This window comes from Coregonus lavaretus (genome assembly GCF_964263955.1).
Source record: "Coregonus lavaretus genome assembly, chromosome: 6".
NCBI classification, from domain to species: domain Eukaryota; kingdom Metazoa; phylum Chordata; class Actinopteri; order Salmoniformes; family Salmonidae; genus Coregonus; species Coregonus lavaretus.
The window spans coordinates 31,812,767-31,927,690 of NC_139993.1; the positions used below are offsets into that span (position 1 = coordinate 31,812,767).

At 43.1% G+C, this 114,924-nt stretch overlaps 6 protein-coding genes across 6 annotated transcripts; 2 read left to right on the forward strand and 4 right to left on the reverse strand.

Moving 5' to 3' along the window:
- Nucleotides 1-2,558: 2,558 nt before the first annotated feature.
- LOC311131177 (polyamine-transporting ATPase 13A3-like) lies at nt 2,559-60,979 on the reverse strand. The gene is made up of 34 exons (XM_084164024.1): nt 60,808-60,979; nt 47,514-47,718; nt 46,681-46,743; nt 45,602-45,682; nt 32,482-32,566; nt 30,990-31,163; nt 26,856-27,035; nt 26,597-26,667; nt 25,264-25,347; nt 24,744-24,813; nt 22,413-22,547; nt 21,928-22,000; nt 21,473-21,604; nt 21,071-21,247; nt 20,773-20,930; nt 20,313-20,501; nt 19,896-20,108; nt 19,467-19,586; nt 19,180-19,197; nt 18,940-19,093; nt 18,418-18,663; nt 17,284-17,456; nt 14,661-14,789; nt 14,465-14,544; nt 14,261-14,303; nt 14,018-14,127; nt 13,746-13,842; nt 13,568-13,640; nt 12,953-13,130; nt 12,419-12,597; nt 12,146-12,234; nt 11,900-11,980; nt 11,080-11,172; nt 2,559-10,187 (listed from the first exon to the last, which is right to left on the reverse strand). Exons 5-34 carry the CDS (start codon nt 32,530-32,532, stop codon nt 9,975-9,977), a joined length of 3,783 nt encoding a protein of 1,260 aa, XP_084020150.1. The 5' UTR covers nt 32,533-32,566; nt 45,602-45,682; nt 46,681-46,743; nt 47,514-47,718; nt 60,808-60,979; the 3' UTR covers nt 2,559-9,974.
- On the reverse strand, nt 45,598-71,509 carry LOC311131020 (transmembrane protein 44-like; the record flags this gene model as incomplete). Its single annotated transcript, XM_084163848.1, has 12 exons — nt 45,598-45,682; nt 46,535-46,635; nt 66,965-67,120; nt 68,999-69,130; nt 69,239-69,343; nt 69,580-69,720; nt 69,862-70,029; nt 70,216-70,302; nt 70,408-70,571; nt 70,884-70,974; nt 71,095-71,224; nt 71,328-71,509. 12 exons carry the CDS (start codon nt 71,507-71,509, stop codon nt 45,598-45,600), a joined length of 1,542 nt encoding a protein of 513 aa, XP_084019974.1.
- A 2,575-nt stretch (nt 71,510-74,084) lies between these two features.
- Nucleotides 74,085-80,168, reverse strand: LOC311130890 (large subunit GTPase 1 homolog). The gene is made up of 14 exons (XM_084163703.1): nt 79,994-80,168; nt 79,604-79,730; nt 79,375-79,495; nt 79,140-79,226; nt 77,454-77,540; nt 77,302-77,362; nt 76,970-77,146; nt 76,369-76,839; nt 76,165-76,266; nt 75,904-76,047; nt 75,515-75,638; nt 75,304-75,383; nt 74,974-75,144; nt 74,085-74,802 (listed from the first exon to the last, which is right to left on the reverse strand). The coding sequence occupies exons 1-14, from the start codon at nt 80,084-80,086 to the stop codon at nt 74,611-74,613; spliced, it is 2,037 nt and encodes a 678-aa protein (XP_084019829.1). The 5' UTR covers nt 80,087-80,168; the 3' UTR covers nt 74,085-74,610.
- Nucleotides 80,169-81,316: 1,148 nt separating this feature from the next.
- On the forward strand, nt 81,317-83,312 carry LOC311131636 (protein FAM43A-like). The gene has a single exon (XM_084164724.1). The coding sequence runs from the start codon at nt 81,546-81,548 to the stop codon at nt 82,584-82,586; it is 1,041 nt and encodes a 346-aa protein (XP_084020850.1). The 5' UTR covers nt 81,317-81,545; the 3' UTR covers nt 82,587-83,312.
- Nucleotides 83,313-83,751: 439 nt separating this feature from the next.
- On the reverse strand, nt 83,752-86,646 carry LOC311131638 (large subunit GTPase 1 homolog). The gene is made up of 4 exons (XM_084164726.1): nt 86,482-86,646; nt 86,092-86,218; nt 85,863-85,983; nt 83,752-85,714 (listed from the first exon to the last, which is right to left on the reverse strand). The coding sequence occupies exons 1-4, from the start codon at nt 86,572-86,574 to the stop codon at nt 85,558-85,560; spliced, it is 498 nt and encodes a 165-aa protein (XP_084020852.1). The 5' UTR covers nt 86,575-86,646; the 3' UTR covers nt 83,752-85,557.
- A 1,158-nt stretch (nt 86,647-87,804) lies between these two features.
- Nucleotides 87,805-89,800, forward strand: LOC311131637 (protein FAM43A-like). The gene has a single exon (XM_084164725.1). The coding sequence runs from the start codon at nt 88,034-88,036 to the stop codon at nt 89,072-89,074; it is 1,041 nt and encodes a 346-aa protein (XP_084020851.1). The 5' UTR covers nt 87,805-88,033; the 3' UTR covers nt 89,075-89,800.
- Nucleotides 89,801-114,924: the final 25,124 nt, after the last annotated feature.

Genomic DNA, 114,924 nt, shown 5'->3' on the forward strand with positions numbered 1-114,924 from the left:
TGATATGATTAATTTTGTACACTAAGTGTACCAAACATTAAGAAAACCTGCTCTTTCCATGACATACAGTGCATTCGGAAAGTATTCAGACCCCTTGACTTTTTCCACATTTTGTTACGTTACAGCCTTATTCTAAAATGGATACAATAATTTTTTTCCCCTCATCAATTTACCCACAATACCCCATAACGACAAAACAAAAACATGTTTTTAGAATTTTTGGCATATGTATAAAAAAACAAAAACATACCTTATTTACAAAAGTGGTGGAAAAACGATAGGAACCATTTCCCTGTTTGACCGCTAGGTATTATGGGTATTATGACACCGCCACTGTGGGGCTCTTATATGGCCGGGATTCAATCTGATTGCACTTTGTCAGCAACATGCACCTTTTAAAGGCGCATGTGTTCCTGCATTCACAGAATCCGCATCACGGATGTATTATAAGAACGGTCCGCATTAATAGTAAACGCTGCATCCAGTGCCTTGCAAAAGTATTCATCCCCCTTGGCGTTTTTCTTATTTTATTGCACTACAACCTGTAATTTAAATGGATTTTTATTTGGATTCGATGTAATGGACATACAAAAAATAGTCCAAATTGGTGAAGTGAAATGAAATGAAAAAAAATTACTTATTTCAAAAAATTCTAACAATTAATAACGATAAAGTGGTGAATGCATATGTATTCACCCCCTTTGCTATGAAGCCCCTAAATAAGATCTGGTGCAACCAATTACATTCAGTCACATAATTAGTTAGTTAATTAGTCCACCTGTCTGCAATCTAAGTGTCACATGATCTCAGTATATATACACACACCTGTTCTGAAAGGCCCCAGAGTCGGCAACACCACTAAGCAAGGGGCACCACCATGCAATTGGCACCATGAAGACCAAGGAGCTCTCCAAACAGTACAAAGTACAAATCAGGATTGGGTTATAAAAAAATATCAGAAACTTTGAACACCCCACAGAGCACCATTAAATCCATTATAAAAAAAAATGGAAAGAATATGGCACCACAACAAACCTGCCAAGAGGGCCGCCCACCAAAACTCAAGGACCAGGTAAGGAGGGCATTAATAAGAGAGGTAACAAAGAGACCAAAGATAACCCTGAAGGAGCTGCAAATCTCCACAGCGGAGATTGGAGTATCTGTCCATAGGACCACTTTAAGCCATACACTCCACAGAGCTGGGCTTTACGGAAGAGTGGCCAGAAAAAAAGCCATTGCTTAAAGAAAAAAATAAGCAACCATGTTTGGTGTTCGCTAAAAGGTATGTGGGAGACTCCCCAAACACATGGAAGAAGGTACTCTGCTCAGATGAGACTAAAATTGAGCTTTTTGGCCATCAAGGAAAATGCTATGTCTGGTGCAAACCCAACACCTCTCATCACCCCGGGAATACCATCCCCCACAGTGGGGATGTTTTTCGTCGGCAGGGACTGGGAAACTGGTCAGAATTGAAGGAATGATGGATGGCGCTAAATACACAGAAATTCTTGAGGGAAACCTGTTTCAGTCTTCCAGAGATTTGAGACTGGCACGGAGGTTCACCTTCCAGCAGGACAATGACCCTAAGCATACTGCTAAAGCAACAATTGAGTGGTTTAAGGGGAAACATTTAAATGTCTTGGAAAGGCCTAGTCAAAGCCCAGACCTCAATCCAATTGAGAATCTGTGGTATGACTTAAAGATTGCTGTACACCAGCGGAACCCATCCAACCTGAAGGAGCTGGAGCAGTTTTGCCTTGAAGAATGGGCAAAAATCCCAGTGGCTAGATGTGCCAAGCTTATAGACACATACCCCAAGAGACTTGCAGCTGTAATTGCTGCAAAAGGTGGCTCTACAAAGTATTGACTTTGGGGGTGTGAATAGTTATGCACGCTCAAGTTCTGTTTTTTTGTCTTATTTCACAAGAAAAAATATTTTGCATCTTCAAAGTGGTAGGCATGTTGTGTAAATCAAATGATACAAATCCCCCCAAAATCCATTTTAATTCCAGGTTGTAAGGCAACAAAATAGGAAAAATGCCAAAGGGGATGAATACTTTCGCACGCTCAATTGCAAACTACCTGTAAATGGCACATTGTCGAAAAAGCGCGATCAGATTAAATCCCGGCCTAAATTTTCCAGATTTTTATTTTTTTATTTTTCTACAAAGTAGTCAAACATTTATTTTGATGTTTATTTGATGACCACATTTATTGAAAAGTAATTAGAAACAATCCTCAGTAAATAAATAAAAATAAATTACAAGTAATTTACATCTCTGCAACAACAACTTTTTCAAGAGAAGCTTCTTACTGAGGGTTGGGAGTTTAGATTTTGTGGCGACAAACAATCTACACACAAACAGACATAGAAGAAGAAAATTGTAATAAAATGTTTACCAATAGGCTTTGCTTTCCATTCAGTTATGTATTAACTTTATTATAATTCTCTATACGTTACAAATACACACATTTCCCTGAGGAAACAATTCCACTGGAAGTTCTACAGACTCAGTGGCTGATTTGTTCTAAATGCCTCTTAACGGTTTGTTTTAAAAAAAAAAACAGGTGATTACAGATGTCAACAACCGATATAATGTACCTTTAGGAGCATAGAGTTTCAGCATACACTTCATTGCTTTGATAGCTGTATCTGGGTAAAATATGACTTTGTGGAGGGGGAAAAACAGGAAGTATCATTTTGCAGAATAACAATTTGCAGGTTTTAGGGTTATCATTATTGATTCAAAGTTGAAGCATTAAGGTGCATCATTAGGACAGTTGAGAGAATCATTCCCCTAGCAGCAAAATAATCCCCTCTAGAGGAGAGAGGGGTTGTGATATCCACAGCAATGCATATTCTTCAGCCTGTAAATTGTGATTTTACATAAGACAGACAGTGTATAAAACTCAAAGCATCATTTACACTTTAGGTGCCAGGTGCTAGTGAAAACTAAAGATTGTCCAAATATTTCTGCCCAGAAACAATGTTTGTCGAACTGAGGTGCCAATACAATGCCTTCAGAAAGTATTCACACCCCTTGACTTTTTACAAATTATGTTACAAAGTAGGATTAAAATGGATTTAATTGTCCTTTTTTGTTAACGATCCACACACACAATACTCTGTCAAAGTGGAATCATTTTTTAAATCATTTATGAAAAATAGAACACCAATATCTTGATTAGATAAGTATTCAACCCCTGAGTCAATACATGTTAGAATCACCTTTGGCAGCGATTACAGCTGTGAGTGTTTTTTGGTCTCTAAGAGCTTTGCACACCTGGGTTGTACAATATTTGCCTATCATTCCTTTTAAAATTCTTCAAGCTCTGTCAAGTTGGTTGATGATTGCTAGACAGCCATTTTCAAGTCTTGTCATTAATTTTCAAGCAGATTTAAGTCAAAACTGTAACTAGTCCACTCAGGAACATTCAATGTTGTCTTGGTAAGCAACTGCAGTGTATATTTGGCTTAGTTTTTTTTTTTGGTTATTGTCCTACTGAAAGGTGAATTTGTCTCCCAGGAAAGCAGAATGAACCAGGTTTTCCTCTAGGATTTTGCCAGTGCTTAGCTCTATTCCATTTCTTTTGATCCTAAATAACTCCCTAGTCCTTGCCGATGACAAGCACACCCTAACATGATGCAGCCAACACCATGCTTGAAAATATGAAGAGTGGTACTCAGTGATGTGTTGTGTTGGATTTGCCCCAAACATAACGCTTTGTATTCAGGTCAAAAAGTTCATTTACCAATTTTTTTCCAGCATTACTTTAGTGCCTTATTGCAAACAGGATGCATGTTTTGGAATATTTGTATTCTGTACAGGCTTCCTTCTTTTCACTCTGTCAATTAAGTTAGTATTGTGGAGTAACTACAAATGTTGTTGATCCATCCTCAGTTCTCCTATCACAGCCATTAAACTCTAACGGTTTTAAAATCACCATTGGTCTCATGGCAAAATCCCTGAGCGGTTTCCTTCCTCTCCGGCTACGGAGTTAGGAAGAACGCCTGTATCTTTGTAGTAACTGGGTGTATTGATACACCATCCAAAGCGTAATTGATAACTTCACCATGCTCAAAGGGATATTCAGTCTGCTTTTTTTTTTTCTACCAATAGGTGCCCTTCTTTGCGAGGCATTGGAGAACCTCCCTGGTCTTTGTGGTTGAATCTGTGCTTGAAATGTACTTTTGGACTGCGGGACCTTACAGATAATTGTATGTGTGGGGTAGTCATTCAAAAATCATGTTAACCACTATTATTGCATGCAACTTAAGCACATTTTTACTCCTGTACTTATTTAGACTTGCCATATCAAAAGGCGTTGAATAGTTATTGACTCAAGACATTTCAACTTTTCATTTTTAATTAATTTGTGAAATAAATTCTAAAAACAAAATTTGACATTATGGGATATTGTGTGTAGATCAGTGACAATCTCAATGTAATCCATTTTAAATTCAGGCTTTAACAACTAAATGTGGAAAAAGTCAAGGGGTGGGACTTTCTGAATGCACTGTATATTACATGGGATCCCTTATTTCAATCATTAGATTCATAGTAACTGTTTTCAGAGTACTGAGAAGATATATTCCTCACATGACTAGATATTGGTCATAGGGCAATACGTTTTTCCTGACTGTCACCTCACCAAGCAACATTCCAGGCTTTAGAAATATAACTAGGGCCCAGTTTTTCCTGGTTAGGTCACAAGGTCAGGAATAACTTCTGGCCCTATAGTATCTGAGACAATCGCGCCTCATCATTGGCTTAAATAATAATTCTAGAAATGCCCAATAGACTCATGTCTAATTCAGGAAGATGCACACAGCATTGCTGTTCCATAACATAGGAGAAAAAAATCCTGACATTACAAAAAAAAGTGTACAGACAACTAATCGTGACAAAACAGTACCACAAAAGGAGAGTAGAAAGCAACCCTTAGATATAAATGAAAAATACAGACTTCAGACTTCAAGCACATCTCTAAACAATATTTTTAAAGCTACATTTCAACACACAAATACTGTAAATGTACATCTCAAACAAATATACAGGTAGAGTCCATAAAAATAATAACATTAAAAGCATAATATTCCAGTCTGATTTGGAGTTCGGCTTTTTGGACCGATCTGGAAACAGATATTACTTGTTTACAACCATTTGAACATTGATTAAAATGTTCTTTACTCTTTGGGAAAGACAAAATATGGTTTGTTTTATATAATCATTCAACAAACTAACATTTGATATTGAATTTAAATAACTAAATGCCACATTTTTTAAAAAAATCTCAAAATAACAATATGCGTATTCTACAGATATTTAGGAAAGATCCCCATAACAGAAGAAAATAACAACACCAATGTGAATAATTATTCACAAACATTGAGTAAAAATACCCTTACTAAAAGCAGAACTGTCATGGATTCAATCATAGAGTTGGTTTAGACACGTTAATTGGCACATAAGGATGTCCTCTTGCCCCTGGTCATATTGTCTATCAATGACCAATATTGCTGGATATTTCTGGAAAATTCTCTTTACTGTGCATTGTATACGCCTTTATCATTTTACCAACACACCAGAAATCATTAACAATATAATAGCGATCTGTAAGGTTTGATCATATAATCATGTATAACTAGGACATCTGTAAGTAACAACTGTTTGTTATTCCTGCCTTAACATGTAGTTCTGTCTAAAAATGTATTTTTTATTTGAACTAGCATTCTAGCGATATCTCTCAGTACTGTGTTTCTGACAAACACATTTTGGGTGAACACAAACTAGGATCTCTGACGATATGTGATGATCTGCTACTATGAGGAGAAAGACTGGCTTATGTAGTAGTACACAACTGAACGGCAGAAAATATGACGTCTACAATATGGTCAACACATGAGGGTGGACAGCAATGCACACACTACATTTTATGTTATTAAATAATGTGAACCAATTTAGCTGTTGAAAATATATGGTGGCTGGTGGGCGGAGGTATAGGAGGACGGGCTCATTGTTATGGTTAGAATTAAATGGTATCAAACACGTTTAGACTTCTCTCACGTGTTTAGATGGTTCTCTCGGCTACCTCACGGCAAGCAGTACCAGTGTGCACCAAGTCTGGAACCAACAGTACCATGAACAGCTTCTACCCCAAAGCCATAAGACTGCTAAATAGTGCTGTGTGATTAACTGACATTTCGGTTATTTTTAGTTTTTTAAGCAACTAATTGACTGAAGTTGGTTCAATTATTTGAATTCCATTTTGTTCAGTTTTTATCTGTAAGCTCAATGTGCACATTGTACAGTTTCTCTAGAGATAGATCAGATCCAGCCTGGGCTGTGCGATGTAGTAGGGAGTTGTAGTTTCCAACAGGCCAATATTCTACATAGTTTAGCGCATAAACGTGGTAATTAACTACAATGACCATAATCCATTGCGCATCTACTTGTCCTTGTCCAGTCATCTACTTGTTTATTTTACACCTGCTACAGGAAGAGATAAGAATGCATGCTCGTGAGGGGCTATAGAGAGCAGCTATTGTTTCGCGAGGTATCTCTACTTGGAAATATATGATCAAAGTGATTGATAGTTGTTATTCAGCAGTCATAAAAGTATGCCTTATTTACTTAGAAGAGCACAAAATAGTGATTTTGTTAGGCAGCAGCTCTACAGAGATGAGATGATGACTTGGAATGAAATAAAGTCATCAAATAAAACAAATGTAATATACTGAAATATTTGTATATTAAAGTAATGTGAATAAAAGGTTAATAAGTGATAAGCAGTAATGGGCAGCATTCAACCCAACACGGGCACACATGCATACTGACGCCACACACACTTTCATACTCACCACATACGCTGCTGCTACTGTCTATTGTCTATCCTGTTGCCTAATCACTTTACTCCTACCTATATATACATAGCTACCTCAATTACTTCGTACCCCTGCACACCGACTCGGTACTGGCACTCCCTGTATATAGCCATGTTTTTTTTACTCCTCATCCATATTTATTCCTTGTCACTATTTCTATTATAATTTTTTATCTTTAACTCTGCATTGTTGGAAAAGGACCCGTAAGTCATAATTTCACAAAGTCTACACCTGTTGTTTACGAAGCATGTGACAAATGAAATTAGATTGTATTTGATTTGAGCCATTACAATGAACCTGTCATCCTAGAGCTCCACCCAGCAGCTACCTCTGATGGACAATGAGTATTAGCCCTTTGATTTCACTTTTGACTGTGCAGCGTGCAATGGTTATACATGCATGTTATTATGGCTATAGCGCAGTGTGCATCGGTAGTACAGTATGTGTTGCCAGTTGCACGGCTGTATGGAGAGAGCTAATGAATTTCACAATGCCATCATCATACCTTGATTCTTCTTCCATGGGAAGAAATGCAATACAGGATGACATACTTTTTTTTTTAAAGACAGTTTTTAAGCAGAGCAATGCTAGCCCATGTGAGGCCAGTTTGACATGATTTTGCAAGTCTATTCGCCTTTGGATGGTTTCTACATGCGCGGTGGGGGGGTTGCTGCTACACATGATTCCAAGCCGTTTATATGCTGCCTCTTGTGCGCACATACTGTTTCATAATACAAAAAGGTTCTGGTCAATGTTCAGCAATAATAAGCTTACAGTACTGTTGGGTAAGCAGTAGTGTTCCAACCACCATATAACAATGGCTATACGGAGCTGGGTTCATGCACATCCATGCTTCGAGTCCCCTGTATGATAATAACCATGTTAGTGGAGATGTCTGATGGCTGCTTACAAACAAAAGCAATGGGAGAAGATCTTGAGCTCCTGGGGGAATCACGGCAACAGCAACTTCAAATGTAGAAATTAGAACTAAGATTGGAGTTTGTTAGTTTGCTACATATTTCAGCAAGGGTTAAAAAGCAGTGAGTCACGGGGGTCTGACTCTGCCACAAGACCCAGCCTGTGGACACTGTGGACTCTTGGACTGCAGGTGAGGAGGAAAAGGGGGGTGGATATGGAGTAGACCAGTGGTTCTCAACTGGTTTTGCCCCGGACCCAAATTAAACCAGGTTGTCTCAGTCACGACTTGATACACTATATACACACACAAAAGTATGTGGACCCCTTCAAATTAGTGGATTCGGCTATTTCAGCCACACCCGTTGCTGACAGGTGTATAAAATCGAGCACACAGCCATGCAATCTCCATAGACAAACATTGGCAGCAGAATAACCTTACTGAAGAGCTCAGTGACTTTCAACATGGCACCATCATAGGATGCCACCTTTCCAACAAGTCAGTTCGTCAAAGTTCTGCCCTGCTAGAGCTGCCCCGGTCAACTGTACGTGCTGATATTTTGAAGTGGAAACGTCTAGGCTCAGCCGCGAAATGGTAGGCCACAGAAGCTCACAGAACGGGACCGCTGAGTGCGGAAGCACGTAAAAGTTGTCTGTCCTTGGTTGCAACACTCACTACAGAGTTCCAAACTGCCTCTGGAAGCAACGTCAGCACAATAACTGTTTGTCGGAGCTTCATGAAATAGGTTTCCATGGCCGAGCAGCTGCACTCAAGCCTAAGATCACCATGCGCAATGCCAAGTGTTGGCTGGAATGGTGTAAAGCTCGCTGCCATTGGACTCTGGAACAGTGGAAACGCGTTCTCTGAAGTGATTAATCACGTTTCATCATCTGGCAGTCCGACGGACGAATCTGGATTTGGCAGATGCCAGGAGAACGCTACCTGCCGAATGCATAGTGCCAACTGTAAAGTTAGGTGGAAGAGGAATAATGGTCTGGGGCTGTTTTTCATGGTTCGGGCTAGAAATATTAACATTACAGCATACAATGACATTCTAGACGATTCTGTGCTTCCAACTTTGTGGCAACAGTTTGGGGAAGGCCCTTTCCTGCTATAGCATGACAATCCCCCATGCACAAAGCAAGGTCCATACAGAAATGGTTTGTCGAGATCGGTCTGGAAGAACTTGACTGGCCTGCACAGAGCCGACCTCAACCCCATCGAACACCTCAACCCCACCCACTGCGATCCAGGCCTAATAACCCAACATCAGTGCCTGACCTCCCTAATGCTCGTGGCTGAATGGAAGCAAGTCCCCGCAGCAATGTTCCAACATCTAATGGAAAGCCTTCCAAGAAGAGTGGAGGCTGTTAAAGCAGCAAAGGGGGGACCAACTCCATATTAATGCCCATGATTTTGGAATGAGATGTTCGACGAGCAGGTGTCCGCATACATTTGGTCATGTAGAGCATTTGCATGGCAAAGAAAAATTATTTTTATGCTATATTGATAGTAATTGTAGCAATTATATGACAAAGGAAATCATTCAATTTTGACCATATTCTTCAGAAAGAATATTAATAAACTCACTGGTTTAAGACTACAAAATCAACCAAATCTGCTAAATAGCGCTACTAATAGCTCTATATTGAAAATACAGTGATTGAAGAAAAATAGGTCAGAGATTAAATTATTGTATTTAGTTGTTTAAGTTCAGACTGGATATTTTTTAAAATAAAAAAACAAAAAAAGTCTTTTTTTTTTTTTACTCAGTCACCTGCAACCCATTCAAAACCACCCTTGACCTAGATTTGGGTTGCGACCCACCAGTTGAGAATCGCTGGAGTAAACTATCCTTGGGATGTATTTGTGTAGTAGACCAGGGGGTGGTGGCAGGTTGAGGGGTTTGGTTGTTGGGGGTTATGTAGACCAGCCAGGGTCTGAACACTGTGATGGATCTGAGCAGCAAAGAGCATGGAGAGACCAGATACCAGAGAGGCTCTGGAGGATCCACACTCCCATTTGTCCACCCCACAAACCATTTTTACCATCACCCCATCTTTCAGAGTCTCGTTCTTTTCATAGACAACAGTTTATTTTTGTCCTTTTGGTCGTGTATGTGTGTGCGCGAGTGTGTGTATCTGCTTTAGCGAGATTGGGGGCGGGGGGGTGCTAGGAGTCGGTCATGATCTGGTAGGGGGAGCTGTTTTCTGGGATGTTGCCGGGCGGCGGGGGATTGGCCTCGGTGGTGGTGGTTGGTTTGGGGGGCCAGTCGGGGTCCACGCTCAGCTCCTGGGCCAGGTGCATGTAGCGCGCTTTGGGTACCTTCCTCTGCCGGCAGCACAGCCACGACAGACACTTGGGTCCCCAGAGGTCTATGCCACCCTGGAAACCGCACGATAACAACAACAAGAGAGGAGGGAAAGGGGAAAAGGGCAAAGAAAACTTAATGAATATTTTTTTCCTCTGTGGATATGTTTCCTCATTCATTCTCTTTCCAATTCTCTTTCGTATTTTTAAGCCTTTAGAAGGTAGAATGATCTCACATGCTTATGTCACTACATGCACTATATAACCTAAAGAAGGTAGTGATGGTATTCAGATTGGTTCACTATTGCAGCATGCACACACATTGTTTTATAATGGTTTTTAACTGTTGAGAAAATGCTATAATTTCAACAGAAACAGTTCTTAGGTAATTCAAATTCTAGCATGGCAATACGTTTGGGTGATTGTTGTTTTTCTGCCCGAGGATTACCTCAAAACAAGCAGACATGCTAAAATGCAGTGCAACAGAGAAGGTAATTAGGATAATTTGTGACACCATGTGTGGGATCAAGAGTGACACCATGTGTGGGGCACATACCCTTCTCAGCTAGCCTGCGGTGGATACATACTGTACCTGATCTAGACCATGCGGTTTCCACTCACAATGTTAGGGGCTAACAGGGGACGCTTTGAGGCGCATGCAGCGGGAGGAGCTTACTGGAGCCAATACTGTACTACTGCTCAGGGTGTTAAATACATGGGGGAATCGTGCTACCAGAGGAGAGTAATAACACAGACAACCCACCAGGGGGCGAAAGAGGGGTCAGAGAACCGTCAGGTCTGTACATGCAAGATATGGGTAGGTTATATAATAAGAGTGCTGGGTGAGAGAAAGGAGAGAGCGAGAAGAAAAGGGGAGAGAGAAGAAAGGGGGGAGGGGAGAGAGAAGAAAGGGGGGGGGGGGGATTAAAAGCGACGGTGGAAGAGGAGGAGTGTCAGATTTCCCAACCTGTGTTGTCGGGGTGGCGGGGGTGGCGCCATAGCTGCCCTGCTTGTCTCGGCTGAACACAAGCTTCCATAAGACGACGTCAAGGACGAGGGTCTATGGAATAATAGGCGCAGTGGGCAGGAAATAATTACAAAGAGTAGAGTGGCTACTTGATCACACAGCTTTCCTCAAGAAGATTTTGTCCATCCTCATTAGTTTTTTGAATAGTCAAACTATTGAATGGACATTTAGGGTGATTTCAGGGCTGTGCGTTAGTCGTGAGGAGAGGAAAAGGGGGTTATTCTCAACATAAATGAAGACAAATAAAATGAGAAAGAGGGTGTCATCATCTACAACAGGAGAATGGTGCTTTTTAAAGTGGATTTTGTTGTGTGACAGGGATCTGTTGCTGGTGACTATCCATTGAGCGTCATTGGTTGGTGTGTGGGAGGTTGGCAGCCTTGGAGAGAACGCCATCTAGTGTCACTGCTAAGCTGTGTGGGGGCTTGGGAGGCTCAAGTGGGGGGATAGAGAACTGCTCTACTGCGCAGGGCAAGCCAGGGGCATTTTCTAATAGTAAATCACCGGTGAGCCATCTCTATCATTGGGCCACACAGCTCTAGGTCATCATTTACTGCCACTTGTCTACGCTTGGCGATTGAGAGAGCAGAGCCTGGGTGTGTAACCAACCACCCAATTAGATGTAATGCGCTGAGTGGGTTACGGCGTGGCCGTCACTGTGGTGATTGCAGGTTGTATTTAAAGAAAGGGAGGAATTGTGTGTGTGTGGACAGCGCACATCTCACTTGAATGTGCGTGTGTGTGTGTGTGTGTGTTTTACCTCCACCAAGACAGACACGGCTGCATTGACTACGATGATGAAGAACAGAATGATTCTCCATTCAAACGGAACACACACAATCTAGACGGGGGAAAACAGAGAAACAGATTCACAAGAGCACATTTAAACAAAAAGTGAAGCAATGCCATGTTATTTCACAATGTCATTATTGTAGGTCCCAATTCAACCGAAGCTTGAGGCTAATATCGGTATGAAGCTCGTCTCTCATGGTTGATGTCCACTCACCTCTAGGAATTCATCGATAGCAGACACAGGGTAGAACATGATGAAGAACAGAAATATGTATAGGCCAATACAAGACACCACGAAGGGCCCTGTAGAGAAAGAGAGACGGACAGAAAAACTAATCAAACATAGGTCAGTCACACAGAAAAAGGTTGTGCAGTTCCAACCAATCTCAAACCCTAACTTGATTTTAGAACCAACACTTTTAAATAACACTTTTATCCGATTTTCAGGTGGATACGTGGGAACATTGGTGTTAGTAGGGGTCCTCACAGTTTTTGTAGCTGGGCTGTCTGAAGGGCTTCCCCTTGGAGAACACGATGGCCACGATGAGGTACTGGAAGGAGGAGACGTAGAACAGGGAGGTGTTCTCGTAGTTCTTGATGTTGTGGTCGTCCTCAGAGGAGTTGTGTTTCGGGGAGAAGTTGGCATGGGGGGACGGGTTGCAGGCACTGGGAGAGGAGAGAACAGGGATACACACACACAGTCATATGTATATCGGGAAGCAGCTTTACAAGTCAAAAGCTGGCTGGCGACACCCCTACTGTTTGCAGTAATGATATACAGTAAGACATTCACGGTATATGGGAATGATGTTACTGTGTTTACAGTTGGCTTATTGGTTTGTTTTGAGTCTGGTAGTGTCTTCTCATGGGTCCATTGTTACAGGTGTCTTATTGGTGTGTTTGCACTGGAACGGTTGTCTTAATGGTGATTCATTAGTGATTTTAAATTGTTACTGCTATCCCCCAATGGTGTGTTTTGAATAGGTCCAGTAGTTAGCTTGGGGGTTGAACTTGGACTCACTCTGACTGTGGCGTCCAGATGTGGTACCAGGCCTGGTGTCGGACCCAGAGGAAGGCGATGGTCTGGAAGCCTAGACAGATGAGGATCTGAGTAAGCACGGAGAACAGCAGAGGGCCTGAGATCAGACCTGAGGGGGGACGCCTTGACACCAGCTCATTCCACGCTGGGTTCAGAGACACTGGACAGAGAAGGTGGGAGAGGCAATGGCAAAGAGACAGGGAAGTAAGTAAGGAACCGGAAGATAGGATGGTAGAGAGAGTGAAGTACAAACCCAGCAAAGCTAGTAGTAGATCAAACATTAATTTAAAGGACAAGTTCACTTTTTTAAAAAAACCAAATCTCTATTTTCTGCAATTTCACTTGGTTTTGAGAAACTTAGCAACAACATTTAAAGACCTGCATCACTATACTGAGAGCTTTGTTGTTTCTAAAATAAAGTATTTGGGTGTTTTTGGAAACTTTGTTAATGTTTATCCGTGGCCCCCATACTGCAGAACGAGCAATGAGGAAGTATATTGCTGGTGGGGTAAGTTTCTCAAAACCAAGTGAAATCGCAATAAAAGTATCTGGACACTTGTGGACAAGTGTCAAACTAATTAGTGTTGCTCTACTTACTGGTGAAGACGATGAGGAGGATGATAGCGATGTCTATAAAGAGGAACTGGAAGTCTCCCAGGTTACTGAGGATCTGACATGGTTACAGAGAGATAAGGTCAGAGGTCAGCTGTATATACCAGAGACTAGTAATATCCTCACCGGAGTGCAGAAACTAAGGGAGGGGTACTGTACTCACAGAGTAGAGCAGGGTGACACTGATGTACTGGATGATGCTGTAGAGGGCCATGAACTTGAACACACAGAAGGAGGTGATGAGAGCCGCTCGCCCTTCTCTGTGAAGAGATAAATAGTATTTTTTTTTAGGAGCAATCAAGTGAGTCAGCATGCAAGTGCTTTTATAAGGCTGACTGATTAGTCTCCAAGCTTGGCAGTAGGCTGGTGTTAGTTTGTTAGCCATGTTTAGCTGATGGGTAATATTCTGGTGCTCGAGGCCCAGAGCAGGCCTACCTGATGAGGCTGGGCACACAGGAGATGTTGGGGGTCCTGGAGGTGAAGGGAGAGGCTACAGATGCCTCCAGCTCAGAGAGAGAGATCCCTCCATGAGCCTTCTTCAAAGCCTAGAGAGCGAGGGAGGCGGTGTAAAAAGTCAAAAGAAACATTAAGCACATTTTAGCAATAACATAGTATCTTTACTTCTATCTGCATGATCATTTGACAACAAAAATGCTTTCAAAAGAGGTCTGTACTTACACCACAATCATTTGCACCGTCTCCACACATGCCCACAAAATAGCTGCAGATGAGAAAAGATACGATCATTTACTGTTTGCAAATGTAATGTACAAAATGTGTAAACAAATGCAATTTTTGTTCAATATTTGAACAGATTTATGAAGAGGGTGAGAGTGTGTACTGTGCTATTTGTGCCCATGTGTCAGTAGTGTCTCTACTCACTCCACACCCTGCAGTGCCTCAATGAGCTGGGTCTTCTGGTCGGGGGCCATTCGGGCAAACACTGTGCCACGCAGCACCAACTAAATCAGATAGGCCGACAACAATGCATTAGACACAACCAAATCACAACAGCAATAGCTATGTGTTTATTGGGGAATGGGGGGGTAGTGTTACAGTGACTTCGGTCCCCCGTTACCTTCTGTAGCAGATCCTGAAAGTGCTCAGTGATGACAGCGAAGGACTTGCCACTCATGGCGAAGTGGTACTGGTCCTGAGACTTGGGCTCGTCAGTGTGACACACATCCTCTAGACTGATCTCTACTTCCTGTTGGGACAGGAAGGGGCGGGGGTAAGCAGGTAAAGGTGAGATAGGGAAGAATGACATCTGGCAAATGATTGATACAACATGGCTTATGTAGAGTAACAATTGTTCAAGTTAGCGACTAATAACTTCAGTTTCCATCAGTGTTAACTTTGGCACTCTTTTCTGACTAAAATATCATTAAGTCTTAGTCAAATGTTTTACATTCGAATAATGATTATCTAGTTATTGTCAAAATGAAAAAAACAGTGGGCCATTTTAGTCAACTAAATACACTTTCATTTTAGTCACATCACATGTGTATTGCCTCATTAACCTATAGTAAACATAAATCACTGACTTCCATGTGCAAACATGCATAGCGTTGTCCTACTAATATATTTTTCTGCATAACATCCTATTCTCTTCCCAACAGCAGAAATATGACAAACATATAAGAATTATGTGGCCATGTAAATTCCTAATTCAGCCTACATAGATATTGTACATTACATTCAGAACAAACAGACACACACAAGTGGAGAGCGAGAGCGAGAGAGAGAGAGAGAGAAGCATAATCACCAGATGGTACCGCAAAGTATTGGCAAAGTAGCATGGGTTGCACCTCTGTCACGTCACTGGCATTGTTATCAACGTTTCACAGACAACGCAGCCACATTGGTGTCCAAAAGTAGAATGGGAGCTAATGACTGTTTCGCCCAGTGATGTAGTCGAGTCACTAAACCTAGAGTCCGAATCGAGTCCCAAGTCCCCTGTGCTCGAGTCTGAGTCCAAGTCCAAGTCCAAGTCCGAGTCACTAATGGTTGAGTCACGAATCTCTTTGGCTGAAGTCTGAGTCCCAGTGCTCGAGTCCTGGTCCAAGTGCTCAAAAAAAACGTAGTGCCGGTATTATGGGTCATATCCTTTGAACCGTAAGGGCTAAAATCAAGCTGTTTCTCTGAGGAAAAGAGGGAGACTTGGCTACAGAACCTGCCTATGAAATGCAGTGGGGAAAGTGGGAAATTAATACAAATTCAAAGACAGCCTATTTTTCTATACACAAGGGAGAGAAAAGCATAGCTAGACTGTTGTTTTACTTTTAAACTCAATGCCGCTATTGTTTTTAATTTCGTAAAGCAGCTTGTGTTTCTTAACCAGGCAAAGGGTAGCCAACTAGAAAGCTGGTGGTGACTGGTTAGATACGGGAAGCAAAAGAGTCGCCTGCGCAATGTGTAGAATCAGAGGCGGGGCCTGTCTGCGTCATCGCTTGCTCCCCCGCAGCTCACCTGATGTAGGCTGTATGTGTCGGGTGTGGTGCGTCCTTCCCACTGCTGAACAGAACTGCGCTGCGCATCTGTGCTGCTAATATTAATTGTGCTCATCACTGAAAAGCTCTCAATCTCTCCAAAAACTTCTGTCCAGTCCACTTAGTAGTCCGATTTTAGTCACAGAGAGAATTTATTCTTGTCTCGTTTTAGTAAACTGAAATGAAAAATATTTTTCGTTTCGTTTTTTCTGGGTCTATTTAGTCAGTTATAGTCTCGTCAATTGCCACTGAAAAATAGGTGTTTGACAAATATTTTTGTCACTATATTTGTTGACAAAATTACCACTGGTTCCCATATAAACTAATGTGGAGACCTTATAGGGATTTGGCAATGAAGCCCTATACCTTTATGTGGTCCTCTGTAGCTCAATTGGTAGAGCATGGCGCTTGTAACGCCAGGGTAGTGGGTTCGATCCCCGGGACCACCCATACGTAAAAATGTATGCACACATGACTGTAAGTCGCTTTGGATAAAAGCGTCTGCTAAATGGCATATTATATTATTATATTATCTACTTCCTCAGAGTCAGATGAACTAAGGATACCATTTTTATGTCTCAACGTCCAGTATGAAGGAAGTTAGAGGAAGTTTCGTGAGCCAATGCTAACTAGCGTTAGCGCAACGACGAAGTCTACAAGACTTCCAGTCATTGCGCTAATGCTAGTAAGCAATTGCACTAACGCTGGTTAGCAACTTCCTTCAAACTGAACAACACATATAAATAGTATCCACAAGTTCATCAGACTCTGAGGAAGTAGATAAAGGGCTTCATTGCCAAAATCCCAAACTATCCCTTTAAGGTATGCAAGTAAATATACATATTCCTGATAGCATCTAGACACAATCTGAAACAATGACTGGCTGGCTGTGTGACCTCCATGTGTGCCATTGTCTGGAACACAGAACACACCCATTCATTCATCCATTCCTGCTGCGTGTGCTCACTGGGCTATTTCTGAGTTCTGATGTGACCCTGCATGGCTCTCATTGGAACTGAGGGGGATCAGAGCAACTAGCTTAATCATGACTCATACAGACCCACAGAGGGCACTCACATATGTGTGGGGGGTGTGTGTCTGTTTTCCATGTCTCACTCACGCAGCATCTAGACAGTGTGTGTCTGTCTGTCTGTCTGTCTGTCAGTCAGAGCTGTAATTAGCCACACCCACCACCAGGGGTCCATCTCTCACCTCCAGGCGTGGGGCTTTGCCCGAATGTTTGCTGGGGTTGTCTGCGTAGCGCCAGCTGATCTTGGCCAACTGACCATCTTTGGAGGGCAGCGCGTCGGCGATGATGACCCGGTCCTGAGGGGGGATCATGCCACAGTCCCTGGCCACCGAGATGGCCGTCAACATATTGTCACCTGGAGGAAAGGAGATATGTTAAATGTTACCCTTAGGCATTAACCATTATTGGGGGGGGGGGACACAAAACAGATCTCAGATCATTGCACAAGAGGCTACCGCATCCTATTCCCTGAAGTGTGAGACACAGGGGGGTATTGTCCAGGCGCTATGCTCTTTGTGACATTCTAAACCTGGGTAGGGGTTGGAATGGGGCGGCCTGGGCATACTGGCTCTGGACCAGCGGTCCGCATGACAGGCCACGGGTTAGTGAGAGGGGTTGGCTGGAAGTGAAACCATATAATTGTGTGATTACATTTCCAGTGCTGAAAGCGACAGAGGGAGAGAGAGAGACACCGGGCTGGACTTTGGCGCTTTCTGCCCGTTAAGCTGCAAGGCCCTGAACTTTATTAGTCTGGATTCCAGGAATACCTCCATAAAGCTTTGACAACCACAACAAAAACCCAAAGCTCCTCATAGCCACTCGCACATTCTCTGTGTGCGAGGCATGGCTACAGTATGAGTGGGCACTAGTGGTTGTCATTAGAGAGTGACAACCTCTCATGTGTCTGTTAGTGGTCCTGTATGGCTCGGTTGGTAGAGCATGGCGCTTGCAACGCCAGTATTGTGGATTCGATTCCCAGGGCCACCCATATGTAAAATGTATGCATGCATGATTATAGTTGCTTTGGAAAAAAGCATCTGCTAAATGGCATATAAATTAAAAATATAAAAAGACATAATACCTGAGGCAAGGGCGCTGTACTAATACTTTTTAAATGCCTCCTTCCTCCCTCCTTTCCTTGATGTAACTCATCACTGATCCAAGACCATTGGCATCCAAGTCTACTGAAAGGCTTTCACAGATCCAATCAAGTCAGATCAGTGATGACTTCCAAGGGAGGGAGGATGCATTTGATGTTTTACTGAATGTCTGTGTATGTTTATATGATAAACATGTTGGTGTGCCAGCTTTCTCACCAGTGACCATGACAGTGCGGATGTGTGCCCTGCGGAGGTCCTCCAGTACCCCGGGGGTCTCTGCCTTAAGCTTGTTCTGCATGACGATCAGACCCAGGAACTCCATGTTGACCTCGATGTGGTCCCTGTTGACATTCTGGACTTTGTGCCAGGTGAGTTTGGACTCGAGGCGGCGGTGGGCCAGGGCTATGACCCGGAAGCCCTGCTTGGTGTAGTCCTCCAGAACCTCCGCAAAGTCCTCTGGAACTACACAGACAGAGAGATGGTTTAGAAAACATCTTCAAAATGAAAAATTCCAGGGAGCAAAATCTTTTACTTAAACTGCTCGTCTTTATCATGGCATTGGCATCATGTCAATACACCATTCATATGAAGTGCCCATGATTTTCACGCTTGGTTAGTCCAAGGCTACAACTGAAAAGCAGAGCATTCGTTTGTTACTATACTGGTCGTAACTTCTTCTCAATAGGAGCGTCTGCAAAATGTATTGTCAAATTCAGAGTAAATAGTTAAGACACCAACCAGTGTCTTTCTTGCAGAGGCTGGCCACCACCTCTGGCGCGCCCTTGAGGTAGGCATCCATGCGCTTCTCCCCCAGCAGACGGGCTACCACACACATCCTCTGCAGCGCCGAGGAGAAGGGGAACTGACGCACAATACCAATCTCATAGGCCAACTATATGGGGACACAATACACAGAATTACCTTCCACCTCTAAGTCAAACTACAAGAAATATTAAAACAAGATATAGCGCTACTTACCGACAAGTCATACAGCTCCTACAGTGTGAAAGTGAAGTAAACAGAGTGAATGTACAATCAAAACAGTGCATTTCAAAGAATGTGACAGGTGAGAGGAACATAGAAAGTGTGAAAGGTGAAAACCTAGATACCATTCAGAGCTATGATTAACATGAAGGTAAGGAACTTAATATTTTACACATTAGCAAGAGCTAACAGCAACAGACCAAATCAACATGTGATGAGTGAGACATGATCAATGCTGAGGGTGGATGTCCATTGGAGGCAGCACTGAGCCTTGTTCGTACCATGTCCTGTTCAGGTGACATGACAGGCTCGGGGGGCATCAGCTGTTTGGGGGGCCGCACCACGGTGGGCGTGATGCGGTTGTGGAGGGAGGTCTCCTCCTCAGTGGCCTCCTCCAGGATCTGACAAGGAGAGTAGGGAGGAGTAAACATGAAAGAAACTCTAAGCTGCATCGAAAGTGGATATTTCAACTGACCAACATCTCAAAATGGACCCATAAGTGTGATCGGCACAACATTGAAAGTCCGTTGGAAACAAATATGTGTTCCGAAAATAACATTAAGATGTAAGAAATAGTAAGCCGGAAAATCTCTCAAAGCAACTTCTCCACTATACTTTCGACATATCTCTGCATGAAACACATTGGTTGGGTAAAGAAAGAGTGAAGGACACAGAGGTTAGAGGTTAAAGGTCCAGTTTCAGTCACTCACCCAACCTGTGGCCTCAAACATCTTCAGGTCCAGAGGGTCTCCGGACAGCTGGCCATCGATCTTGGTAAGAGAGTGGCAGGTGGCCATGCAGGCTACAAACTGGGACTTGACCAGACTCTCCTTGTAGGCATTCTCCTCTGACAGGTGGAAAGTGCCATTCTCCACTCTCTGGACTCCCCATAAGTCTAGTCCATCCTCTGTGAGTGTACCCGTCTGAGGAGAGAGGAACAGAGATGGTGAATAGGGGAGAAGTAAATATAGAGAAGTAACTGTTAAGCAGGGTGATTACCATATCAGATCACCAGACCACAACACAACTAGTTTCCCAAGCATAGCCTCTCCACTGCTAGTGTGTGTGTGTTTGTGTGTGTGTGTGTGTGTGTGTGTGTGTGTGTGTGTGTGTGTGTGTGTGTCCACCTTGTCGAAGCAGACGAGGTTGAGCTGGCCACAGATGTTGATCCTCTGGGGGCTGATGCAGAATATGCCGATGCGTTTGAGGCGGCGCTGGGCGTACACGATGCCCGCCGTCATGGCAGCGGGCAGTGCAGGGGGCACGGTAATGGTGATGATGTCCAGGGACTCGATGATGATGGTCTTGGCTGGCACCTGGGCCACAGTAGAGGAGAGGGCAAGAAAACAATTCCAATACAATAGGAGTTCATGTAGGTATTGAATTGGACGTGAAGCTAAATAGCCATAGTCTTTTTCAGTTCAACTCCATTTTACAATTAAATGCTTTGACCACAATCCACTGACCTAGACACCTTCTACACCATCTAAAGGACTAGTCACTCTCCCTCTTCCCTGCCGCACTTTCTCTTTCTCCCCAGCCTAGCAGTAGCCCAGTGAGAGCGTCCTGTTCTGTTCAGTCCAGTACCTTGTTCATGATGCTGAGGACGATGGAGTAGACAAAGCCGATACCGGCTATAGCCACCAGGCACAACAGGAAGAGGTAGGCGTCGTGGTACAGCTTGAAATCTGTGGGCTTGGGGTAGAGGATGGAGCGAACCAGCTGGCCCTTAGCTGTGCTGAAACCTGGAGGACGACGAGGAGGAGGAGCATGTTTAGATGATAGCAGAATTCAGAATATGACAACTGAGGGCAGATCATGATCAAACAAAAATAATATAGGTATTGTGTGCGTGTGTGTTGTGACTGAGGACACACACACTAACCTGTGCGGACCACCACTGCCTTGACCAGCTCCCCTGAGTAGAAGCGGGTCTGGATGATGTGCGTGCCACAGAAGAGGGTGTGTCTCTTGTGCTCCTCCATGCTGTAGGCCTCGTCGCCCTCCTTGTCCCCCTCGCCCGGGTTGGGGAGGTTGGTCTTGGTGACGGGCACACTCTCGCCTTGGGGGAGGAGGGAGGAGAGACAGGGACAGGAGGGGGGAGCGAGGAGGGGAGACTGAGTTTAAGTCTGGGAGCTTTGGTGCCTTGCCGAAGTATACAGCATGTACAGAGTGTAGTGTTGTGTGCGGCTTTGCACAAATGTAAAATATAAATTATGTATTTGGAAAGTGACCAGCAGTGACACACAGAGAGGGACAGAGAGCAGGCAGGATCTCCGGGTCTCACCCGTCAGCATGCTCTCGTTGACAATGCAGGTGCCACTGACCAGCACCGCATCGCACGGCATGATGGTCCCGTTGCTAGGGATGACCATGACATCGCCGGGCACCAGGTCAGTGGACAGGGCCTCCTCGATGTCTGCAATGATCCAACACAAATGGGAGGAGAGAGGGAGTAGGTGTGGAGACAGGGGGGAGAGGATGGGGAGGGAGAGAGAGGAAGGGAAAGTAGAGGAGGGAGGTAGGGAGAGGGAGAAAAGGAGAGGTATTCTGTGCGTCAGTCTTGTTCAGCACATCTCTCATTACTCTTGCCACTCTGGGCAGCAGGGGAAAAACGCTGAGGCATCATATGCACAGCCTGAGCCCACTGCCGCAGACACACAAAAAAAGGTGTGCTGTTCTAGCGGCTAATTGAACACTAGCCAAAGTGCATAAAATCTAAATGAGGTATATTAGACAAACCGTTGTTGGCTCTGCAGACTGAAACTCGGACAATACTGTGTGCTGCCACCATGTCATGAAGCATGACATATTGCTGAAAAGGAGAGAATAGTTTCAGAAAACAGAAAATGAGCAGAACCACACATCAGGTGCTAGAAAAACAGGCCTCTAGCTAACAGCTTCCAATTTCTCTCAGGGTAACAGAGAAGCCTCCACTCCTCCCCCTCTCTCTCTACCTACGCGGTGTGATTGTAAGAGGGTGAACCCAGGGCCTCGGGGGCAGCAGACCATACAGATGGGCCCTTTCATGCAGACCTGAATGATTCTGGGATTAGAGTGGGGAGGGGGCTATCACGGTTAACTCTGGGTTAGTCCAGCTCAGTTGGGCTCAGGCTGGTTCAGCAAGGCCCCAGATTCACCTCTTAATTTGGATTATTTCCTTGGTTGAGAAAGGGGAGAAAGACAAAAATAATGGAAGGTGAGGGGGGGGGGGGGGGCAGACGTACCTTTTTAATGGTGTACAGAGAGGTAGCTATGGATATGACCGACATGAAGACGATGGCTACGGCATAGTAGTAGTACTCGTCAGCGCTCCACAGGATCACACTGAAGAGCTGGAAGATGTAGAAAGGGTTGAGGACCTGCAGGAGGAGAGAGAGGGTGACAGGTGGTTCAAACAACTTCTTCAAAACAACAAGCTGCAACAAATGATATCCATTTTGACATAATGCTTGATTAAGACAGGCTTAACCAGTCATGGTTTGGCTTAATAGTGTGAAGAGGGTATAAATGAACGCCAAATATCCCTTGATTGACACATATGGTTCAATGTGTTTCTTTATACAGAGCGCACAACAGAGAGAGCAAGAGAGCGATGGAGACTGTCGCAGAGAGTGTGAGGTCAGAAAGAGCGAGAGACGTCAGAGCGATAGACAGACAATAAGGAGATGAGAGGAACTGCGGAGGTGGAAAATGCTGTTTGTACTGCCATTGTTGGCCCTGTTCACTCATTAGACTAAAGACAACCTCCCTGCAACAACTCAGAATCTAAATATGGCCAGACAATATATATTTTTTAAGCCTAGTTGGCTTCCATTCAACAGAATGTTCTCATTAGAATGCCACGCACAGGCGCTCTTGGATATGATTCTCATTATTTTTATCATTACAGATGTAGGATCTTAATTTGATCACCCTGTTGCAGGAGAGCTTTCCTGCAATGCAGGACATTTTAAACTTGTAGTGTATTTGAGGTTTAAAAGGGTTTCTGAAGTTTGTAATTTCCACTTTGAAATTTCAGACTTCATTTTCCCTCCCGAAAAATGTATCAACCCCACAAAAATGTCCATTCATTAAATTCACATAATAATTCACATTTCCTGTTGCTGCAGGATTATTTTCCTGCTGTAGCAAACAGGCTCAAATTAAGATCCTACATCTGTATTATGATCTCAGATAAATGATCTATTGATTTCCATATGTACCTTTGGATGTAAATTTTTACAAACGTGTACAAAACATTAGGAACACATTAGGAACCCTTTCCTAATATTGAGTTGGACTCCCTTTTGCCCTCAGAACAGTCTCAATTTATCGGGGCATGGACTCTACAAGGTGTCGAAAGCGTTCCACAAGGATGCTGGCCCATGTTGACTCCAATGCTTCCCACAGTTGTGTCAAGTTGGCTGTATGTCCTTTGGGTGGTGGACCATTCTTGATACACACCGAAAACTGTTCAGCGTGAAAAACCCAGCAGCGTTGCAGTTCCTGAAACACTCAGGCACTTAAATATTTTATCTTGCCCATTCACCCTCTGAATGGCACACATACACAATCCATGTCTCAATTGTCTCAAGGCTTAAATATCCCTCTTTATCCTGTCTCCTCCCCTTCATCTACATTCATTGAAGTGAATTTAACAGGTGATAATAATAAGGGAGAATAGCTTTCACCTGGATTCACCTGGTCAGTATGTCATGGAAAGAGGAGGTGTTCCTAATGTTTTGTATGCTCAGTGTAGGCTTATGATATCAATTAATTCTCAGAGAAAATGAAAAAGGATCTATGGCAAGAACATCAAGCATCCTTTAAAATCAGATCAAATCAAATTTTATTTGCCACATGCGCCGAATACAACAGTGAAATGCTTACTTACAAGCCCTTAACCAACAATGCAGTTAAGAAAAAAATAAGTGTTAAGAAAAAAATAGATCAGTAAAAAATAAAAAATTGCAAATAATTAAAGAGCAGCAGTAAAATAAAATAACATTAGGGAGGCTATATACAGGGGGTACCAGTACAGAGTCAATGTGCGGAGGCACCGGTTAGTCGAGGTAATATGTACATGTAGGTAGAGTTAAAGTGACTATGCATAAATAATAAACAGAGTAGCAGCAGCGTAAAAGAGGGGGTGGGGGGGCAATGCAAATAGTCCGGGTAGCCATGATTAGCTGTTCAGGAGTCTTATGGCTTGGGGGTAGAAGCTGTTAAGAAGCCTTTTGGACCTAGACTTGGCGCTCCGGTACCGCTTGCCATGCGGTAGCAGAGAGAACAGTCTATGACTAGGATGGCTGGAGTCTCTGACAATTTTTAGGGCCTTCCTCTGACACCGACTGGTATAGAGGTCCTGGATGGCAGGAAGCTTAGCCCCAGTGATGTACTGGGCCGTACGCACTACCGTCTGTAGTGCCTTGCGGTCGGAGGCCGAGCAGTTGCCATACCAGGCGGTGATGCAACCAGTCAGGATGCTCTCGATGTTGCAGCTGTAGAACTTTTTGAGGATGTAAGTAGTGGATATGAATACCTTATTCCCATTGAAACCCCAAAACCTCTCCTACCTCTTTGATTAGCAGCTTGAAAACTGAAGGCACTTTCACTGCAATTTCATTCACTCCGAAAAACAGTCTCCTGTGGGAAAGAATGAGAGAAAGGTTCAACATTTAGTTCAAACACTAACAACTCATTACACTATAACAAACAGTTGTAAAGGGTTGTAATAAAACCCTTGATAAGGTGTGACACTGACAGTGCTACATTAAGTAGGTCAGAGTCCCACTCTCAACACACACACACTAGACGCTGGGTAAGTGACACATGGGGAGCAGTAGGCCAGTTCTGGGCAGACTGACAGCAGGGCTATTATAAGGTGTTGTCAGGGCTTTGTTAGGTGACTGGGCTATGGATGTCCGGTCGTCTAAGGTGACAGAGGTACTGCTGTGGCCGGCAGTTATGAAGTCTGGCACTGGGGGATGGGGGTGGTGAATCTATCATAGGAAGGGCAAACCCCAGGGTTATTCAATAAGCTGTGGTAGTTGCTGTAGTCCGGAATCCAGTTGAGGGTAAAGTGTAATAGTATACCTGTACTCCTGCTGGTTGCTGGTGAGCCCCGTGCTGTGTTCTGAGTGGATGTTGGAACAGGTCACCTCCAGGTCCTCCAAGCCCCTGTGGTGTGTGTGGGCACGCATGTATGAAGGAGGGGAAACAAGAGTCCTCCATTGGAACACATTTGCTTGGATACACACACATTAAAAAAACAGAAATATCACATTTACATAAGTATTCAGACCCTTTACTCAGGACTTTGTTGAAGCACCTTTGGTAGCAATTACAGCCTCGAGTCTTCTTGGGTATGACGCTACTAGCTTGGCACACCTGTATTTGGGGAGTTTCTCCCATTCTTCTCTGCAGATCCTCTCAAGCTCTGTCAGGTTGTCGCTGCACAGCTATTTTCAGGTCTCTCCAGAGATGTTTGGTCGGGTTCAATTTCGGCCTCTGGCTGGGCCACTCAAGGACATTCAGAGACTTGTCCGAAGACACTCCTGCGTTGTCTTGGCTGTGTGCTTAGGGTCGTTGTCCTGTTGGAAGGGGAACCTTGACCCCAATCTGAGGTCCTGAGCGCTCTGTAGCAGGTTTTCATCAAGGATCTCTCTGTACTTTGCTCCGTTCATCTTTCCCCTCGATCCTGACTAGTCTCAGTCCCTGCCGCTGAAAAACATCCCCGCAGCATGATGCTGCCACAATCATGCTTCACCGTAGGGATGGTGCCAGGTATCCTCCAGACGTGACGCTGGGCATTCAGGCCAAAGAGTTCAATCTTGGTTTCATCAGACCAGAATCTTGTTTCTCATGGTCTGAGAGTCATTTAGGTGCCTTTTGGCAAACTCCAAGCGGGCTGTCATGTGCCTTTTACTGAGGAGTGGCTTCCGTCTGGCCACTCTACCATAAAGGCCTGATTGGTGGCATGCTGCAGAGATGGTTGGCCTTCTGGAAGGTTCTCCCGTCCCCACAGAGGAACTCTGGAGCTCTGTCAGAGTGACCATGGGGTTCTTGGTCACCTCCCTGACCAAGGCACTTCTCCACTGAATGCTCAGTTTGGCCATACGGCCAGCTCTAGGAAGAGTCTTGGTGGTTCGTTCTTTTTTATTTGCAAACATTTCTAAAAACGTGTTTTTTCGCTTTGTCATTATGTGGTATTGTGTGTAGATTGATAATCAATCAATTTTATTTTATATAGCCCTTCTTACATCAGCTAATATCTCGAAGTGCTGTACAGAAACCCAGCCTAAAAATAAGGCTGTAACATAACAAAATGTGGAAAAAGTGAAGGGGTCTGAATACTTTCCGAATGCACTGCAACTTCAGAAAAGTTTCCAGGTCACTGAATATAATTATGGTCCGTTAAATTGCTTACGTTAATACTTCAAAATTCTGGACCTCGTCGTTCCAGTAGTACTTTGTGCTATGGAGTGTAAAATAGCGAATCTGAAAAAAAAGACAACGTTATTAACATAAGTTTTTAACAGAAACTTTGTGTGCCCCCCCCCCCCCCCCCAATTGACCATGAAAGTGTATACTTTTGTGAGCGTGTGAGACAGAGACAGGTAAAATAATTAAAAAAGACCATCCATGTATCCATGCGTGTTATTGTGTGTGCCATCACGTGTTATTACCTGAGTGGGCTGGTACTCGGCGTACTTCCTGTTGAACTCCTGGGCGGGGCTGTCTGAGGGGTGGGGGGAGTGTCCGTTGGCCATGGGGGGAGTGGTCTGGGTCTCCAGGCTGTCAAAGGGGTTCCTCCCGGGGGCCAGCATCACACGCACCTTGGCTAGGAACCAGCGCTTAAACTCATCCTGAGAAACACACACTTACACCATCAGCTGTGACAGGTTCTCTTGTATTCCCGTACTTAGTGAAGAAAAAAAGAAAAAAGCCTTTGTATGTGAACAGCTTATGATTCATTGAGGGAGAGTTTGCTCTTGTAAATTTTGATGCATTATCCTGGTTTTGTATTTTTCTACCCACAATGCTCATTGACGGGACATTCTAAATTACCATGACAATTATTCATCACAATAGTAATATTAATCCACGGTAGAGTATCAACTGAACTGCTGCGCTTATAGTCTATGGCGGGCCTGTGCGTAAAATCTCATGATGACCCACTGCCCTGTAATCCCCCACTCTTAAACTAACCCTAAAATCCTTTCAAATAAAGCAAGGTATATAAATGAGTCAAATAAGCACTAGATTAAAACATAGGCAACAAATGTGAGCTGGTAGACTACACACACTAGAGAGGTGTAAATTACACCTCCACGCTTTGATGTGGTCGCATCAGTGCGAGCTACAAATTCTAGCTGTCTCAGGCGCCACTCCAGAATCTCCCATAAGTGTTCAATTGGGTTGAGATCTGGTGACTGAGATGATCATGGCATATGGTTTACATCATTTTCATGCTCATCAAACCATCCAGTGACCACTCAAGCCCTGTGGATGGGGACATTTGTCATCCTATGGGGGCATAGCCAAGGTAGCCAAAATAATGGCCTGCCCAGAATTTTATACATGTCCCCTAAGCATGATGGGATATAATTGCTTAATGAACTCAGGAACCACAGCTGTGTAGAAGCACCTGCTTTCAACATACTTTGTAGCCCTCATTTACTCAAGTGTCTCCATTATTTTGGCAGTTACCTGTACAGTGCCTTCGGAAAGTATTCAGACCCCTTGACTTTTTCCACATTGTTACATTACAGCCTTATTCTAAAATTGATTAAATAAACCATTTTCCTTAGCAATCTACACACAATACCCCATAATGACAAAGCGAAAACAGTTTTTTAGAAATGTTAGCAAATTTATTAAAAATAATCAAACAGAAATACCTTACAGTGGGCTCCAAAATTACTGGCACCCCTGACTGGAAATGCACAAACAATACTTTAGAAAATATAAACAATATAATTATAGAGATAAACTCAAAATACCAACATGTGAGAAATACTGTACTTAATGTTTCAGTGGAACCAACCAAAATCATACAATTATTTAATACAAAATAAATGTCACCAAAATCAAGGTTTCATAATTATTGGCACTCCTCATTTAGTACTTAGTGCAACCATCTCTGGCAAGGATAACAGCACGGAGTCTTTTCCTGTAATGTTTGACAAGGTTAAGGAACACATTTGGAGGGATTTTGGACCATTCCTCTATGCAGATCCTTTCAAGATCCTTCACATTATTGGGTTTGCGCTTATCAACTGCCCTCTTCAACTCAGCCCACAGATTTTCGATTGGATTGAGGTCCGGCGACTGAGATGGCCATGGCAGAACTTTGACTTTGATGTCACAGAACCATTTCTGTGTGGATCTTGAGGTATGTTTTGGGTCATTGTCTTGTTGGAAAGTCCACCTACGGCCAAGTCCCAGCCTTCTGGCAGAGGCAACCAGATTGTCAGCCAAAATTGCCTGATACTTGGTGAAATTCATTATGCCATCAATCTTAACCAGTGCCCCTGGACCTCTGGAATTAAAAACAGCCCCAAAACATCACTGACCCACCACCATATTTCACTGTGGGTATGAGGTGCCTCTCCTTGTATGCATCTCTGTTTCGACGCCAAACATGCCGATGCTGTATCTGACCAAAACGTTCAATTTTGGTCTCATCTGACCAGAGCACCTTCTTCCAGTCATAATTTAAATGACGTTTGGTAAACTCCAAGCGCTTGCGTCTGTGTCTTGGGGTCAGAAAGGGCTTTCTTCTGGCAACCCTTCCAAAGAGCCTGTGGTTGTGGAGGTGGCGTCTGATGGTGCTTTTTGAAACCTGGTGACCCAAAGACGCCACCAAGGCCTGCAATTCTTTCATAGTGATTCTTGGGGATTTTGTTGCTTCTCTCACCATCCTCCTCCCTATCCTGGGGGGCAAAATGTATTTGCGTCCTCTACCCGTGAGGTTTTCAACTGTTCCATATCTTTTTTATACTTTTAATAATTGCCCTGACAGTGCTCAGTGGTATATTCAATCATTTGTGGCTCTTCTTGTAGTCATTACCAGATTTATGAAGGTCTACAACCATCTGTCTGTCTCTTTTGAACTGCCAGTTCTTTTGTTTTCTTCATGGTGTTGGATGACAAAGGGATATTGCATGCGTGTTACCTCATTTTTATACCCTAGTGAAACAGGAAGTGAGGTATTGGCTCAATATAGTTCCTTAAGACTTGTGGAATTTAATTCCTGGTTTAAATTTTGGTAGATGTTATTTACAATAATCTTTAAGGGTGCCATTAATTGTGAAACCAATAAATGATTTTGGTTGGTTCCATTGAAACATTAATATAGTACAGTATTTCTCACATGTTGGTATTTTGAGTTTCTCTATAATTATATTGTTTATATTTTTTTAAGTATTGTTTGTGCATTGCCAGTCAGGGGTGCCAATAATTTTGGAGCCCACTGTATTTACATAAGTATTCAGACCCCTTGCTATGAGACCCAAAATTGAGCTCAGGTGCATTCTGTTTCCATTGATCATCCTTCAGATGTTTCTACAACTTGATTGGAGTCCACCTGCGGTAAATCCAATTGATTGGACATGATTTGGAAAGGCACACACCTGTCTATATAAGGTCCCACAGTTGACTGTGCATGTCAGAGCAAAAACCAAGCAATGAGGTTGAAGGAATTGTCCGTAGAGCTCCGAGACAGGATTGTGTCGAGGCAAAGATCTGGGGAAGGGTACCAAAAAAATTCTGCAGCAGAAATTCCAAGAACACAGTGGCCTCCATCAACTTAAATGGAAGAAGTTTGGAACCACCAAGACTCTTCCTAGAGCTGGCCGCCCAGCCAAACTGAGAAATCCGGGGAGAAGGGCCTTGGTCAGGGAGGTGACCAAGAACTGGCACCATCCCTACGGTGAAGCATGGTGGTGGCAGCAGCATCATGCTGTGGGGATGTTTTTCAGCGGCAGGGACTGGGAGCTAGTCAGGATCGAGGCAAAGATGAACAGAGCAAAGTACAGAGAGATCCTTTATGAAAGCCTGCTCCAGAGCGCTCAGGACCTCAGACTAGGGCAAAGTTCCACCTTCCAACAGGACAACAACCCTAAGCACACAGCCAAGACAATGCAGGAGTGGCTTCGAGACAAGTGTCTGAATGTCCTTGAGTGGCCCAGCCAGAGCCCGAAATTGAACCCGATCGAACATCTCTGGAGAGAACTGAAAATAGCTGTTCAGCAACACTCCCCATCCAACCTGAGAGCTTGAGAGGATCTGCAGGGAAGAATGGGAGAAACTCCCCAATATAGGTGTCCCAAGCTTGTAGCGTCATACCTAAGAAGACTCGATGCTGTAGTCGCTGCCAAAAGGTGCTTCAACAAAGTACTGGGTAAAGATACTTATGTAAATCTGATATTTCCGTTTTTTATTTGTAATACATTTGCTAAAATAAAAAATAAAAAAAACTATTTTTTGGCTTTGTCATTCTGGGGTATTTTGTGTAGATTGATGAGGGAATTTTTTTAAAATTCATTTTTAGAATAAGGCTGTAACATATAATGTGTAAAAAGTCAAGGGGTCTGAATACTTTCTGAAGGCACTGTATATGGATAACATGGGTTCATTGTAGGCCAACATTGCATTTTAAAGAGAAAGCATGTGCCATGATCCCACGGGAAATAGGCCTATGGGAGTTTATGCTTTTTATTAACTACAAATTGGTGGCTGATATATCTACTTTAAAATAAAGTGTTACTGAAATATCGAGAATGGTTGCTGCCATAGTAATGAGGACAATGACTTACGGTTGATTGGAGCAGCACAACTTCGGCCTCTCTGATGGTGGTCTGGCTACAGGTGGCCTTCACACACCATTCTGGCATCCAGTAGAGCAGCAGCAGGAGGAAGCCCCCCGTACAGAGCACCAAAAGACCAACCACCGCCACACGCCACCGACACACACGGTACCCCTGGAGCTCCTAGAGTGGGCCAAGGTGGGGAGAGGGGATGGTTAAAGCTGTAGTTCATATTAGTGTTGCATGGTATACCGAAACTGTACTTTTTCAGTACTTCTTTCAAATGTGTCTCACATCATATTACGGATTGAGAGAATCAAGTCTGTTTAGTAATTTGTCTGAATCTTCTCAAGGGGGCAGAAGCTAGCCAGGCTGCGCTAGAGCGAGAGACGGAGAGAGAGCGAGAGCAACAGATGGAGAGAGAGAGCAACAGATGGAGAGAGAGAGCGACAGATAGAGAGAGAGAGCGACAGATGGAGAGAGAGAGCGACAGATAGAGAGAGAGAGCGACAGATGGAGAGAGAGAGCAACAGATGGAGAGAGAGAGCGACAGATAGAGAGAGAGCAACAGATGGAGAGAGAGAGCAACAGATGGAGAGAGAGAGCGACAGATAGAGAGAGAGAGCGACAGATGGAGAGAGAGAGCGACAGATAGAGAGAGAGAGCGACAGATAGAGAGAGAGAGCGACAGATAGAGAGAGAGAGCGACAGATGGAGAGAGACAGATGGAGAGGGAGAGAGAGACAGGTGGAGAGAGAGTGACAAATGGAGAGAGAGAGAGAGCGACAGATGGACAGAGAGAGAGCGATAGAGCGCACTAGAGCGAGAGACGGAGCGGGTGAGACGGAGAGAGAGCGAGCGAGAGACGGAGAGAGAGCGAGCGAGAGACAGCGAAAGCGAGCGCAAGAGATATGGAGAGAGCAAGCGACAGATAGAGGGAAAGCGCGAGAGAGCAAGAGACACGGAGAGAGCGAGAGACACTTCAACTCCACTATATGAGTTTGCCATCAGTGTTGCGTCAATGTGACGCTCTACCTGCTACACAGAGCGCGTTGTTTTGTACCATATTCATCGATAATGCGTAAGTACAATAGCTTTGGTCCAGTTTATCGCAAGTACTCATTCAATTATTGCTAATGGTTGTACTAAATGATCCTCTAATTACACAAGTTGCTTTTGTTTACATTGTGAAAATAGTCAATGTAGCTAGCTAGCTAGAGTTTCTGCTAGCTAGTAGCTTCTTGGAGGCCATATGCAACCAAAATTAACTATTTCTCATTACTTTAATTCAGCGATTCTTGAGTTGGACGCTGCCATTGGACGTGACGCAGTGCGAGCGCAACACTGGCAGTATAGCAGCTTTCAATGACAGCATTCCCTCAATGGCTGATGGCAATGCCGGACTCCCGATGGCTGTAGAGTAGCAGGGCCGTGCGAGTGTGATTGAGTGAAGGAAAGGGGGGGGTAAGGTAGAAAGAGGTAATAAAATGAGGGAACACACCATCTCATCCTCCTCATCCTTGTTCACAATCGTCAGGTCTTCTTTCGCCATTCTGCAGACGAGTCACCAAGCCCACTGAGCACAGCTTCATTGAAACAAGAGCACAATGACACCACTACATGAGAATGTGATTCTACCCCAGTACGAAGGCATGAGTACATCTCAGAGTATGTGTCCAACCCAGTGCATACCAGAACATGACTCAACCTTCAAGTGAGACCAATGAGATGAACCACACCACCTGTGCAGTGACTGAAACCAGAGCCATATACGCACAGTTGGACAACTGAATGAATGATAAACTAGAATAGACTGGACAGGGCTGGAATACTCTAAAAAAAACATGCTGTCCTACTCTTGAGTTGGCCAAATCAAAATCAAATCAAATTTTATTTTTTTCACATGCGCTGAATACAACAGGTGTAGACCTTACCGTGAAATGCTTACTTACAAGCCCTTAAACAATGCAGTAGAAGAAATAGAGTTAAGAAAATAATTACTATATAAACTAAAGTAACAATGTTAAATAAAAAGTAACACAATAAAATAACAATAACGAGGCTATATACAGGGGGTACCGGTACCGAGTCAATATGCAGGTTAGTCAAGGTAATTTGTGCATGCAGGTAGAGGTAAAGTGATTATGTATAGATAATAAACAGTGAGTAGCAGCAGCGTAAAAACAAGGGGGGGGGGGGGGTCCAGCAAAATTAAGGCAGCTTATACAATTTTAAAAACATTACAATACATTCACAACACACTGTGTGCCCTCAGGCCCCTACTCCACCACATACCTACAATACAAAATCCATGTGTACGTGTGTGTGTATAGTGCGTATGTTATTGTGTGTGTATGCATGTGTCTGTGCCTATGTTTGTGTTGCTTCACAGTCCCTGCTGTTCCATAAGGTGTATTTGTATCTGTTTTTTAAATCTAATTTTACTGCTTGCATCAGGTACTTGATGTGGAATATAGTTCCATGTAGTCATGGCTCTATGTAGTACTGTGCGCCTCCCATAGTCTGTTCTGGACTTGGGGACTGTGAAGAGACCTCTTGTGGCATGTCTTGTGCGGTATGCATGGGTGTCATAGCTGTGCGCCAGTAGTTCAAACAGACAGCGCAGTGCATTCAACATGTCAATACCCCTCACAAATACAAGTAGTGATGAAGTCAATCTCTCCTTCACTTTGAGCCAGGAGAGATTGACATGCATATTATTAATGTTAGCTCTCTGTGTACATCCAAGGGCCAGCCGTGCTGCCCTGTTCTGAGCCAATTGCAATTTTCCTAAGTCCCTTTTTGTGGCACCTGACCACACGACTGAACAGTAGTCCAGGTGCAACAAAACTAGGGCCTGTAGGACCTGCCTTGTTCATAGTGCTGTTAAGAATGTAGAGCAGCACTTTATTACGGACAGACTTCTCCCCATCTTAGCTACTGTTGTATCAATATGTTTTGACCATGACAGTCACCTCAACTGCTCAATTTCCACATTATTTATTACAAGATTTAGTTGAGGTTTAGTGAATGATTTGTCCCAAATACAATGCTTTTAGTTGTAGAAATATTTAGGACTAACTTATTCCTTGCCACCCACTCTGAAACTAACTGCAGCTCTTTGTTAAGTGTTGCAGTCATTTCAGTCGCTGTAGTAGCTGACGTTTATAGTGTTGAGTCATCCGCATACATTTACTCAAAGCCAATGGCATGTCGTTAGTAAACCTTGAAAAAAGTAAGGGGCCTAGACAGCTGCCCTGGGGAATTCCTGATTCTACCTGGATTATGTTGGAGAGGCTTCCATTAAAGAACACCCTCTGTGTTCTGTTAGACAGGTAACTCTTTTATCCACAATATAGCAGGGGGTGTAAAGCAATAACACATACGTTTTTCCAGCAGCAGACTATGATCGATAATGTCAAAAGCCGCACTGGTCTAACAAAACAGCCCCCACAATCTTTTTATCATCAATTTCTCTCAGCCAATCATCAGTAATTTGTGTAAGTGCTGCGCTTGTTGAATGTCCTTCCCTATAAGCGTGCTGAAAGTATGTTGTCAATTTGTTGCTGTAAAATAGCATTGTATCTGGTCAAACACCATTTTTTCCCAAAGTTTACTAAGGGTTGGTAACAGGCTGATTGGTCGGCTATTTGAGCCAGTAAAGGGGGCTTTACTACTATTCTTAGGTAGCGGATTTACTTTTGCTTCCCTCCAGGCCTGGGTCACACAGTTTCTAGTAGGCTTAAATTGAAAATGTCAAATATGAGTGGCAATTCCATCTGCTATTATCCTCAGTAATTTTCCATCCAAGTTGTCACACCCCGGTGGCTTGTCATTGTTGATAGACAACAAAAAAATGAACCTCTTCCATACTCACTTTACGGAATTCAAAATTACAACACTTGTCTTTCATAATTTGGTCAGATATACTTGGATGTGTAGGGTCAGCGTTTGTTGCTGGCATGTCATGCCTAAGTTTGCTAATCTTGCCAATGAAAAAAATTAAGTAGTTGGCAATATCAGTCGGTTTTGTGATGAATGAGCCATCTGATTCAATGAATGATGGAGCTGAGTTTGCCTTTTTTCCCAAAATTTCATTTAAGGTGCTCCAAAGCTTTTTACTATAATTCTTTATGTCATTTATCTTTGTTTCATAGTGTAGTTTCTTCTTTTTATTCAGTTTAGTCACATGATTTGTCTATTTGCAATACGTTTGCCTATCGGTTGTGCAGCCAGACTTATTTGCCATTCCTTTTGCCTCATCCCTCTCAACCATAACATTTTTCAATTCCTCATCAATCCACGGGGATTTAACAGTTTTTACAGTCATTTTCTTAAATGGGTGCATGATTATTAGTAACTGGAATAAGCAACTTCATAAATGTGTCAAGTGCAGCGTCTGTTTGCTCCTCATTACACACCACGGACCAACAAATATTCAACAACATAGGAATCACTACAAAACGTATTGTATGACCTCTTATACACTATATTAGGCCCAGCCTTTGGAAGATATGGCTACTATATTGTGATCACTACATCCGATGGATCTGGATACTGCGTTCAAGCTAATTTATGCAGCATTAGTAAAGATGTGATGCTTACTTGTTTTCATTGCTTTACTGGGAAGCTTAGCAGAAGTAGATATGCTCATGTTATTTATGTTAGTGCAGGGTGAGCTGCACACAGTGGACTTCCTACTAGGGCACACCGCCTCAGCGTTAACAGTATAAATCTGGTTCATAGGCACATGATTACTGCATACAATAGCTGTAGGTTTAGCAGTGGCATTCAGGGCAGTTAGAGGGACATAAATTCAGTTACTTACATTGTGTCTACCAACACCCTGGTATAATGTACATTTGCTGAAGCATTATGACAACTCAGCGTCACAATGGTAGGGATTAACTGAGCTGGGATTGGGTCATTGATAAGTCAGTCTCAACGCAGCTTTATAATGCTGTAAAAAATATCCAGGAACCCAAATGATTTGGGTGGATCCCATCCTCCTTATAAAACGTGTTTTGTTTCCAAAAGGTATCGAAATTGTCAACAAAAGTTACACCCATTGAGTATGTAGCCCTACTGTATGACATTGAGTTTGCCATATGAATCTGGGTTTGCCTGTGCAGATCTCTACAGGCTCAGACAGCCAGTTGACCGGAGAGCACCTAAAACAGAGCATGAGTGGTGCAGCTGTGACACCCAGTATGGAACACTCCCACAGACAGTGACAAGCTCCTTTCCCAACAGCCTGGCCAGCCCTGGAGGACAGCTGAGAGAGAGAGAGAGAGAAGAAGCATGGGGGGTATTGAGTAACACCCATCTGATGACTCAGGACTGCGAGTGTGTGTCTGTGTGTTCTGCAATGATCTGTATGAGTGGAACCTGACCTCTCTGTACAGAAGAGTTAAGGGTTTGAAGGGGAATGTCAGGGTCAAAAGGTCAACGGGCAGTTGGAATCAACCAGTACAGCCAAAGATTAAAGACAATCAAAGATGCACCAAGAGATGCAACAGAACTTCAACATGCAGCTGGCTAAACAAACACTTATCTATTCACTATACTTGTATCTCAATGTTATGGATGTAAAGTCACAAAGAAGACAAAGGGAACGCAATCAAAACTTCCAACATCAGCACCATATCAGCCCCAGACTGAAATCCAACCAAATAACCCATGGAATATTTTCTCATATCCTGACATGATAGGGATGGTCCCCGAAGTCACACTACAGAAGGCTTGGAATTCCAACCAGGCTTCCCGATTGATGACCTGGCGAGATTCCATGATGCCCACCACAGCATGATGGCAGCAGTTTGAATGACCCCGCATTGAAAGGGCATTGTGCCAGGAGCACTAGGCAGCAATGAAAATATTAAAAATACCTTTATTAAAACATGAAAAAATAATAGCAGGCCTGGTTGACCCAGAGGGAGGTCCATCCTCTCTTCGTACATGTGCCGGTTGTACGGTGCTGGAAGGCCAGATGAGGGGGAGATTTCGCTGGGCTCACTGCTGAGAGCGGGGGCTATGGTAGGAAACGGGCTAGCCCGTGCATGTCTGCGATTAGCTGCAGCACGGGGGATAACACACACGTTTAAAACACACACCCCCTACAAAAACAACAGGCTGGCTTTCGCCATTGCTGGACTGGTGTCAGATATCATACTGGAGAGAATCGCGATTAATTAATGTACAGTATATCTGTAGCGGGGGGGGGGGGGCTGTGCGCACACACAGACAGTGCTCTCAAGGACAAAGAGCTCTAATGCTCAGTCGCTTTTACAGGATTAGACTTGTCATTGAAAACAGAGAAGCTTTTTGGACATCAATGCTGCCAGTGGTTATTATAATCATCAAAGCCTCTCTTACCTTTTATTAGGTGTGTCCTCTTTACACACAAACAGTTTAATTAGTAGTGCAGCAACATATTTCCCCCCTCATGTAGGTCGAGCCCCATTGAAGTGCACCCAGCGCCGGCTGCTTCCACATATGGAGTGTGGGTATATCTCCATGGTACAGACTACAAAGACCATTCCTACCCCAACAAGGCCTCTGAGCAGACACTTTGCCTGTGCTCTCAGGGGACTGGCTTTTCTCAAGGCCCAAAGGTGGGGAAAAAAAGATGCATGAGGGAGGCAGGCTGGCCGACAGCGATTTAGAGGGGCTTTTGGCAGGACATTCTGTTGTATCAACAATGGAGCGACAAGAGAAAAGAGATTGAGAGAGCGACTCAGAGAGAGAACAGTGTGAAAGGGGAGAGAGGGAGAAAAAAAGGGGACTCAGCAGCAGGGCTGACCCTGGCTGGCTGTCAGGGCCGGCGCTGGGTTGGGCCATCCCCCCCTGCACTGTGCCACTGGCCCCCGGCCCGGATCTTATCTGCCCGCAGCACTCTGGCCCTTTCTTTCCCTGGCACACAGCAGGATATTTTGCTTGGGACCAAGCCCTTCCTACTATTTTACAGCAGGTCAGGAGTCCAGGGCGGGCGGCAAGCTGCTGGGCAGGCCACCCTATGGTGTGTCGTTTTGTCCCAGACAGTGTATACTAGTATGGGACTTTTGAGGCCATTAATTGTTAAACATTGCTGGATGGTTGGCACTGGAGTCAATGCACAAAGCAGAGCAAAGGTAGCGTCATCCATTGATTTTGTCACCATAAAAAATTATATATTACAGCCATATAACCTGGGGATTATTCATCTGGATACTGAACAGATACAACCATTTAATCTATATTTCAGCACTAATAAAACAAAGGCCTGGCTACGGTCTAACCAACCTAACACGTTTCTCTGCTTGTGACTAAAACATCAATACCTCACCTTTTAAGTCTGGCTAAACAGGAATAGAGTAGTTAATGTTTCTTTGGCATGTCTAGTAAACATAGTGCCTTCAGAATGTATTCATACACCTTGACGTATTCCACATTTTGTTGTGTTACAGCCTGAATTAGGGCTGTGACGGTAATACAATAACCATGTAACTAAGTACCCATGTAACATAAGTCTCCCGAGTGGCGCAGTGGTCTAAGGCACTGCATCGCAGTGCTAGCTGTGCCACTAGAGATCCTGGTTCGAATCCAGGCTCTGCTGTAGCTGGCCGCAACCGGGAGACCAATGGGGCGGCGCACAATTGGCCCAGCGTCGTCCAGGGTAGGGGAGGGAATGGCCGGCAGGGAGGTAGCTCAGTTGGTAGAGCATGGCGTTTGCAACGCCAGGGTTGTGGGTTCGATTCCCATGGGGTATGAAAATAAAAAAGAATAATGTATGCACTAACTGTAAGTCGCTCTGGATAAGAGCATCTGCTAAATGACGTAAATGTAAATAAGTACAACATTTTTTTAAAGGTTTGTAAAAACAGATAAAACCTACTAATTATAAATGTATAAATGAATTGATCAGTAATCACGTTAACATTTTTTAAATGTGGGTGTGCATGTGAGTGTGTGTGAGTTAGGCTATATGGAGGAGATTACTGAGTAGTTTGGTTCATCAGGCTGATCCCCCAGTCTTAGCTTGAAGTTATTGAGGGATGATGACATTTTGGCAATGTGAAGATAAGAATTCCAGAGTATGGTACCTCTATATCTGATAGAGAATTGACTATGTGAGGTGCGACACTGGGGAAGGTAAAGGTTATCGCAGTGTCTTGTGTTATTAGGGCTGTCCCCGACAAAAAAAAATCTTGGTCGACTGAAAGTCATCTGTTCTTTCGAATTCTTCTACAGTGGGGGAAAAAGTATTTAGTCAGCCACCAATTGTGCAAGTTCTCCCACTTAAAAAGATGAGAGAGGCCTGTAATTTTCATCATAGGTACACGTCAACTATGACAGACAAAATGAGAAAAAGAAATCCAGAAAATCACATTGTAGGATTTTTAATAGATTTATTTGCAAATTATGGTGGAAAATAAGTATTTGGTCAATAACAAAAGTTTCTCAATACTTTGTTATATACCCTTCGTTGGCAATGACACAGGTCAAACGTTTTCTGTAAGTCTTCACAAGGTTTTCACACACTGTTGCTGGTATTTTGGCCCATTCCTCCATGCAGATCTCCTCTAGAGCAGTGATGTTTTGGGGCTGTCGCTGGGCAACACGGACTTTCAACTCCCTCCAAAGATTTTCTATGGGGTTGAGATCTGGAGACTGGCTAGGCCACTCCAGGACCTTGAAATGCTTCTTACGAAGCCACTCCTTCGTTGCCCGGGCGGTGTGTTTGGGATCATTGTCATGCTGAAAGACCCAGCCACGTTTCATCTTCAATGCCCTTGCTGATGGAAGGAGGTTTTCACTCAAAATCTCACGATACATGGCCCCATTCATTCTTTCCTTTACACGGATCAGTCGTCCTGGTCCCTTTGCAGAAAAACAGCCCCAAAGCATGATGTTTCCACCCCCATGCTTCACAGTAGGTATGGTGTTCTTTGGATGCAACTCAGCATTCTTTGTCCTCCAAACACGACGAGTTGAGTTTTTACCAAAAAGTTATATTTTGGTTTCATCTGACCATATGACATTCTCCCAATCCTCTTCTGGATCATCCAAATGCACTCTAGCAAACTTCAGACGGGCCTGGACATGTACTGGCTTAAGCAGGGGGACACGTCTGGCACTACAGGATTTGAGTCCCTGGCGGCGTAGTGCGTTACTGATGGTAGGCTTTGTTACTTTGGTCCCAGCTCTCTGCAGGTCATTCACTAGGTCCCCCCGTGTGGTTCTGGGATTTTTGCTCATCGTTCTTGTGATCATTTTGACCCCACGGGGTGAGATCTTGCGTGGAGCCCCAGATCGAGGGAGATTATCAGTGGTCTTGTATGTCTTCCATTTCCTAATAATTGCTCCCACAGTTGATTTCTTCAAACCAAGCTGCTTACCTATTGCAGATTCAGTCTTCCCAGCCTGGTGCAGGTCTACAATTTTGTTTCTGGTGTCCTTTGACAGCTCTTTGGTCTTGGCCATAGTGGAGTTTGGAGTGTGACTGTTTGAGGTTGTGGACAGGTGTCTTTTATACTGATAACAAGTTCAAACAGGTGCCATTAATACAGGTAACGAGTGGAGGACAGAGGAGCCTCTTAAAGAAGAAGTTACAGGTCTGTGAGAGCCAGAAATCTTGCTTGTTTGTAGGTGACCAAATACTTATTTTCCACCATAATTTGCAAATAAATTCATTAAAAATCCTACAATGTGATTTTCTGGATTTTTTTTCCTCATTTTGTCTGTCATAGTTGACGTGTACCTATGATGAAAATTACAGGCCTCTCTCATCTTTTTAAGTGGGATAACTTGCACAATTGGTGGCTGACTAAATACTTTTTTCCCCCACTGTATATATAGACACACCCTATGTATTTTAATAAGACAAATGCCTCAAGATGGTGCCAGAGATCGAGATAACCAGAAGAAAAAAACCTTAACCTGACTCAACTATTCTCCTCCTGCTCCTGATGGCTATCGCAGATTCTGCCATTACTCTCCTGAGTCGGCAACCTTTCTCATGTGGAATACCAATTTATCTTACAATTTCTACCGATCTGTGTACCAGTTACGGTTTTCACATGCACATTTTCGTGAAACAGTTTCATTTAATTTATAACAACGTCTTCATATCTCAAAATCATTGTCATGTGGTTAATCAAAATTCTATCAGAATCTAAATGAAAATGATAAACCTACAAAGTAACTTTATTGCCATTGCCAACTATGTAAAAATAGCCAACATAAAGGCCAACAAATAAAAACATTGCAGCCTGAAGGTAAAAAATAACCTGATCAAAATAAATATCCTATCAATCACTTTGGCTACACATGGCCTGTCTGCAACGAACTTGAAACATTGTATCAACTATTAACTTGGGTCCGGCCTGAAGGTTGTGCTAGCGAACTTCATATTCCCGCGTCAGTGAGCTCGGGACAGGCACAGCTGTAGGCTATTTGCGTAAGGGATAAGAAGCCGTGCTTGACTTGGGCAGGAGCTCACCGGAGCCGAGTACCGGCACCTCAAATGTTCTACTGCTTGAGCTCCTGTTCTTCTTATAGAACATTAGCTCAAAAGTATTGTGGAGCTCCTGCACCTAAATATTAAAAACAGTACCAGCACCCAAAATGAGTACCGGAACCTATTTCAGTCCAAGTCAAGCACTGATAAGAAGTTATCAGGTAGGCCTATTTTATGACGTTTCCACTGGATCAGAGCATGACATGTTTCCCTTTCATGCTGAGTGGTTATCGAAAGGGAGAGAGCTGGAATTGTTTTTCAAATACATTGAGGAACTATTGTAATTCTCAATGCATGTAAAAACAGACTGTTTGCTTGCTGTTTGAGGTGAAGAAAACATTACTTTGAGAAGCTCCACAGAAGTGGTGATGCGTTAAGCCAATCAGAAATACTATCCGATCCTCAAATGGGAACATTTATATGCCTACACATTTGCGTGCAGGCCAGGTAGCCTAGCCTATAGGCCTACTTCTGTGTGTGCGCGTCCTTACTCAACATTGACATGAGCGCACACCAAACAAAAGACAATGACTATATTGACAGAACTCATAAATGGAATTAAATAAACCAAAACTTGTTTCTCACAAGTGTAGCATAGGTTGTGCACTCTGCAAACAATGTGTCCACTCCGACAATGACAACAGGAAGACTGGAATAATAATATTAAAAGCATTCAAATAAATGACCGTAACCAAAGTAACAAACATTGTAGATGAGAAATTATAGGAATTAATGGTAAATGTACTACTGGTGATATATGTAATGGGGAATTGATATACACTAACAATCAAACGCAAACAATTCACACGTGAAGGTATGAAACAATGAATGTGCACAAATTGGCGGGAGAGAGCACATTCTGGAGAGAGAAGTGCATTGTGCATCTGGGCACATGGTCAATCCGACATCTGCATCGGCCATGCAGCATTTAAGGTGATATGGCCTCAGCAGAAGTCAGGGCATTCATACTTCTTGCACTTCGCAGAGTTGTTGTCAAGGAAGTGAGTTTGTGTTTTCTACAGGATGTACCGCCCCCACCTACCGTCAACCAATGTCAATGCGGAGCTATACAGAGCCCACCACACTGTTACAACATGGCGATGTGGTATGGAGCTCGATTTGGCTTCTGCGTGCCTCTGGAGGCTCTGTAATTGCATTACCATCCATATGGAGCCTCCGACAACACTTTCAGATCAAGCATAAATTGGCTTTTTGTCTACGTATCCGCAATGGATTGGTTCATGGAGACGGGCGCAAATATACAGTACCAGTCAAGTTTGGACACACCTACTCATTAAAGGGTTTTTCTTTATTTTTACTATTTTCTACATTGTAGAATAATAGTGAAGACATCAAAACTATGAAATAACACATATGGAATCATGTAGTAACCAAAAAAGTGTTAAACAAATCAAAATAGAATTTATATTTGAGATTCTTCAAGTAGCCACCCTCTTGGCATTCTCTCAACCAGCTTCATGAGGTAGTCACCTGGAATGCATTTCAATTAACAAAGGTGTGCCTTGTTAAAAAGTTAATTTGTGGAATTTCTTTCCCTCTTAATGCGTTTGAGCCAATCAGTTGTGTTGTTACAAGGTAGGGTGGGTATACAGAAGATAGCCCTATTTGGTAAAAGACCAAGTCCATATTATGGCAAGAACAGCTCAAATAAGCAAAGAGAAACGACAGTCCTTCATTACTTTAAGACATGAAGGTCAGTCAGTACGGAAAATTAAGAACGCCATCAAGCGCTATGATGAAACTGGCTCTCATGAGGACCGCCACAGGAAAGGAAGAACCAGAGTTACCTCTGCTGCAGAGGATAAGTTCATTAGAGTTACCAGCCTCAGAAATTGCAGCCCAAATAAATGTGTCAGAGTTCAAGTAACAGACACATCTCAACATCAATTCAGAGGAGACTGTGTGAATCAGGCCTTCATGGTCGAATTGCTGCAAAGAAACCACTACTAAAGGACACCAATAAGAAGAAGAGACCTGCTTGGGCCATGAAACACGAGCAATGGACATTAGACCGGTGGAAATGTGTCCTTTGGTCTGGAGTTTTATTGGTTCCAAATTGGAGGTTTTTGGTTCCAACCGCCGTGTCTTTGTGATCTCCGCATGTGTATTTCCCACCGTAAAGCATGGAGGAGGCGTTATGGTGTGGGGGGTGCTTTGCTGGTGAAACTGTATATGATTTATTTTGAATTCAAGGCACACTTAACCAGCATGGCTACCACAGCATTCTGCAGCGGGACTATCATTTGTTTTTCAACAGGACAATGACCTAACACACCACCAGGCTGTGTAAGGGCTATTTTAACAAGAAGGAGAGTGATGAGTGCTGCATCAGATGACCTGTCCTCCACAATCCCCTGACGCCAACCAAATTGAGAAGGTTTGGGAGGAGTCAGACTGCAGAGTGAAGGAAAAGCAGCCAACAAGTGCTCAGCATATGAAACTGTTGGAAAAGCATTCCAGGTGAAGCTGGTCGAGAGAATGCCAAGAGTGTGCAAATGCTGGCTATTTGAAGAATCTCAAATATAAAATATATTTTGATTTGTTTAACACTTTTTTGGTTACTACATGATTCCATAAGTGTTCTTTTATAGTTTATGTCTTCACTATTATTATTGGGCTCCTGAGTGGCGCAGCGGTCTAAGGCACTGCATCTCAGTGCTTGAGGCGTCACTACAGACCCCCTGGTTCGATTCCAGGCTGTATCACAACCGGCCGTGATTGGGAGTCCCATAGGGCGGCACAATTGGCCCAGTGTCGTCCGGGTTTGGCCGGTGTAGGCCATCATTGTAAATAAGAATTTGTTCTTAACTGACTTGCCTAGTTACACGGTCCCCTGTAGCTCAGTTGGTAGAGCATGGCGTTTGCAACGCCAGGGTTGTGGGTTCGATTCCCACGGGGGGCCAGTATGAAAATGTATGTACTCACTAACTGCAAGTCGCTCTGGATAAGAGCGTCTGCTAAATGACTAAAATGTAATGTAAATGGAAACTGGATATATTTTTTACGTCACCGTCTTCTGCAGGTTGTTCTCTAACCAATCAGCTCATTTTGTGGTCCTCTGTAGCTCAATTGGTAGAGCATGGCGCTTGTAACGCCAGGGTAGTGGGTTCGATCCCCGGGACCATCCATACGTAAAAATGTATGCACACATGACTAAGTCGCTTTGGATAAAAGCGTCTGCTAAATGGCATATTATATTATTATATTATTTAAATAAAGGTTAAATAAAAAAATAATGTATCTATTTTTTTACCCACCCATCTATCTACCAATTGGTGCCTGTCTTTGCGAGGGGTTGGAAAACCTCCCTGGTCTTTGTGGTTGAATTGGTGTTTGAAATTCACCACCCGACTGAGGGACATTTTTTACATTTGACATTTTAGTCATTTAGCAGAAGCTCTTATCCAGAGCGACTTACAGGAGCAATTAGGGTTAAGTGCCTTGCTTAAGGGCACATCGACAGATTTTTCACCTAGTCGGCTCGGGGATTAGAACCAGCGACCTTTCGGTTACTGGCACAACGCTCTTACCCACTAAGCTACCTGCCGCCCCAGGGACCTTACAGATAATTGTATGTGTGGGGTACACATTTTTTTTGTTAAACACCATTATTGCACACAGACTGAGTCCATGCAACTTATGTGACTCGTTAAGCAAATGTTTGCTCCTGAACTTATTTAGGCTTGCCATAACAAAGGGGTAGAATACTTATTGACTCAAGACATTTCAGCTTTTCATTTTTTTATTTGTACACATTTCTAAAAACATAATTCCACTTTGACATTATGGGGTATTGTGTGTTGGCCAGTGACAAAAAATCTCAATTGAATCCATTATAAATTCAGGCTGTAACAGAACAAAATGTGAAAAAAGTAAAGGGGTATGAATACTTTCTGAAGGCACTATAACTTCAGAGTGGGTGGGTGTGAGTGTGGGGGAGGGGGGGGATCGGTGGTTCACTCTGTACAAACAGACTGACTCAGTGACATAACTAAAGTCTCAATGGTCAGACAGATTTACACAGAGCCTTAAATGGCCAGACAGACTGGCACACATACTCTAGACAGCCATGAGATGTCAGAAGAGATCCAGGTGTTGTTACCTTGAGAGCCTGGGCAACGACACCCCCAGACGTTCCTCCTCCCCTCTGTAGCTCACCCTCTCACGACACGAACCTGGACCCCTGGGAGACAGACAGGAGAGAGCCATCATTAGACACTTCCATCAAAGGGCCGGAACCCTTTCTCTATACTCTTACCACGTATAAAACACACCCAGGGGTGACTATAGGGCAACTGGCTATTAGCATGAGTAGTTGGGAACATTGAAAATAAGTGTGGTGTCAAACAAGAGACTTTAGACTGAAAACAGAAGGAATAATGTTGAGCATTTTGACAGTCATTTTGTAAGTTTAGGTTTGAGACATCCCTGGATTCAGATTCTTGTCAATTGTCAAAATTAAAACAACACTTGTCATTGCACTCTTGAAAATGTGTATTCGGTATCTGAATGCTCAGCGCATCACAGCAGGTAGGCTACTGTTCAGAACCCCCTGGTAGGCCTCAGACAGATATGACCTCAGTGATATTAATAGACTTCTCCACAGCCGGGTAAACCCTGCATTGTTGGTCTTCATTTGATTACCTAGCATTGTCTCTGGTTCGTGGTTGCTAGGTAGAGAAAGTGAACAAGGCCATCATTTGACTACAGTTGGCCACATGCACTTTGGAGAGAAGAATAAGAGTTTGCCAGTGCCAAACTTCTTCCTGTTAAATGTGAGACTGGTAGGAAGGCAGGGTTAGGGTTAAGCGACTTCCGCACATCACGACAAACCTGCACCACCGTCCATGTTGTAGAACAGTCCCACAGGCAGTTTGTAGTCGTACTTCAAGAATCCCTTTCTACAAGGGGCTGAAACAAAGCTTGGTTTTCTAACAACAATGTTCTGAGTGAAATCAGTTCACAAAGCTGTCTAGGGCAATGTTCTAACCCAAATATGTGACATTCATTAGCTCTGTTCTGGAATACGCTTCACCTGTTTGGGAAGGTCTCACAAAGCACCTGATCAAACACATGGAAGGCCTTCAGAGAAGATGCTGCTGTATCATTGGAATACCCTATGACACATTTCCCAGCCTGGAGGCAAGAAGAGACGAGACCACAAGAGGAGAGTTCACTTGCCTACTGAAGGAGGGGACCCACCCACTTCTCCAGGCTCTGACCACAAAACCAAGCCACTATATCCTGCGAAATGGGAGACAACACACAGCCAATCAGGTCACACAAAAAGACATCAACTGACCTTTCTACCTAGAGCGTACAGACTGACCCTGTAGTGTACCTGTTGTCATTTCTTAACTGTAATGTGCCCAGTGGTAAAATCTGAACTTTTAAAAAATGTATCCCTTTTTAGATTACTGTTGTGTTATGTATATGTTTATTTCAGAGTGATCCTCATGTAAAGAGCATCTCGTTTCATATTGTTATGCAATTATGTTTTATATAATACAACTTCAAACTTGAACAGAAGTACATTTCGATTTCTGTCATAGGAATGTTGTCCATGAGCCCTAAATTGACAGTAATAGAAATGGGGTTGAAACCAGCTATCAAAAAACATGTTCCAGGGTCCACTGGAAAAAACGAAAGCAATAGTGAGCAGCAGGTTTGTTTAGTCTAAAACGTTTCTCCTAAATGTCACAGAGCAAGTTTGCGCTCAGGATGAAAACAGTTGTGATGGTGGCCAGGCAGGTTTTTGCTCAACCTCGGTGTGTAATCTCTTTGGAGTCAATGAGGCCTTACATGCTGACCACACCCCTTGTCCGCATGTTGATTTTGTCCACCCACACCAGACGCGATCAGGACATGCAGGTTGAAATATAAAAATGAACTCTGAACCAACTATATTAATTTGGGGGCAGGTCAAAAAGCATTAAACATTGGCAATTTAGCTAGCTAGCTTGCTGTTGCTAGCTAATTTGTCCTGGTATATAAACATTGGGTTGTTATTTTACCTGAAATGCACAAGGTCTTCTACTCCGACAATGAATCCACAGATAAAATGGATGACCGAGTTTGTTTCTAGTAATCTCTTCTCCTTCAGGCTTCTTCTTTGGACTTCATATGGCGGTTGGCAACTTTAAGGTGCATTACCACCACCAACTGGACTGGAGTGTGGACCTCAGTTCAACTTTCAATCACCCACATGGGTATATGCTCCTAAAAAACAATGAGGAAATGGGAGAGGTGGGACTTGCAGGGCCTCAAGCGTCACAAATAGAACCAAGTTCTAGTTTAGCGCCTGGCTACGCAGACGCTCGCGAGCAGTGTGGGTGCAATGATTGAATAACGTGTACATTTATTTTGCAACGCTCGCGTACGTGACGCGGGCGGCGTGGTCAGCATGTTAGGCAGCAGCAGCAACTCAGCCACCCACATAGGTGACTGACTGCATACAATTCACAACAACCTGAATGAATGGAAGACTTGACTTCAGGAAAAACAAGCCTTCAAAAACCTATACCTCAGCAATTTGGATGCCTCAGAAGAGAGACTTCGGTCCTTCTCTTTTTTTCCCCCTCACCTGTTCTTGGACACTGGTAGAGAAAAGCTAACAATAAGCCATTATGGCTGTCATAATTCATGGAAGAATTAGGAGGAAAAGTGATTGTTGCAGTCGTGCTCTCAGCTCAATTTGCTTTCTTTATCACTTCCCCTCCTAATCACAGTGCGTTGTTGCTAGGCTTTGTTCCCGGCCGTACTGCCATCCAGTCGTATATCACCCCCGCCAGTGGCCTTGGGCTTAGTCCGTGGTCACCTGCCCCTCCTTTGCTCGCTGGTCAGCTCCTTTTGTTCTAGTGTGTGTGTGTGAACCCCCCTCCTGATAGAGCTTCTGCTGAGCCAAGTACCAGACATGGCACTGAAAACCATGGTTGCGATTCATGTGTCCCTCTCTCGACTGTACATTTTGTGGTATTAGATTAATTGAATGAGCATTCATTTGTTAAACAGATGCAAATAAAGTTGAATTAAACTGAATTGATCGTACACAAGTGAAAACAGATCAAAGTTGGCTAGAGGTGAAGTAGAAAGAGGTTTGTACAACCAATACAAACGGCAGGAAGATGCAAATAAAACTCAAGCTTTTTATGAAATGCAAATAAAGAAAGAGCACCGGCCTATTTCCATTTATTTTATGAGCAGCGTTCGGTTCAATCCGAACCTGTCAAATCAACATGACTCACCTTAAGCTGAAGTAGGAGTCCCTAACATGAAACGATAGTCCAAAGCAGTAGTCAGTCAGGTTTCACTCAATCTCATCAGAGACCGCTAATACCAAAATCGCAGTGTCAAGATGAGGGACTCAAGTCATCCCGAGTGGAGACCGCACAAACGTTATATCTCAAAACAGACAAGACCACGGAGCTGACGTTAGAGATGGCATTCATCCACCGACCAGAAGGGAGAAGGGGAAAAAAACAAGAGATGAGATCAGATAGGGAGGTTAAGGAGGGCACTAGATAGAGGCGTGTGTAGGCTAGCTCCGGAGGCCGAGAGAGAGAGAGAGAGAGAGAGACTGATGGAGAAGAGAGAAAAACAAAATGTAGAGATCAAACGGCCGTGGAGCCCTAAGTCAGGCCACATGCTCCTGGATTAGCTGTGGCATGGCCCTACAGCCTGGGAAAAACGGCTGATAACACCCTTCGAGAGATTAAGCAATATTTTTACATAAGAGACACTTTTTGGCACTGAATAGACCTCGGCACAGCAAGTATAGGCTACTGCAGATTACCATTCTGATCGTTTGCATTAAATCGAAACAAACCGAGGCCCTCTTTATGAATGAATGTCGTAATACAAAATAGAAGAGGGAGGAAGTCATGACTTCCCTCTGATCCTGAACTAAGGTCCACACATATCTCAAGTCAATGTCCACATGCAACAGTTATAAAACCCACTTGCCTTAGTGAGTATACATTAGTGACGGGGGAAGAAACCAATACAGTTACATAATCGGGATATTATTTTTGACGATAGTTGGCTGTACCTGCACCAAAACTCCAGTATTTTTCCTTTATAGCTTGTTCTCCATCTTCTTTTTAAAATGGGGAGCCAAATTTGTTTTCTGCACTTTTATTTCCGACTGATCAAAACTTGTTCTCATGGCTCTCTTGTCTCTCTGCAGCAGAAATATGGTGAGCAATATATGTTTGGAACTTTGAATTGCAATAAAATCACAGTATCGAATCGCAATACATATAGAATTGTGAGAATCGCAATACATATCGTATTGGCACCTAAGTGACAATATCGTATCGCGAGGTCCCTGGCAATTCCCAGCCCTAGTATCCCCGTGAGGACTCAACCCTGGGGATATTGGTATTTATTAGGATACCCATTAGCCGCTGCAAAAGCGTCAGCTACTCTTCCTGGGGTCCACATGAAACATGACATAATACAGAACATTATTAGTCAAGGACTGAAACACATACATTTAAAAATGTCACACATAGCCTACATATCAATACATACACGCAATATCTAGGTCTAATACATTGTACAGTGCAAATTACAATACAAGATATATAAGATGGCTGTGTCTCGTCACAGTCCCCTTTAGGCATGTTCTTTTATCAGTTTTATTGCTAGCTTGAGTTACCTGGGTTGGCAGAGTTCCATGTAGTCATGGCTCTATTTAATACTGTGTGTTTCCCAGCCTCTGTTCTGGACCTGGGGACTGTGAAGAGAACTCTGGATGCATGTCTTGTGTTGTACCGATGGGTTTCCGAACTGTATGCCAACTGCTTGAGCACAGAGTTCGGTACCTTCAATACAACAAGACCAATAGTGATGCAGTCAATCTCTCTTCAACTTTGAGCCAGGAGAGACTGACATGCATTTTACTGACACTTTCCCTCTGCGTACATCTAAGTGCGATACGTGCTGCTTTGTTCTGGACAAACTGCAATTTTCCAATGTCTTTCGTTGTTGCACATGACCACATAGCTGGGCAGAAGTCCAGGTGCGACAAAACTAGGGCCTTTAGAACCTGTCTGGTCGACAGATGTCAAAAAGGCAGAGCAACGCCCTATCATGGACAGACCTCTTCTCATTTTTGCAACCATTGAGTCTATATGTTTTGACCATGAACGCTTCTATCTAGGGTTACACCCAGCAGTTTAGTCTCCTCAACTTGCTCAATAGCCACATTATTCAATAATAGATGTAAATGATGTTTAGCGTTGAGCGAGTGATTTTTCCCAAAACGTATGCTTTTAGTTTGAGATATACATTTGAGTTTTTTTAAAATATAATTTCAGCATGCTATAATCACCTCACCAATGTTTAGTCTGAGGGCACCGGTTTGGACTCCACGTTTTGGCAGAAAAAACTTCATTCTCTGGTTCACGCCGTTGCGCAAAATTTCACGGTTGTTTCTATTTTAATCTAAAGCACTTAATTACGCTTCCAGTGATGGGGGTTGCTGGTTTGTCTTGGCCTTGGAGGTAAACCGCAGGGCAGGGACTAGAAAGGCCTCCCTCTATGCGCCGCGGCCCGGGGGCTCAGAGTGCAAACAGTGCCGGCTACTGAAGGGACTTGCACCATGTCAGGATATTTCTCACCCCAACTACGGATCAACATGGGCAGACCTGTTACAGGCTGCGGTCTCTGAGCTCACCTGTGAAAAGTACCCAGGCTTCGGCACAAAGGCCTGGGGGAGATTGGCGCCGCGCTTCTCAAGCCCTCCATAACCACCTCCAAATCTCCAGTTTGGCCAGGACACCCTGTATTAACTTGAGCTTTCCAGAAAGCAGAGAGTTCGGTGGTCAACAGGGCAAGGTCAGTCAGAGGGGCTCTAACTGTACTGTGATCCTGAACACTGCAGCCAGAAGTAGAAAAAGGTAACAAGGTACTGGTCTTCACATCTGAAACATGTTTAAAGGAGCTTAATTATCCTAATCAATAAATCCCAAAAATGGAATATACATTATCAATGGGATGCAAATCAAGGCAGAACATGATGCTGAAGAGCCTTGCATCAATATTTCCATGGCTTCTGGTTGGGATATGTACGTACAGTACATTCAGTAAGTATTCAGAGGCCTTGACTTTTTCCACATTTTGTTACGTTACAGCCTTAATCTAAAATGGATTAAATTGTGGAACCTTCAGTACAGTCGTGTCAAAAGTTGAGAATGACACAAGTATTGGTCTTCACAAAGTTCGCTGCTTCAGTGTTATGATATATTTTTGTCAGATGTTACTATGGTATACTGAAGTATAATTACATTTTTAGTAATTTAGCAGACGCTCATATCCAGAGCGACTTACAGTTAGTGAGTGCATACATTTTGATTAGGTATAGTAGGGAGGCTATATACAGGGGGGTACCGGTGCAGAGTCAATGTGCTGGGGGCACCGGCTAGTTGAGGTAGTTAAGGTAATATGTACATGTGGGTAGAGTTAAAGTGACTATGCATAAATAATTAACAGAGTAGCAGCAGCGTAAAAAGATGGGGTGGGGTTGGGGGGGCAGTGCAAGTAGTCCGGGTAGCCATGATTAGCTGTTCAGGAGTCTTATGGCTTGGGGGTAGAAGCTGTTGAGAAGCCTCTTGGACCTAGACTTGGCGCTCCGGTACCGCTTTCCGTGCGGTAGCAAAGAGAACAGTCTATGACTAGGATGGCTGGAGTCTTTGACAATTTTGAGGGCCTTCCTCTGACACCGTCTGGTATAGAGGTCCTGGATGGCAGGAAGCTTGGCCCCAGTGATGTACTGGGCCGTACGCACTACCCTCTGTAGTGCCTTGCAGTCGGAGGCCGAGCAGTTGCCATACCAGGCGGTGATGCAACCAGTCAGGATGCTCTCGATGGTGCAGCTGTATAACTTTTTGAGGATCTGAGGACCCATGCCAAATCTTTTCAGTCTCCTGAGGGGGAATAGGCTTTGTCGTGCCTTCCTCACGACTGTCTTGGTGTGTTTGGACAATGATAGTTTGTTGGTGATATGGACACCAAGGAACTTGAAGCTCTCAACCTGTTCCACTACAGCCCCGTCGATGAGAATGGGGTCGTGCTCAGTCCTCTTTTTTTTCCTGTAGTCCACAATCATCTCGTTTGTCTTGGTCACGTTGAGGGAGAGGTTGTTATCCTGGCACCACATGGCCAGGTCTCTGACCTCCTCCCTATAGGCTGTCTCATCATTGTCGGTGATCAGGCCTACCACTGTTGTGTCGTCGGCAAACTTAATGATGGTGTTGGAGTCGTGCCTGGCCATGCAGTCATGGGTGAACAGGGAGTACAGGAGGGGACTGAGCAAGCATCCCTGAGGGGACCCCATGTTGAGGATCAGCGTGGCAGATGTGTTGTTACCTACCCTTACCACCTGGGGCGGCCCGTCAGGAAGTCCAGGATCCAGTTGCAGAGGGAGGTGTTTAGTCCCAGGATCCTTATCTTAGTGATGAGCTTTGAGGGCACTATGGTGTTGAACGCTGAGCTGTAGTCAATGAACAGCATTCTCACGTAGGTGTTCCTCTTGTCCAGGTGGGAAAGGGCAGTGTGGAGTGCAATAGAGATTGCATAATCTGTGGATCTGTTGGGGCGGTATGCAAATTGGAGTGGGTCTAGGGTTTCTGGCATTATGGTGTTGATGTGAGCCATGACCAGCCTTTCAAAGCACTTCATGGCTACAGACGTCAGTGCTACGGGTCGGTAGTCATTTAGGCAGGTTACCTTAGTGTCCTTGGGCACAGGGACTATGGTGGTCTGCTTGAAACATGTTGGTATTACAGACTCAGTCAGGGACATGTTGAAAATGTCAGTGAAGACACTTGCCAGTTGGTCAACACATGCTCGGAGTACACGTCCTGGTAATCAGTCTGGCCCTGCGGCCTTGTGAACGTTGACCTGCTTAAAAAAGTCTTACTCACATCGGCTACGGAGAGCATGATCACATAGTCATCCGGAACAGCTGGTGCTCTCATGCTTGCTTCAGTGTTGCTTGCCTCGGAGCGAGCATAGAAGTGGTTTAGCTCGTCTGGTAGGCTTGTGTCACTGGGCAGCTCGGAGCTGTGCTTCCCTTTGTAGTCTGTAATAGTTTTCAAGCCCTGCCACCGCGTCAGAGCCGGTGTAGTACGATTAAATCTTAGTCCTGTATTGACTCTTTGCCTGTTTGATGGTTCGTCGGAGGGCATAGCGGGATTTCTTATAAGCTTCCAGTTTAGAGTCCCGCTCCTTGAAAGCAGCAGCTCTACCCTTTAGCTCAGTGCGGATGTTGTCTGTAATCCATGGCTTCTGGTTGGGGTATGTACGTACAGTCACTGTGGGGACGACGTCATCGATGCACTTATTGATGAAGCCAGTGACTGATGTGGTGTACTCCTCAATGCTATCTGAAGAATCCCGGAACATGTTCCAGTCTGTGCTTGCAAAACAGTTCTGTAGCTTAGCATCTGCGTCATCTGACCACTTTTTTATTAACCGAGTCACTGGTGCTTCTTGCTTTAGTTTTTGCTTATAAGCAGGAATCAGGAGGATAGAGTTATGGTCAGATTTGCCAAATGGAGGGCGAGGGAGAGCTTTGTATGCGTCTCTGTGTGTTGAGTAAAGGTGGGCTAGAGTTTTTTTTCCCTCTGGTTGCACATTTAACATGCTGGTTGAAATTAGGTAGAACGGATTTAAGTTTCCCTGCATTAAAGTCGTCGGCCACTAGGAGCGCCGCCTCTGGATGAGTGTTTTCCTGTTTGCTTGTGGCCGTATACAACTCATTGAGTGCGGTCTTAGTGCCAGCATCAGTTTGTGGTGGTAAATAGACAGCTACGAAGAATATAGATGAAAACTCTCTTGGTAGATAGTGTGGTCTACAGCTTATCATGAGATACTCTACCTCAGGTGAGCAAAACCTAGAGACTTCCTTAGAATTTGATTTTGTGCACCAGCTGTTGTTTACAAATATACACAGACCGCCAACCCTTGTCTTACCGGAGTCAGCCAGTTCTATCCTGCCGATGTAGCGTATATCCCGTCAGCTGTATGTTGTCCATGTCATCGTTCAGCCACGACTTGGTGAAACATAAGATATTACAGTTTTTAATGTCCCGTTGGTAGGATAACCGTAATATTAGGTAATCTAATTTATTTTCAAATGATTGAACATTGGCTAATAGGATTGATGGAAGAGGCAGTTTACTCGCTCGCCGTCGGATCCTTACAAGGCACCCCGATCTAGGTCCACGATATCTCTGTCTCTTTCTCCTGCGAATGACGGGGATTTGGGCCTTGCCGGGTGTCTGTAGGATATCCTTCGCGTCCGACTCGTTGAAGAAAAAAAATATTTGTCCAATACGAGGTGAGTAATCGCTGTACTGATATCCAGAAGCTCTTTTTGGTTAGAAGAGACGATGGCAGAAACATTATGTACAGAATAAATTACAAATAACGCGAGAAAACACACATAATACTACAATTGGTTAGAGGGCTGTAAAACAGCAGTCATCTTCTCCCGCACAATCTACTTACAACACACTTCCAGGCTGTGTATGGACTTTTTTACCAAGAAGGAGAGTGATGAGTGCTGCATCAGATGACCTGGCCTTCACAATCCCCCGACCTAAACCTAAATTGAGATGGTTTGGGATGAGTCGGACCGCAGAGTGAGGGAAAAGCAGCCAACAAGTACTCAGCATATGTGGGAACTCCTTCAAGACTGTTGGAAAAGCATTCCTGGTGAAGCTGGTTGAGAGAATGCCAAGAGTGTGCAAAGCTGTCATCAAGGCAAAGGGTGGGTATTTGAAGAATCTCAAATATATTTTGAGTTGTTTAACACTTTTTTGGTTACTACATGTGTTATTTTATAGTTTTGATGTCTTCACTAGTATTCTACAATGTAGAAAACAGTAAAAAATAAAGAAAAAACCTGGAATGAATAGGTGTGTCCAAACTTTTGACTGGTACTGTAGGTGTAGATGCATGACGTGGTCGGAATTCCATGATCAGAGCTCTATGATCAGAAAACTAAAGCTGCACGAACTGTCAAGTCTAGACACGGCCTCTGACACTCGTTGAATGTGGCAGGGCTTGCAAACGATCACGGATTACAAAGGGAAACCCAGCCATGAGCTGACCAGTGACTTGAGCCTACCAGATAAGTTAAATGCTTTCTATGCACGCTTCGAGGCAAGCAACACTGAACTATGCATGAGAGGACCAGCTGTTCCGGTCAACTGTTTGATCTCGCTCTCTCTGTAGCCGACACGAGTATGACCTTTAAACAGGTTAACATTCACAAGGCCACGGGGCCAGGCGGATTACCAGGACGCGTACTCAGAGCACGCACAGAGCATGCGCTGACCAGCTGGCAAGTGTCTTTACTGACATTTTCAACCTCTCCCTGACCCAGTCTGTAATACCTACATGTTTCAAGCAGACGACCATAGTTAGGGCCCTATAAAATCTGCAATGCAGAGAACGCAGAAGGAATCCAGACATTAAAACGGAATTAAACAATATTCAAAAATGCATTGAATTTCATAGGGAATCAACTAAATATATTGAACATTTTTTAATTAGGCTAAATTTATCATAAGGCATGAACAGAATGCATCAGTGATTCGTATTTTCTGCAACTTTCTGTGTATGTGTGGTGCGAGCATGTACCACTCTGTTAATGAAAAGTATTCTGGTAGATAGAAAGGCTTTCCCAAAAACCTCAATGAAATGTTTTTTAAGTGTGATTTTGAGAGCGGAAACCTGAAAAAATAAACAGATTTTATAGGGCCCTACATAGTCTCTGTGCCCAAGAACGCCAAGGTAACCTGTCTAAATGACTATCGCCCCGTAGCACTCACATCTGTAGCCATGAAACACTTTGAAAGGCTGGTCATGGCTCATATCAACACCATCATCCCGGACACCCTGGACCTACTCCAATTCGCATACCGCCCCAACAGATCCACAGATGACGCAATCTCTATTGCACTCCACACTGCCCTCTTCCACCTGAACAAGAGGAAAACCTATGTGAGAATGCTGTTCATCGACTACAGCTCAGCATTCAACAACATAGTGCCCTCCAAGCTCATCACTAAGATCAGGACCCAGGGACTGAACACCTCCCTATGCAACTGGATCCTGGACTTCCTGACGGGCCACCACCAGGTGGTGAGGGTAGCTAACAACACATCCGCCACTCTGACCCTCAACACGGGGGCCCCTCAGGGGTGCGTGCTCTTAGTCCCCTCCTGTACTCCCTGTTCACCCACAACTGCGTGGCAGCGCACGACGCCAACACCATCATTAAGTTTGCTGACAACCGCCGATGAGACAGCCTATAGGGAGGTCAGTGCCCTGGCAGTGTGGTGCCAGGACAACAACCTCTCCTCAACGTCAGCAAGACAAAGGAGCTGATCGTGGACTACAGGAAGCGGAGGGACGAGCACGCCCCCATCCACATCGACGGGGCTGTAGTGGAGCGGGTCAAGACCTATAAGTTCCTCGGTGTCCACATCACTAAGGAATTAACATGGTCCACACACACGAATACAGTCGTGAAGAAGGTACGACAATGCCTCTTTCCCCCTAAGGAGGCTGAAAAGATTTGGCATGGGCACTCAGATCCTCAAAAATATCTACAGCTGCACCATTGAGAGCATCTTGACTGGCTGCATCACCGCTTGGTATGGCAACTGCTCGGCCTCCGACCACAAGGCACTACAGTGGGTAGTGTGTATGGCCCAGTACATCACTGGGGCCAAGCTTCCTGCCATCCAAGACCTATATACCAGGCGGTGTCAGAGGAAGTCCCTAAAAATTGTCAAAGAATCAAGCCACCCAAGTCATAGACTGTTCTCTCTGTTACCGCACGGCAAGCGGTACCGATGCAACAAGTCTGGAACCAACAGGACCCTGAACAGCTTCTACCCCCAAGCGATAAGACTGCTAAATAGTTAACCAAATAGCTACCCGGACTATCTGCATTGGCCCGTTTTGCACTAACTCTTTACTCATCACATACGCAGCTGCTACCGTTTATTATATATCCGGTTGTCTAGTCACTTTACCCCTACCTATATGTACATTAGTGATGCGTGGGTTGACTCATAACCCACAGTCCCCGGGGTTACATCCCGTCGGGTCGAATAATGATTTTAAAAAATTACAAATCCATAAATGTATCATCATTCTTGTGCAATTTATATCTATAGGCTACACTGAGGTTTTTCTTTCATTATTTTAGGCTATCTGGCATTAGTGTGTAAGCCTAAACTTTAGGGCCTACCTGTACGTGCTCCAAATAGCCTACACAGCCAATCGCCAAATGCTTTTGGGAACGGGCAGAAAAAGTTAACGTCGATCCACGGAGGCAAAAGTTTATTTCAATAATAGAAAAGCTGTGAAATGGAGAGTTGAAAATAAAGACAAGGGAGGGCCAGAAAAGTATTGTTTGAGTAAGATTTGGTGAAGTGGTAAAAGAGGATGATAGCAGTGCCAGTATGTTGTGTGTGATGATTGAGGTGCTATACAAATTCGACAGTCACAAGACAGGGACTTCCAATAGGCCTATGGCACATCAAGGAAACTGTAGCCTACTGTTCAGATGGGTCCCGTGTAGCTCAGTTGGTAGAGCATGGCGCTTGCAACGACAGGGTTGTGGGTTCGATTCCCACGGGGGGGGCCAGTATGAAAAAATTAAAATAATGTGTATGCACTCTGGATAAGAGCGTCTGCTAAATAACTAAAAATGTTTTAAAAAATGTAAAAAATGAAATGGAAACTGAACTCTTGACACTGACTGTAGACCTATAACCTCTCATATAGCTTTAGTATTAACTCATGCAGAATTAAGCATTTCTAGTTGTAAAATGAACACCAAATGTAGGCAAAATGTTGACTTGGGAACAGGTGTGAAGAAATGTTATTTATTTCAGCATCTTGAGAGAATGCGAATGTCATTTGGAAATTTTGCACAGAAAATCTTTCCCGTTTTTTGGTGTTATTGCATTTTCCTCCCAGTCCCTAAACGTCTTTGCGCCACAAAAGAAGCAGAGATGACAGAAAACTTTCCCGATGTTAACTAGATTGAAACGATTTATAACATTCTGGTGAGCAAGGGTTTATTTAGTCTTCTAGGACAACATATAATGACAGAAGAGAAGCTGCATGCATCTAATTATGGAGATGACTAACAAAAAGCTTACCAAAATGTCAGAAATTATAAGCAGAAACATATCTAAATCCTGCAACAACAAAAAATCCTGCACCCCCTTTCAAAAAATCTTTCTGCAGTCTGACTGAAGCCTCCAGCGCATTTTCTATATTAGTGAGTTATGGTCGGGTGCGGGACTTAGATTTTCACATATAGTCGGGCGGTTGCGAATGGGTTTTAGCAATTGCGGACGGGTGCAGGTGAACAAATAGCTGACCCGCGCACCACTAATGTACATATATATCTACCTCAATTATCTCGTACCCCTGCACATCAACTCAGTACTGGTACCTTGTGTATATAGTCAAGTTATCGTTACTCATTGTGTATTTATTCCTCGTGTTATTATTTTGCCTATTATTTTTTATATGTTTCTCTCTGCATTGTTGGGAAGGGCCCATAAGTAAGCATTTCACTGTTAGTCTACACCTGTTGTTTACGAAGCATATGACAAATAAAATGTGATATGATCAGGCTGATCAGTTGTATCCTGAGGTTTACTTCATTTCCTGAAAGAGCAACTGCCCCTAAAACTCAACTTCTCATTTAAGAAACAGCCTATGTGGCATCGATTTGAGTCAGAAACATTTATTCTGTCAAAATGTACTACTAAGTGTAAATAGGATAACTTGGGTCATGATGTCAGTCATGTCCAAAACAGAGTTGTGAGACTTGGTTGTGACTGCATCACAATGTAAATTAAGGTTGGGTTTGTTTCAATCCTGCCCACATGCTCACAGCACACAAGTGATCATCAATTCGGAGTCCAGCTGCACACGCAACTCAATCGTAATTTGGGTTGCCTTTGGATATCCCTAAGGGGCTAGTTAGCGTAAATTTGTAAACTACACAATGTACATAGGACAATATGTTAAAATACCAATAGCTCCAAATTTCATTTTACATTTATATTTTAGTCATTTAGCAGACGCTCTTATCCAGAGCGACTTACATGAGCAATTAGGGTTAAGTGCCTTGCTCAAGGGCACATCGACAGATTTTTCACCTAGTCGGCTCGGGGATTAGAACCAGCGACCTTTCGGTTACTGGCACAACGCTCTTAACCACTAAGCTACCTGCCGCCCATTTCAATGACTTAAAAACCTCAAACCAACTATAACATTTTAGAAATTCATATACAAATGTTGAAAGCATTTAATGAGAAAACTAAAAGGTGTGCAACAAGAAAATATTGCCAAATTTACATTGACGGTCCCTAACTAGCCCTCTGAGATAGGCTATCCAGTAAAAAGCTGAGTGATGGGCCTGGAGAAAAGTAACCACCATCCATAGACAGAGCTATGAATGCAAGGACTGACTATCCATTATATAAAAAGTATATAGTTTTAACCATGTTGAGGCTATACAGTGTTTGTTTACAAACATTGGAGTAAAACAAGCTTGAATTTTTGTTTCTGATGGTGTACAACAGTTGAACTAAGCTCATGAGGCATTTATTAGTTATATTCTTCAAGAATCAAAGGGTATATCAGTAATTTATACGTCCAAAGATGGATGTAGCGATTAAGGATTCCATCTTTAAAACCTTAACCTAATGCATCTAACCTGCTGCGGAAATTCTCATAACCTGGTACGAAAAGTCACTTCTGCTAGTCAAAACCGGCAGACATGCCTGCCTGAGAGCAGTGCAGTAGCCACTAATTAGATACAGAGAGCCAGACAGCGACGATACACTAGCTAGCGTAGCAAAAGCAAATAACGTTACTCGTGTTGTTTTGTCATCTTGGTTATTTTAGCCAGCCAACTCAGTCATAAGCTGCATACAATAGCAGCTAGCTAAGCTTAGCTAGTTTTCTTCAGATAACATCATGACAGAGTAGCTCGCTAGTTCTACTCTTTTAGCTGTCAATGTCAAACACTGCTTACTTGGGTCAGGTCAGGAGACGGCAAACAACGGACAGGAGAAATCCCCATTTCGTTATACACATGCGAACGCAGTTAGAACAGGTCTAGCTACACTCATGGCTGAAGATGACTGGCACTGTGGCTAGCTGGCTTTCTTATAGACAGCTAGCTAGCCTATATAGCACACTCCAAGTACATGGGTGATGTGGAGAGCTCAAATTAAATTAATAAAATACACTTACCAGAACCACCTGGACTCTTTGAAGATCACCTGAGAGTCATAGTAAGATGAGAGCAGCTATTGTTAAAAGGGAAAACGTTGTTGAAGAGTCATATAGTTAGTTATTTAGCTAGCTGGCCATCTATATTTTAATATCTAATGTGTTTGACAGCTCAGTGGAACAGCGAGCGAATGAGTCGTCGGATGAACTGCCTGAAACTGGCTCACTTACCAATAGGAAGTTTGTCACAGGATATGAGATCACGAGAGAACCTACGCAAGGTGAAATAGCACACATTCTCGCCTTATGTTATCTTCTATTCATTCACCTCGCTGGGTCACATTTGTTGTCTTTAAACATTACAATCTAACGTTACATTTTATACATGCTTGTACACTGCATGCACATCCACAGCATGAATAGACTAGTGGCCAATCCTCAAAAAGGGCTTTAGTTTTTGAGATACCCCTACCAGAGGTAGAACAAAACACAACCATGTTTTTTCACATCTCTAATGTCTCCCATTTATTAAATGGATGGTTATAAAAAAATACGTTTTACTGCAAAAGTGGTTCAATTGATAGATATGACACACACCCTAAACTCAAAACGTGTGTGGCCTGTGGTCATCATAGAGGGGACAGAGGGCACGTCAATGTTCCAGAGACTAAGCTTTTAGGAATGGGGTCATCATAGCTTATAGCCAAAACGGTTCAAACGCTAGAAGAAAATAAATTAAACATGCCACATTGGCTTCAGAAACTGCCAAAGGCTTCTGTTTACCACAGAGAGCGTTTTATTCTATCTGTTCTCTACCTTTCCTGGCTGGCAAAGTACCAGGATGTCTCTGGTTTTGAATCTGAATTTAGAGAACTCAATTTGAAAACTGAACCTGAATCTGAATGCATCCAAGAATTTGAGTGCCTTCAGAAAGTATTCATACCCTTTGACTTATTCCACATTTTGTTGTGAACCTGAATTCAAAATGGATTACATTGATTTTTTCTCACCCATCTACACACAATACCCCATATTGACAAAGATACAACTTTTTTAGAAATTTGTGCAAATGTATTGAAAATGAAATACAGAAATATCTCATTTACATAAGTATTCACACCCCTGAGTCAATACTTTGTATTAGCACCTTTGGCAGCGATTACAGCTGTGAGTCTTTCTGGATAAGTCTATTTAAGTGATAATGTCTGAGAAGCCGGTGTTTCACTTTTATACAACGGGTTACCAACATATTCAAATAATGGTTGACATTTTCATAAAAAACGTTATTTTAGTGAATGTATTAATACTATTTCATCCTTCCACAAGATATAGTCCCGACACAAATCTAGGGTTGCTACCCAAACCGGCTGGTCGTTAATTCTATTGGTTCGGTTGCTCAGGGGAGCAACTTTGGTTCTAGTGACATTTATTTGGACAAATTGGTTGTTGATCATTGCTAGACAACCATTTTCAAGTCTTGCCATAGATTTTCAAGTAGATTTAAGTCGAAACTGTAACTCGGCCACTCAGGAACATATTTTTGTAAAAACAAAATTGCCATTTAGCAGACGCTCTTATCCAGAGCGACTTACAGTTAGTGAGTGCATACATTTTTATTTATTTTTTCATTCACTGTCTTCTTGGTAAGCAACTCCAGTGTAGATTTGGCCTTGTGTTTTAAGTTATTGTCCAGCTGAAAGGGGAATTTATCTCCCAGTGTCTGATGGACAGCAGACTGAACCAGGTTTCCTCTAGGATTTTGCCTGTGCTTAGCTCCATTTCGTGTCTATTTTATCCTGAAAAACTCCAGTCCTTAACCATTACAAGCATACCCATAACATGATGCAGCCACCACTATGCTTGAAAATATGGAAAGTGGTACTCAGTAGTGTGTTGTATTGGATTTGCCCCAAACATAACACTTTGTGTTCAGGACAAAAAGTTAATTGCTTTGTCACATTTATTGCAGTATTACTTTAGTGCTTTGTTGCACAGGATGGATGTCTTGGAATATTTTTATTCTGTACAGGTTTCCTTATTTTCCCTGTCAATTAGATTAGTATAGTGGAATAACTACAATGTTGTTGATCCATCCTCAGTTTTCTCCTATCACAGCCATTAAACTGTTTTAAAGTCACCATTGACCTCATGGTGAAATCCATGAGTGATTTCATTCCTCTCCAGCAACTGAGTTCGGAAGTATGCCTTTACCTTTGTAGTGACTGGGTGTATTCATACACCATCCAAAGTGTAATTAATAACTTCACCATGCTCAAAGGGATATTCAATGTCTGTTTTTTTTTTTACCCAATTTTTAGCCAATAGGTGCCCTTTGCGGGACACTGGAAAACCTCCCTGGTCTTTGTGGTTGACTCTGTGTTTAAAATTCACTGCTCGACTGAGGGACCTTACAGATAATTGTGTGGGGTACAAATATGAGGTAATCATTAAATATTGTTAAACACTATTATTGCACACAGTCCATGTAACTTATGTGACTTAAGCAATAAAATCCTGAACTTATTTAGGCTTGCCATAACAAAGGGGTTGAATACTTGACATTTCAGCTTTTCATGTTTAATTAATTTGTTTAAATATATATATATTTTTTTTAATACATAATTCCACTTTGACATTATGGGGTATTGTGTGTAGGCCTGTGATTAAATCTCAATTTAATCCATTTTAAATTCAGGCTGTAACACAGCAAAATGTGGAAAAAGTCAAGGGGTGTGAATGCTTTCTGAAGGCACTGTAGCATATGCATAGTCTATGATGAGCAAAAGCTCTAATAGCGTAGACCGGCTTGAATATAGAGCGGGGGCTTCTATGACGTACTCACCAATCCTAAAGAAAAACAAGAAAGCCCATTCAGGACTGCTGCTTCAGATGTTTTAATCCTCGCTCCCAGTCAGTTGTGCAAACAGAATTCCACATATTTATCTGGACAAGACAGTTTGTTTTCATTTGCCCAAGTCTCAGAAGGGAAAATAATAAACCTCAGGCCCTGGCCCCTCACAGCCCACAGGCTGGGGAACGCCAGCTCAGCACTCAGACGACAGAACACAAGGCACTGGCAGTGACTTGGTTTCAGGACCTGCAATTAGAATGTGCATGTGTGCTGTGCTGGTTTCTGCATGCCTGGCACCATCTCTTTATGTTTTCAGCATGTCAATGGAGTTTGAGACATAAGGTAATATATAAGGCTTTATAGATGTGCAATATAAAAGGAAATGCCAATGTCATATAATTCATGTTGATACACTACATGACCAAAGGTATGTGGACACCTGCTCGTCAAACATCTCATAGCAAAATCATGGGCATTTATATGGAGTTGGTCCCCCCCTTCGCTGCTATAACAGCCCCCACTCTTCTGGTAAAGGCTTTCCACTAGATGTTGGAACATTGCTGCGGGGACTTGCTTCCATTCAGCCGCAAGAGCATTAGTGAGGTCGGGCACTGATGTTAGGCGATTAGGCCTGGCTCGCAGTCGGTGTTCCAATTCATCCCAAAGGTGTTTGATGGGGTTGAGGTCAGGGCTCTGTGCAGGACAGAAGTTCTTCCACACGATCTCGACAAACCATTTCTGTATGAACCTTGCTTTGTGCACAGGGGCATTGTCATGCTGAAACAGGAAAGGGCCTTCCCCAAACTGTTGCCACAAAGTTAGAAGCACAGAATCATCTAGAATGTCATTGTATGCTGTAATATTTATCTTCACTGGAACTAAGGGGCCTGTCCCGAACCATTAAAAAAACAGTCCCAGACCATTATTCCTCCTCCACCAAATTTGACAGTTGGCACTAGGCATTCGGGCAGGTAGCGTTCTCCTGGCATCCGGCAAACCGATATTCGTCTGTCTGTCAGATGGTGAAGTGTGATTCATCACTCCAGAGAACGCATTTCCACTGCTCCAGAGTCCAATGGCGGCGAGCTTTACACCACTCCAGCCGATGCTTGGAATTGCGCATGGTGATCTTCAGCTTGTGTGAGGCTGCTCGGCCATGGAAAGCCATTTCATGAAGCTCCCGACGAACAGTTCTTGTGCTGACGTTTCTTCCAGATGCAGTTTGGAACTCTATAGTGAGTGTTGCAACCGAGGACAGACGATTTTTACGCACCTCAGTGGTCCCGTTCTGTCAACTTGTATGGCCTACCACTTTGCGGCTGAGCCGTTGTTGCTCCTCTACGTTTCCACTTCACAATAACAGCACTTACAGTTGACCAGGGCAGCTCTAGCAGGGCAGACATTTCACTAACTGATTTGTTGGAAAGGTGGCATCCTATTACGGTGCCACGTTGAAAGTCACTGAACTCTTCAGTAAGGCCCTTCTACTGCCAATGTTTGTCTATGGAGACTGCATGGCGGTGTAATCGATTTTATACACCTGTCAGCAAACAGGTGTGGCTGAAATAGCCAAATCCACTCATTTGAAGGGGTGTCCACATACTTTAATAAATAAATAAATAAATAGAGAGGTTTTAAATTAATGGCAAATGCCTAACATTTATACTGAACAAAAATATAAAACGCAACATGAAAAGTGTTGGTCCCATGTTTCAGGAGCTGAAATAAAAGATACTCACAAAAAGCTTATCGCTCTCAAATTTTGTGCACAAATTTGTTTACATCCCTGTTAGTGAGCATTTCTCCTTTGCCAAGATAATCTATCCACCCGACAGGTGTGTCATATCAAGAAGCTGATTACACAGGTGCACCTTGTGCTGGGGACAATAAAAGGCCACTCTAAAATGTGCAGTTTTGTCACACGACACCACAGATGCCTCAAGTTGAGGGAACGTGCAATTGGCATGCTGACAGCAGGAATGGCCACCAGAACTGTTGCCAGATAATGTAATGTTCATTTCTCTACCATAAGCCGCCTCCGTCATTTGGCAGTACGTCCAACCGGCCTCACAACCGTAGACCACATATAACCACGCCAGCCCAGGACATCCACATCCGGCTTCTTCACCTGTGGGATCATCTGAGACCAGTCACCCAGACAGCTAATGAAACAGGAATATTCCGGTCTGTAATAAAGCCCTTTTGCGGGGTAAAACCTAATTCTGATTGTCTGGGCCTATGCCCTTCCAGGCCCACCCATGGCTGCGCCCCTGCCCAGTCATGTGAAATCCATAGGGCCCAATGAATTTATTTAAATTGACTGATTTCCTTATATGAACTGTAACTCAGTAAAATCATTGAAATTGTTGCGTTTATATTTTTGTTCAGTATGTATTAGCAATTGCTTGGCTACCTGTCGTTCTTGTCACAGACCAATGTCTTTAGCAGACATGTCAAAGGAAATGTAAAATGGGGTGGAGAAGAATGTGCTTCACGACTTTGCTCTAATCTATGTATTGTCCTTTTATCAGACCCCAGGGAAGTTACTTGAATGCCCATCAGTTAATACAACTCTGGCACCATACTACCCAGCCGCTAGTTAGAGAAACGGACCAGACAGGCAGAGGATTGAGAGCTACTGGGAAGGACGGAGGAGCCCTTGTCCTCTAGTCTGGCCCTAATCAGGTCTGCTGGGCCTTTTCCAGTTCAGCCCTGATAACCTGGCCTCACTAGGAAAATACAGGAAGTGAACCCTTGACCTTGCGAGGCGGCCGGGGAGCGATATTGTTTATTAAGGGTGGTCTACAGTGACATCCCGAATGGGTCTTGTTATTTAGTGCGGTCCATGCGAAAGCCAAGCTGATGATGTCTGGGTGTCATCCATTTAATGAGTGGTGCAAACCCATTACAGGAAAGCTGTCTGTGAGGCCGGCTGAGCATCTGCGGAGCGATGAGAGCATCTGTAGTTGACAAACTGACAAAGAGAATCAGATGCACGGCCATACAGTGCATCCATTAGTCATTGAACCCATTCATTAAATCTTTAATGCAACTTAAACCAGCTGGATCAATGTCCACATTGTTATGTCAACTCCACAGGTCACTTATGAAGACAAACCAATAACTTATATTACACCCAATGAGAGCATGAGACATGACAAAACCAGAAAGTTTGATTGCAAAAATTGATCTGCCCTTTTATTATCTTTCATATTCACAATCCAAACACAGATCTGACAATGTGATGTAATGAGGAAGTGTTACCAGGTCATTCACCAGTGTTTGAAATTATCATGCCACTTCACCGTCACCCACTCTGCTTGATACCCTCTTCCCAGCCTGTCCAATGATGCCGCCACAGCTGCAGACTCCGGTGGGTTTTGGCCTTGGGTTCTTTGGCCATTCTTGCAAGGGAAACTCATCTACTTTCTCTTGCTCTTTTGGCAGTTTGTTCCACTGTGCATTTGAGTCTTCAAAATCCCACTGGAGAGAAGACAGTTTTGTTACAGGGCAGAATTACTGTTTACCCATTATGCATATTCATTATGATTGACACATTGTTTATGTCTACCTCTTAATTACATTGTGTTCTTGGTCTCCAAGGAAATATTCTACACTGCAATAAAAACACAAATGTTAATTTGTTCACTGCAACCTGTGATACTCAATGTGATCACGTTCAACCAATCAACTCCTCAGACCTTGTACAGCAGTGTCCAAAATGTTGAGCCAAGCCCCTGACCAGCAGGCAACACACAGGAGACCATAAACAGCTCCCAAAATAGCAGAGCTGAGTGACGAATTCCCTATAGACTAGGCAACCATTGTGCAATGCAAATCTTGAACAATTCAACACCTCCACCTCACCTCAACCCCGCTAGAACAAGCACTCAGCAGAAATTAGCGAGAAAAACAATACAAAAAGGTAATTCCAAGCAGCTTTCTTGTGGCTGGGGTGGTTTTCAGAGTAACAAGAAAACAGACCATTTACACAGAGCCCTGTGGTGAGTTTATGCAGCCGGCAAATTGCAAAAGGCCTTTATTATTTCCGCATGGGAATTAGTGTTATGCAAAACAACCTAAAGCCTTTGTTGTCAACTTCATGGTTTATGCAAATTATTTTAATATCATTCAGTAGTGAAATGAAATGTTTCAAATACTTAGCCCATTTGTTCTCCAAATAAGATCAAACAACTTTACAGCTGTCTGGCCCTAGCCAGTTCAGTATTATATAATAGAAAGGAAGGTAGATGGGCATTACATTTAAATAATCCAGAACAGCACTTCTCAGACCTAAAGGAACACGTGTACCAGGTGCCAGGCTGCCAGCCCATCCCCACTTATGGATGATTTGTCTGAGTGTTAACGATTGAAGATTATGCAATACGTGTCGACGGAACTGAACTGATGGAACCGAACTGATGGAACCCCCATCATATATTACTAAGTAACTATACGTCTGACCTTTGTCAGACCTTAGTTAATGCTAACCAGAGGCAAAGAATAACATTTGAGATGTTAAGTAAATGGATGAAAACCCTCAAATACTGTACAAACTACAGCCCATAGCTGTAGAATGCCACTGCTGACAAAATGACAATGACTCAATTCAGCCATGTTAACCACAGTATGTTCTGAACCCTTGTTTGGACCCTCCTGCTCTTTAATGTACTTAGCCAGAGGAGGTTCACATCATTTGCTTTTTCCTGTTTGGTGAATAGTATGAAGTTCCAATTGTTTTCACTCACACCATTTGCAATTGTTTCAGATTAAATGACATCCTCTGTGACTTGGCTTTCTGCGGAACCACAGAGAGCACTATTATTCTAAAGATGTGAGGGACAAAAGGGGTGCCAATAGAAAATTCATTTTCCAAAAGGCACTAAAGACATTGCACGCTCACCCTAACCATTCTAAACTTTTCCTAATTATGAGGTTGACAGGTTGGTTATGAGTGAACTGTCACTGCACCAGAATAGCAAGTTCACATGGGCAGGCCTGAGCATAATGAAGTAACGTTAAATAAATAGTAAGTTGGCAAGCAAAGCACTTCAGAAGAGCTTGCAGGTAAAGGTATTGATTATACCTTCATTAGGTGGTAATAGCCTGCGATGTGTCCTGACTGAAAATGATAGGCTTCCTTGATGTGTAGATAAATCCCAAACAACAAGTGTTCAACCATCCTCCACACACTATCACCACCTTGTGGCAGAAAGTGGTTTTACAGTTCACATCTCTTGACTACCATGTACTACACTTCATTAACTCAGAAGACCTGGACCATATTGGGCAATCTCTCACTGTAGAAGATGATTTTACACAATAGTAAAGTTGTTGATAAAGGATGTGTTTGTTTCTGACCTCCAGATCCGAGCTGAGGGATGAGGAGTCTGAGAACGTGTCGTCCACTCTCACCACCCTTACTGTCCTCCTGAGGGGATGGCTCTCTGACACACCCTCCTCCCTAGAGAGAGTCACCTCCTTCAGACACACCTGAAATCATACATTGATGTAAGTAAAGGATGTACAAATCTGAGTTGTATGTCAAGTTAAAAAAAACTTTGCCCATGGCAGACGTTCTGAAGAAGTCTTGACCCTCACCTTTCGCACGGGTTGAATGTTGACATCCATGTAATGTCCCATATCAGCCAACTTTAAATTGTTCTTATTGGAGAGAACACAGAGAGGAGCTCCATTCAAGTCCAACTCACATGAGGAAATAGAGTGGTGTTTATTTAAAAGAGGATTATCAAATACTGTGTGAAGCAAAGCCCGGACATTAATGAACGAGTTCGCAAACTGCCATTTAGTCTTTCATTCTCTAGCTTAAAGATCTTTAGTTGGGCTTTCATTCCAATACTATCTATACAAGTAAGTATCTATCAGACATTCAGAGTCCATCTCCTCAACCCAGGCATATGAATGCAGGACTCTAGGCTTACTGAGTGTTTTTTGGGGGGCTTCCCACTGGGGTTGTGCTGAGTGGGGGGAGAGGAGCCGCCCAGGAGACTCTCTGTGTCTGGAGAACCCCTTCCAGGCTGCTGCTCAGTAGTACCCTTCCTGCACCAGGACAGGACCACGATCTGACCATAAAGTCAAGACAAAACTGACAGAAGGGTTGGGTTTCAATTAAATTAGAACTCGGTCCATTCAGGGAGATGACCCGATATTCTATTCACATAATGTAGAAGTAATATTCACATTCATAAGCTGGAGAAGGATACAGCAAGATCCATGGCTGCACAGCACGTTGACGCCAGTAGCCACGGCATGGCTCTCAGTACAAACTCATACTGGGTGTCGTAGAGCAATATGGCCGAGGTGTAGAGGGCACCGGCCAAAGAGCACAGCAACCCCGAGGACACGTGTGCCCTTGAACGCTCCCCTCTGCGCTAAAAGATCAAGTTTAAAGTGCTACGGGCATTATGCCGTATTGCAGTGAGCATTATGTTATGTATAATGCAGTGTTGCAGTTCTTCACTACATTACACTTGGTTTTGAGGGACTGTAGTGACAATACATCAAAGTATGGCAACTCAGACATGAATAGACGTGAACTATGATGGGGTGTCACTTACTGCTCTGGAGAGGGCAGGGAACTTGGAGGTCCAGGCAATCACAAAAGAGAGCAAACCAAGAATGTAACCCAGGACCTCAGTGCGGTCCTGCCCAAGAAGACAGCGTAGTAGTCAGTGAGCCATTGAAAAGGTAACTCTGGAATTTATGGGAGGTAATGGAAGAGGGATTTCATAGGAGAATCGCACACTTACATGCAGGAGGTCAGTGAGAAGAAGTCTTCTCCCAGTGAGAGGTCTGTCTACAAGCCCATGGCTGGTCCTGGAGGTTAGGTAGCTCCAGCCACCCACCATCAACAGCAGAGACACGGCCATGAAGTTCTGCCTCCTCCTCCTCTTCATCATCCTCAGCCTCTTCTCTGTGGGATGAGGGAAAGGGGGCGAAGGTTAAGGATTGCAGTTCTGCTGACTGAATGTTGCCCATTGAAAGATAGAAGAAAACAATTTCACAAGGCCCTCTCTTCAGCCTCATTTGTTCGGTATCTCTCGGCTTTACAGATAAAACTTTTCTTTACTGTTTTGCCTATACAAATTGTGCAAGTGTAGTGTGTTGATAAGGGCTTGTAGGACAGGATACAAAGCACAAGCTGTGCCAAAAGGGGCTATTGTGAGCAGCTCGGGGAAAAAGGGCTAAAGTGAGACGTGTAAAAGGGAACCACCCTCTCTCTTACCTGCTCTGGTGTTCCAACACAAGCATATAGGGAAGACGATGGAGATGAAATTAATAACTTCCACAGCTGCCATAAAACCACCCATTATGACCTAAAACAATCACAATGGAAGAAACATGGAATATAGAGATGGACGTACAGTAGCAGGTAATCATAATCTTATACAGTATAGGCCCATACATCTTCTGGAAATAGAATGTCTTCTTGTCACCTGAAGAGCCAGCTGATTGGAGAGAAATGCCCCGACGGTGCTGCACAAATTGCCAAAGAAACTGTAGAGGGCACAGGCTGCCTCCTTGCCAGAATCACTGCCCCGTACTCTGCATCTCAGACATACCAGCCTTGAACAAGTGTTGCAGACAAAAGTTAAGTAAAACATCTATAATAAGTAGCCTTTACATGCAATTACTCCATGTTTAAATGCGTAATTACCCACATACTCACATAAAACATGATATTATCAAAAGAAGCACCGACAAACAGCTGAGTCCGGTCGAGATGCAAACGTTCTGTCTGTTTGAAAAACAGGTCGATATAATGTCGGGGCGCCACCAAGACGTCAAGTCAAACGAAAGGTTTTCTGCTCTGCTTTGTCCATTTGTGACACTCTGTGCTGCCACTCCCATATCTCCTCTAACTGTGCCGTTGACCTAAAACAAATCTATGGAATGGCAAATACGACCAGCTGCGACAGGTGGTGCCCAGAACAGGTATGTAAATAGGGTGCGCAATTGTGCCCTGATCACATGCAAATTTGCTTCACAAAAGCGCTGCCCAATAGAGACCACTGGGTCAATATACAATATTCGGATTTAAACGCATTATCTTGCCAGGCATGTTGATGGCTTTACTTAGTTCCTAAATGTGTATTAATATGGTAGTCACATTTTAAATAATTTCTAAGGCACATTTAATGTACTTCCCTTTGGACATAATGCCCTGAGTTAGTACACCAGTCATGTGCAACAAAGCAAATAAATTGCAAACCAAGGAACACATTTCCAAAGGAACAGTCAGAGACACATTTCTGCTGTACACTAAAAGATAAAGGGGATTTTCTAAAGGAAAATGTAGGTTGGCTATAGCATATTGATATTCGAGTAACCGCTCTAACAATGGAAATGCGTGTCCTCAGATGGAAGGCAGGCGGGAGGTGAGATCAGGTGGGACCATTCTAGCCAATGAGAGGGCAGATACCCGTGTGAACAGGCCATAGAAATAAATAAAGGATTCATCTTTGTAGCTGTGCCATTGAGGCTATCTCCATTTCAAAGAAGTACATAGGAATCCCCACCCAGTTAACTACTTTAAAACGGTGGAAGCCCTCAATGGCAATGTCCATTATAAAACAGGTTATGTCTATGATGAGTCCTCTATCTATCTCTATGACAACAGGCACATCTCAGATATACTGTAGTCGTTTGTTGGGTAAATTGCCGAAATGCCACGTGCGTCCACTTACATCAGTACATTTGTAACAACCTAACCATTATGAAACTTCTATTTGATCACATAAGCCTCACATAGCAAATAAGCAATTGTTTTTTTTGCCCATATTCGACACACTCTCATTGAACTCCATACAAAAATTCCTCACACTGTGGGCTTATTTTCGTGGACAGATTTTGGGAGGAGTAAAACCTCTCTTCCTCTCTGGCTATAACGACACTATCAACAAGGCTGGTCCTACAGGCCCTAGTTTTGTCGCACCTAGTCTACTGTTCAGTAGTGTGGTCAGGTGCCACAAACAGGGACTTGGGGAAATTGCAGTTGGCTCAGAACAGGGCAGCACGGCTGGCCCTTAAAAGTACACAGAGAGCTAACATTAATGACATGCATGTCAGTCTCTCCTGGCTCAGAGTGGAAGAGAGATTGACTTCATCACTGCTTGTTTTTGTAAGAGGTGTTGACAAGCTGAATGTACCGAGCTGTCTGTTTGGAATACTGGCACACAGCTCGGACACCCATGCATACCCCACAAGACATGCCACCAGAGGTCTCTTCATAGTCCCCAAGTCCAGACCAGACTATGGGAGGCGCACAGTACTACATAGAGCCAAGAATGCACCTTATGGAACAACAGGGACTGTGAAGAGACACACACAAGGGTATAGACACATGCATACGCACACATTGTGATATTGTTGTATGGTGGTATTAAACATTTTGTATTGTAGATAGGTAGTGGTGTAATAATGTCATATGATGTACTGTTTTATATTTTGTTTTATATGTAATGTAAGTGCTTTAATATGTTTGGACCCCAGGAAGAGTAGCTGCTGCCTTGGCAGCAACTAATGGGGATCCCTAATAAATACAAATACAAATAGCTTCAAGTACCTCATTGAGGCTTATGTTGTGGCAGTTTGAGGATACACTCATAAGAGAGCCAAAAACACCACAAATTAACGTTTGAAAACCATCTGAAATATATAATTATTTCATCAGGGATCTTACACAATTGTTGTTGCTTCAAAGAAATGTAAAGCAAAGTAAGTCGGGTTGTAGATCTTAGGGAATCCAACTAGTTAATTATCTCTGTAAAGCAGGGGTCTTCAACCCTTTCTTGCCCAGGGCAAACCGGCGACCCAGGGACCCCCATTATACGTTTTTTTTTTTTTTATCACTTCTAGTCTTATAAGGTGAATGATAATGACAAAGAAAAGTAATCTTCATTTAAAAATGAATAGATATGGTAGATAGTTTAATTATTTTGACCTCCCCACATAATTACTAGAAAGGTAACTGAAAACATCTTTGCTAAGAGCAGCTCTTTAGCTGGTTAAACAAAGGTTAGCAAAAATGTATGCCCAAGTCAAGAAAGCTTACCAGCAGCCACATTATAATTGGAAGAGGAAGTGTAAACTCTAATATAGCCTATTAGCTAGAAAGGTAACTCCAAACACATTTTTGCTAAGAGCAGCTGTTTAGCTGGTTAAAACAAAGGTTAGTCATGTGTTGGCAAACATGCATGTCCAAGTCAAGAAAGCTTACCAGCAGCACTTGCCACACTGGTAGCCTATTCGTGGGTGCTTTTTCAAAGCCTACGTCAGATACTCCAGTGAGTGTAATTGGCTCCAATGAGTGAAATTTGCTCAATATTAGGAGTTGAGAAATAAAGTTGACATCAGTAGAAAGTATTCTCCTCTTTTCTACTGTAGGTATGTAATAATAAATACAAAAAAAATGGTTGTTGCTAGCGATATTCATAAAAACATTTTTAATTTCTAAAAAAAATCAACTTTTTAATATATTTTCGCAGACCCCCTGCAGGGGGCCCGCGGACCCCTGGTTGAATAGCCCTGCTGTAAAGTACAATAGGCTGCACCTTCTTGTATATGTAACAAACATCTATAACCAAATAAATCTTGACTGATTGATCTCCTTAGCAATTAATTTCATCTTGTTCAGAGTAAGGCTCAATTCCTAATTTGCAGAAATTCCTGGAATTGAGTGGACCCCAACTCTGCTGTGGCTATAGTGGAATGTACTGTCACTGCAATGCATAATGAGTTACACAGAATATTCTGAATAATGTTTGATATCAAAAGGCAACCAATCCCCGTTTCTCCATATTGCAAAATGCAATGGAGGTTATTGTTGTTGACCAGTCCCTACGTACAACTAAGTACCAATTCCTGTGTAATTGCATTGGAAAGTCCTTTGGGGGTTAACACTCCATTCCAATCCAAACTAATAGCGATTTCTAACAGTTTATAGATGTTCTTCAGGCATCCAGGTGCTTGGTGAGTCGGCGTACTTTCTCTTTCTTGTTCCTGTTGCCATGCTTCTTCCAGGGTTTGCCCACAGGCTGTTCTAAGCCAGGTTTCCCCTGATTTACCAGTTCACGCTGTCCTATGCTGCCTTCCTTGTAACCCATGAAAGACTGAACCCCCTTGGTGAGCGCCCGAACATTCTCCTGGAACAAAAAAGACAACAATGGGGTTAGTATCTGAATTATCCCATTTCACTACAACCAATGGCTGTAAGGTAATCTGCCTAGACTGGCTTGAGTTTGGTGTCTATCTTGACAGCTGTGTCCAAATTCGGCATTTTCATGTAATTTCTATGGAGTTGCCTTCTACTGTACCTGATGGAAGAAGTTCTTGTCGACCAGATTCTCGTGCCTCTTGACTTTGCTCGGTTTGTTGCCTATCTTGGAGTCTTCACCGTCTGCATCTCCGGACTGGAACTTGCTGTGCTGGGGCTGGAAGTCTGCAGCACTGATGTGGGGAGGAGGGTGGCAGTACAGCAGTTTTCCCTGGAGATGGTCAGAAAGAACCAGTTAGTGGTGCTGCTCTCCCATTACCACTACTGAATTTAGGTAAACAGACTAAACAATATTTAGACTATCCTGCCTGATAAACCAGAATTGTACAACAAGAGCATGTATTTGGTGGCAGGACGAGGGTTAACTTACAACGACGTAATCCTTGAGGATGTAACGGGCTGATCTCGACTGGTCAGGTTGTCCGTGTGTTGTCATGAAGCCCCTCATGTCTGAAAGAGAACAGATTAGAACAGTGTCAGTGGCTTGCTCCGACTCCATCACTATCACATGGCTTACGTTTTGCTATGTCGGTTGTTCTACACTGTGCTGTACTGAATAAGGACAGGGTTTATAGTCTCACATCCATAGGCCATCAGTAGCTCCTCATAGTTGGGTATGCGGTCGGGGTCCTCGTCTTCTCGTGGGCGGATGATGTTGATGCCATAGGTGCCCTCCAGCACATCCCGAGGAATAGTCTGACACACGTGAGCAGTCTGTTAAGGCCTTAACCACACTGAACACCCAATCAAACATCTGAAAACTCCTTTACCTGAGTGAAATGATGTGAAATGATTACATAATGTGCAGCTCTATTTTGGTCCAACTTAAACAGATCTAGCCGTGAATCAAATGTATTTTAAAAAGAGATTGCTCCAGTTTTATCTATTGATTGAGACAATAAATATTACTCTCTTCTACACCCATAACTAAACAGATGAGCGGTATGTAGGGTTGGTAATTGAAGGATATGAGTGAGATGGCAGGCACATGGTCTCTTATCTGGTCGATGGGCAGGATCCCACAGCAGATCATCTCAGCTTTAGTGGACACAAAGGAGGGCATAACCAGGCCAGGGCAGTCACACAGACACAGACCCGGCTCCACGTACAGCGTCTGGAACACACACAAACACACTTGAAGGCTTTATTTGACGCCGTAAGAAAAATGTATCGTCACTAAGGCACACATTTCTAGAGGTCCAGCAGGCTACATCAGAGAGCCGTTCTTTACCTGAAAGTGCTTCGTGTGCCCAGGCGTGACTGAGACGGACACCTTCTTATTTCTCAGAATGGTGTTGATGGTGGAACTTTTGCCCACATTGGGATACCCCACCTGTTCAGAGAGTATATAGGAGAAATTGAGCTCCCACAAATGTCACTCCAAACACAATACCTGTTCTATTGATTTCCAGTGTGTGTATCTGTGTGTACCCACCAGCCCCACTGTGAGCTCGCCCTCTTTCAACGTTGGCCCATCGTGAGCAGCCTTAAATATGGCCAGCAGCTCATCTTTGGTCAGCAGGCGACTGGAGTTGTGGAAGGCGGAGCCGTGGGTGGAGCCATCTATACTCTCTTCGTCGTCTGCCTCCTCACCCTCTGATGCCTCCTCACCCTCTGATATCTCCTCACCCTCTGATACCTCCTCACCCTCTGATACCTCCTCACCCTCTGATACCTCCTCACCCTCTGATGCCGTCTGCCAGTCTCCCTCTGCTACGCAGTCTTTAAACTGCTCCCCTCTCTGCTGCTCCTCTTCCATATCACTCTCCTCATTTTCTTCCTCCTCACTCTCTTCCTTGTTATCCTCTACCTCCCGTCTTCGGCTCACATTGTCGTTGTCTGGCATTCCCTCCTCTTCATCCTCTGCTTCGCTCTTTTCATCCTCCTGCTCCTCCACTTCCATTCCCTGTGTAGAATGAACAAGGGCAGAAGAGGAGAACCCTAGCAACTTGTCTTTCATCAGTCAAAAAAGTAACCAGGTTTAACCAGGCTAAGACCAGCCCTTCCAATTAAAAATGTGACTGCCTCCTCCTCACCTTCTCCTCTGCCTCCAGCCTCTCGTTCTCCACCAGTGCGGACCAGAACACAGCGCGGAGGCCCTCTCTCTGGAAGTATCTGGCCCAAATCCTCCGCTGCTGCCGGGTCAGCAGGTCAGCCTTGTTCACCAGCAGCAAGTTCACCTTGTACCGGGACACCTCCTTTACATAGCACTCCTACAGGAACCAGGAAGACCAATGGGTGAAATGCTGCAATGTTTCCCTTACTATCAGTTTGGTGGGGCGGGTTCCCCAACCTGGCAATGTCATCCCCCATTCAAGAAAAATTGGCCTCAATTGTTTGATGTGACAGCCTTAGGCACTTTACTTACCAGGTCAGGGCAACGAAATAGCAATGGGTTTCTGGCATCAACAATCTGAACAACAACGTCACTGCAGAGGAAAAGTCACAACATTTCCACCATCATACAAGGCATCAAACAGCTGACAATCACTCAAAAGACAGAGCAGCTCTGATTCCTACCTCCTCTCAATCACTCTCCAGAGCTGTCTCCAGAAATCCAAATTTCTCTCAAAAGGGGTGAGAATCATTTTCTGCTCCTCTTCAAGCCTATAAAACAAGATAGATAAACTTCAGGGCACTGATGACAGAAATCTGTGTTAACCCTTTAACGGTCTCTTCTTAAAAAACTTTAAATTCCTTTTACTAACTCATAAGAACTTCCAATTGTTTTTTTCCCCCCAACTTTATGATTTTGGAAATAACAGAGCTACCAGGCGGTTGAGAAGTCAAGGGTCATACTAGCAATGCCATATTAGAATGTCAATTTGCATAGCATTTTTACTCATCTCAATATTACAAAAATTACTTTACATTTACATCATTTAGCAGTCGCTCTTATCCAGAGCGACTTACAAATTGGTGCATTCAACTTTATGATAGCCAGTGGGACAACCCTTTTTTTTTTTTATGGGGGGGGGGGGGGGGTAGAAGGATTACTTTTATACTATTCCAGGTATTCCTTAAAGAGGTAGGGTTTCAAGTGTCTCCGGAAGGTGGTCAGTGACTCCGGCGTCGTGGGGGAGCTTGTTCCACCATTGGGGTGCCAGAGCAGCGAATAGCTTTGACTGGGCTGAGCGGTAACTGTGCTTCCGTAGAGGTAGGGTGCTAGTAGGCCAGAGGTGGATGAACGTAGTGCCCTCGTTTGGGTGTAGGGTCTGATCAGAGCCTGAAGGTAAGGAGGTGCCGTTCCCCTCACAGCTCCGTAGGCAAGCACCATGGTCTTGTAGTAGATGCAAGCCTCAACTGGAAGCCAGTGGAATGTGCGGAGGAGCAGGGTGACATGAGAGAACTTGGGATGGTTGAACACCAGACGGGCTGCAGCGTTCTGGATAAGTTGTAGGGGTTTAATGGCACAGGCAGGGAGCCCAGCCAACAGCGAGTTGCAGTAATCCAGATGGGAGATGACAAGTGCCTGGATTAGGACCTTTAGGTCTGCTTTTATAGGTAGGTAAGCATTGTTAAATGAGGACTGATGTCAAATTTCTCAAAATTATTGTAATTTTGTATGTCCAAACATTAATATTAAATTACATTGAAATGAATGCGTTTTCCGGTGGTGTATAGTGCAATGTCCCTTAAATTTAAAATGATCCCGGTTCTTCCACCATGTTTCCCACATGTTGAGACTACATTTTGAGATATGACAAAGTGTCGTTTTTTATTACTATTATAGAGCTTGCAAGCTTGTAGTCCTGAAAACCAGAAATGAGTTACCTCTGGTTAATTCAGCCATACCTATGGGGGAAATGAATGGGGAAATAATGGGGTTTTGGGATAAATACAGGCTTAGGAGATCTTATACATTTTATTCTATGAGATAATAGAATAAACCTTTATGAATTATGAAACCTTTATGTGCTTGTTTTGATTACATAAATGCTTCAAAATTCACAAAAGGTGACATTAGCTGATGAAGATTATATCATAGAACAAAACATATAAGATCTCCTCTGCGTTTACCACAGACTTCATTTTTGGCATTTATCCAAAAACACTACAAAAAAAACATTCATTTCCCCATAGGCTTTGGCCAACGAGCCATGGCGGAGTTAGTGCCTACAAAAAAGACTGCATTATTATTGCTCTATATGCATTATTTTAAGTGGTAAGTGGTGTGTAAGTGGTGTGATTGTAGGGGTTTCATACTCTGCCAGTTCTCGTCTCCACTCCAGGAAGCTGTCTCTCTCTGTCTGCTGGAGGACCTCTGGACTGGTGCTCTCATCCCAGTGAGGCCTGCAATATGACAAAACAAAGAAGATACAGTAATGGAACATCAGAGGCAATGCAATATTAGCACAAGTCTTACTACTAAGACAACTAGAAAGAACACAAAATAAATGTTGACAGTGTAATGTCTTTGGAGTCTCTGTGCTTACTGCACCTTCGTGGAATTCTGAGGAGTTGTTTGTTCTCTTCGTGCAGCTTCTTCAGCTTTGCCGTCTCCTCAGCTGTCAGTAATCCTGCCCGAGCTTCAGCTGCCACAAACTTGATGTTGAGCTTTTCTGGGGAAACATTTTACCCATCAGTTGCATCCTGGCAATCCAGTCTAAAGTACTTGTAGATGACAGTTTCAAGGATCACTTGTCACGTCAATGCAATAGAGTATTTACCTGCAACAAACTCTGTCCCAGCCATTTCAGCAGTTGCAAGGAAGTCATCCATAGAGCTCTGTTCAGTCACTGACTGCAGGTTGAGACGACCCCAATCGTAGCCATCGTTCAGTTCACTGGTGTGGAGCTGGCAATGTGAGATCAAGTTCAGTCATCAGAAAGTTGTCTAGTTAGCTACAGCTAATAAGACAGACGGCCATTAAAACAACATGTAGTTACTTTATTTTCAACAGGGCAGTATTCACCAAATTCTGCTTTTCTCCAGTTAACGTTACTCAGCTAAATAGTAAGCTAGTACTGGATAGAACCCTTGGAGGTAGGCATCTACTGTTATAGGTTTAGCTAGCTAGCTGTTGCAACTTGTATCATCAACATAACAGGTAACGTTACCCAAGTATCGCCCCTCTTGTTGCCTCGGCCTGCGTTGAGTCTCTCTTTTATCAGTGATCTCCCGAGCCCCATGGCAGACTTCTTCTTACCCATTTTAGGTTTGGGTTTAGCCTTGCTTGTTACCGCAAATCGCTTTTTGTCAAATTTAGCCCATGTGAGAATTGTTGTCCCATGAGGAAGTGAAACGGAACGTCCCAACTGCACTTAAGAATGACGAATAACTATCGAGATTAATCATTTTTTTATCTAATGTATAATTAGACTTATCTCTGGAGGTTATTGAATCAGACTCGGTGTGTATTTTTGTAGCTTTTATTATGAATTAATGTAATGATTTGCGCATTGACTTTGGATTTATGGTACATTCCAAAAGATGTGTCCAACACTCAAATATGCATTGAAGGAAACATCCTCCGCCAAAGAATTGTTCCGCCAAGGACAAATTCATGTGACATGTGCTACCATCTAAATGTCGATACTAAATTGTATACATTTCTACTCAATATATTTCTAATTACATGTCTGCAATGCATGCGCAACACAAGAAACAAGTTAAGATAGATTTGTAAACTATATTTTTTCATAACTGTAGGCCTTTGTTTTGTACATTTATACAGAGTTATTTTTTTCCTTTTTGGGGGGATAATTTTCAGAAATTCCACACTATTTTGTTTGGGGGTGTTTCATGAAGAGACTATTCTACTTTAGCCTAATTATACGTATAGCCTACTTATAACAGTCTTATTCTTAAACGTTATTTTATTTTAAGCTTGTTACAGACTAATGAAAGAGGCTTGGACGCACGTTATCAGTACGGGGGAAACTCTGTTGCATTGCCAACAGATGGCAGCATAAAACAAAGGATGAGTTCCACAATAATTATTTAATTATTTTGGTGCATTGCCATGCATTGAATAATTGACAGCAAACCAGCGTTACTTTGTATTATTCGCTTGATATAATGAAACTATAGGTAGGCTATTTATAGGTTATATTTGTATCTCTTGCATTTAGGTTTCTGTTTCTAGATACAGATAAGTTTTATCCGTTGTGTTCTGAGTGAGCGTAGGTACAACGGAATTATTGTTGAAATGTACAGGTCGGATGTATATAAACTGTTGTATCAGTTTTGTAAATTACCCTATATTTCCCAAATTCTTATTATTTCAGTTCATAAATAAACCTCGGTAAGTGCTGAGTGCCAATTGCATCCTCAAGGGAGAGTTGTTTCACTTTGGTCTCTCCCTCTATGTTCCCTTGCAGAGACACTGAAATGGTTCAACCCAGTATATATGCACTGTAGACAATCCCACTCTCAGCAGAACCAACTTCACAGTCTAGCAGTCAGCAACAACAGAATGGGATAGCGCAGTTGTGTGGTTATGGAGAAGTCTTCAGAGGATGAGCAAATGAAGTACAGGATAACTTGACCGTTTGTTGTATTGGAGTTGCTTTTAAATGAAAAGGGTCAGTAAAAATATCAGATTTAGTTGCAGTAAAACGTTCGCTGTAGTTGTAGATTGTATTGCTGTGGACGTGACACGACCATATAATGCTACCTTGGAAGAAGAATAAGTTCGATCTGATAGATGAAGATAAACAGTCGAAGCAGAAGGGTTATGCCGTGAGTTTGAACTACTCTGCGCTGACCTCCTTTGCCAAGTCTTGTCCGGAGAGTGCTTTGAACAGGGTTGGAAGCATGTTCAAGTCAAAAAGGAAAAAGGTGAAAATTACCAGCGAAGACCCCACATACACGGTCCTCTACCTGGGTAATGCCACCACCATCCAGTCGAAAGGAGAAGGCTGTACGGACGTGGCTGTGAGCAAGATTTGGGGCAAGAGCGAAATGGGCAAAAATGGCACGAAGATGAAACTGACCATCAGCTCGCAGGGCATCCGGATGGTGCATGTGGATGACAAGGCGAGAAGACCGGGACATTTGTATTTATTGCACCGGATAACCTATTGCGTTGCCGACCCAAGGTTACCCAAAATTTTCGCTTGGATATATAGACATGAGATGAAGCACAAGGCTGTGATGCTGCGGTGCCATGCCGTGCTGGTGTCCAAGCCGGAGAAGGCAAAGGCCATGGCACTGCTTTTGTACCAGACCTCGGCAACAGCACTTGCTGAATTTAAAAGACTTAAAAGGAGGGACGATGCAAGGCACCAGCAACAGCAGCTGATAGGGGAACAAACCATACCCCTTGTGCCCCTCAGGAAGCTTCTAAACGGACAGTGTTATTACAAACCCCCGGTGGAGCGCAGCAGGAGCGCGCCCAAATTGGGCTCTATCACAGAGGACTTGATCGGGGAGGAGGAGGAGGAGAAAGCGATGCTCTTTGAGTGTGAGGACATTCTAGACACGAATGACGATTGTGTGGGCAATGGTAAACAGGAACTGTCCCAGATTATCAGTGACCTTGGAGAGATGAGCATAGGAAACGACGTACAAACACTAAAAGCGGACTTTAGGGTTACCCGACTCCTCTCTGGTGAGAGCACAGGCAGCGAATCGTCAATAGAAAGCAACCAGGAGCCAATTTCGGTCTCAAACGGATTCGAGGGGGGGAAGATGCAGGAAATAACATGAATAAGTCTGCATTTTCCTGGAGCCAAATTTGACTCCACTAAGAATAATTTCCTTTTCTGTTTATTTTACGCTGTCCTTTTAAAGGAGAGTGTAGGCAATGCCTGTAGTATTGTGCCTCTTCGCTGACGTGAAAGGATATAAGAGGGTTGGTACAATGATTGTGGACAAAATCTGCACAAAAAACACCTGTTATTGAATGATATTCTGGGAAACATGGATAGCCTAAAAGGGGAGGACTGCATGCTGAGACTGAACCCCAAACTCGCAGTGCGCACCAGGACAGTGATTCCCACTCGTCAATAAGAGGGTTTGTATTAGAGCTTGTTTACCCAACCTATTTCCCTCGTGGAAATGCCATTTGTCTTGAACAACATTGTCCAGAAATATGTAACTTTACATTTTAAAAGCACGTTTACTTTTTGGTTCTATGGGTTAAATTAGAAGTCCCTCACTCTCCTTTCAGAACACTTTTCTACAATTAAAAACAGTTGTGAAATTCAGTCGAGTATTAAGTTTATTAGGCTATGTGTATAATATCGTTTTCTCGTAGGCCTACACGGTCTCATAAACATAATGTCATATCTTTGCTGTGCAAAAGAAAATTACCCTAATGTATTAAGATGTACATAGTAAATGCATTATGTGTATACAAATATGTTCTTTTTTAAAGGAGAAAAATGTGGTTTGTTTATGTGAACCTAAAAAAATACCAATAAAAAATATATGCAGGCGTTTGTATAGTTTATGCACTCATTTGGTACATTATTTCTAAGAATCCAGTATCATTTCCATAAAGTATGTGCACCCTGTGATTTGATGCCTCAACTTTACCCCTCCAAATTTAGGTCAGATCATGATTATTTCGAATCATGCATCACTGGGTTTAGAATTGCAATGAATTAATGGAAACATATCAACATTCACACTTAAAAAATGTGAAGGCCTACATTTTTGCATGTAACTGATTGATAACTGATGAATTTACCAACATGACACCCATCATTATTGGGAATCACATCATTTTGGGGAAATAGTTTTAGTGGAGTTTGGCATGCATGGGAGAGACATCTCATGGACAAGTTTATTCTGGGAAAGGGGAAATACTCTCTTGTTCTAATGATTTCTAGTAAATTAGTCAACTGTCAGTTCTCTCAGAAACATTTCTGCATTGTTCAGTTTATTTTGGTGACAATGTTTCAAGAGGGTGTTACATGTAGTAGATCCATTACTTGTTGAGTCGACACCTGCAGTGCAAATCACATCGCAAAAAACACCTATTTTCTCTCCAACTCTGTTTTTGAAAGGTGGGCTCACGGTATTGCAGTCACCATTGGAATGAGGTGATTACTAGAAATGTTTCATGATTGTTATTATGGTGTAGTCATATAACCATAGGGACAGGCCCAGGTAAACCACAACACCGCTAGGGGCTCAAGTCATGAAAGAGAGCATTGTGTTACATCAAACAAATACTTAATGTAAGACCAATGAGTCTTTTTATAGTAGTTACTAAACTAATTGTTATCAATCTATTATTACAACTTAGTTACTGCATAATTTGGTACAGATTTAAGTTATGTACGTACTTTACAAATATCAATGTGTATCAATACCAGTCATGTCTGTATGTTAGCCCAAATGTCAGCGTGTTTGATATTTAAAATCTTGCCTACAGCCTGGGTTGTCTTGCCTGAACAGAATACGCTCTTATTAGGTTCCATACAGATCCTATTTCTATGTTAGGCTCACATACACATGTGACCTACAGTGTCATATAGGAGGATATCTGCATTCACAGACTGCCACCACACTGCTACTTTTACTGCTTTTCTATAAGTGGAAGGACTGTCACGGCTACTTCCTGTCCATGCTCTACCAAACCCGTAGCAACCGGCCCACATGAATGCCACCAACTGTATTCAGTTCCTGCCTGTCACATTGAGTGGTATTAATAACACAGTGGTGCCACTGTGGTCACAGCACTGCTCTGTCGGGGCTGTCACACTACTGGGCATGGTGTTTTGCAGATCATATTTCATGAGAAGGGAGCTGAGGGCAGTCACCACTCTCTGTGGCTGTCTGTCTGCGAGGACTACTGTATTGTTGTGGCCATTAGTATTCTAGTCAGGGATAGTTCAGTGCTGCTCCAGCCCAGCATTAGCCTCAGTCTGTCTGCCAGTGCTTTACTCCAGAGCCCTCTACAGCATGCAGAGATGCTACTTCAGAGGCAGCCACTTCTACCTATGCTGCGGCTCAGTAATATGAACTGAATTAGAGATGAGGGGAGAAAGGTGAGCTTGTTCCCTGTTTATAATCCAGGTGATGTGTGGAGGTATCTTGTTAAATGAACAGTGCCTATTGTACTAAACCAACAGACTCTCAAAATTATTGTAATTTTGTATGTCCAAACATTAATATTAAATTACATTGAAATGAATGCGTTTTCCGGTGGTGTATAGTGCAATGTCCCTTAAATTTAAAATGATCCCGGTTCTTCCACCATGTTTCCCACATGTTGAGACTACATTTTGAGATATGACAAAGTGTCGTTTTTTATTACTATTATAGAGCTTGCAAGCTTGTAGTCCTGAAAACCAGAAATGAGTTACCTCTGGTTAATTCAGCCATACCTATGGGGGAAATGAATGGGGAAATAATGGGGTTTTGGGATAAATACAGGCTTAGGAGATCTTATACATTTTATTCTATGAGATAATAGAATAAACCTTTATGAATTATGAAACCTTTATGTGCTTGTTTTGATTACATAAATGCTTCAAAATTCACAAAAGGTGACATTAGCTGATGAAGATTATATCATAGAACAAAACATATAAGATCTCCTCTGCGTTTACCACAGACTTCATTTTTGGCATTTATCCAAAAACACTACAAAAAAAACATTCATTTCCCCATAGGCTTTGGCCAACGAGCCATGGCGGAGTTAGTGCCTACAAAAAAGACTGCATTATTATTGCTCTATATGCATTATTTTAAGTGGTAAGTGGTGTGTAAGTGGTGTGATTGTAGGGGTTTCATACTCTGCCAGTTCTCGTCTCCACTCCAGGAAGCTGTCTCTCTCTGTCTGCTGGAGGACCTCTGGACTGGTGCTCTCATCCCAGTGAGGCCTGCAATATGACAAAACAAAGAAGATACAGTAATGGAACATCAGAGGCAATGCAATATTAGCACAAGTCTTACTACTAAGACAACTAGAAAGAACACAAAATAAATGTTGACAGTGTAATGTCTTTGGAGTCTCTGTGCTTACTGCACCTTCGTGGAATTCTGAGGAGTTGTTTGTTCTCTTCGTGCAGCTTCTTCAGCTTTGCCGTCTCCTCAGCTGTCAGTAATCCTGCCCGAGCTTCAGCTGCCACAAACTTGATGTTGAGCTTTTCTGGGGAAACATTTTACCCATCAGTTGCATCCTGGCAATCCAGTCTAAAGTACTTGTAGATGACAGTTTCAAGGATCACTTGTCACGTCAATGCAATAGAGTATTTACCTGCAACAAACTCTGTCCCAGCCATTTCAGCAGTTGCAAGGAAGTCATCCATAGAGCTCTGTTCAGTCACTGACTGCAGGTTGAGACGACCCCAATCGTAGCCATCGTTCAGTTCACTGGTGTGGAGCTGGCAATGTGAGATCAAGTTCAGTCATCAGAAAGTTGTCTAGTTAGCTACAGCTAATAAGACAGACGGCCATTAAAACAACATGTAGTTACTTTATTTTCAACAGGGCAGTATTCACCAAATTCTGCTTTTCTCCAGTTAACGTTACTCAGCTAAATAGTAAGCTAGTACTGGATAGAACCCTTGGAGGTAGGCATCTACTGTTATAGGTTTAGCTAGCTAGCTGTTGCAACTTGTATCATCAACATAACAGGTAACGTTACCCAAGTATCGCCCCTCTTGTTGCCTCGGCCTGCGTTGAGTCTCTCTTTTATCAGTGATCTCCCGAGCCCCATGGCAGACTTCTTCTTACCCATTTTAGGTTTGGGTTTAGCCTTGCTTGTTACCGCAAATCGCTTTTTGTCAAATTTAGCCCATGTGAGAATTGTTGTCCCATGAGGAAGTGAAACGGAACGTCCCAACTGCACTTAAGAATGACGAATAACTATCGAGATTAATCATTTTTTTATCTAATGTATAATTAGACTTATCTCTGGAGGTTATTGAATCAGACTCGGTGTGTATTTTTGTAGCTTTTATTATGAATTAATGTAATGATTTGCGCATTGACTTTGGATTTATGGTACATTCCAAAAGATGTGTCCAACACTCAAATATGCATTGAAGGAAACATCCTCCGCCAAAGAATTGTTCCGCCAAGGACAAATTCATGTGACATGTGCTACCATCTAAATGTCGATACTAAATTGTATACATTTCTACTCAATATATTTCTAATTACATGTCTGCAATGCATGCGCAACACAAGAAACAAGTTAAGATAGATTTGTAAACTATATTTTTTCATAACTGTAGGCCTTTGTTTTGTACATTTATACAGAGTTATTTTTTTCCTTTTTGGGGGGATAATTTTCAGAAATTCCACACTATTTTGTTTGGGGGTGTTTCATGAAGAGACTATTCTACTTTAGCCTAATTATACGTATAGCCTACTTATAACAGTCTTATTCTTAAACGTTATTTTATTTTAAGCTTGTTACAGACTAATGAAAGAGGCTTGGACGCACGTTATCAGTACGGGGGAAACTCTGTTGCATTGCCAACAGATGGCAGCATAAAACAAAGGATGAGTTCCACAATAATTATTTAATTATTTTGGTGCATTGCCATGCATTGAATAATTGACAGCAAACCAGCGTTACTTTGTATTATTCGCTTGATATAATGAAACTATAGGTAGGCTATTTATAGGTTATATTTGTATCTCTTGCATTTAGGTTTCTGTTTCTAGATACAGATAAGTTTTATCCGTTGTGTTCTGAGTGAGCGTAGGTACAACGGAATTATTGTTGAAATGTACAGGTCGGATGTATATAAACTGTTGTATCAGTTTTGTAAATTACCCTATATTTCCCAAATTCTTATTATTTCAGTTCATAAATAAACCTCGGTAAGTGCTGAGTGCCAATTGCATCCTCAAGGGAGAGTTGTTTCACTTTGGTCTCTCCCTCTATGTTCCCTTGCAGAGACACTGAAATGGTTCAACCCAGTATATATGCACTGTAGACAATCCCACTCTCAGCAGAACCAACTTCACAGTCTAGCAGTCAGCAACAACAGAATGGGATAGCGCAGTTGTGTGGTTATGGAGAAGTCTTCAGAGGATGAGCAAATGAAGTACAGGATAACTTGACCGTTTGTTGTATTGGAGTTGCTTTTAAATGAAAAGGGTCAGTAAAAATATCAGATTTAGTTGCAGTAAAACGTTCGCTGTAGTTGTAGATTGTATTGCTGTGGACGTGACACGACCATATAATGCTACCTTGGAAGAAGAATAAGTTCGATCTGATAGATGAAGATAAACAGTCGAAGCAGAAGGGTTATGCCGTGAGTTTGAACTACTCTGCGCTGACCTCCTTTGCCAAGTCTTGTCCGGAGAGTGCTTTGAACAGGGTTGGAAGCATGTTCAAGTCAAAAAGGAAAAAGGTGAAAATTACCAGCGAAGACCCCACATACACGGTCCTCTACCTGGGTAATGCCACCACCATCCAGTCGAAAGGAGAAGGCTGTACGGACGTGGCTGTGAGCAAGATTTGGGGCAAGAGCGAAATGGGCAAAAATGGCACGAAGATGAAACTGACCATCAGCTCGCAGGGCATCCGGATGGTGCATGTGGATGACAAGGCGAGAAGACCGGGACATTTGTATTTATTGCACCGGATAACCTATTGCGTTGCCGACCCAAGGTTACCCAAAATTTTCGCTTGGATATATAGACATGAGATGAAGCACAAGGCTGTGATGCTGCGGTGCCATGCCGTGCTGGTGTCCAAGCCGGAGAAGGCAAAGGCCATGGCACTGCTTTTGTACCAGACCTCGGCAACAGCACTTGCTGAATTTAAAAGACTTAAAAGGAGGGACGATGCAAGGCACCAGCAACAGCAGCTGATAGGGGAACAAACCATACCCCTTGTGCCCCTCAGGAAGCTTCTAAACGGACAGTGTTATTACAAACCCCCGGTGGAGCGCAGCAGGAGCGCGCCCAAATTGGGCTCTATCACAGAGGACTTGATCGGGGAGGAGGAGGAGGAGAAAGCGATGCTCTTTGAGTGTGAGGACATTCTAGACACGAATGACGATTGTGTGGGCAATGGTAAACAGGAACTGTCCCAGATTATCAGTGACCTTGGAGAGATGAGCATAGGAAACGACGTACAAACACTAAAAGCGGACTTTAGGGTTACCCGACTCCTCTCTGGTGAGAGCACAGGCAGCGAATCGTCAATAGAAAGCAACCAGGAGCCAATTTCGGTCTCAAACGGATTCGAGGGGGGGAAGATGCAGGAAATAACATGAATAAGTCTGCATTTTCCTGGAGCCAAATTTGACTCCACTAAGAATAATTTCCTTTTCTGTTTATTTTACGCTGTCCTTTTAAAGGAGAGTGTAGGCAATGCCTGTAGTATTGTGCCTCTTCGCTGACGTGAAAGGATATAAGAGGGTTGGTACAATGATTGTGGACAAAATCTGCACAAAAAACACCTGTTATTGAATGATATTCTGGGAAACATGGATAGCCTAAAAGGGGAGGACTGCATGCTGAGACTGAACCCCAAACTCGCAGTGCGCACCAGGACAGTGATTCCCACTCGTCAATAAGAGGGTTTGTATTAGAGCTTGTTTACCCAACCTATTTCCCTCGTGGAAATGCCATTTGTCTTGAACAACATTGTCCAGAAATATGTAACTTTACATTTTAAAAGCACGTTTACTTTTTGGTTCTATGGGTTAAATTAGAAGTCCCTCACTCTCCTTTCAGAACACTTTTCTACAATTAAAAACAGTTGTGAAATTCAGTCGAGTATTAAGTTTATTAGGCTATGTGTATAATATCGTTTTCTCGTAGGCCTACACGGTCTCATAAACATAATGTCATATCTTTGCTGTGCAAAAGAAAATTACCCTAATGTATTAAGATGTACATAGTAAATGCATTATGTGTATACAAATATGTTCTTTTTTAAAGGAGAAAAATGTGGTTTGTTTATGTGAACCTAAAAAAATACCAATAAAAAATATATGCAGGCGTTTGTATAGTTTATGCACTCATTTGGTACATTATTTCTAAGAATCCAGTATCATTTCCATAAAGTATGTGCACCCTGTGATTTGATGCCTCAACTTTACCCCTCCAAATTTAGGTCAGATCATGATTATTTCGAATCATGCATCACTGGGTTTAGAATTGCAATGAATTAATGGAAACATATCAACATTCACACTTAAAAAATGTGAAGGCCTACATTTTTGCATGTAACTGATTGATAACTGATGAATTTACCAACATGACACCCATCATTATTGGGAATCACATCATTTTGGGGAAATAGTTTTAGTGGAGTTTGGCATGCATGGGAGAGACATCTCATGGACAAGTTTATTCTGGGAAAGGGGAAATACTCTCTTGTTCTAATGATTTCTAGTAAATTAGTCAACTGTCAGTTCTCTCAGAAACATTTCTGCATTGTTCAGTTTATTTTGGTGACAATGTTTCAAGAGGGTGTTACATGTAGTAGATCCATTACTTGTTGAGTCGACACCTGCAGTGCAAATCACATCGCAAAAAACACCTATTTTCTCTCCAACTCTGTTTTTGAAAGGTGGGCTCACGGTATTGCAGTCACCATTGGAATGAGGTGATTACTAGAAATGTTTCATGATTGTTATTATGGTGTAGTCATATAACCATAGGGACAGGCCCAGGTAAACCACAACACCGCTAGGGGCTCAAGTCATGAAAGAGAGCATTGTGTTACATCAAACAAATACTTAATGTAAGACCAATGAGTCTTTTTATAGTAGTTACTAAACTAATTGTTATCAATCTATTATTACAACTTAGTTACTGCATAATTTGGTACAGATTTAAGTTCTGTACGTACTTTACAAATATCAATGTGTATCAATACCAGTCATGTCTGTATGTTAGCCCAAATGTCAGCGTGTTTGATATTTAAAATCTTGCCTACAGCCTGGGTTGTCTTGCCTGAACAGAATACGCTCTTATTAGGTTCCATACAGATCCTATTTCTATGTTAGGCTCACATACACATGTGACCTACAGTGTCATATAGGAGGATATCTGCATTCACAGACTGCCACCACACTGCTACTTTTACTGCTTTTCTATAAGTGGAAGGACTGTCACGGCTACTTCCTGTCCATGCTCTACCAAACCCGTAGCAACCGGCCCACATGAATGCCACCAACTGTATTCAGTTCCTGCCTGTCACATTGAGTGGTATTAATAACACAGTGGTGCCACTGTGGTCACAGCACTGCTCTGTCGGGGCTGTCACACTACTGGGCATGGTGTTTTGCAGATCATATTTCATGAGAAGGGAGCTGAGGGCAGTCACCACTCTCTGTGGCTGTCTGTCTGCGAGGACTACTGTATTGTTGTGGCCATTAGTATTCTAGTCAGGGATAGTTCAGTGCTGCTCCAGCCCAGCATTAGCCTCAGTCTGTCTGCCAGTGCTTTACTCCAGAGCCCTCTACAGCATGCAGAGATGCTACTTCAGAGGCAGCCACTTCTACCTATGCTGCGGCTCAGTAATATGAACTGAATTAGAGATGAGGGGAGAAAGGTGAGCTTGTTCCCTGTTTATAATCCAGGTGATGTGTGGAGGTATCTTGTTAAATGAACAGTGCCTATTGTACTAAACCAACAGACTATCCCCAGACCTTTCCAACACTTCATGTATAGCCTGGATGGCCCACCACGGCTCTAGAAATGGCAAGTCAGTGCTTTGGGCCAATGATTGCCCATGGGTCCTATAAAAAGCAACACTTCTCCTCATTTTGAGTTGATGCAATGGTGCTCACTAGTACACGGTAAAACAAAACTTCACAACACCAAGACTGTCACTCGCTGCACTTTCTTTCTTTCAGGGAGTGGATGGAAACTGTACTGGGGGAATCGAAATAGCAACAGTGTGTCAACCCACACAGTTTCCCTTCTCAACGTGGTGCTGCTTCCATCTGCACTAGCTGCAGTCTCACTGAAGCCTCCCATACAATAATTACACCACAGACAGTATGACATCATCAGCCCGTACCCACCACAAAATAAACCAGCAGGATGTGCTATTAGTGGACAACTGCAAACTAGAGCTAAACCTCCCATAAAGACAGGGAAACTGTCCATTAGTCTTCTATTTTTAAAGTACCCCTTGCAATCACTAGACAGTTTCGCCCTAGTGCAGCCGTGACCTACTGTATATTTTCCCTCAGTGCCAGCAAGCTACATTTGGATGCTTTGTTAAGCTTACCTTATGCTTCCAAGTCAAAACAGTTAGTGCATATATTATGACGAAAGTGAGTGGCGCAGTGGTCTAAGGCACTGCACCGCAGTGCTAGCTGTGCCATTAGAGATCCTGGTTTGAATCCAGGCTCCGTCGTAGCCGGCCGCGACCGGAAGACCCATGGGGCGGCGCACAATTGGCCCAGGGTAGGGGAGGGAATGGCCGGCAGGGATGTAGCTCAGTTGGTAGAGCATGGCGTTTGCAACGCCAGGGTTGTGGGTTCGATTCCCACGGAGGGCCAGTATGAAAAATAAAAATGTATGCACTCACTAACTGTAAGTCACTCTGGATAAGAGCGTCTGCTAAATGACAGAAATGTTTTGCTGTTCGAGCGCACATTTCTTCTTGAGGCAAGCCAGAGTTTGGTAGCCGAAGTCTACGCCTCTTCGTCTGTGATTGTTCAACAGTAAGGATTCTTCAATTAAGTGATTAACAGATGACTCGTTTTCATGTAAATTTTTCCACTTGAGAAATACTGCACCAAATATCTTAGTTAGATGTAAAATTGTGCCCCTAAGACCTCTGCAAAAATGTCTAAATTAATGACAGATTTCTTGATTTATCTTAGATTGATTCTGACTATTTTGAGGAAGTATTACTGTAGATTGTTTTGTACAGCGTCTCAAGAGGGACAAACAGTAATATTGCCGCTTTTTTCAAGCAAATTTCTTTTTAAGGGAGTATGCGAGGCACATATGTTCGCTTCTCTTTTGTTTTTCAGGTTAACCTGAATATCCTCTCCATGTGTATTGAGTGTGTGTGATTTAATAGTTTAATATGACGTGTTGACATTTAGTGCATGTAAACATATGTTAATTCAAACCTCGTGGGGAGATATTGTCTCTCCCTCTGCATTGGTAAAAGGAATAAAATAGGCTTTTAATATTCAAATGTCACCTACAACTTCTCCTTAAAGGTCCAATGCAGCAGTTTGTATCTCAATATCAAATCATTCCTGGGTAACAATTAAGTACTTTACTGTGATTGTTTTCAATTAAAATGGTAAAAAATAAACAAATATCATTTATTTTATTTTTATTAGGGGGTAGATCAGCTTTAATATTTCAGATAGATTGTAGCTTCCATCAATGTAACTGTCTGCATCATTTCCAATCCCCCATATACAGTGGGGAGAACAAGTATTTGATACACTGCCGATTTTGCAGGTTTTCCTACTTACAAAGCATGTAGAGGTCTGTCATTTTTATCATAGGTACACTTCAACTGTGAGAGACGGAATCTAAAACAAAAATCCAGAAAATCACATTGTATGATTTTTAAGTAATTAATTTGCATTTTATTGCATGACATAAGTATTTGATACATCAGAAAAGCAGAACTTAATATTTGGTACAGAAACCTTTGTTTGCAATTACAGACATCATATGTTTCCTGTAGGTCTTGACCAGGTTTGCACACACTGCAGCAGGGATTTTGGCCCACTCCTCCATACAGACCTTCTCCAGATCCTTCAGGTTTCGGGGCTATCGCTGGGCAATACAGACTTTCAGCTCCCTCCAAAGATGTTCTATTGGGTTCAGGTCTGGAGACTGGCTAGGCCACTCCAGGACCTTGAGATGCTTCTTACGGAGCCACTCCTTAGTTGCCCTGGCTGTGTGTTTCGGGTCGTTGTCATGCTGGAAGACCCAGCCACGACCCATCTTCAATGCTCTTACTGAGGGAAGGAGGTTGTTGGCCAAGATCTCGCGATACATGGCCCCTTCCATCCTCCCCTCAATACGGTGCAGTCGTCCTGTCCCCTTTGCAGAAAAGCATCCCCAAAGAATGATTTTTCCACCTCCATGCTTCACGGTTGGGATGGTGTTCTTGGGGTTGTACTCATCCTTCTTCTTCCTCCAAACACGGCGAGTGGAGTTTAGACCAAAAAGCTCTATTTTTGTCTCATCAGACCACATGACCTTCTCCCATTCCTCCTCTGGATCATCCATATGGTCATTGGCAAACTTCAGACGGGCCTGGACATGCGCTGGCTTGAGCAGGGGGACCTTGCATGCGCTGCAGGATTTTAATCCATGACGGCGTAGTGTGTTACTAATGGTTTTCTTTGAGACTGTGGTCCCAGCTCTCTTCAGGTCATTGACCAGGTCCTGCCGTGTAGTTCTGGGCTGATCCCTCACCTTCCTCATGATAATTGATGCCCCACAAGGTGAGATCTTGCATGGAGCCCCAGACCGAGGGTGATTGACCGTCATCTTGAACTTCATCCATTTTCTAATAATTGCGCCAACAGTTGTTGCCTTCTCACCAAGCTGCTTGCCTATTGTCCTGTAGCCCATCCCAGCCTTGTGCAGGTCTACAATTTTATCCCTGATGTCCTTACACAGCTTTCTGGTCTTGGCCATTGTGGAGAGGTTGGAGTCTGTTTGATTGAGTGTGTGGACAGGTGTCTTTTATACAGGTAACGAGTTCAAATAGGTGCAGTTAATACAGGTAATGAGTGGAGAACAGGAGGGCTTCTTAAAGAAAAACTAACAGGTCTGTGAGCGCCGGAATTCTTACTGGTTGGTAGGTGATCAAATACTTATGTCATGCAATAAAATGCAAATTAATTACTTAAAAATCATACAATGTGGTTTTCTGGACTAAGGAGTGGCTCCGTAAGAAGCATTTCAAGGTCCTGGAGTGGCCTAGCCAGTCTCCAGACCTGAACCGAATAGAAAATCTTTGGAGGGAGCTGAAAGTCCGTATTGCCCAGCGACAGCCCCGAAACCTGAAGGATCTGGAGAAGGTCTGTATGGAGGAATGGGCCAAAATCCCTGCTGCAGTGTGTGCAAACCTGGTCAAGACCTACAGGAAACGTATGATCTCTGTAATTGCAAACAAAGGTTTCTGTACCAAATATTAAGTTCTGCTTTTCTGATGTATCAAATACTTATGTCATGCAATAAAATGCAAATTAATTACTTAAAAATCATACAATGTGATTTTCTGGATTTTTGTTTTAGATTCCGTCTCTCACAGTTGAAGTGTACCTATGATAAAAATGACAGACCTCTACATGCTTTGTAAGTAGGAAAACATGCAAAATCGGCAGTGTATCAAATACTTGTTCTCCCCACTGTATATGGGGGATTGGAAATGATGCAGACAGTTACATTGATGGAAGCTACAATCTATCTGAAATATTAAAGCTGATCTACCCCCTAATAAAAATAAAATAAAATAAATGATATTTGTTTATTTTTTACCATTTTAATTGAAAACAATCACAGTAAAGTACTTAATTGTTACCCAGGAATGATTTGATATTGAGATACAAACTGCTGCATTGGACCTTTAAGGAGAAGTTGTAGGTGACATTTGAATATTAAAAGCCTATTTTATTCCTTTTACCAATGCAGAGGGAGAGACAATATCTCCCCACGAGGTTTGAATTAACATACAGTGGGGGAAAAAAGTATTTAGTCAGCCACCAATTGTGCAAGTTCTCCCACTTAAAAAGATGAGAGAGGCCTGTAATTTTCATCATAGGTACACGTCAACTATGACAGACAAATTGAGAAAAAAAATCCAGAAAATCACATTGTAGGATTTTTAATGAATTTATTTGCAAATTATGGTGGAAAATAAGTATTTGGTCACCTACAAACAAGCAAGATTTCTGGCTCTCACAGACCTGTAACTTCTTCTTTAAGAGGCTCCTCTGTCCTCCACTCGTTACCTGTATTAATGGCACCTGTTTGAACTTGTTATCAGTATAAAAGACACCTGTCCACAACCTCAAACAGTCACACTCCAAACTCCACTATGGCCAAGACCAAAGAGCTGTCAAAGGACACCAGAAACAAAATTGTAGACCTGCACCAGGCTGGGAAGACTGAATCTGCAATAGGTAAGCAGCTTGGTTTGAAGAAATAAACTGTGGGAGCAATTATTAGGAAATGGAAGACATACAAGACCACTGATAATCTCCCTCGATCTGGGGCTCCACGCAAGATCTCACCCCGTGGGGTCAAAATGATCACAAGAACGGTGAGCAAAAATCCCAGAACCACACGGGGGACCTAGTGAATGACCTGCAGAGAGCTGGGACCAAAGTAACAAAGCCTACCATCAGTAACACACTACGCCGCCAGGGACTCAAATCCTGCAGTGCCAGACGTGTCCCCCTGCTTAAGCCAGTACATGTCCAGGCCCGTCTGAAGTTTGCTAGAGTGCATTTGGATGATCCAGAAGAGGATTGGGAGAATATCATATGGTCAGATGAAACCAAAATATAACTTTTTGGTAAAAACTCAACACGTCGTGTTTGGAGGACAAAGAATGCTGAGTTGCATCCAAAGAACACCATACCTACTGTGAAGCATGGGGGTGGAAACATCATGCTTTGGGGCTGTTTTTCTGCAAAGGGACCAGGACGACTGATCCGTGTAAAGGAAAGAATGAATGGGGCCATGTATCGTGAGATTTTGAGTGAAAACCTCCTTCCATCAGCAAGGGCATTGAATATGAAACGTGGCTGGGTCTTTCAGCATGACAATGATCCCAAACACACCGCCTGGGCAACGAAGGAGTGGCTTCGTAAGAAGCATTTCAAGGTCCTGTAGTGGCCTAGCCAGTCTCCAGATCTCAACCCCATAGAAAATCTTTGGAGGGAGTTGAAAGTCTGTATTGCCCAGCGACAGCCCCAAAACATCACTGCTCTAGAGGAGATCTGCATGGAGGAATGGGCCAAAATACCAGCAACAGTGTGTGAAAACCTTGTGAAGACTTACAGAAAACGTTTGACCTGTGTCATTGCCAACAAATGGTATATAACAAAGTATTGAGAAACTTTTGTTATTGACCAAATACTTATTTTCCACCATAATTTGCAAATAAATTCATTAAAAATCCTACAATGTGATTTTCTGGATTTTCTTTCCTCATTTTGTCTGTCATAGTTGACGTGTACCTATGATGAAAATGACAGGCCTCTCTCATCTTTTTAAGTGGGAGAACTTGCACAATTGGTGGCTGACTAAATACTTTTTTCCCCCACTTTATATATATATATATATATATATATATATATATATATATATATATATATATATATATATATATATATATACAGTGCCCTCCACAATTATTGGCACCCCTGTTTAAGATGTGGTCGAGGACTTCCAAAAATTATTCTTAAACAACATAGAACCCAAATGCAAAAAAAGAGAAAAATCCAACCTTTTATTTAAGTACATTACTTTGGTGTAAAAAAAAAAAATCACACAATTAGAAAAAAAAAAACTTGAAATCATGTGTCCCCCAATTATTGGCACCCCTGATGTTAATACTTTGTACAACCCCCTTTTGCCAACAAGACAGCACTTAATCTCCTCCTATAACATTTCACAAGATTGGAGAACACAGAGAGAGGGATCTTTGACCGTTCTTCTTTGCACAATCTTTCTAGATCATCCAGTGTCCTGGGTCCTCTCTTATGCACTCTCCTCTTTAGCTCGCCCCACAGGTTTTCGATTGGGTTGAGGTCTGGGGACTGAGATGGCCATGGGAGGACCTTGAGTTTGTGACTGCTGAACCATTTTTGTGTAGATTTTGCCACATGTTTTGGATCATTATCCTGCTGAAAGACCCAATGACGACCCATCTTCAGCTTTCTGGCAGAGGCCATCAGGTTTTTATTTAAAATGTCCTGGTAGTTCAAAGCGTTCATAATGCCATGCACCCTAACAAGGTTCCCAGGGCCTTTGGAAGAGAAACAGGCCCACAGCATCACAGATCCTCCACCATACTTCACGGTAGGCATGAGGTGCTTTTCGGCATACTCATACTTTGTTTTACGCCAGACCCACTTAGAGTGTTTGTTGCCAAAAAGCTCAATCTTAGTCTCATCTGACCAAAGCACACGATCCCAGTTGAAGTCCCAGTGCCGCTTAGCAAACTCCAGACGTTTACGTTTGTGAGTGTTAGTGAGAAAAGGCTTTTTCCTTGCATGCCTCCCAAACAGCTTGTTGGCATGTAGAGAGCGTCTGATGGTTGTTTTGGAGACTTTGTGACCCCAAGATGCCACTCTTTGATGCAATTCTGTGACAGTGAGCTTAGGACTTTTTTTTACTTCTCTTACCATCCTCCTCACTGTGCGTTGTGGCAAGATAAACTTGGGACCTCTTCCAGCCTTGTTTGTCACTGTTCCAGTTGTTTTAAACTTCTTAATGATTCCTCTGACTGTAGATACGGGCAAGTTAAGGCGAGTGGCTATTTTCTTGTAGCCATTGCCTGACTTATGAAGGTCGACACAAATCTGCCTTACTTGAATGGTGTGTTCTCTTGTCTTTGCCATGTTGACAAATGGGTAAGAGAATTAGGCCTCTGTGTCACGTCATATTTATACCCCGGGGAAACAGGAGGTCATGAATTACTAATTAAAAGTTCCTAGATACCCTGACCAACTTTAGCAACTACAGAAAAATATATTTTTAAAAAAACCAATTAACATTTTCAGCGGAATTGTTAGGGGTGCCAATAATTGTGGGACACATGATTTCAAGTTTTTTTTTTTCTACATGTGTGATTTTTTTTTTTTACCACCAAAGTAATGTACTTAAATAAAAGGTTGGATTTTTCTCTTTTTTTGCATTTGGGTTCTATGTTGTTTTAAAAAAAAGGAGAATTTTTGGAAGTCCTCGACCACATCTTAAACAAGGGTGCCAATAATAGTGGAGGGCACTGTATATATATATACATTTGCAGAACATTCTAAAAAACAATTTTTGCTTTGTCATTATGTGGTATTGTGTGTAGATTGATGAGGGAAAAAAAACAACTTAATCCATTTTATAATAAGGCTGTAACGTAACAAAATGTGGAAAAAGTCAAGGGTCCGAACGCACTGTAATTTCTGGCTTTTTAGTACTTTTGTGTTCCAGTTCCTTATATTTGAAGATGTATTATTTCAATAATGATCCTTTCTTCTAAGGCTGTCTTTTATCTATTTATAAGAACTATAAATTAAAAGTCAAATACTAATTATCTTACAACATTCCCTATCTTGAATGGTATAGTGTATTTGTAGTTTATTTCTTTATCAATTGTAGTATTTAATTTTTTTTACATTTTTTTATTACAATCCCTACCATGGTTAGTATTGGGTGTTCCATTACTCGACTCCTCTATGGGAACTTTGAAATATTTCGAATAGCCATGGTGTAGTCTTGGTGTCATGGAACAGTTGGTTATCAATATACAGTTTATATGGTTTATCGAATACGAGAGCTACACGTTTCCCTTTTAATCTATTCACCTTGAAGAATGGGTACAGAACTTTGTGCCGTTCTGCAATTTCCTTCGAGAACTGATCATTCATCAATTTTGGGGATTGGTTCTCTGTGCTTACTCTCCGACATGTTTGGGTGTTGATTGTATTGGTGATTTTGGTCGATACATTTCTCTAGGCTTATGATTTGTTTTGTGTTGTTATCCAGATTGAAGGTTATTGCACACGAGTATGTGGAGTGAAGTGCTAATATTTAGTTAAACTTACAGATATTGAATATTACGTTTTTTTATCTTGAGGCATTCTGCACCGTTGTCTTCAGTCTGCCATAACAGTCTTCTTAGCAAAGAGCAATTTCTCAAGCAAGAATTTTGCTAGGACTGTCTGGGAGTGGTTTGAGTTGGGAGGGGAAAACTGAAAACTAGCTGCTATACACAAGTTTACGCGCTGTATCCCGGGTGGCGCCATAACTCTACACAAATGCATTTCATTTCCGCCGGAAGTTGTTTGCACAACGTCTGCTGGTGTAAACACAGCGATGTCGACGCTAGCTTGGGAACACGGTTCTACTGGAGTGATAAACAACGACATTCTGTTGGAGATCAAATCACCTGTGATGGGAAACAAGTCACTTGCAGAATTTTTGGCAACAAAGAACTGCGAAATCACAACTGTGGCAAACGGAGATAGGGTAGATTACCATATTGCCTGCAATGGTCCAAAAGGCTACTACATGCAGGTACAAATTGGGATGCACTGCACAGGGCTTCAGCACTCCAAGTTGGTGATCTGGAACAAAACTGAGCACCTAGAAATCAAAGTACCCTACGACCAAGGCTTTGTCCAGGGGCATATCATAAGGCTGCGCACATTCTACTTTGCCCACATGCTCCCGAAAATTGTTGATGATTTTGTTGAGGGAAGGTTACAGTTCTGCAGTAAATATCTCAGCATTTTAAAACCAAAATAAACTGCCTTATTTAGGTCATGCCCACAGGAGCCAACAGATGTGGTCCTCTGTAGCTCAGTGGTCCTCTGTAGCTCAACTGGTAGAGCACGGCGCTTGTAACGCCAAGGTAGTGGGTTCGATCCCCGGGACCACCCATACACAAAAATGTATGCACGCATGACTGTAAGTCGCTTTGGATAAAAGCGTCTGCTAAATGGCTTATTATTATTACATGATCTCTTTATGCTGTGCAATATATCAGTGTGCCTACTGTTTGAGTGAAAATAAAGTTTGATGTAATTTCAATCCTTAGAGTGCTACAATTTATTTTAACACAGTTCATAATTCATAGTAAGCTCATACTGTACATACATAACACTGGATTAATTAATTGTTTTGAGGAAACTAAACAAATGGCTTCAACAAGAAAGATTGCGTGTTTAATCTTAACATGTATTAAAAAGTAAAATACAAAAGCAGCCCACACAATTACATCACTATGAAAATATTCATATATAATATTAAAAAATACAATGCACGCAGTATTTGTTGTGTTTATCTGTATTTAATGAACAACATGGCTGGGTGTTGGTAGACAGGGACACAGGGCAAGATTCTAAACCTCACTGATCAGTGGACTCTTCAGGTTAACTAGGCCAGCACAGATGGTTAAGATGTTGTCCAGTTTCAGTGCCATGCTGATGGGAACATTCTGGGATAAAATCTTAAACACCTTCAGTCTCTGGATTGCTCTTTCCACATGTATGCGGACATTGGCTACTCGCCTGGTGCGTGTCGTCTCCTCATTGGTCAACTGATTGCGCCTGTAGGTGAAAGCAGGGATGTTCAAACTGACCCTTCTCTCATCAAGCAAGTCTCGAATGGTGAACCCACGGTCCGCCATGACCTCATCACCAGCCCTCAGATAGTCTAGGAACCCACTGTCCATGGTGATAAACTTATCGCTGCTTCTGCCAGCATAGGCATCAGATATAAACATGATTAGCCCATTAGGGGCCACAGCGACGAGATATTTCACAGTGTTGCGTGATTTATACTGGCTGAAAGTGTCACTCCTTGAGTCGTGGTTTGTGGCTCTCTGCATGGCACTTTCGGCACAGTCAATGATGCAGGTGGCTCGAGGGTAGTTCCTCTGAAACGACAAGGGCATGGTGGCACGAATGGTCTCTCTTGGAAGCCAGGGGATCAGGACTTTGAACTGTTCACCCATCACGTCAATCCAGTGACTAATCACAATGCTTGCCATGGATGTAGACACATTGAAGCGGTGAGCAATATCTCCTAATATTAGGTTTAGTTTTAGTTTCATCAACGTCATAAGTATTTGGTCAACAACAGGAAGGGTAATTGATGGCTTACTGAAAGGCAACAACACCATCACCAGGGTGAAGAATTGAACCATAAGCACTCCTGTATACAGCCGGGACCTAGCATCATCAATCAGTGGTGCTGGTCACAGTAGGACCCATTTCTGCCTCGCACTGTGTGGCCTTGTCTACTTTAACAGACTGTGTTGTTGAACAGTAAATGTGATCAATATGTGACGGATCCTCCCATTGGGTCTGGGCATCTCGAAATTTTGGTGTAGCAGGCTCGGCCTCACAGACAGGCTGACAGGTTTCTGGAGCATCTAAAAAGGGGAAGAGAAAACATGGATGGAGCAAAATTAATGCAGGCATAGAGTCCTCTCACTACAAACATCACAATGGAAAAATGTGTACTACAACATTGCACTCACACGCACACACACAATCATCATCACAACAGCCTGCCACCTTGCATTGTATTTATGATGTAGACTAAGGCACACGCAGGCAGGCACACACACACACATACACACACACACACACACAATTAATGATGTAGCTATCGTGGGCATTGTTTGTCCCATCTCCAAAACAATCAACTGCCTTAGCAAAATACCGGTAGCAATGTTAATGTATGACAACTTCTTCATAATTAACAGTATTGTCAGCTTCATAGCTAAAGTTGCTGAACTTACCCTCAGATTCAAGTCTGCGTTTCTTTATCTGGGGGGAGGCAGTGGTCCGCTGGGTGAGTTGACGCCTCTTTGGCTGGGGAGGGCGATTGTATCCCAACCACAACTCTGGGAAAGGATTATCCTTGGTAGGTTTTTGGTCAACAAAGTGATAGGAACAAACAAAAACATTGAGGGGTGGTTTCTTTAGATTCAATGCCTTCAGCCAGGTCCTTGATTCCGAGTCGGTATCAGGCTTGCGAAAAAATTTAAACAATGGAGCGCATGGACATTGCCTCTTCGTAGCTGGTTTGTGGTCGTAGCACTCTCTATCTAACCACTCGTTCAGGTGCTTTCTCGAGTTTTTGCAACCAACTACCGCACACGTCGTTCCCGAACCACTTTTCTTCATGTTGTAATTGTAATTTTTATATCCTCTTTGTCACTGCGATATCAGTGCTTTGTCGGCACAACGGAGCTAGCTAGCAAAACAAACCCAGCCCGGCAGAACGGAAGTGGATTGCATCGACGGGAGGAGTTCAGGAAGTAGAGCGGAAACGGCTCAAAAACGTGTGTATTGTCAGAGAGGTTTGGACCTTTCAGAGACTTTTCCCAAAGCCACTCCTGTGTTGTCTTGGCTGTGTGCTTAGGGTCGTTGTCCTGTTGGAAGGTGAATCTTTGCCCCAATCTGAGGTCCTGAGAGCTCTGGAGCAGGTTTTCATCAAGGATCTTTCTGTACTTTGCTCTGTTCATCTTTCCCTCGATCCTGACTTGTCTCCCAATCCCTGCCGCTGAAAAAGATCCCCACAGCATGATTTTGCCACAACAATGCTTCACCGTAGGGATGGTGGCAGGTTTCCTCCAGATGTGACGCTTGGCATTCAGGCCAAAGAGTTCAATCTTGGTTTCATCAGACCAGAGAATCTTGTTTCACATGATCTGAGAGTCCTTTAGGTGCCTTTTGGCAAACTCCAAACGGGCTGTCATGTGCCTTTTACTGAGGAGTGGCTTCCATCTGGCCTCTCTACCATAAAGGCCTGATTGGTGGAGTGCTGCAGAGATGGTTGTCCTTCTGGAAGGTTCTCCCATCTCCACAGAGGAACTCTGGAGCTCTGTCAGAGTGACCATCGGGTTCTTGGTCACCTCCCTGACCAAGGCCGTTCTACCCCGATTGCTCAGTTTGGCCGGGCGGTCATCTCTAGAAAGAGTCTTGGTGGTTCCAAACTTCTTCCATTTAAGAATGATGGAGGCCACTGTGTCCTTGGCGACCTTCAATGCTGCAGACAATTTTTGGTAACCTTCCCCAGATCTGTGCCTCGACACAATCCTGTCTCGGAGCTCTACTGAGAATTCCTTTGACCTCATGGCTTGGTTTTTGCTCTGACATGCACTGTCAACTGTGGGACTTATATAGACCGGTGTGTGCCTTTCCAAATGTCCAATCAATTTAATTGACCACAGGTGAACTACAATCATGTTGTAGAAACATCTCAAGGATGATCAATGGAAACCTGAGCTCAATTTCGAGTCTCATAGCAAAGGGTCTGAATACTTATGTAAATATGGTATATGTTTTCCATTTTTTATACATTTGCAAACATTTCCAAAAACCTGTTTTCGCTTTGTCATTATGGGGTATTGTGTGTAGATTGATGAGGATATTTTTGTAACGTAACAAAAGGGGGAAGGGGTCTGAATACTTTCCGAATGCACTGTATATAAAACACAGGAAAATCACGTTTTTGACTGCACTGCGCCTTTAAACAAACAGTTTTTGTTTAACCTACTGTAAGGTATGACTCAACAGGAGATAAATAGTACACCACTCATGTTTGAACAAGATAACATGCTAGCCTGTCATAAATGTTATTTGGTATAGTCCTACTCCAGTCTCCTTTTAAGCTAATTTATCACCTGATTTACTTAACAAAAGGCAGATCTCAATAGGTGGTCAAGGTATCCTCACGACATAGCACAAGTGAGGGGTGGGCCTTTCCTCTGTTGTTCCTAATTGCTCCTCTATTGTTCTTCAAGCAAGGGGGGAGGCCGATGACATCACGAATCCCCATCAAACCAACTCCTTGAATGTCCTACTTCTTGAAGTTTGCAGTTGCCTAAAAAACATTTTTGCTAAAAAAATGTTTTTACCCTTTAGTGTGTGTACTTTACTGTATTTACACTATATCGCTTTTCAACAGTAAAAGTTCAAATAATGCAGATTGAACATCTATTTTATAACACAGACCCATTTCCCAAAATAATTTACGTGTACATTATAATCATTTAGTCAATGCCTTTAGACAGACTGACTTAAAGTGCATACAAAGCAGCTTCAGAGTGACTGATGCATTTCCTCCTGTAGTGTAGCACAAATATCATACCCCCCAAAAAATGCTAACCTGCCCTGTTATTGTAATGGTGAGAGGTTAGCATGTCTTGAGGGTATGATATTTGTGCGTCTGTAACTTTCTCACTCATCATTATTCACTATTAATTCAGGACTATCCGTAATCATGGTAGCATCCACATTAATGTAGAAGTGTTTAGAGACATATTCTATTCTTGTTTACAATAAAAGTGACTCAAATCACACAATACATTATTTACCATTCGTTTCAATTGGGCACAAAATAATCTAAAACACAACCAAAACAAATAGCAAATGAATCCAAGAAGTTTGTAGAGTCACAAGCTTGATGTAATCATTGCGTGCTAGGAATATGGGACAAAATACTAATCTTTTGACTACTTTAATACGTACACTATATTTACAAAAGTATGTGGACACCCCTTCAAATTAGTGGATTCGGCTATTTCAGCCACACCTGTTGCTGACAGGTGAAAAAAATTGAGCACACAGCCATGCAATCTCCATACATAAACTTTGGCAATAGATTGGCCCTACTGAAGAGCTCAGTAACTTTCAACGTGGCACCGTCATAGGATGCCACCTTTCCAACATCAAAGTTTTGCCCTGCTAGAGTTGCCCCGGTCAACGTGTTATCTGGAGTGATGAATCCCGCTGGGTTTGGTGGATGCCAGCAGAACGCTACTTGCCCGAATGCATAGTGCCAACTGTAAAGTTTGGTGGAGGAGGAATAATGGTCTGGGGCTGTTTTTCATGGTTCGGGCTAGGCCCCTTAGTTCCAGTGAAGGGAAATCTTAACGCTACAGCAATACACCTTTGGGATGTATTGGAACGCCGACTGCGATCCCGGCCTAATCGCCCAACATCAGTGCCCGACCTCACTAAAGCTCTTGTGGCTAAATGGAAGCAAGTCCCCGCAACAATGTTCCAACATCTAGTGGAAAGCCTTCCCAGAAGAGTGGAGGCTGTTATAGCAGAAAAGGGGGGACCAACTCCATATTAATGCCCATGATTTTGGAATGAGATGTTCGACGAGCAGGTGTCCACATACCTTTGGTCATGTAGTGTATATAAGTGAATTTGTCCCAATAATTTTTGGTCCCCTAAAATGGGGGGACTGTACAAAAAGTGCTCTAATTTCTAAACGGTTCAACCGATATAGATGAAAATACCCTCAAATTAAAGCTGACAACACTTTAACCTCATAGTTGTTGTATCATTTCAAATCCAAAGTGCTAGAGTACAGAGCCAAAACAACAACAAATATTTTTGGAGCTCACTGTATATCTCAACGCCTCTCATGTTTGAACAGACTCACATGACATTTCCTCAAGTGGTTTTGCCACTGCTATCAGCAATTCATGGAAGATCTCAATAAATACTGCTTACTTGAATCATAAGAGGGTTGCTAATCATCTGCTTGTGGAACACTGTCCGAGGCCATAACAGTACAGATTTGAACCAGAACAACTAGAGCTGGGACTTAATGAAGAGACCATTGACCCTTTGAATAATGGCAATACACACAAATACATCGACTGGATGGCAAAAACAAAGGTGTTTTGGCATGCACCTTTACACAGACACAAACAGATCGACAATAGAAGCCTAGACAGCGGGCACGAGCTTGCCTGGGGGCAGAGACAACTTTATAGTTATGATAAAGTTGTTTTGGAGTCTGATTTAGAATCTGGAGATGTATAATCAAACGGAGCTTCAATTACAGTAATCAACTTTTGACTCTGTTTTATAGATCCTCCCACAATTCATCCAAGGCTGCTATTATGGCACATTTTGAGGTATAGTATGTATAGGCTAGATTGAAATCAAGGCGAACTTTGGCTGTATTGACTCAATGTAATCCGGATGCCAATTGGCTGCCCTCCCTGGCAGTGGCACAATACATCTGGGCGCTCTGGTTTAGTGACATGGCAGAGGTCAAAGACAAGACAAAGACAATCTAATCTGACATTCCCAGGCTGTGTGAGGGAAGATAAGCTCTGAGAGACATCAGCCTGGAAATTAGTGTGAGGCTCCACCGCAGTGCCAACCACAGCTCTTATTAGTTTGGCTTTGACGGCTTACCTTCAGGTGTGTGTGTGTGTGTGTGTGTGTGTGTGTGTGTGTGTGTGTGAGATTGTCTATGGCACTGAGTCACTTTCATGTCGACACATTTGTCTATGGAAATTCGGCATCAAAGGAACAAGAACTTGTTATGCTATTCCGGTGGAGAGAGAAAACAGACACATCAATGTTGTAGCAGACATGTTTAATGAACAAGTATTCGCATTCATTTAATAAAGCTTATCTTATGAAACACATAGTAAGATAGGCCAAGCTGATTTCAGCATCAGCTAGAATATACTCTATAAGCAAATTGCCTCATGAGAATGGACCAATTAGGCTTACACAACTTCTACATTATAGTTATATCACTGACAAAATATGTCATCACTTTGCTCTCAGATGTAATTTGGGCCATGTGAACCATCCACTTGCACTTTTCAGTATGAGACACAGGGAGCTTCTTATGGAAAGGCACATCTCGCCCTATCCCCATAATGGCCACCCGGTAATGAGTCGTGTCTGTGGCGGTGGCCCTTTTCCCTGGGCGACTGTGAAACACTAGAGCCCCCAAAGCCCCACTCGGCTGCCAGTTGCTCTTGTTTTACATTGCTTCTGACACAAACGTTTTCCCTCAGGAGAGTCATAGATTTCATAGTTATTTCTGTCCTTCCGTTAGCAGGGAGGAAATTGAATAATAACAGGAGGAGAGCAGGGAAAATCACGGGACTGGTATGGGAGATCCCATCGAAACAGAATCCGTCCACGACCTCTTTCATTTTCAGAACAGGATACTTATCGTGTCATTTAGTGAGTGTGTAGGAGGAGAAGTTAATATCCCATGTTAATATCCCATGTTAATATCACATGTTAATATCCCATGTTAATATCCCAAAATGCTACCTGTTCATTCATGTGGAAACAGTGGAGTCAGTGAAAATTGTACAATACGTACAGCATCTTCTTATCGTATTGCAGTACTTACCCCAAATCTCTAGATGATATCTCTTAGATTCTTAGAAAATGTCCCCACTTACTCTCTAGATGAATTCCTTCAGTAGCTACATGTTTATGGGCAGGAGACTGAAGCAGTGGCTACATCCCTACAGTGCCTCCACTCTGGTCTCCCAGAGGGACTGAGTGCTGATGAGGACTAGTGGCGACTGGTGTATCGAGCTGACACAGGAGAATAGTGTTAATGTGTAAAGAATACACTAACCACTGTGGGAGATAGCCTTGGAGGTCTGCTACTGAGCCAAACAGATGTATTTGATTCTATTTGGAGGTCTCTCTGTTGGCTGGCTGCATGATGTAACAAAACATTTCCCATAACAGTACAGTGCCCTCTTATTTAACATTAGTGGAAGTCGTAAACTCATTATTTGTTGTGAATGGATATGTGAATCTGGTTTGGTGCCAACATCAACAATTTGCCCCATCAATTACTGTGGGATGATGAAAACATGCCACCATATCTTTATGGACTGTACAGTCTGGGTATATCTGCCACTACGGTCAGGTTTCCTAGACCCAGATTAAGATAATTTCCATTGAAAGTGTATTTTAGTCCAGGACTAAGCTTAATCAGGGTCCGGGAAACCGTCCCCAAGTGTTTTTAGCTATGGAATTATTTTATGTAGCTATGGGATTGTAGGAACTCTCATGATTGATTAGATTATACATAATCAGAGCTGAATATTCCATTGGAAATACCTTATAATAGACAGGCCTCATTGTTGTATTGACACATGGTTATGTACTACCGTGCTGGCCGGCGAGCCAAGAGGGTATTTACTGTAGGGCACTGGGGCTGGTGTCATCGATCTGTGCTATTTCCCCAACGTACGTACGTGACATCAGTTGGCGCCCATGTGGAACCCTATTGACTTCGGTTCTGACGTGGTTCTCACAATGCCTCAATGGAAATGATTGGAAACAAGCCTTGAACTGAGAGGTTGTAGTTTTCCACCCGCTTACCCATATCAGTCCTTCAGAATCTCACTGTCACAGTGGATTCAATCTGTGATCAGAAAATTCTCAGAAAACATCAAACAAATTACATTACAGTATTTCAATCCTTTTTTTGCAAAGCAAAAAGTGCTATGTAATTTTATGCAGTTTTAATTGAATTCCACAGAATAACTTTTCTATAATCATAAGTGATATGAGATAAACAGTACCAGTAAAAAGTTTGAACACACCTACTCATTCCAGGGTTTTTCTTAATTTTGACTATAATAATAGTGAAGACATCAAAACTATGAAATAACACATATGGAATCATGTAGTAACCAAAAAAGTGTTAAACAAAGATTCTTCAAAGTAGCCACTCTTTGCCTTGATGACAGCTTTCCACACTTTTGGCATTCTCTTAACCAGCTTCATGAGGTAGTCACCTGGAATGCATTTCAATTAACAGGTGTGCCTTGTTAAAAGTTAATTTGTGGAATTTCTTTCCTTCTTAATGCGTTTGAGCCAATCAGTTGTATTGTGACAAGGTATGGGTGGTATACAGAAGATAGCCCTATTTGGTAAAAGACCAAGTCCATATTATGGCAAGAACAGCTCAAATAAGCAAAGAGAAACAACAGTCCATCATTACTTTAAGACATGAAGGTCAGTCAATACGGAACATTTCAAGAACTTTGAAAGTTTCTTCAAGTGCAGTCGCAAAAACCATCAAGCGCTGTGATGAAACTGGCTCTCATGAGGACTGCCACAGGAAAGGAAGACCCAGAGTTACCTCTGCTGGAGAGGATAAGTTAATTAGAGTTACTAACCTCAGAAATTGCAGGCCAAATAAATGCTTCACAGAGTTCAAGTAACAGACACATCTCAACATCAACTGTTCAGAGGAGACTGCGTGAATCAGGCCTTCATGGTCGAATTGCTGCAAAGAAACCACTACTAAAGGACACCGATAAGAAGAAGAGACTTGCTTGGGCCATGAGTCCAAACTTGAGATTTTTGGTTCCAACCGCCATGTCTTTGTGAGACGCAGAGTAGGTGAACGGATGATCTCCGCATGTGTGGTTTCCACCGTGAAGCATGGAGGCGGAGGTGTGATGGTGTGGGGGTGCTTTGCTGGTGACACTGTCTGTGATTTATTTAGAATTCAAGGCACACTTAACCAGCATGGCTACCACAGCATTCTGCAGTGATACGCCATCCCATCTGGTTTGGGCTTAGTGGGACTATAATTTGTATTTCAACAGGACAATGACCCAAAATACACCTCCAGGCTGTATAAGGGCTATTTGACCAAGGAGACTGATGGAGTGCTGCATCAGATGACCTGGCCTCCACAATTACCCGACCTCAACCCAATTGAGATGGTTTGGGATGAGTTGGACCGCAGAGTGAAGGAAAAGCAGCCAACAAGTGCTCATTATATGTAGGAACTCCTTCAAGACTGTTGAAAAGCATTCCTCATGAAGCTGTTTGAGAGAATGCCAAGAGTGTGCAAAGCTGTCATCAAGGCAAAGGGTGGCTATTTGATGAATCTCAAATATAAAATACATTTAGATTTGTTTAACACTTTTTTGGTTACTACATGATTCCATATGTGTTATTTCATAGTTTTGATGTCTTCACCAGATGTCTTCTACAATGTAGAAAATAGTAAAAATAAAGAAAAACCCTTGAATGAGTAGGTGTGTCCAAACCTTTGACTGGTACTGTACATAAACAGCAGCCATGATGAATAATAAGAGCATCAGAGCAATCATGCAGCTTGCTTGATTTTGAATCAGAAAATCGTGATGCATGTTCATTAGAATAGAACAGAATAAAGTAGAATGCAATAGATAGTAATTCAACATGAATTAGCCCTATGGTTCTACGGGGGCTAATCTCCCTAGTTACACTACTAGCCTAGATACCCAGAAGGACCCTGTCCAGAATGTGAGACTGGTGGAGACAGATGGTCGGTACTCGGTACCCACTCAAAGCCTCTTAGAGACTCAGGACTGAGGCCAATATCCTCTGGACACAACAAGACCATATTAGACTACCAATACTATCTAATGGTTTACTATTTACTGTAATCTCTTGCCGTTTCGTGCTGTCTGTACGGGTGTGAACGTTTAAACTAAATTGGGATCATTAACGTTTAGAAAAAAAATTAACCAAACAACTTTTTTTCCCCCACAACATTTTTATCACAGAGCAGTTATCACAAAACATTTTACATTGACATTTTAGTCATTTAGCAAACGCTCTTATCCAGAGCGACTTACAGTTACAGTTTAAACTACCACTAATAGGTTCCGATCATCATAAAAAAATAAAAAATGTATTTAAACAAATACCTAACTTAACAATGCTGTAATGTAAGTCTTTCAAATGATTTGCCACGAATATAAGGCGCTCCGCACATAATCGTCGTTAACAGTTGGGAAAAATGCAGAGAGTGAGACAGGGAAGCAAAAGCAGCTAAGTCCTGTATGGCAATATTTTGAGAAGTTAAATGAGAAGGTGGTGAAATGCAAACTTTGCGAGGTGGAATTAAGCTGCAGTACAGGTGCGATGCTTTACCATCTGAAAGGGAGACACCGTGAAATCCAAACTGTTGCTGGAAGCAGTGCAGGCCCTCAACAGCAGACATTAGACAGGCTCTTCACACGAAAGAAGTGCGATAAGGGACAGAGTGAGAAAATCATAGCGGTGATTACAGAAATTATGAACACGCTGTAATACATCACTGCAACGAGCCATCACATTGATGAGAAGTGGGACATGAAGTCCCATGCACTGACCACTAAGAACATAGAGAAAAGGCACCCAACAGAGAACCTAAAAATGGCATTACAACCATCGTTGCTGAGTGGGTGGGGGACAGCAGTGAGGTGAGCGCTGTCTGGTAGCCATGACTGTGTATATTTGGCCTTGTATTTTGGGTAATTGTCCTACTGAAAGGTACATTTGTCTCCCAGTGTCTTAGAAAGCAGACTGAACCAGGTTTTCCTCTAGGATTTTGCCTTTGCTTAGCTCTATTCCATCTCTTTTTATCCTAAAAAAACTTGCTAGTGCTTGCTGATGATAAGCATATCCATAACATGATGCAGCCACCACCATGCTTGAAAAGAGTGATACTCAGTGATGTGTTGTGTTGGATTTGCATCAAACATAACGCTTTGTATTTAGGTTAGTGTTGTGGAGTAACTACAATGTTGTTGATCCATCCTCAGTTTTCTCCTATCACAGCCATTAAACTCTGTAACTGTTTTAAAGTCTTTTCAGCACCATGGAGTGAATCCTTACCACCGCTACACCTGGCTATCAGCGGAGCCTGGTCTGGCAGCGAAACAGTTAATTCAGCCTCATTTACTGCCTTTTTAAAAAACATAGCTGATATGTGTCAACTAATAGTCTTGGAAGGATCCTGCTTGATTCTGTAAGTAGAATTGTTTTAACTTGTAAACTGTGTTGGTTCTGTCTGTCTGTCATAGTTAGTAAGCTACCCAGTCTGCTTAAAAAGCGATTGCTACCCATTCACACTGGACGCAGGGCCAGCCACTTCTTTTGTTCTCTGCAGATTACAACTCAATAGGAGGGGGAGTGGCTACACTTGTGCTAGGCAATTAGCTTAGTGTTATTAGCACAACCTCTTTGTTCAGCGGCAGCTGTCTGCGGCAGCTGTCCCCAAAACGAAGACTGTCCCTGAAACAAAGACAGTTCTGCCAAGTTGTTCTGTGGGAGTTAGTCGAGGGAGGCCTCGCTCTCTCGCTTCCCCAGATGTTTAGTAATTTCATTCTGATCTCCTTTGCATTATTATAGCCTTTTCTTTAGCCTGTCAACTATGTGTCTGTCTATCCCTGTTCTCTCCTCTCTGCACAGGCCATACAAACTCTTCACACCGCGTGGCTGCTACCACTCTATTCTGGTGGTCCCTGTGCGCACGACCCACGTGGAGTTCCAGGTCTCCGGTAGCCTCTGGAACTGCCGTTCTGCGGCCAACAAGGCAGAGTTCATCTCAGCCTATGCTACCCTCTCTCGACTTCTTGGCGCTGATGGAAACATGGATTACCACAGAAAACACTGCTACTCCTACTGCTCTTTCCTTGTCTGATCATGTGTTCTCGCATACCCCGAGAGCATCTGGTCAGCGCGGCGGTGGCACAGGAATCCTCATCTCTCCCAAGTGGACATTCTCTCTTTTCCCCCTGACACATCTGTCTATCTCCTCATTTGAATTCCATGCTGTCACAGTCACTAGCCCATTAAAGCTTAACATTCTTGTCATTTATCGCCCTCCAGGTTCCCTTGGAGAGTTCATCAATGAGCTTGATGCCTTGATAAGTTCCTTTCCTGTGGATGGCTCACCCCTCACAGTTCTGGGTGACTTTAACCTACCGACGTCTGCCTTCGACTCATTTCTCTCTGCCTCCTTCTTTCCACTCCTTTCCTCTTTTGACCTCACCCTCTCACCGTCCCCCCCTACTCACAAGGCAGGCAATATGCTTGACCTCATCTTTACTAGATGCTGTTCTTCTACTAATCTCACTGCAACTCCCCTCCAAGTCTCCGACCACAACTTTGTATCCTTTTCTCTCTCGCTCTCCTCCAACACTACTCACTCTGCCCCTACTCAGATGGTAATGCGCCGTCGCAACCTTTGCTCTCTCTCTCCCGCTACTCTTTCCTCTTCCATCCTATCATCTCTTTCCTCTGCTAAATCCTTCTCCCTCCAATCTCCTGATTCTGCGTCCTCGACCCTCCTCTCCTCCCTTTCTGCATCTTTTGACTCTCTATGTCCCCTATCCTCCCGGCCGGCTCGGTCCTCCCCTCCTGCTCCGTGGCTTGACGACTCATTGCGAGCTCACAGAACAGGGCTCCGAGCAGCCGAGCGGACCTGTCATCTTTTCACTCCCTCCTCTCTACTTTTTCTTCCTCTGTTTCTGCTGCTAAAGCCACTTTCTACCACTCTAAATTTCAAGCCTCAGCCTCTAACACTAGGAAGCTCTTTGCCACCTTCTCCTCCCTGCTGAATCCTCCTCCTCCTCCCCCTCCCTCCTCCCTATCTGTGGATGACTTCGTCAACCATTTTGAAAAGAAGGTTGATGACATCCAATCCTCATTTATTAAGTCAAATGACACCGCTGGTCCTGCTCACACTGCCCTACCCTATGCTTTGACTACTTTCTCCCCTCTCTCTCCAGATGAAATCTTGCGACTTGTGACGGCCGGCCGCCCAACAACCTGCCCGCTTGACCCTATCCCCTCCTCTCTTCTCCAGACCATTTCCGGAGACCTTCTCCCTTACCTCACCTCACTCATCAACTCATCCTTGACCGCTGGCTATGTCCCTTCCGTCTTCAAGAGAGCGAGAGTTGCACCCCTCCCCCAAAAACCTACACTCGATCCCTCCAATGTCAACAACTACAGACCAGTATCCCTTCTTTCTTTTCTCTCCAAAACTCTTGAGCGTGCCGTCTCTAGCCAACTCTCCTGCTATCTCTCTCAGAATGACCTTCTTGATCCAAACCAGTCAGGTTTCAAGACTGGTCATTCAACTGAGACTGCTCTTCTCTGTGTCACGGAGGCTCTCCGCACTGCTAAAGCTAACTCTCTCTCCTCTGCTCTTATCCTTCTAGACCTATCTGCTGCCTTTGATACTGTGAACCATCAGATCCTCCTCTCCACCCTCTCCGAGTTGGGCATCTCCGGCGCTGCTCACTCTTGGATTGTGTCCTACCTGACAGGTCACTCCTACCAGGTGGCGTGGCGAGAATCTGTCTCCGCACCACGTGCTCTCACCACTGGTGTCCCCCAGGGCTCAGTTCTAGGCCCTCTCCTATTCTCTCTATACACCAAGTCACTTGGCTCTGTCATATCCTCACATGGTCTCTCCTATCATTGCTATGCAGACGACACAAAATTAATTTTCTCCTTTCCCCCTTCTGATAACCAGGTGGCAGATCGCATCTCTGCATGTCTGGCAGACATTTCAGTGTGGATGTCGGATCACCACCTCAAGTTGAACTTCGGCAAGACGGACCTGCTCTTCCTCCTTGGGAAGGACTGCCCGCTTCATGATCTCGCCATCACGGTTGACAACTCCATTGTGTCCTCCTCCCAGAGTGCAAAGAAACTTGGCGTGACCCTGGACAACACCCTGTCGTTCTCCGTTAACATCAAAGCGGTGACCCGATCCTGCAGGTTCATGCTCTATAACATTCGCAGAGTACAACCCTACCTTACACAGAAAGCTGCACAGGTCCTAATCC

Excerpts from the sequence above, each read along its gene's own strand:
- LOC311131177 (XM_084164024.1), bottom strand. The coding sequence starts at position 32,532 with ATGGCGAAAGAAGACCTGACGATTGTGAACAAGGATGAGGAGGATGAG. Across the intron at positions 12,598-12,952 it reads ATCTGGACGCCACAGTCAGA|TGCCTGCAACCCGTCCCCCC; the intron begins GTGAGTCCAAGT and ends CTCCTCTCCCAG. Across the intron at positions 11,173-11,899 it reads CCGTGTCTGTCTTGGTGGAG|ACCCTCGTCCTTGACGTCGT; the intron begins GTAAAACACACA and ends ATTATTCCATAG.
- LOC311130890 (XM_084163703.1), bottom strand. The coding sequence starts at position 80,086 with ATGGGTAAGAAGAAGTCTGCCATGGGGCTCGGGAGATCACTGATAAAA. Across the intron at positions 77,147-77,301 it reads TATTTCGTTGCCCTGACCTG|GAGTGCTATGTAAAGGAGGT; the intron begins GTAAGTAAAGTG and ends TGGTTCCTGTAG. Across the intron at positions 76,267-76,368 it reads GCGAGCTCACAGTGGGGCTG|GTGGGGTATCCCAATGTGGG; the intron begins GTGGGTACACAC and ends CTCTCTGAACAG.
- LOC311131636 (XM_084164724.1), top strand. The coding sequence starts at position 81,546 with ATGCTACCTTGGAAGAAGAATAAGTTCGATCTGATAGATGAAGATAAA.
- LOC311131638 (XM_084164726.1), bottom strand. The coding sequence starts at position 86,574 with ATGGGTAAGAAGAAGTCTGCCATGGGGCTCGGGAGATCACTGATAAAA. Across the intron at positions 85,984-86,091 it reads TGGGACAGAGTTTGTTGCAG|AAAAGCTCAACATCAAGTTT; the intron begins GTAAATACTCTA and ends ATGTTTCCCCAG. Across the intron at positions 85,715-85,862 it reads CTCCTCAGAATTCCACGAAG|GCCTCACTGGGATGAGAGCA; the intron begins GTGCAGTAAGCA and ends GTCATATTGCAG.
- LOC311131637 (XM_084164725.1), top strand. The coding sequence starts at position 88,034 with ATGCTACCTTGGAAGAAGAATAAGTTCGATCTGATAGATGAAGATAAA.